This window comes from Triturus cristatus, chromosome 4_2 (genome assembly GCF_964204655.1).
Source record: "Triturus cristatus chromosome 4_2, aTriCri1.1, whole genome shotgun sequence".
NCBI classification, from domain to species: domain Eukaryota; kingdom Metazoa; phylum Chordata; class Amphibia; order Caudata; family Salamandridae; genus Triturus; species Triturus cristatus.
In genome coordinates, this window is record NC_140586.1 from 920966162 (window position 1) to 921110340 (window position 144179).

Below are 144179 nucleotides of genomic sequence, written 5' to 3' on the forward strand. Positions count from 1 at the left end.
GAGAGGGCAACGCCCACTGGGGGCAGGTCGTTAAAACCAACCAGGTGTGCATTGAACTTTGCTTGCATTCCATGAAGACACGCCACTGAGGAAGGGAGCAAAGGACTCCTGAAACGCGTCTGGCGATTGATTTTACCGATGACTCTTCTGTCTGAGCTGCCTGCTGGCAAGTCGCACAATAAATTTGGTGAGCGATTATGTGTCTGCGGCTTCACTTCTTTGGGGCTACCTGCTATTCTGGATATATATATATATATATATATATATATATATATATATATATATATATATATATATATATATATATATGAACTTGAAGCATTCAAAAACCTCCAGCTCGCAGCGCGTGGCGAAAATGAATGTACGAACTCCTCTTCGTCGGTGCTTAAAGTAATTCTTTATTCACTCCCTTCTGTCTGCCATGACGCGTTTCGGCCGGTAAAACGGCGTTAACCTCTTCAGTGCCCATGACGAGATAGTCTTGTCATGGAGCACGGTCGCGCTGTGCCCATGACGAGACTATCTCGTCATGAACCCCACCCACTAATGTAACGCCCGGCACAGGAGAGGGAAAGGGCGTGGCACAGAGGGGGTTAATCACATGAGGCGGACTTTACAAGAAGTGTGTTTTAAAGTAGATAGCACCCGTGTCACGTGATTCATAGACATGGAAAATATACTATGTTTACAGAGAATTCTTTCCTTAAATGAAAAAAACTTACTAGGTAACAGATCGAATTGCAGATGAAATGAATCAAAGTCAATGTTTCAACTTGATAAATTGATATTAGTCTCATAGATACATTGTGCTCATGAAATCGTAAGACATAAAGACATAAATGCCGTTCATAATGGTGCCTAGTCATCGCATATAGTGTAATCACTGATACAGAGTAGAAGATCACACTGTTTTAAACATTTTTTTTACAATAAAGTAAATGCATGAATGCCATTTTTTGAAGTGGTCGACTGTCTAATACAGTATATACTGATGGTGTTGATGGATGAATTAAGGCAGTCCAGACATGAGCACAAATATAAGATAAAAAAACTGCAAGTAAAAACATGTTGGTATATTCCATGTTATCCATCTAATAGATAAAATCACATTTGATTAATCCCAGTAAAAGAAAGTGCATATGTGCAAAAAGTGAAAATATAACTGTAAAGTGCAAAGTGCAAATATGTGCAAAGTATAGCTAAGTCGTCCTGAATTAAGAGCACCATATGCATAATTAAATAGATTGAATGTAAAAACCCAGTATAAAAACCATGTTGTTAATAAAGTTGTCACATTCAAAATATTTGGGAAATGCTATCATAAAAATTAAAAAGACTATTATACTGAGCGAGGCAAAGCTGTATGTCAACAAGATGGTAAAGGTGTGGTTAAACAAGATTGAAGAACTATCCTAATGTAAATAAAATATGTCAGTCAGGGGTTGCATCTTATAAAAAATTGTGCAGATCTTCTGTGGTGTTAAGTCCAAGTGGGGTCTTACTATCTAATTCCATTATGAACTGTGTCTCTAGTTGTCTCAACATACGTTCTCTATTGCCCCCTCGTTTAAGTTTCGGGATGGCATCAATGACAAAGTATGTAAGGCAGCTAAGATCATTATTGTGCACCAATTTAAAATGCCGTGCCACCGGGTAGGTGGCGTCGTTGTTAACGATGGCTCTAAGGTGCTGCAAAATTCGAGCATGTGCCTGAAGTTTGGTGCTGCCTATGTAGTTGAGGCCACAACTGCAGGTGAGTACATAAACCGCATATTCTGTGCGGCAGTTGTAGTGACCACCTATTTGGACTGGTACAGAGCTAAATGGAGTACTGTAGTGAGTCCTATTGACTCCAAATTTGCATGCCCTGCACGATGTACATTTGAAGAACCCCTTGATAGGTTGCAGCCAGGTCCCCTTTTTTGTGTGTTCTGGGTTATTCCTAACCAATTGATTTCTCATAGAGACCGCCCGTCTAAAAGTGATATTGGGTACGGACGGAAGTCTGGGCGCCAAAACTGCATCAGTTTTGAGTATTGGCCAGTTGTTGTTAATTATTGCCCTAAGTTGTTTATGTTGCCGATTGTAAGTGGTAACTAAACGGGATGTATTGCTGGCCAAAGGGTCAGTGGTTCCAGATATTGCCTCAATTCTCTTATTTGAACTCAATAGAGTTTCTCTAGTCTTAAGAGCGGTCTTGTCAGTAGCTTGTTGGAGGATATTGTCACTGTACCCCTGGCCTTGAATCTGGCCAGTGCCTGTTGTGAACATCTTGTGGATTCCTCCTGAGTACTGCAAATGCGTTTAATTCTAAGGAGTTCTCCGTAAGGGATACTCCTAATGAGATGGTTGGGGTGAGAGCTAGAGGCGTGGAGAGTGGCATTGCCAGCGGTTGGTTTTCTGTACAAAGTGGATTCCAACTGTTTGTTAGATACATAGATAGTAGTGTCCAAAAATGGGACATTAGATGGACTGATGTGTGCAGTAAACCGAAGGTTAATGTTGTTGTTAAGTTCTGATATAAATATTTCAACACTATCCTGGTCACCTTTCCAAACAAAAAACACAACATCGATGTATCTAAGCCAATGCAATACATGTTCATATGTTTTGGAAAAAGTGCCCATGAGAGCCTGCTCCTCCCACCAGCCCACGTGTAAACACGCGTAGCTGGGAGAGAAACAGGCTCCCATAGCCACGCCCCGTTTTTGACGATACATATTATTGTCAAGCATAAAAAAATTGTTAAACAGGCACCACTTAACCATCTCCAAAAGCATCATGTTATGATTGGAACAGGTCAGAGGTATTTTGTCCAGATAAAATTTGACGGCAGTTAATCCAGCAAGATGGTCTATGCTGGTATATAGTGACTCTATGTCCATCACAACTAGCAGTAGATTGTCCTCCCATTTGATGTTTTGAATTTTGTCCAAGAAGTCCCCTGTATCCCTTATGTATGAAGGGAGTGATTGCACAATTGGTTGTAGAAAATAATCTACATATTCTGAAATGTGTTCACTGATGCCGCCGATGGCAGAGATGATGGGTCTGCCCGGTGGAGGATTCATTTCTTTGTGAATTTTTGGTATTAGGTATAAAGTATGGATGATGGGAAAATCAATCACCATGAATTTGGCTCCTTGGTTAGAGATAATTCCTTGCCTTTTCCATCCCATGAGATCTTTTTTAAGGGTGTCTTTGATCTTTGGTATTCACCTTGGGTGGTCTTGGCATAGCAATCTTCATTGGATAGTTGTTTAAGGGCTTCTTGTGTGTATTGTTCGCGTGGCCAAATAACCACATTGCCTCCTTTGTCTGACATGTTGACCACAATATCCTTATTGTTTCTCAATTTACAAATGAGTTTCTCATACTGTACGTTTTGATATTTGGATCTAGATTTACTGTGGTTGGTTTTGCAGTACAGTTTTTTGATGTTGTCTATTATTCTTTCGTGAAAAATGTCTATGGCATCCTTGGGCATCATCGGATAGAATTTGGACTTAGCTTTAAGAGGGCTGATGCCAGCACTAGATGTGGTAAGGTTGAGATCAGCTAGTCTCTCTTGAGTGGGAGTTTGACTGTTAGGCAACATTCTTTCTTGAAAATTCTTATTATTGAGCTCACTGATGGTGAGCATGGTGGTTGCATCTGATGCCAGAAGATTGCAGAGATTGCTGGATGTGGGATTAGTAGAGGTATTAGCCATTGTAGTTTGTGTGTTGCCGTTCTTGATAGTAAAGAATTTTTGTAGCTTGAGCTTCCTGATGTATTTGAAGATGTCAATGCGAGTTTTACTATAATTGAAGCTGCTTTCTGGGCAATACGACAGTCCAAGGGCTAGTATTTGTGTTTCCGCTCTGGTTAATGTGAGTTGCAAGAGATTGACTACTGTATTGTTATCAGTTGTTATCTCCTGCGCCACTGCTTCCTTGTTTTTCCTCTTCCTGCATTGGCGCCTTTCGCGGCGCCGCTTGTTCCTCCGTTTGTTTCTACCTGAGGAATGTTGAGATTCCGCGGCCGCAGCGTCTGCAGGCGGTCCTCTGCTAAAAAATTCAACTCCTCTGCTGGACTGAGAATGTTAACTAATTCTCCAGCTCTCTCTACTCTGAGCATACCATCATCTGAATCGTTGTCAATAGTGAGCGAGCCTGTTTCGGAGCCTGATCCTGTCATGTTGGTTCCAGTTGCTGAGGTTTCATTACTTTGTGTCGTGATGTTGCGATTGGGATTTCCCAGTTTGTTTTTCTTGGCGTGGTCATATTTGCGTGAGAACGTGAAAACTTGTCCCAACTCATAATCGGTTTTATCCCTTGCGTATTTAAAAACCTTGCGTGCCTTGATTCTATCCTCGTGCTTTATCGTTCTCTCTGTGATCTCTTTTTTGGTTTTGATGATCTATTCTGTTTGCTCGAGTTGATTAAGCTGTTTATTAATGCTTTCAATTTCTTTTAGCAGAATCACCCGGTCTATCTTGGCGTATTTAATTAGAATTAAAACCATATTCATTGAGGCTGTCAAGTTGTTAGATGCCCATTCTTTGAGCATTTCAGGGTTGGGATTTTCATACGAGGGTGCTACAAAAATTCTCAGTCCTCGAGGATATAGATATATTTATATATATTTATGCAAAATAATAACTTTCTTGAAGAGAAGAGGCTTACTCTGTTGTAGCATGTAGCTGGCTTTAATCGAAAACAAGACGCTTTTCGGCCATTGCTGGACTTGATCACAAGCAGCTGAGAAAACCAATCACAGTGCCGTAAATGTGTTTTCAAAACAAACATAAAAAGTGGACTGAAAAGATGTGTGATACAAAATAGGAAACCAAGCTTTAGAATTCGCATATATCTCTGTGCTGTTAATACATCGATAAAAATGCCAGTCAGCATATTAGTACAAGAGTGATACTTTGTTACTTGAAAATGTGTGCATCAGCAAAACCAGACACATCATTGTACATGGTACTAGCATGGTGCATTGTGGTCCCAGTGATATCTGCATAAACATAACAATCATTGTGGCCTAGCGGGCCATCATCATGTTGTATAAGTGTCGTGGTCAGGTATGAACGTGTGCCACTAACCTGACAGCCGGATACAGCAGGAACGATGCTAGGTAATCTCCTCCCCTCAGAAGTGACACCTGCGCGCAGCGTATATATATATGCGGCACAGATAACACTCCTACCGGGGAAGGGAAAAAAGGGACAAAGGAAACAAAAACAGAGTTGTCGCCTGTACCGCGGACCCACTTGGCAGGAAGGATGAGGTCTTACTTCCGCTCCTCCCTCTAGTCCCTGCAATGAGAACACAACACACATTCAGCAGGGTCTACGATCAGGCACTTTCCCAACCTCCTCCCACCTCCTCAGACTATAACTCACAATGGGTATCTGCAAGGAAGCAGTCGTTGAAACAGGCGAGTTCTTATGATCAATAACGCAACACTAGACTCATACAACAGTCTTGAATAAGGAAGTAACTGGATACTTATCCATTTACGCCAAGCCGGCAAGTCTTGCACCAACGTCGTCTGTCTTCCAGCTGAAATCCAGCGCTATCATAAGCGCACCATGTGAAGAACGTTCCCTCCTGGACCAAGGTTAACGGCACTCTGGCAAGGGGGATGCCGATGGCAAACAGGGATGCGTGCGGGGGAGGAGCACGACTCCGCTGCAGTGTCGCGTTGGGAGAGTATCCGGCAGGAATTAGCTCTCTTTAAGGTTCAATCCTCCCTGGGGCATAGCCACCGGTATGCCCGTAAAGACTGAGGTGAAGGGACACAGGTTTGTGAACAACAGGAAGTTACACCCAGCCTCCTTCCGCAATTTGGGAGGGGGAGGTAGCGGAGTAGTGGCTGGTGCAGGGAGCATGCACAGCGCTCTCCTTCTGTTCGAAGAGCCTGCTGCGAGTCCCGTAGGGGAGAGAGCGTTTCTCTGGTTCCCGTCGGGTCAAGGGTGCGCGGAGATATACCGCCTTCCAGGTAAAGTGTGGCGGATTCGGCAGGGTGCAGATATCGCGGTACTCCCGCGCTGAGGGGGATTCTCTGTGGCTCGAAGCAGGGTGCGGGTGATTGCAGGCTTCCGCGCCGCGGGTCTTTCCTTGGTGACTCAAGGTAAACAGCGTTACTTGGAGCGTAGCTTCTCGGCATCGATTCGGAACTTGAGTGTCAAGCACCGCCTTGCGTGGGGGCGGGGCTTATATACTGAAGGCATTCGTTCCCAGTGCACCGTGGGAGTTGTAGTGTACCGGCCCCTCTGTCATACGCATTCACGCCATACCTGCTCTACGGCGCCCCCTCTGCTGGGCCATGACAGTACCCCCTCTCAATGTCCGACGTCTCAGCGGACCTCCTGGCTTAGAAGGGTGTTGGATATGGAAACGTCTCACCAGCCCGGGGCAATGTAGGTTATTCTTTGGTTCCCAGGACCTGTCTTCCTGCCCATAACCCTTCCACTCTATTAGAAAGTGGATCTGACCTCGTAGGATCTTGGAATCTAGAATAGCCTGCACCTCATATTCTTCCTTCCCTTCTACCTCTATTGCAGGAGGCCTAACGGGAAGGCGTGTGCTGGCACGGCATGGTTTCAGAAGGGACACATGAATTACGGGGTGGATATGCCACGAGGGGGGCAGAGTGAGTTTCATGGCCACAGGATTGATGATTTTGCTGATAGGGTATGGACTAGGCCTGGGCAGTAAATTCCGTTCCGTTCGCGGAATTTGCGGAATTTGGGTAATTTCGCGTTCCGCGGAGAACGCGAAATTGCCCAAAAATCTGCGTTCCGCGGCTTCGCGAAATTTTTTGCTTGTTCGCGTTCTCAATATGCGTGTTCGCGAGATATTTCACCCCAAACACGCAAACAGCGATCGCGAACAGGAAAAAAGTATCGCGAACAAGCAATTCCGCGTGTTCGCGGAATTTCTGCGTGTTCGCGGAGATTTTTTACCATTTCGCGGAGATTTGCGGAACGCGTTTACGCAAATTCCGCCCACCCCTAGTATGGACCTATGTATTTGGGAGCTAGTCTATTATTTCCCTTGAGTCTTAAATGTTTTGTGCTCAACCAGACCTTATCACCTACAGAGTATGCGGGTTCAGGTGTCCGTTTTTTATCAGCCTGCGATTTATCTCGTACTCGAGCTTCCTCGAGATGTGTCTTAGCTGTGTCCAACACGGTTTTGAGCTGTGCGTGATGTTCTTGAATGGAAGGGAGTCTTGAGATGATGGGATTGACGAAAGGTAGCATGTTGGGATGGAAACCAAAAAGACAAAAGAACGGAGAGCATCCCAAGGATGAATGGGTGGCATTATTGTATGCAAACTCAGCGGTCCATAGGAGTGTACTCCATTCCTCGGCGTGTATCAGGGAGAAGCATCTGAGATATTGCTCTAAGGTTTGATTGAGCCTTTCTGTTTTCCCATCCGTTTGGGGATGATAACTAGACGATAGTCTTGCGTCCACTTTCATTGTAGCACACAGTTCTTTCCAGAATTTGGAAGTGAATTGGGTCCCTCGGTCAGTGATGATGACAGCAGGTATTCCATGTAACTTAATCACTTGTTGGAGGAAGACGGAGGCAACTTCTGCTGCCGTGGGTAACTTGGGGAGGGCAATGAAGTGCCCCATCTTGGTTAGATGATCTACAATCACCAGGATGGTATTGTTCTTACAGCTGGGCGGCATTTCCACTATAAAATCCATGGATATGGTGTGCCAAGGAGCCGGTGGCGTGGGAATAGGTCTAAGAAGACCGCTGGGTCTTTGGTGAGAGGCCTTTGCCTGAGTGCAGACAGCATAGTCTGCCACATAGGTGGCGGTGTCTTGGCGTAATGTCTCTCACCAGAAATAGCGTGACACCGCTTGTTCTGTTTTCTGTCTTCCGACATGACCGGCTAAAGTAGTGTCGTGAACCCAGTGTAAAGCTTGTTCTTGTAACGACTTACTGGGAACATACAGTTTATCATCTTGAAATAGTAGCCCATCCAGGTCTTTTCTCCGATGAGGCCCTTCCTGGACCCAGGCTGCCCTATCCATAGCCATCACCTGTCTTTTTACTTCGGAAAGGAAGAGCTGGGTAGAGATCGCAGCCGTGGACATCGTAGGGAAGGACGCCTTGTGTAAAATGATTGGAGGCTCTTCTTCTGTCTCAGGTACTGAAGGACCCTCGAGCACGGGCCTCGACAAGGCATCTGCCTTTCTGTTTTGTGGTCCTGGTCGATATTTAATGAGGAAATCGAAATCCGCGAAAAACAGGGACCATCTTAGCTGTCGGGGGGTTAAAGCCCGAGCACTCTTCAAAAATAGTAAGTTTCTGTGATCTGTATAGATTTCGACGGTGTGCTTAGCCCCTAGCAGATAGTGTCTCCACTCCTCACAGGCGCGTTTTATGGCCAACAGCTCCTTGTCAGTGGTGCTGTAATTGATTTCACAGCTTGTCAATTTCTTCGAAAAGAAGGCAACAGGGTGGAGTTGCCCGGTGTCCGGATGTCGTTGAGACAGGATTTCTCCTAACGCATAATAGGACGCATCTGTTTCCAGTATGAAGGGCAGTTGGGCATCCGGATGTCTCAGAATCGGGGCCCTGGAAAAACATATTTTTAGGTCTTGGAAGGCTTCTTCTGCTTCAGCTGTCCACTTGAAAGAGGCTCCTATCTTCAGTAGATATGTCATGGGTTGGATGCGGGTAGAGAAGTTCTGTATAAATCTTCTATAGAAGTTTGCAAACCCCAAGAAACTCTGTAAGGCCTTAACGCTAGAAGGAGAATTCCACTCTTGGATGGCCCGTGTTTTCTTTGTATCCATGCACACCCCATTGGGCCCAATGACATACCCCAAGAATTCCACCTCCTGAGTGTGAAAGAAGCATTTTTCTAGTTTGGCATACAGTGAGGAGTTCTGGAGCCTCTCCAATACCGCTGCTACGTGGAGCTTGTGCTCCTCTAACGAAGCTGAGTAGATGAGGATATCATCAATGTATACGATGCAGGATACATCTAAGAGGCCCCTCAATACCTCATCCATGAAGTATTGGAAGGCGGCAGGGGCATTACAAAGACCAAAGGGCATGACTTGGTACTCGTATAGGCTAAACTTTGTTCTGAATGCCGTCTTCCATTCATCCCCCTGCCGCACTCTGACCAGATGATAGGCTCCCCTGAGGTCCAATTTCGTAAAGAATTTGGCTCCTTTCAATTGATCCAGTAGTACCGGAATGAGGGGAAGGGGATACCTGTTCTTCTTGGTAATCCTGTTTAGGGCTCGATAATCTATGCAGGCCCGCAATCCTCCTTCACGCTTCGGAATGAAAAATAAAGGAGATGACGCAGGGGAGGAGGAATGTCTAATAAATCCCTTGGCCAGTAACGAACTAAGATATTGCTGTAGGTAGGTGGTTTCCGCTTCCGTCAGAGCGTAAATGCGGCTACACGGGATACTGGCCCCTGGTTCCAAGTCAATGACGCAATCATAGGCCCTGTGTGGAGGTAGTTTATTGGCTTCTTGTTCATCGAACACGTCTTGATACTTTTGGTATTCGGGGGGTACCTGTGACGTACAGCCGATATTGGGGGAGCTACTTCCGCTAGCCAAGAATGCTGCAGGGTTGTCTTTCTTTGCCGGTTCTTCCTTTTGACAGAGAGTGCAGTGTTCTTTACAATACGTTGAATTCAGGGATAATGTACGTGCGGCCCATTGAATGAGAGGGTCATGAAGGGTTAGCCAGGGCATCCCCAATATCAAGGTAAACTGAGGGGCGTCGATCAGATCGAATTGGATGGCTTCGCGATGGTTCTCGCCTATGGTCATCGCGAGAGTTTGCATGTGATACTCCACTGGTCCTGAGGTTAAATCTGTGCCATCCACGGCTTTTACCATCTCGGGGATAGAATTTTTTACTGTTCGAAACCCCGTTTCTTTTGTGTATGTCTGATCCATAAAGTTACCGGTTGCACCGGAATCTAGTAAGGCGTGAACGGAGACCACTCCGACCTCCGTGGCTGCTAATTCCACGCATACGTTCATATGAGCTACTGCACTTTGGATAGTATTGACGAGGGCAGGACAGACCTCTTTCTCCCCGGGCCTCAAACAAGGGGTCTGGTTCTTGTCTGAGTTCTTTAGTTTTCCGACGGTTCAAACAGGGTGTCTGTGGTGTTCACTTTTTGTGGGCTTTTTGCGTCTTTATATGGGGCCCGGGTTCTGGCCTTGCATTCCTTTATGAAATGCCCGGATTTTCCACAATAGAGGCACAGACGTAGCTTCCGCCGTCTCTCCATTTCTTCTTGGTTTAGCGGGCCCCTAATACCACTTATTTGCATGGGTTCTACCCCGTCCATCACCGGGGCAGGAGCGGTGTTAAGAGGTCGAGGTCGCGGGGTGGTATAACGGGTTTCCATGCGGGTTTTATCCCCTCGCCGTTCTTGTAAGCGATGATCCGATTGGACTGTGAGGTCGATAAGTTCATCACAAGAGGTGGGGAGATGCACCACCTGCGCAAGGACATCTTTCAATTCGCCTCGTAACCCCTGATAGTGTAAGGATGTGCGCTTCTCCTGAGGCCAATCTGTTTCAGAAACCAGTCTATTAAACGAGGTGATGTAAGTCAATAGTTCTTGATTCCCCTGTTTCAGGGTGATTAGTTCTCTGTCTAGGGAGAGGGAATGGGCCTTCCGATCAAACAATTTGCGCATTTCCACGCAGAAGGAGTCAAAATCTCTCAGAGCCGGGTCATTTCTTTCTATAAGCGGGAAGGACCAGCTGGCAGCGTCTCCTCCTAGATAGGACATTACGAAGGCAGTTTTGGTCTGGTCATCCGGAAATACTGCAGGTTTGCACATAAAATGTAATTTGCACTGCCCCATGAAAATACCAAATTTCTTAGGGTCCCCAAAGAAGCGTTCAGGGGGGGCTAAAGGCAAGTGTGCAGGCTGAATAACCTGGATGGTAGAAGGACCCCCTGCACCCCCGTCTGTCTGCGAGGCATGCCCTGCATGGGAACTGCTAGTATGAGGCGGGGGTAGGGTCCATTGCCTAATGTACTGCGCTCCTCTCTGTGCGCTGGGACCTGGGCGAGATAGCCCAGCTACCTCACGTCGCATCGTGCTCATCTCACTACGCAGTTCTAGCGCATCCCCCTGAAACGCATCTACTTCCATCCTGAGGGCGGTCAGGGTCTCTAATACTGACGTGAGGATGGTGTTAGTGTCCATCGTTCGGGCTGTATATATCCGTGGGCTTGACACTCTGTCGTGGTCCGGTATGAACGTGTGCCACTAACCTGACAGCCGGATACAGCAGGAACGATGCTAGGTAATCTCCTCCCCTCAGAAGTGACACCTGCGCGCAGCGTATATATATATGCGGCACAGATAACACTCCTACGGGGGAAGGGAAAAAAGGGACAAAGGAAACAAAAACAGAGTTGTCGCCTGTACCGCGGACCCACTTGGCAGGAAGGATGAGGTCTTACTTCCGCTCCTCCCTCTAGTCCCTGCAATGAGAACACAACACACATTCAGCAGGGTCTACAATCAGGCACTTTCCCAACCTCCTCAGACTATAACTCACAATGGGTATCCGCAAGGAAGCAGTCGTTGAAACAGGCGAGTTCTTATGATCAATAACGCAACACTAGACTCATACAACAGTCTTGAATAAGGAAGTAACTGGATACTTATCCATTTACGCCAATCCGGCAAGTCTTGCACCAACGTCGTCTGTCTTCCAGCTGAAATCCAGCGCTATCATAAGCGCACCATGTGAAGAACGTTCCCTCCTGGACCAAGGTTAACGGCACTCTGGCAAGGGGGACGCCGACGGCAAACAGGGATGCGTGCGGGGGAGGAGCACGACTCCGCTGCAGTGTCTCGTTGGGAGAGTATCCGGCAGGAATTAGCTCTCTTTAAGGTTCAATCCTCCCTGGGGCATAGCCACCGGTATGCCCGTAAAGACTGAGGTGAAGGGACACAGGTTTGTGAACAACAGGAAGTTACACCCAGCCTCCTTCCGCAATTTGGGAGGGGGAGGTAGCGGAGTAGTGGCTGGTGCAGGGAGCATGCGCAGCGCTCTCCTTCTGTTCGAAGAGCCTGCTGCGAGTCCCGTAGGGGAGAGAGCGTTTCTCTGGTTCCCGTCGGGTCAAGGGTGCGCGGAGATATACCGCCTTCCAGGTAAAGTGTGGCGGATTCGGCAGGGTGCAGATATCGCGGTACTCCCGCGCTGAGGGGGATTCTCTGTGGCTCGAAGCAGGGTGCGGGTGATTGCAGGCTTCCGCGCCGCGGGTCTTTCCTTGGTGACTCAAGGTAAACAGCGTTACTTGGAGCGTAGCTTCTCGGCATCGATTCGGAACTTGAGTGTCAAGCACCGCCTTGCGTGGGGGCGGGGCTTATATACTGAAGGCATTCGTTCCCAGTGCACCGTGGGAGTTGTAGTGTACCGGCCCCTCTGTCATACGCATTCACGCCATACCTGCTCTTCGGCGCCCCCTCTGCTGGGCCATGACAATAAGCCATCGTAAATGCACACCTGTACAGCGTGTATCACCAGGCATGAGAGACGTTGAAAAAAGAAACAAGAGAAAAGTTCAGGAGAAACAGATGTACAAAAGGGAGAGGAGAAAAAAGGGTGGGAGAGAGACAAGAAAATCACCGAAGAAGAATAACCGCGGTAGATGGCAATGTCCGTTTATCCCATAATGGTTACGGAGATGGAGAGATGGAGGTAATTGCCAGAGAAAGCCACTGCAAAGAGAAATAGAGACAAAGAAAAAAAGGAGAGATAACAAAGAAGGAAGAGGGCTGGTGCAGAGACAGAATTTTGAGTAAAAAATATTGAGTTGCACAAATATCAAGTCATTATTATTGTGGGTTAGAAATATCGACTGCAAGAATAATGTGGAAAAGAATATCTACTTAAGGTAAGCAATATTGATTTTAAAAATATTGAAGTGTTTAATATCGTTTGCAAAAATATAGTTGTTAAAAATATTGTTTTTTATTATTGATATATATTTTAGTATATATTCTATATGTATTTTTAATATATGTGTTAAATTCTTAGTAGTTATGACATTTTTTATTTGAATTTTGTGCTTTTAGTTCTGTAGTGGGTTGTGGGTTTATAGGGTAATAGGGTGGGAAGTAATTTAATTATATTAAATTTATTTTAAAAAATGTATTTGAATTTTGCGTTTTTAGTTATGTAGAGGGTTGCGGGTTTATAGGGGTTGGGGTGGGAAATCATTTAATTATATTAAATGTATTGATTCATTTTTATCCATTAATATTTGTTTAATTGATATGTTATAGTGTTAAATGTGTAAAGTAATTTATTATTAATTCATTATTAATTGGTTGTTAATTCATATTAATTAATTTGTACTTAATTTTGGTAATTGTGTAATTAATTTTAGATGTATTGTGGTTTTTATAGGTGTAAAGGGTGGGAAGAAATTTATTTTTAATTGATGAATTAATAATTGGTTGTTAATTAATTTCAATTAATTTCTTGGTAATTAATAATGATAATTGTGTAATTACTTTTAGGTGTGTGTTGCTGTGTTTATAAGAGTAAGGGGTGTGAAGTAATTAATTATTGATTCATTAATTATGGTAATAATACAATTAATTTTAGGTGTGTGTTGTGGTGTTTAAAGGTCTGAAAGGTGGGAAGCAATTTATGTTTGATTTAAGAAATTATTAATTGGTTGTTAATTTGAATTAGTTAAATTGTAATTAATTTTGGTAATTGTGTAATTAATTGTAGGTGTATTGTGGTTTTTATAGGTGTAAAGGGTGGGAAGGGTGGCATGTAATTTATTTTTAATTATTTGATTGGTATTTATTTATGGTAATTGTGCAACTAATTTTAGGTGTGTGTTGCGGTGTATATAGGAGTAAAGGGTGTCAAGTAATTTGTTTAATTAATAATATCCAGTTGTTAATATTAATTATTTGATATTTATTTTGGGTAATTGTTTATTTTTTGTGTGCTCTTTTTACTTTTAATGGGGTAAAGGGTGGATATTAAATACATTTTAATTATTTCATTATAAGCTGTTAATAGTAATAGTTTTTTATTTTAAAATACGTTTTAATTCTGTTTTTATTATTTTTAGTTTAATTTAGGTGTGTGTTGTGGATATTATAGTGTTAAAGTGTCTGCAGTCAATTAATCTTTTAGTTTTTTTATTAATATTTTTTAATTCATTATTAATTATGTTAGTTATGTAAATAAATGTCAATATAAATGTTGAAGTGTTTTGTTATTGGTGTGGTGTTGTAGGGCAGAAAATAAAATAAACACCTTTATGTTTTAATTCATTCTTTTGTTTGTCAATATTTTCTAGTTTAAAATAATAATTTTTTTGTAAATGTATTTATTATTTTATATAATATTTGTAGGTTTTTGTTATATGTAATATTATAATATGTGTTCTTTTTATATGTTTAATATATGTATATATATTTTTTGTTTATTAAATTTTTATTATTTTTGTTTATTTTTAATATATTTTTGTTTCTAAGGGGCACATTATGATGGAGTAAAAATAGCCACCGCCGGGCCGGTGGTGGCGATTGTTATGCCATCGTCATGAGATTTACCCCGCCACATTATGATGGCAGTGGGTATCGCGGATGACGGAAAGTCCGTCTGCAGCTTTTCCGCCGGTACAATCGTCACGATTGCCTGGCGGAGCGGTCAGCATGCTCACAATGGCAGCGGAGCCTAACATGCTCCGTCAGAACAATTATGATTCCCGCGGAAGCCAGCCCTTTTTTGGTGGTTGAACAGCCATTGAAAGGCTGGCAGGGAATGCCTTCAGGGGCCTGTTGTAGACCCCCTTGTGTTGGGGGGAGGTGTGGGTGCACTGGGGGGTACCCATGGTACCCCCCTACATTTCACTGCACCAGCGTAGTGCCTGCCATGTAGTGCAGTGAAATGCACAACATGCTCTTTTTAACATTGTGACGGTGCTGCTGTCAGCAGCCACCGTCGCAATGTTAAAGGTGCGGAATCTGACCGCAGCAGTGGCGGTCCCATCATAATTGTATATGGGGGACCGCCGTACGCATGGCGGTCGGACCCAATCATCGCTATGGTGGCAGGCGGACTAATGAGCCCCTAAGTGTTTGAGTGTTAATAGTAATTTATTTTCTCTGGTACCCAACACTTTCCCTACTGTTGCACTCACTGAAGTTGGAATAGTAATTTTTACCTCTCCCCTATCCAGCACTTTCCCTACTGTTGCAGTCACCGGAGTAGGAATAGTAATTTTTATCTCTCTGCTATCCTGCACTTTCCCTACTGTTGCACTCACTGGAGTTGGAATAGTAATGTTTACCTCTCCGCTATCCAACACTTTCCCTACTGTTACACTCTCTGGAGTGGAAATAATAATTGTTACCCCTCCGCTATCCAACACTTTCCCTACTGTTACACTCTCTGGAGTGGAAATAATATTTTTTACCCCTCCTCTATCCAACACCTTTCCTACTGTTGCACTCACTGGAGTGGGAATACATTTTTACCCCTCCGCTATCCAACACTTATGCGATTGTTGCATTCAGTTGAGTGGGAATCCTAATTTTTACCCCTCCGCTATCCAACAATTTCCCTACTGTTGCACTATTTGAAGTGGGAATAGTCATTTTTGCCCCTCCGCTATCCAACACTTTCCCTACTGTTGCTTTCACTGGAGTGGGAATAGTAAATTTTACCCCATCGCTATCCAACACTTTACCTACTGTTGCACTCACTGGAGTTCGAACAGTAATGTGTACCCCTCCGCTATCCAGCACTTTCCCTACTGTTGCACTCACTGGAGTGGGAATAGTCATTTTCACCCCTCTGCTATCCAACACTTTCCCTCCTGTTGCTCTTACTGGAGTGGGAATAGTAACTTTTACCCCTCCCATATCCAGCACTTTCCCTACTGTTGCACTCACCGGAATGGGAAAAGTAATTTGTATCTCTCTGCTATCCAACACTTTCTCTGTTGTGCTACTCTCTGGAATGGGAATAGTTATTTTTACCCCTCTGCTATCCAACACCTTTCCAACTGTTGCACTAACTGGAGTTGAAATAAATGTTTTACCCCTCTGCTATCCAACACTTATCCTATTAATGCATTCAGTGGAGTGGGAATACTAATTTTTACCTCTCCGCTATCCAACATTTACCTACTGTTGCACTATTTTGAGTGGGAATAGTAATTTTTGCCCCTCCGCTATCCCACACTTTCCCTACTGTTGCTCTCACTAGAGTGGGAATAATACATTTTACCCCTCCGCTATCCAACACTTTCCCTACTGTTGCACTCACTGGAGTTGGAATAGTAATTTTTACCTTCCGCTATCCAGCACTTTCTCAACTGTTGTACTCAGTGGAGTGGGAATAGTAATTTTTACCCCTCCGCTATCCAACACTTTCCCTACTAATGCTCTTACTGGAGTAGGAATAGTAATGTTTTCCCTTCCACTATCCAACACTTTCCCTACTGTTGCTCTCACTGGAGCGGAAATAGTCATTTTTACCCCTCCACTATCCAACACTTTCCCTATTGTTGCACTCTTTGAAGTGGGAATAGTATTTTTTACCCCTTTTCTATCTAACACTTTCCCTACTGTTGCACTCACTGCAGTTGGAATAGTAAATTGTATTATTTTGCTATCCAACACTTTTTCTACTGTTGCACGGATTGTATTAGGCAATTTAAGTTTTAATATTTTTTCCTAGTTTAATGTTTTAATTTATTTTAGAATAGTTTTTATATTTTAAATTATTTATATATATATATATATTTTTTATTTTTATATAATTTTAAAGTTTTAAAATAAATTAAAGCTAATAGTTTAATAATTATATTAAAGTAAATATATATATATATATATGTATACATAATTATGTTTGTGTGCTTATTTCACCGCTAACATTAACATTTTGAACTAAAAAAAAATATAGATATTCATCACGAATAGCTAGCAGAGCCCTGCACCCTCACCGTGCACTGCTTATGACCTAATTTATGACATCACTGATGATATCTCAAATCACATCATTGATTACATCACTGATGACATTACTGAGGACATGATCCAAGCTTCTTTTGTACACATTGCTCTTTAAATGGGTATACCATTAGAGCTATGAAAGAAAGTGCAAAATAGCTCAGAGTAATTTGAAGCGTCTTAACTGCTAACCCCATTGGTAAAGAGAGATTGTGTTATTTGCAACATTGACCCTATAGCATACATTTCATGGGTATCCGAATTCATGTTGGCTCTGAACCACAGATGAAAGGGTAACCTATCCTGCACATGGTGTACAATTGTTCAGGGAAAACCAAGGGGCATATTTACAAGCTGGCGATAAAAAATTATCGCCGCTTTTGCGGCCGTTTTCGGCCGAAAAGCGGCGATAATTTTATCACCTAATTAGCAAGGCCACGATAACGCGTGAAACCTTGCTTTAGCGTGGGGATTCCTAACGCCCAGCTTTGCATCTCTAATGAGATGCAACGTGGGCGTTACTGACCTAACATGACAGAAGAAATGTCGCTAAGCGACATTTCTCCTATCATCAAGCCCCACGTTATGAAACATAGCGGCAGGAAAAGTAGCGATAACCCCTGTTATTGCTACTTTCCTTACGACTGCTTCACGACTGACTTAGCCATGATATCCTATGGAAGGTGGATATCATGGCTAAGTTTGTGAGTCCCTATCAGCAAGCTAACGCCAAACTACGATAATCTCACGTTAGGCAGTTAGCGCTAGGATTTTTATCGCTGAGGAGATAAGCGTTGCTAATAGCACGCTATCTCAGCGATAAAAATCCACGTTACCCAGCGATAATTATCCTCACACTAAGAGCGCTGAGCGATAATTATCGCCGGTTGTTGCTGATATGCCTCCAAGTTCCTCCCGATCCTGAAGCCCTGTTACATAACTAATGCCCTGCTTTACCTGCATCATACCCCTGACAGTCAATAAACCTACATTGAGAAAAGAAGTGAATAAAAGCAGAAAAGTGGGTAGAGTTAACACTGTTTACTCCATGCAGAGAGTTTACTCTGTATCACACTGTTTGCAAACAATGAGACTCTCACGAGAAATACACCAAAGACTATTAAAAAAGTATCTGCTAAGAACAATGTCCCCTCTATGCAAAACGTGTCTAAAGAGTGGCCATTCACTTAAAACAACAAAAGATCTGAGGGTACTAAATACCATACTACCTACAGCCTTCATGCTGTGGTGAAAACATTACAGAGAAGAGAACTCATCTTCTGAAGCAAAACAAGCACATGTACATAGATTAGTACCTGGTGCTGTATTACAAAGAGTTTGCCCCAGGGGCCCAATGGGCATGTGCGCCCCATTTTTGCACCTGGGTACCATGGTATCACTGAAGAGGCAACAGACGCTTGTGCAGCCCCATTTGTAATACTGAAATCACTAGCACACATGTAGCACCAGATGCTATCTTCAGAGGGCATTCACACATTTAAATGTGACTATATGTCAAGAGTTGATAACTGAAAATGTATTTTTAGTCCACTTTTTGTATGTCCACAGAAGAGTGACTCCTCCCAGTAGCCACAGTGGTAGTTTGCACAGAATAGAATATATGTAAGATTCCAGTTGGGAGGAAAAAACTAAGGATGGCAAAATTGTGTTATTGTATCTGTGAACTGACATGATATTCTATAGAACTGTAATGAAATGTATGCTGTTAAGGCTAAAAGTGATTTGCTAGTATGTCAGGTGACTTTTTCATGCAAGTAGCATCCCTGGGTAAAACAAGTTTCACAAGACACTGACAGGAGACTGATTTGAGCAAAAAATGTCTGTAGGCAATATGTTTTCTGCACAAACAAATCTCTTTCATGCAGAAATTATACAAGATTGCATAATAACGAAATTAAGTTAATTTCAGGAATTTTGAGTAACTAGGGGACTGATTACGATGGGGGGGGAGACCGCCACCGACAGGATGTTGGTGGCAGTCTCTCGGCCATTGGAACAGGGATTTCCATCCGCCATATTATAATGGCTTCTGGACGGGTGGCGATCGGAAACTCCGACTGTCACGGTCCCCGATAGGCAGTCTGTATCCAACCGTCTGTCGGACCTCCCTGAAGTCCCAGAATGGTGGCAGTGCCTGTCAGGCACTGCCGTAGGGATTACAATATCTCTTTCTGCCAGCCGTTCTATGGCGGTCAACCCACCGCAAAACTGCAGGCGGAAATAGATTTGGGGCCCCAATAGCCCCCTCGGCCAGGGACAAAGGTACTGGGGGGCACCCATGGTGACCCCCTACATATCTCTACACCATGTGGTAGGCGCCGCATGGTGCCTGCCACGTAATGCAGAGATATGTGTGGGGTGTCTGTTTTGTCTTGCGGTGGGTGCTGCAGAGCGCAGCACCCGCCGCAATACAAAACATGGCCAATGCGACCACCACGGTGGCGGTTGCTTCATATTTTGCCCTGTGGGACCGCCGCCTTGTAGGCGGGCAGTCCCAAATATGACATGATGGCGGGCGAACTGAAGTCCTTCCGCCATCGTAATGACCCCGTAAGATTTGAGAATAACATGAATTTCTCCGACATAATTCAAATTTCTTCCAGGCCTATTAAAAAACCACAAAAGTTAAAAATACTCTGATATTCTGGTAGCTCTTATTTGTGGATGACGATAAGCATTGTGATCACTAAGGTACCACAATGGAAATCAGAGAAAAAAGCCAGGCACAATACCGAGAATAAGAACCCAGAAGATTATCAAACTGCCAGAAGTAAGGCATAGAAAAGTAGCAAATGGGTTCAAGAACATAGCCAAAAATCGGGGAACAATTATGTTGCGAAGCATCTCCCTCTTGTGATTGACCCTTAATATAGTCTTCAAAGAGGACCTGATATCACAGGTAAAAACTCTAATACATCTAAAAATGGGAACCTCAGATAACATCCCATGGACACACTATCATCTTGGAAAAGGCTGCTTGTAGGGTTTGCCTATGCCCCTTTGCAGGAACTCATGGCATTCATTTGACAAATTAAGTAGCTGACGTTTGACATCCTTTGCACCATGCTGAATAATTTAATATAAGAAACCAATAAAGGGTTTGGCTATTAGGCAGCAAGGCCAAGCCAACTATAATCAAAAAACCATACGAATGCCAATGCTGCTAGTACATCAAAATTCTTTTAGACGTGCATTGAAGAAAACAATGACACAACAACCGCCTATTCCGTTGGATTTAATCCCAATGTTTTTTTTATCAATACATAAAAAAGATTTGAACACCACACAACATCTTTCACTTTTTAGTAAAACATAATGTTATCCTAACAAATAACGACAACACGTATGTATTTACATTCAAACCACACTTAAACAGACTCCCATAACCCCATGTATCCTAACTGATTCAAAACATCATTCACTCTCTCCATACACACACTTGTCAGACCTACATAAAACAATACCTCACAAATTTACAACATAAATGCCAAAAGACAGCTTATTTCAATAGTATGCAAGGGCATCAACGCAAACGATTTCTCTAAATCAAAAACATATGCAATTTTGATCTTGGATTGGCCATAACAACAACGGTCTACGCGTTTCGAACCCCTCCAAGATTTTGGGGATTCTCATCAGGACCAAAACAGCTGGAAAACACAAAGAAGAAATATCCATGTCTTAGTAATTGACCATAAGGACCCCTAACTCTGCAGACCTCATCTGATCAAAAGCCCTTACCTCTACAGCTGCTCAATGTTCAGCCGACCAAAGAGCGTATCAGTTTCTCCAAACTGTCGCACCTAGAAAACAATCATTCCATCACAGTCTCATTCATTCAATTGTAAAGTCAGTGTGAAACCTCACTTATATACACGTAAATATGAAAATTATGAGTGTTTAACTTTTACTAACGGAAAATCAATAGTAGCAGGAAAACAGTTGCAGATAGAAATGGCTACAACATTGATGTAATTCGCAATATTCTGTTTGTTCAAAAATGGCAAGTACCTTGTTTGATGTCCGCTTTTCCGCTAGAAAAACGAATGTTGTAGCACCCGCGATGGCGTGGCAGCGTTTTACTATGAAAAAGAGGGGAGGGGGGCTACGTTACAAATGTAGCAATTTCACGTGGCTCCTAATATTGACATTTGGCACAACTAAATAACGTTTTCCGCCGAGCATATTTAACCGTAGTTTAAACTACCTTGTATTCTGTCTGTCGTCCGCTTGAAAATAATTGCGGAGATGCCAATGGCGTTCAGCGTCTTTCTGGAGAAGAACAGACGATATAATTCAATTAGCGCTTGTTGTTTTAAAAGACATGGCGATTATACAAGCTGCTTGCACCAAACTATTTCACGGAGTTGCAAAATTAGCGCGGTTCTTACCTCTAATTGCAATATCAAATTTGCAACCGGGTTGGTTTGTTTGGCAGTTCGCCTCCAAGTCGAATCTCTAGCGTTAAGAGGGCGGACCCTTTTCTGAACACGAGGGTGATTGCATCACTATCTCTGGAATTCTGGTAATTGTAGTTAAGGTTGGCCTCATACAAAGGTTATTCGAATGCTTTACATGATTTGTTAATCCTGACGATTCATGCAGCAAATGACTTGCGCTAGACTGTGATAATACGTAGATATGAATATCGACTGTGCAGTTGACTCCTCGCAGTATTAGACTCTGCGGTGTTTATAAGTCGTGAAACATGTGGGCGACTCGATATTACTTATAGTTTGTACATTTCTGAAAGTTAATTTAGCCCATTGATGGCTGTATTAAATCTGGTAATTAGCATTGCTTCGCGTTTTGTTAATTTCACATCCAGATCTCCACCTCTAAGATCCTGTTTGACCTTTGAGATAATAGCCATTTTAAATCTTTTTCTGTATGTGTGTTTGTCTGCCAGTGGTTCACTAATGAAGCCGTTTGTACATTCTTTCGAATTCTAGATTTGTGCTGTGAGATTCTATTACGTACTTCCTGATTGGTCTTCTCTATTTATGATTTCATACACGGGCACAGAATCCCATACACTACATTCTTGGGCTTGCAATTTGAAAACGTGCTTCCAATGAATTGCATTGTGGGTGAACAAGTCGCCTTCCAATGTTGATTCACAACATATGCAAGTTCCACATTTGTGGTGACCTTTCACTGGAGGGAGGCCCACATATTCACGAAGGGCGGCTGTTTTTAGTTTAGGAAGTGCTGCTCACACTATCTGATTGGCGATGCTTTTATCCTTCTTGAAAGCAAAAAGTGATGCTTCCATGAGCGTCTTATCAAGGTTTTTTCCAAATGCCAATTTTGATTGATGACCTTTTTTAGCCAATTAGACATTGGACAGTAAGTTGAAAGGCACACAATCCTTTCTGTGCTTGTTCTTACATTTCTCTCAAGCAAAATTTCCCGTGGGGTCCCCCACACTCTCTTCATTGCTTTTTTTTAGAAGCTTTTTGGGATAACCCCTGTTTGCAAGTTTTCCCCTTAGGTTGTTGGCATGGAATGTATATTCATCTTTAAAGGCACAATTGCGCCTGATGCGCAAAATTGTCTGTAGGGCAAATTTTCTTTCAGACTCCGTGGGTGTTTGCTTGTGAAATGAAGGGCTTTATTTCTGTCAGTTTATTTCTTAAATAAAGTCGTGACCAGACGTCCTTCTGTTGCATATACTTCTACGTCCAGAAATGGCATTTTGTGAGTTGAGTGATTCATACTAAATTTCATGTCTGCTGTCCTGTTGTTTAACCATCCATGGAAGGAGTGTAGCTCTTCTTCATTTCCTGTCCAAACCATAAAAATGTCATCGATGAATCGTACCCAACTTCTAATGTGTTGTGAGAAAGGGTTGTTATTGTAGACAAATTTGTCTTCATATCTGGACATAAAAAGTGCAGCTAGCTCTGGGGCGAATGGGCAACCCATGGCTACTCCCTACGTTTGGTAGTAGAATTCATCATTAAAATTGAAGTAATTCTTTTTTAGAGCGAAACTTGCCAATTACATTATGAATTCAGTTGGTATTTTCATTGGTTTGTCTCTGCTATCTAGAAAAGAAGATAACACGCCAGTCCTTCATCTTGTGGTATTTGGGTATATAAAGATACCACAGCTAAGGTCACTAAAAGATGTTTATTTTTTTCAAAATTCATTGTTTCAAGTTTGTTAATGAAATCTGTGGTATTCTGGAGGAACAATTTGACTTCCGCCATGAAAGGTTTTAAAAAATAATCAACACATTTTGAAATAGGTTCCATTAGCGACTCGCAGCCCGAAATTTCATCTTTATGTACCTTAGGAAGTACGTAAAAAATTGGTGTTCTTGGAAGTTTGTTTTGTAGGTACTCGTATTCTTTTTTAACTAGAAATCCTTGATCGTATCCGATTTTTAAGATAATGAAAAGTTGTCCTTGTAATTCCCATGTGGGATCTTTAGAGATCTTCTTGTAGCATTCTCTATCACAAATCTGTTTATTTACTTCAGCTGTATACTGGGGAATACCCCAGACCACAATCGAACCGCTTTTATCGGCCTGTTTTCTTGTTATTGCTGAATCATTCCTCAGATTAAGAAGAGCCTTCTTTTGGGTTTTGGAAATATTAGGTTTCACAAATCGTTTTTTGTTTTTCAGCAATTGCTGATAAAACTGTTTTTTCAAAAGTAATTACCTCTTTGGGAATCTTACCTGATGGTGGACAGAAAGCGGATTCTTCTTGAAACCTGTTGTTTCAACAGAGCCTGATCTAGGATGCGGTGCAAAAAAAGTTTTTAGGCGGATCTTTCTGCAGAATTCTATAACTTCTGCCCTTAGTTGCACAAAACTAGTATTCCGTGTTGGAACAAAGGTTAATCCTTTCTCTAAGATGCTTAATTCTGCATCTGTCAAGACTTTATCCGAAAGATTATAAATAGACGATTTGTTTAGTTTTTGTAATTCTGTCTCCTTGTAGACATTTCCCATGGCTGGTTGTTGAATCTTATCCTGCCTCGTGTTTTTTGCTGGCCTCTTCCTAAAAAAGAAGAAGGCTGCTGTTGTTGTTGTTGCTGGAAATTCTGTTGGGGATTGCCCCGTCAATTGAACCCTCAATGCTCGCTACTGTTTTCCGTTTCGCTGCCACTGGAAGAGGAGGATGTTTCCGAAAATGTGATGAAAATATTTTTCGATCTGCCCTGATATTCTGGGAGAAATCTTCGTGCCTCTACTCTTGAGTAGAAATCTATTTGGAGATAAGGATAGACTCTTCCAGTGGCACCGAAACGGAAAACAGTAGCAGCCATCCATGGTTCAATCGACGGGGCAATCCCCAACAGAATTTCCAACAACAACAACAACAGCAGCCTTCTTCTTTTTTAGGAAGAGGCCAGCAAAAAACACAAGGCAGGATAAGATTCAGCAACCAGCCATGGGAAATGTCTACAAGGAGACAGAATTACAAAAACTAAAAAAATCAAGACATGAAATTTAGTATGAATCACTCAACTCACAAAAAGCCATTTCTGGACGTAGAAGTATATGCAACAGAAGAACGTCTGGTCACGACTTTATTTAAGAAAAAAACTGACAGAAATAAAGCCCATCATTTCACAAGCAATCACCCACGGAGTCTGAAAGAAAATTTGCCCTACGGACAATTTTTGCGCATCAGGCGCAATTGTTCCTTCAAAGATGAATATACATTCCATGCCAACAACCTAAGGGGAAAACTTGCAGACAGGGGTTATCCCAAAAAGCTTCTAAAAAAAGCAATGAAGAGAGCGTGGGGGACCCCACGGGAAATTTTGCTTGAGAGAAATGTAAGAACAAGCACAGAAAGGATTGTGTGCGTTTCAACTTACTGTCCAACGTCTAATTGGCTAAAAAAAGGTCATCAATCAAAATTGGCATTTGGTAAAAAACCTTGATAAGACGCTCATGGAAGCATCACTTTTTGCTTTCAAGAAGGATAAAAGCATCACCAATGAGATAGTGCGAGCAGCACTTCCTAAACTAAAAACAGCCGCCCTTCGCGACTATGTGGGCCTCCCTCCAGTGAAAGGTCACCACAAATGTGGAACGTGCATATGTTGTGAATCAACATTGGAAGGCGACTTGTTCACCCATAATGCAATTCATTGGAAGCACGAGACGTTTTCTAATTGCAAGCCCAAGAATGTTGTGTATGGGATTCTGTGCCCGTGTATGAAATCATAAATAGAGAAGACCAATCAGGAAGTACGTAATAGAATCTCACAGCACAAATCTAGAATTCGAAAGAATGTACAAACGGCTCCATTAGTGAACCACTGGCAGACAAACACACAGACAGAAAAAGATTTAAAATGGCTGTTATCTCAAAGGTCGAACAGGATCTTAGAGGTAGAGATCTGGATGTGAAATTAATAAAAACGCGAACCAATGCTAACTATCAGATTTAATACAGCCGTCAATGGGCTAAATGAACTTTCAGAAATGTACAAACTATAAGTAATATTGAGTCGCCCACATGTTTCACGACTTATAAACACCGCAGAGTCTAATACTGCGAGGAGTCAACTGCACAGTCGATATTCATATCTACATATTATCACAGTCTAGCGCAAGTCATTTGCTGCATGAATCGTCAGGATGAACAAATCATGTAAAGAATTCGAATAACCTTTGTATGAGGCCAACCTTAACTACAATTACCAGAATTCCACAGATGGTGATGCAATCACCCTCATGTTCATAATAGGCTCCGCCCTCTTAACGCTAGAGATTCGACTCGAAGGCGAACTGCCAAACAAACCAACTCGGTTGCAAATTTGATATTGCAATTAGAGGTAAGAACCGCGCTAATTTTGCAACTGCGTGAAATAGTTTGGTGCAAGCAGCTTGTATAATCGCCATGTCTTTTAAAACAACAAGAGCTAATTGAATTATATCGTCTGTTCTTCTCCAGAAAGACGCCGAACGCCATTGGCATCTCCGCAATTATTTTCAAGCGGACAACAGACAGAATACAAGGTAGTTTAAACTACGGTTAAATATGCTCGGCGGAAAACGTTATTTAGTTGTGCCAAATGTCAATGTTAGGAGCCACGTGAAATTGCTACATATGTAACGTAGCCCCCCTCCCCTCTTTTTCATAGTAAAACACTGCCACGCCATCGCGGGTGCTACAACATTCGTTTTTCTAGCGGAAAAGCGGACATCAAACAAGGTTCTTGCCATTTTTGAACAAACAGAATATTGCGAATGACATCAATGTTTTAGCCATTTCTATCTGCAACTGTTTTCCTGCTACTATTGATTTTCAGTTAGTAAAAGTTAAACACTCATAATTTTCATATTTACATGTATATCAGTGAGGGTTCACACTGACTTTACAATTGAATGAATGAGACTGTGACGGAATGATTGTTTTCTAGGCGCTACAGTTTGGAGAAACTGATACGCTCTTTGGTCGGCTGAACATTGAGCATCTGTAAAGGTAAGGGCTTTTGAACAGATGAGGTCTGCAGAGTTAGGGGTCCTTAAGGTCAATTACTAAGACATGGATATTTCTTCTTCTTGTTTTCCAGCTGTTTTGGTCCTGATGAGAATCCCCAAAATCTTGGAGGGGTTCGAAACGTGTAGACCGTTGTTGTTATGGCCAATCCAAGATCAAAATTGCATATGTTTTTGATTTAGAGAAATCGTTTGCGTTGATGGCCTTGCATACTATTGAAATAAGCTGTCTTTTGGCATTTATGTTGTAGATTTGTGAGGTATTGTTTTATGTAGGTCTGACAAGTGTGTGTATGGGTAGAGTGAATGATGTTTTGAATCAGTTAGGATACATGGGGTTATGGGAGTCTGTTTAAGTGTGGTTTGAATGTAAATACATACGTGTTGTCGTTATTTGTTAGGATAAAAATATGTTTTACTAAAAAGTGAAAGATGTTGTGTGATGTTCAAATCTTTTTTATGTATTGATAAAAAAACATTGGGATTAAATCCAACGGAATAGGCGGTTGTTGTGTCATTGTTTTCCTCAATGCACGTCTAAAAGAATTTTGATGTACTAGCAGCATTGGCATTCTTATTGTTTTTTGAATCATTTAATATAGCACTAACAAAAGAATATAGCAATTTAGATTAAATATTCATATACAATGAATGTGATTTTCTTTTAACTGAGTGTGTCAACCCATCTCAGAGATATTATACTACGTGCATCTGGACATCTCTGCAACTGAGTAGTTTGAGGTGTTTCGGATTAACCCTTGCAAAACAAATCATGGGCACCCATCTGGCTTTTGACATCCTTCCAGAACTTAAACTTTCATGATGTCATCTAAAACCTAATGTGACAAAATCAAAACTGCCACTCTGGAATCTAAAATATAGCCAGACATCACAATAGGGACCTTCTGCAACCAAAACCTCAATGAAACATCATCAAATAAAAGGATATGCTAAGCCTGCATTACAGATAGGGTGCACAGTCATTGTTTGCCTAATTTTTGAAGGAGGTGTGCCGGTGCAAACAGTAACAGTGCGCCCTATTACAGTGAATGTGCTGCCCTTGGGGAGCCACAAACCCGTGCCTGTCCTGGAGACAGCACAGTCAGTGTAATACAGAGCAGCTGTTTACAAGCCACTTCATGTTTCACAGTGCAGGTGGTAGGGTTGCCACCACTGCTACTTTTTACCAGCCTGGCCAGTGTTTTTTTATGGAGGCCTGCAAATTAAGTTGGCAAAGCTAGCAGGCAGCAAACCGCCTGCACATCAAAGAGAGGCGAGAGATCCTCTAGCAGGCATTAAATGACTGTACCTGATTGCAGGGGGATGTCTGTGAGGTCATAGGGGACCCCATTTAACCATTCTAGAGGGCTGGCTTAAGGAGGCACACTGACAGTGCACCACTCTTTTGCGGCACACTATCAGTGCGCCTCCATATGGGCTGTCTGGCTCTGTGCAGGCGCAGAGGCAACGATTCCCTCATTTGCTTTCTGCAGCACATTTACGAAGAGGAAAAAGCCTAAGAGGATTATTTTTGTGCTGGAAGGAGTCCCTTAGTTTCACACAGGTACCCTTGCACTGTTGTATGAGGGTGCCTCATTGGGTTTAGCAGGCACAAGTGCAGCAGCACAGAGAGAGAGAGCAGGACTGGACCATATGTTATTAAATATAGTGCATTTTTGCCTTCTCCATTTTAAGCAGCACAACAAGTTGTCTTGCTGTGTTGCACAGCATCAAATCTTGATAAATCTGGCACTCAGCGTCTGTCACTTCATAAGTGGTTAAGAGATAAACTATGATTTCAAGGCAGGTCTTATACTTTTTGAAACTTTGTATAAGGGAATATGTAGGTACTGTAAGAACGTCAAATCTACCGAGAGGCTAGTCCGTACGGAGGCACAGATAATGGACCTGGAACGTAGGGGCCAGGAAGCCGATGGCGCGGCGGCTCGCCGCCAGCTCCCCGTAGCCCAATGGCTCTACGCTAGTGACCTCCTGGACAAAGCCAAACCATACTGGCTTGTTACGCGCAGCCGCATTTACCAGTAGGGTGACAAATCTAGTGCCTTTTTGCATCGTCTGTGCCAGCAGACGCTCTGACCGGCGACCCTCCCCGCCGTCCGAGGACTGTTGGATGAGGTGCTCACAGACCCGACCTACATCGTGACCAGCTTTGTTGAATAATATATGACTCTCTATTCTGACAAGAGAGACCCTCTCAGCAGCCACCGTCGACCGTTTCTTGGCTGACCTGCCCCCGCAGTCCCTGCCAGACTCAGTGTGTGATGACTTAGATGCCCCAATCACCACAGAGGAGGTCCAAAGTGCCCTTGCATATATGCATCCAGGCAAGGCGCCGGGTCCCAATGGCTTTCCATGTGATTTTTATAAGAAATGCTCATCCCAGCTCTCTGTGCACTATTTGGCTGCTCTACAAGCTTCCACGGAGGACGGCTGTCTATCAACAGACTGGCGTCATGCCAAAATTGTAGTCTTCCCTAAGCCGAGCAGGCCCCCTGAGCTGCAAGCGTCATATAGACCTATTTCTCTACTCAACATCGAGGCCAAACTCCTGGCTAAAATAATTGGCAATCGTATAGTTCCGAATATCACTACCCTGGTCCATCCTGACCAGGCCGGTTTTATGCCCAACCGTGCCACTCGTCATAATATTCGTCGCGTGCATAATGGGATCGCCGCCATTGACCGCCTGCAGGAACCTGCTGAGCTCCTTCTTGCGGATATGGACAAGGCATTTGACTCCCTTAGCTAGACCTACCTATTTGTCCTCCTGGACCACCTGAATATTGTTCCTAAACTTCTCAGATATATTTGCCTCCTGTACACTGACATTACAGCTTCCGTAAGAATCGCGGACGCAACTTCACGACCATTCCATATCAGAAGAGGTACTAGGCAGGGATGCCCTCTTTCTCCATACTTGTTCACACTCGCTATGGAACCACTCGTGGCATGGGTGCGAATTGACACCCAGATATATGGTTTCCAGTGGTCGCGCGAGGTATTCGACCGCATAGGGCTCTATGCCGACGACGTGATGTTCTTTTTTACACGTCCGAATAGATCTGGTCCGTGCCTGCTTTGTATAATGGAAATCATTGGCCAAAGCTCTGGTCTCTATATGAATGCCTCCAAGTCCTATCTGTGGCCTCTATGTGGTGGTGATCAACTCGGAATCTGGGTGCAGCAGGTCACAGTAGCCGCAGGCGGCTTGAAGTACTTTGGGGAGTTCCTGTCCTCGTCCCAATCCGGCTCCTGGACTAAAAACCTGGCCCCATTGTTACCCAGGATTAAACATAATCATCTACACAGGCCTGGGTCCAGGATTAAAAAGCAAGTGAGCTCCTGGTCACAGCTGCCGCTGACACTGCTTGGCAGGTCGGCCAACTTCAAAATGGTTTCATTGTCCTATTTACTATATCAACTCCAAAATCATCCCTACCCCACACATGCCCGGTTTCGGCAATCAAACTCGATCCTCAGGAGGGGTACTGTGCGGGTCGCACTACGAATGTGCTACCAATTCACATACTGCAGGGCCAGATATTCAGTCGTATCACGCAGCATCACATCTCCTTATCCTTAACGATTTGTGATTTTAATACCTCCACAGAGTCTACTTTACACATTATGGACTTTGGCGTCCAGCCATGATTGACTCCCCCATGTGCCTGCACTGTGGGCAGGCGGAAGGTACTTTCCTTCACACTATATGGGACTGCACCACCCTATCGCGGTTCTGGCGCGGGGTATTGACTTGTCTCTCTGAGGTCTTGAGGTAGGATATTCTGCGGTGCTCACGCTTAACCATTCTACATATTACCATCGGGATCGGAGGTAATAGATACAAAAGGCATCTGTTGTTTCTAGGGCTCACATTAGCGGAGCGCGATATTGCTAGAGCTTGGAAGGTGACTCTCCCACCCTCTGTCGGGGTATGGAAGAGGGGCCTTGATTTCTCCATGGGGCTGGAACTTCCGATTTTCAAAGCACGGGGATGTCCCCAGAAACATCCCAAAATATGGAAGCGATGGGCTATATATATGGGTATATATCTTGAACCTCTCCCTCCAGCCCCCTGAGCCGAAGATTTACCATGATGACAGCAACTGGGTATGCGCACTTTGACTCATTGTCCATACATTGATATGCTGCGATCTGACTCCCTACCACAAATTTCAAGGATGCATGCTGTGACACAGTTCTTCATGGTTTATGAGGTTTTCTTTTGTTTAGTTCGGACACATATATCTCTTATTCTTCACCGAACTTGTTACAAAATGTTGACATCTTTATCAATGCCATTCCATGTATATGATGTATTGCCCAGGCCGCCCCTGGGCTCATCTTGCCTGTCAACAATAAAATGTTGTTGGGAAAAGAACGTCAAATCTATCTCTCTACATGAGTAATTGCACTAGTAACTATGTACCTAACACTTAAGCACTGAGGGCTTCATTTAATGTGGTAGCGCACTGCTGGTTGATAATAGCGATGCAACACTTTTCATTGCGCCCTCCATGCGACACCATGGATGCACGGTATTTACACTATGGCGCTCCATGTCGCAAGGATTGAACTGATACGTCAGGAATCCTGACGTATCTGTTGGCGAAGTAATGACGCATTGCTGGAGTGTGTCAGAGAACTGATGCAACTCCAGCATTGTGTCATTACACATGGGCAAGTCCCAAGTGAAAGGCCCTGCGTCAGTCCTTCCGCCTGCTTGAAGCAGGCATAAGTATTTGACGCGGTGAAGTCGTAGAAGTGGCGCAGTGAAATCTGATTGATTTCACTGCGCCACTACTACGAGCCTTTTTTACAGGGGAACGCTCACCCTGCATACATTATACCTGGCACAGGTAGTATAAAGTAGTACAGGGCTTTACAAAGTGATGCATCTGCCTAGATGCATCATTTTGTAAATAGGGCGCAGTGTGGCGCATTTATTATGCCACCGCAGCCTCACAAAAAAGTGATGCAACAGCATCGTAAGCCCTTCATAAAGCGAGGCCTAAGTGTTTATTCCAATCCCAAAGAACCGTTTTCAGTAACCTTAGAAAAAGTAAATATTGATTTTAAAAAAGTACAGTTCTAATTTATGTCTTGTAGTTTGCATGTGTCTCCTTGGGGCAGATTCAAAAACAAAAAGCTATATTACAAATATTGGGGCATATTATCAAGAGACATATCGCCACTTTTTCGACACATAGCGCCAAAAAAGCGGCGATTTTTTTAACTCACTATTTACAAGAACTTGCTAACAATCTTTAACGCAAGTTTCCTTGAGTTAGCTGCCTTTTTCTTTCTACTTTGCATGTCAGCCATATTTATCGCTAATGACATGCAAAGTAGGCGTTCCTCAGCTAATCCTCATGGAATCCGTCCCCAACACAACATCGCCCTATTATCAATGCAGGTCAAGCGATAAAAAAAGCTGCGCTAACTGCGGTTAGCGCCGGAATTTAACACCTGCTTCAAACTTGACTAAGCTATATTCACAATGGGAGGTGGATTGACATGTTAAGTCCACACTCCCCTATCAGCAAGGTTTTCAATAGCGCACTAACATTATCGCTGCTTTTCTCACGCAAATGTCGGTTATCGCCGTCTATCGCTGAAGTGTACATCGCCATTGTGCAAAGCGTTGCTAATACGCTGCTAACACGGCAATGTACTCCAGCGATAGACTGCGATAATGTGAATCGCGCTAAGCACGATTTGCGATAATTATCGCATGTCCTTGATAATATGCCCCATTGTAACTAGTGACCTGCAGGTAACAGAAGGAGATCGGCTCTAAAAATAGTAACGCACTGAGGGGCATATTATCAAGGACGGCATTAAAAATTTATCACCGGTTTAGCTGCAGAAAACTGCCGCTAAAGCGGCGATAATGGGCTTGATAATATGCCCTGGAGAATTCCAATAGCAGCCCATGTTCTGGTGTGAATTTGGTTGCAAAACATTCATACATACCATTACAATTAGGTATTTGGAAGGGACGTCCTAAACAGGCCCCCTTCCAAAGACCGAGCACAAATTGTTATTCGGTAATATGTTACAAAATCGCAATTTGTGCTCTGCACATGTGTAAAAGCATTTTTGCGGTCAGAAACGGCCTGATTAAAAAATCGGGTTGTTTCCTACTGCAAAAATGCTTTTGTACATATGGCCCAAAATAAGAGGCAGGAAATGTGGTGGGGGTGGAGCCCTGACTCCCATATTGACAAGCTCCCACTGTTTGAGCTCATTGATTTGTAAGGTGGACCCTCATCTCTCCTTTGTAGGTGATGTTGAGAACTCTTTCTTGTTTTTTAGAGGATGAGGAGATAAAGAGTGCCAGGACCTTTCTGTGGGTAGTAGGGCAGGAAAAAGAGACTGGGCAGTTCCATTGGCCACCACTGACACAGAGTGGCAGAATGTGATGCACTGCACATGGAAAGCATGTCCGGCAGCCTAGAATAGCTTACTCTAGTAGGGTCTGCAGGTCTGTGGGACATACAACCGAGGTCAATGTTGCTGTCAGGTATAATGGCACTATAAATAGCACAACTTTATTTACATCTAGGGAATGTAGGGCAGTTTAAAATCCACACAATACAGAAAAACAGATGGAACTAGTCAAGTCAAGTGTATTGATGATCAGTTTAAATCTTACAGTAAAACCAGTACACTGCCCTGCTATTAAAAAAAATGTGCTAATTTGCAAGTTAAACCTTTTAGAACAAACATGTAAACACGATTAGTCAGTTCTTGCACTACTGTAGTTCCTATTTCATGTGCAGCATATTGAAACATAAGCGTACATAACTGTTGTTGGCTGATTAAAATCTTATCATACTAAATTTTGCACAATTACAAAGCAAATACAAATCAGGTCCACAGATTCCAAGATGTCAGAGCAGCATGGCCATGCAACCTAAATCGCAGGTCCCGCCTCCAAAAGACATTCATTACTCTCTGCCGCTAACTGAGAAGGGTCACATGCAAACTGCAGCACTTGCTGCCATCTTACAATTATTGTTCAATAATTGTTATTATTACAATTACATTTCACAGTGCCAGCTGCCATTTTTAAATCAGTGGTCCTAGTAACTCTGGGGCTAAGATGAGACACACAATATTCCAGTGACTAGAAGAGTCAAATGCAAGGCATTCCCAAACTCCTCTCCTGCTCATAAATGTAAGCACAGGGGTGGCATAACTCCCCTTCCAGGTTGAGAAGGAGAACAGATCTCCCCCATATTTGGGGGACGGGAAGGCTTAGGTGAAAGACTTTCACCACAGAGAAAATATATTCCCCGCAGAGAAAAAAAAAAGCAAGGATTTGCACTGAGGATTCTTTCCTCCCTGTGTGGAGTTCTGTGCTACAGATATCTCCGCGCAACAGGAATAGGAGCCTGCAAATAAAGTCACCTGATCAATGACATATTATTAATGCATACAATACAGAAACCCAAAAATATAGGAAAATAAGTATCATTAGCAATAATATCTCCTTCCTATACTTAACTAATAAAACCACAAATATCGAGAACAGAAATATTGCTGCTAAAAATATCGATTTTTACTTATAACGAAAACACAAATATCGAAAACAAAAATATTTTCACCTTTAAATAAACATTTAATATGTCAAAAATATCGATTCACAGACTTTCAAGTACAATATTATTGCCAAAACAATTACATTAACATTAATAAATATTTTAAAAGTTTCATTTTTCATAAACAAATTATTTAAAATAAATATGAAATATTTCGTACACGTTTAAAATAAAAATAAGTTTAGTAAATCACCAAAATTCATAACAATATCTAAAAAAATATTTCTATTAACTACAAACATTTAAACAACATATATATATATATATATATATATATATATATATATATATATATATATATATATATATACACACATCTATGTATGTAAATATAAATATATAAATGTGTATATATATATATATATATATATATATATATATATATATATATATATATTAGATCCAATCCTGGGTTTCTGAGATCTGAAGCAGGCGCTGACACCGTGGGTTTTCAAAGGAAAAGATTTATTTCATAACAATGTAGCCAGACGCGTTTCGGCGGAACAAGTCCGCCTTGCTCACTGTAACCGACCCAGTTTTCGTAAGTCATTTATACAGTCTCTACACCTGAAATTAATTAAACAGTTGCTTAGAAACGTTGTAAACAAATGATAAACATAGAGAAAGTCACAACGGAAGATAAGTCTTTCTTCCTATTCACAATATATATACAACTTGTCAGAAAACGGAATAGCTAGTTTACACCATCATAATTATAGCGCAATACTCATCAATAGTTAGAATATATTATTAAATAATAATACCTCGTCGTTCTTTTTATGAATGACATGTTTAAGAAAAAGAGTGAATATACTCAGTCAAAATATAAAGCCCCAGTGGGCAATCACCAATACTCCTTTGTTCTAACCCGATTGCTATTGATGGTGTAACTAAATCTAAGGAATTTGTAACCTGCTATTGATACCTATATTAGCATAAATTTAAAGTGATATTCCCTTGAACCAAGTGTATTTGAAACTCAGGTAACGAACATTGACTGACTGGGTCAGCAATAAAAGGATGGATCATCGAATCTTTTAAGAGGCAGTTATTGTCTTACAGATGCACATTTAATGCCTCATCAGCATTAAGGCCATTAGGAATCTTACTGTCCAGCAGGATAATATATCTGGACTCAAGTCTCCTTAGTGCCAGTTGTCTGTTCCCTCCCCTGATGTTTTTCTTCACACAATCAACAACAAAGTATGTCAGGTCTTCTGCTTTACCACTATGCATGTTGTTGATGTGACGGGCCACAGGGTAAGCTGGATCATTATTGCTAACGGCCCTTAGGTGTTGTAAAATTCTAACATGTACGGGGTGAATGGTACTACCCACATACAGTTTGTTACAAGTACAACGTAGCACATATATTGCAAATTCTGTTTTGCAAGTGTAATGCTCCCTGATCTCCAATGGGGTTTTCCATAAGGGAGTGGAGATTGAACTGATATTAACTCCATGTTTACAAGCTTTGCACTTTGTACACTTGAAAAATCCATTCTGACATTTTAACCAACTGGTCCCTTTGGTTTGTACAGGCGCATTACAGACTAGTTCATTTTTCATGGATTTCGCCCTCCTGAAAGTCAGTTGAGGGAGCTTAATACATGATGGTCCTATGACGGGGTCACATCTCACTATTGGCCAGTGCCTGTACAGGATTTGTCTCAATTTCTGGTGATATATGTTATATCCTGTAATAAGCCTTGGCGTTTGTGACGTCATTGGCGCAGACTTAGATCGTTTGGCTTCAGTTTTAAACAGTAATTCTTGTCTAGTAACTTTAGCACATTTTTGCTCCGCAGCTCGCAGAGTTTTATCTTTGTACCCTCTGTTGCTAAGTCTCTCAAACAAGTTATTCGTCGAGATTACCAGACTCTCTGTTGTACTGCAATTTCTTTTCATGCGCAAACATTCAGCATAAGGTATACTCTCAATCAATTTGATGGGATGAAAGCTTTGTGCATGAAGGATGGCATTTCCTGATGTTGTTTTTCTGTGTGTGCATGAATGCACTTTGTTGTTCATGGGGTATAGTTCTAAATCCAAGTATACAATAGAATGTTTGCTTATCGTGCCTGTGAATTTAAGATTTAACTCATTTTCATTAATGGCAGCAATAAACTCATTGGCACTTTGTTCACTACCCCTCCACAGGATGAAAATATCATCGATGTAACGCTGATACAACATGACATTATTAGACATTTGAACATTGTATGTCCTCCTGAGTACCTGCTCCTCCCACCAGCCCATATGCAAATTCGCATAACTGGGGGCGAAGCAGGTACCCATGGCTGTGCCCTGTGTCTGTCTATACATCAGTTTATCAAACATGAAAACATTGTTCTCTAAACACCATTCCATCATTTGCATTATCATGACAGTATGTGCATGAAGCTATATATATATATACTGAACAAAGGAGGTTGTCCTTCCTCTCCCAAATTGAAAGGCACTCACGGGTGTATTTTTAGTGAAAATACTTTATTGTGCAAACCTCCCTGCACTGACAGACGCGTTTCGCCTTGCGGCTTTATCGATGTCAGTTTGCCGTGTAACAAAAAGCAGTATTTAAACATTGTAAGTCACATGATCATTCAGTGACAGAAATAATGGACTAACGTTGCATTGCAGTCCTAAAGCCATGGCAGACATCTTAAATGATGTTTATAAAAAGATATTACAATGCTGTACTGCTAAAGTGTGAATAATAAAGTGCATAGTGCAAAAAAAGAAAAATTTTAAAACCATTCGTTTTTACAAAGAGGGGAAGAGCAATACATATTAATACCTGCTAATTATTATCAACCTATTTTCATGTATTTCACAATCATTTAGCAGTATTGTTGATGTAATTTTATATTCAATTCATTCCTTGTATAAGGCGATTGCTGATACCCCTGTTTGCCACAATTGTGCCCTGGATGGGCAAATGTCATAAAGTGCTAGGTTGGGATTTGCTAATAGGCTTTATTTACTTACTAACCCATCTTATCTGATAATTTTGTCTACAGATAATGAGGAAGGTGTACTTATTTACTTAAGATGAACCCATAACTCTTCGTCCTTATTCAATCCTATTGGAGTTTTGGTCTGGAGATCAATGATGTATTTTGATTCCAGCACCCGCAATTTCCTAACCCTGTCCCCACCTCTTTCATCTCTTCCTACCTGGTCTATACAGTAGTACTTCAAGAGGTTTCTATTGCTTTGATGATGTTGTTCAAAGTGTCGTGCAACAGGATAATTGGCATCTTTATTGGTTATTGCACGTAGATGTTCCAAAATGCGTTTTTTTGCCGGGTGTATTGTACTACCAATGTACCGCTTGGAGCATGGACACTCCAGGCAGTACACGACGTAATCAGAGTTACAGTTCAAAAGCTTTTTTATTTGTCTAATGGGCCTGGGATTCCCCGGTCTGCCCTCAAAGGTCGTGACTTTGTTACTGTTTTTACAGGCTTTACAGCGTAGACATGGGGAAAAAAACCAATATTTCAATTTTATTTTTCTTCATTTTTGGGTCTTCGTAGTGGCTATGTATTAAGTGATCTCTCAAAGATTGACAACGTTTGTAAGTAATTAAAGGGCGCTTTGGTAGATGTTTTTTCAAAACATTATCTGTTTCCAATATGTGTCAGTTTTTCTTAAAAATTTTCACAACTTCATTAGATTTGGTGTTATACGTTGTGATCATTCTGGCAAAGTCTCCATCTATGGGTTTCTCCTTAGTTTTAGTTATTAGTAAGGTCCTCCTATCCACCGTCTCCGCCCTTTGCTCAGCATGTTCCAGAGTTATGTTGTTATACCCTCTTTTTTTAATCTTTCAAGTGCTTCATTTTTGGCTGTGCTAAAATCTTTAAAATTGGAGCAATTGCGTTTTAAACGCAAAAGTTCTCCATATGGAATGTTTCTTATCAAGCTTTGAGGGTGGTAACTTCCTGCGTGTAACACAGTGTTACCAGCAGTTGGTTTTCTATACAGGCGTGTGGATATATGTTATTATCAACGAAAACTTCAAGATCCAAATAGTTGACAGATTTGTCGCTAATTTGGCCAGTAAATTTCAAATTAAGATTATTGTCATTGAGAGCAGTTAAATATTCCTCAACCGAGGAACGGTCCCCTCTCCAGATAATAAACAGATCGTCGATATAACGTACCCATAAACTGATGTTCTCTAGCCATAGTTCATTGGAGTCCGCCCATGCCACATGCTTCTCCCACCAGCCCACAAAGAGATTCACGTAGCTGGGGGTGAAGCACGTGCCCATGGCGGTCCCCCGCTGTTGTCTGTATAGTTTTCCTGCGAATAGAAAGATGTTGTTTGTCAAACAATAGTTTATCATTTGTATGAGCATGTCATTATGTTTATGGAATCTCAACGGTCTTTTGTTTAGAAACCATTTCACTGCAGTAATTCCATCTAAGTGATTAATGCAAGTATATAAACTGGTGATATCTAAAGTTATTAAGAGCATATCTGGATGTGTTTTCCAGTAGACTGTTAGTAGAGGCCACTATGGGTCTCCCTGTGGGGTTAACCATATCTTTATGCACCTTTGGGAGATGGTAGAAAGTCGGGAGAACTGTGTGTCACAGTAGAGGAATTGAAACTCATCTTGATCTAACATTCCTTCATCCCTCCAAGTTGTCAGGAGAGCATGATATGTCTCGATACACTCTATATATTCTTTTCTATTGATCCCGACATAACACTCCTTATTATCCAGTTGGCGTAAGGCTTCTTGTTGATATTGCTCTTTATTGAAGATGACAATATTTCCTCCTTTGTCAGAAGGTTTGATCTCCACGGTCTTATCCATCTTAAGATTTTGTATTGCTTCCCATTGTTTTCTTGGGATGTTATAGTTGTTAATTTTGCGATGTTTGTTTTTTTCCAGATTCTTCAGATCAGTCAGGATGGCTTCATTGAAGACGTCTATCGCATCAAAGGGAACGTGTGGCATCGCTCGCGAGCTCTTTTTAAAATGACTTTGTCCACTTGATTGTGGTATCCCCGCTGTTTCTTTATCCATATTTTCATTATTACTCTCCTCTGATGGTCTTCCACTAGATTCCAGGCTTTGTAAAATTATCAAGGCCTCTAAATCTTGACCCCTCAAGTCCATATCGGTGTCTTCCCGTGTTCGTGTGTCATTTATTTGTGATTCTTTTTTACAGATACTGTTTTTCAACGTAAAAATAGAGAAATCATGCCAGAAAAAAAGAAAAAGAAAAGAAACTCAGAAAGGCGCAGGAGTGTTTTTCATCCGTTTGCACTCTTCTCGTGCAAGATTGTTTGGATGAAGGGTCCTTAGGTGTTTCATCATACTTGCCGTGTATTTCTTGTTAGGATCCCCTCGCAACAGAACTCTTTTGCAAATCTTACACGTGACCAAGGTGGCATTGATCTTTGTTTGCCCCTCGGGAAAAGTAAAAAATTTCCACACCACTGAAGAAAAACGTTGTGGGCGTGGTGCCTCCTCCAAAAATTCATCCTTAGATCCGGTGAAAATTTTAAAGCGACAACATTTACAGTTTTTGTAAGTTAAACGTATAAAATTTTGTTAGCCGTAAGCATTTTATATATCTGTGATTTGTATCTTGTGGTATTTTGCTGAGAATAGCATGTTGTTTTTTTTTTAACAATCTTTCTGATTGTTTTTTTTTGCCCGCTGTTAAGTGATGAGTACGATTGAAATCACTATTTTTAGTGAAATTCAATATATTCTGAGAACAGCAAAAAAGGCAAACAAATTACTTTGTGGAAATTATGCTGTGTTGTAAAAAATGTATTATTACATGTTATAATTTTTTTTTCCTTTTTTTTCACAGATCCAAATTTAAAAATAAGCAACTTATATGAATTTAGATTGCAATGAAAATCAGAAAAAAATGTATACCATTTTTTATTGCTATTACTGTGAAGGTAAGTTTAACTAAGTCTCAATATGCAGAATGAGGAGATCTGCAAGAAGCTACAAAGTTGAAACACGTTTCTAAAAACACTCTGTTTATACCTATGTAGTTTTGAAATCTGACCATAATCAGATATCATGTAACCTGCAAAAAAAGAGATTTGAGGGGTTCATATTATTTTCCATTGTAGCTATTGAAGGACCGCAATAATTTCAATCATTCTTCTCTGTGCTTACCTTCTATCATTCGCAAGGAATTTTAAAACTGGAAATATGTCACTTTTTGTAACATAGTTATTGCGCAAGACACTCTTTCATATTTACAAAGAGAGGAAAATGCACTCTGTGCACTTTTTATACTCCATGTAAATACAACCTCGTTATGCACACCAGTTTGCATTGAAAGGGTGTTATATAAGTGTTGTTGTGCATGATTGCACTGAATACTCATAGAACAAGACACATGTCTAGATTTGTCATAAATCATAAATCTCGATATGTGTGTGAATGCTGCACCATTCTAAAATTGGTGTAGGAAAGCACAACAAGGAGAATTGTTTCCATTTCTCCACATTTTTATATCTTCAATGCATGCTACAATGCTCAGCATACATTGAAGGAGAAAAATGCCTTTACTGATTGTTTTTGTGCAGGAAGGTGTGTCTTCCTGCACAAAAACGAACAGCACATGACACAGATATCCTTGCACTATGGTGCAAGGGTGCCTGTGTCACCACATGGCTGCAGTTTAAGCAGCCGTACAGAGAGAAGCATAGATTTGCAACATATTTATGTACATATGTTGCATCCCTGTGCTTCGGAAGTAATACAGCACACTGCAGTTAAAGAGGTTACTGTGTGATGCTGCAGCACTTCCTCATAGTTCTGCACTTATACATTCACCATACGCTACTAATGCATTCATTCAGTCAATTACGTACTACACATACATTCATCTAAACTTTCACACACTAACAAAGAAATTTAGCTCTTTTTTTAAACTAGGAAAGTTAGTTCTTACAAGAACTTTTTTTTCTTCGAGTTTGAGTTTGAGTTTGAGTTTAAAAGCACTTTTAAAGCACACGTATACCGGCGGTTTCTTGGCGCTGTAGCTAGTGGGGACTGAGGGTTAAGAGCAGGGAGAGAGGAATGGGCATTTATTCAAAGGATTTTGTGAATAGGTAGGTTTTAAGATTTTTGCGGAATTGGGGATAGAGGGTGATGGCACGAAGATGGAGGGGAAGGGAATTCCAAAGGGTTGGTGCTAGAATGGCAAATTTGGAGCCGCCCCACTTCTTTCTCCGGAAGCGAGGGATGGTGAGGAGGGACTGAGAAGAAGAACGTAGGTCCCTAGAGGGGACATAGGGAATAATCTCAGAGGAGATGAAGGCAGGTGCCAGGTCCAATCGGGCCAGGAAAGTGATGGATGCGAGTTTGAATTGAATTCTAGCCCGCACTGGGAGCCAGTGGAGAGATTTCAGAAGTGGGGTGGAGTGGTGGAATTTGGGAAGGTTGAAGGCTAGGCGGGCCGCCTGGTTTTGGATCTGTTGAAGGCGGCGCAAACTGTATGCAGGAATACCGGCATACAGAGCGTTCCCGTAGTACAGGCGGGACACCACCATGGCCAGAATAATAAGTTTGAGAGCGGAAAAAGTAAAGAAGCGGGACACCTTGCGAATAGTACGCAGTGAGAGGAAAGAAGAAGATACCACAGAGCTAACCTGGGAGTGGAGGGTGAGTTGGGAATTGAGCTTAATGCCTAGTGTTTTAACAGAGGAGGAGGGGGCAGGAGGAGAACCAAGAGAGGAAGGCCAGCAAAGGGGGGACCAGGGGCTGGATGAACCACCCGTCAATACCAACTCGGTTTTATCCGGGTTAAGTTTGAGGTGATTGTGGCTCATCCAGTCCCTGATGTGAAACATGACAGTTTGAAAGTTGAGGACAGCAGAAGGAGAGGAAAGATCAAAGACCAGCTGGAGGTCATCCGCATAGTTAAATACGGCGACCTCCATCTGTTGGAGAGAAAAGATAAGAGGGGCGATATATAGATTAAACAGAAGAGGGGAGAGAGATGAACCTTGAGGAACCCCGCACTGGACTTTCCGGAAGTCCGCTGTGAAGTCACCCAGGCGAACAGCCTGGGTGCGGTCGCTCAGGAAGGAGGACAACCAGACCAGGGCAGTCCCCTCGATCCCCACCGCCCTGACACGGGAAAGTAAGATGTTGTGGTCCACCGTATCAAAGGCGGCTGAGAGGTCGAGGAGCACAAGGGCCTGGTGATGATTAGTGTCCATACCCTCCCTGAGGGTGTCGAGGACCGACATGACCACGGACTCCGTGGAGTGTGCGGGGCGGAAACCAGCTTGGCGGGGGGCAAGGGCTCCATGTTTCTCCACAAAGGAGCTCAGAGCGCAGGTGACGTGGCGCTCGAGCACCTTAGCTAGAAATGGCAGGAGGGAGATGGGGCGGAAATTGGCAGGGACAGAAGGATCTGCCCCAGGTTTTTTCAAGATGGGCACAATTACCGCAGACTTCAAGGAGCTAGGAACTATGCCTTGCGCGAGGGAGCTGTTGAGGAGGTGAAGGGGGGGATCTAGACAGGAGACAAAGATGTGGCGGAGGATATGGGCAGGACAGGGATCAAGAGGGGAGCCAGATTTGATCAGAGGCACCAAAGAAGTCAGGTTTTCCCGAGTGATAGGGGGAAAGGTGGTTAGTTTACCTTTGGGAGGGGGACATTGGGGATCCACAAAAGAAGGGGGAGGTGGGGGGATGTTGGCCTTAATGGTGATAATTTTCTGGATGAAATAATTATTAAGAGAAAGACAGAGGTCATTTGACGGGACAGGTTTAAGCGTAGTTCTGTCCGAGAATGCCAGGTTGTGAACGATGGAGAAGATCTCCTTAGACTGGTTCTCCGCTGCTAAGATTTTGGAGGAGAAATAAGCTGTTTTGGCCTCCAGGATGCTTTTTTTGTACTGGTTAAGGATATTGATATATTCCAGTTTCAAAGTGGGGCAGTAGTTTCTCCTCCAAGCCCGCTCTGCGCGGCGAACTATTAGTTTGGTGGCTTTAAGCTCTTGGTTAAACCACCGGTTGGCGTCTTTGTCGCGTTTAGAGGTAATGCGCTTGAGCGGGGCAACGGAGTCGCAGCTGCGGGAGAGCCACTGGTCTATAGCGTCAGCCTGGGAGACGGTGGTGAGGCCCTGAAGAGGCGGGAGAGAACCAGCAAGGAGAGAGGAGAGATTCTCAAGATTGACCCGGCCCCATGATCGGACCCAGGTGTTTTTGGGTCGGGGGGGGCATAGCTGGGGGAAGGATAGGAAGGAGAAATGAAATCAAATGATGGTCGGACCAGGTGCAAGGGGAGATAGATAAGGATTCCACAGGGCAGTTCAGGGACCAGATTTGGTCAAGCTGGTGACCCTTGATGTGGGTGGGGGAGTGAACATGGGGTGTGAAGTTAAGGGAGTGGAGGGTTTCGGAAAAATCCTTAGATGACAGACATTCGGCAGGATCGGAAGGCCAGAAATTAAAGTCGCCGAGGAGCAGGATGGAGGAGTTGTTGATTGCAATGGTAGCCAAGACCTCCCAAAAATCTGGGAGAAACTGCAGGGGGGACTGAGGAGGACGATAAGTAAGGAAACAGGTAAGAGGAGGGGAGGTGGAATCACCAGGAATTCGGTGGTAGCAATGTTAGGTAGAGGGAGAATTTGAAAAGGGAAATCGGTACGTGCGATGACTGCCACGCCGCCCCCGGCTCTGCCCAAAGGGCGGTCAGCCCTGAGGGCGTAGTAGGAGGCTGGAAGGGTGGATAGGAGTGCAGGGAGGGAGTCATCGCAGAACCAGGTCTCGGTTAAGAAGAGGAGATCTGGGGCCTGTAAGTCCAGCAAGACCGAGAGTTCGTGCGAGTGGGCAACAGCAGAACGGGTGTTGAGGTAGAAAGCTGTGATGGTTTTAGGGTTTGGCGGAGGAGCAGGCCTACAGGTCGTAGGCGGGGTATCCAGAATAGGAGGAGGGTGAGGGAGGGGAGAGAGGGAGGCTATGCCGAGAGCAGAGATGCGAGAGCTGGTACTGGTCGTGATGGGCCAGGGGCCATGGTAGCTGCGAAGTAGGGCCGGGCTGTAGGTGATAGGTGGGGCAGAGTGTAAGGCCCCTAGTCCCGGCCGGTCGCGGACGGGCGCAGACGGGCTTGCCTTAGGCGCGCCTTCGGCGCGCAATCGTCGCGCCCGCTGCGCTCGTCCGCTGCGCTTCCTACCAAGACACATATTTATGGTCGTGAGGCGGGGAGTTGAAAGGGGCGTGGCCAACAGAGTGGGCGTGTCTGTGGCGCGCCTCGCGCTCGAGAATGGCGTCTGAAGGTGAGGGGTCGTTGCAGCGTGGAGCGCTGTTTAAAGAGAAGCCAAGAAGTGCAGGTAGGAGGGGAGGTGATAGAAACACGTTTCACAGTTTAAAATTTTAAAAAACAAAGTTATGCATTCTCCCGGCTTCCGCCTCAGGAGTCCAATAGCTAATGAAGCGCCTCGCTTCAGCGCTCGCTATATATACAAGAGGTCGAGGGGGCGTGGCCAACAGAGTGGGCGTGTCTGTGGCGCGCCTCGCGCTCGAGAATGGCGTCTGGAGGTGAGGGGTCGTTGCAGCGTGGAGCGCTGTTTAAAGAGAAGCCAAGAAGTGCAGGTAGGAGGGGAGGTGATAGAAACACGTTTCACAGTTTAAAATTTTAAAAAACAAAGTTATGCATTCTCCCGGCTTCCGCCTCAGGAGTCCAATAGCTAATGAAGCGCCTCGCTTCAGCGCTCGCTATATATACAAGAGGTCGAGGGGGCGTGGCCAACAGAGTGGGCGTGTCTGTGGCGCGCCTCGCGCTCGAGAATGGCGTCTGGAGGTGAGGGGTCGTTGCAGCGTGGAGCGCTGTTAAAGAGAAGCCAAGAAGTGCAGGTAGGAGGGGAGGTGATAGAAACGCGTTTCACAGTTTAAAATTTTAAAAAACAAAGTTATGCATTCTCCCGGCTTCCGCCTCAGGAGTCCAATAGCTTTCTTCTTTCTTCTTTTCTATTTTTTGGGGGGTTTTCTGAAAACTTTTTAATTTTTTTTGGTTTTTCTGCAAAAAACAAACAAAAAAAAACTGGAGGAACCAAACAATGAACTTGAGGGAACAATAAAAAAATAAATAGCAAATGTGACTTTCTTGCCGGCGGCAGATCAGATCGATCGACTGCTCACCGTAGCACAAAGTCGTATTGCACTTAGTGCAGAGCACTTTTAAAAATTCAAATTGAGGACGGATGTCCAAATTTTGGGCTGATGGATGCACTCTTGAAGTGCTCGGCTGCGATGAGGTGGAAGGCGCAGGAGCAGGAGTGTCTCTCATCCGTCGGCATTCTTCTCGTGCAAGATTGTTTGGATGAAGGGTCCCTAGGTGCTTCATCATACTAGCCGTGCCGCACGAGTATTTCTTGTTAGGATCCCCTCGCGACAGCACTCTTTTGCAAATCTTGCATGTGACCAAGGTGGCATTGGTCTTATTCTGCCCCACAGGAAAAGTAAAACATTTCCACACCACTGAAGAAAAACGTTCTTTGAGTGGTGCCTCAGATGTATGAGGAGATGCAGGTAATGCCTGCTGCCCTGAAGCCATTTTTAGTAGAAAAAAGTTAGAGCTAAGTGTAAACTTAGTCTAAACAAATCTTCTTCTCTGCAAAGAGATGCTCCTCCAAAGAAGGTCAAAGAAGAATGATTGAATTGGGTGGGGTCTTTTAATAGTTAGAAGAGGAAGTGTAATGAACCAATCAAATCTCTTTTTTTGCAGGTCACATGGGATCCGTGCACCCTGCGCATAGGCAGCACGCACCCAGCGCGCATCCGCGAAATTGAATTAAAAAAAATTATAGGATTAGATGTAAAAATATATTAGTTTTAAAACTAGTTTAGAGTTTGTCTTCAATTAATATTCACATGAAATACATATATATATGTTTTTTTAAATGTTAAATATTTCACGGGATCCGCGTACCTACCGCGTCATAGACGCAGATGACGCATCGCGGAAGTGTGTAAACGTCACGTTACGTACATCGAACGTGTTGCGTATAGGCTGGGAGTCGCGTACCTGTCGCATTGCGATCATGCACTAAACACGTACCCAATGCATACCATGTGCGGATGCTAATGCGTAGGGATCGAGAACGGTGCGCATTGGGTGTGCGGATCCAAAAACATGGGAAAAAAAATATATAAAATAAAGTTTTGAACATATAGTTAAAGAAATATTTTTTAAAATATAAAAAAATGTTTGAAAAACCCAATAAAAACAAATAATAGTTCTTAATTTTTAAAAGAATTAATTAAAAAAATAAATTAAAAAAAGGTGATAAAAAAAGAATTTAAAAAAAACATAATTAATGAAATTGACACACTGAATTTGAAAAATATAGAAATCCAATGGAAATCATGAAACATGATACCTTTAGAGATAAGTTATAGATAGGAATTAGCATTTAAAAAACCTTTCAAATTCACTGAAAAAACCATAGGTTTCATGCACGTTATAGTTAGGAATTGGCATTTCAAAAACCTTAGAAATTCACTAAAAAAACCATAGGTTTCAGGGGTGTTATAGTTAGCTGGACGTTTCCCTCGTACAAAACCCTAGAAATTCCCCTGTTATAGTTAGTTCAGCGAACTATAACTCACGCCCCCGCAATGCACTGCTGATGACATCACATATTACATCACTCATGACATGGTCAGTGACATCACTGATGACATCACTGATGACATCTCAAATGACATCACTGATGACATCACTGATGATGTCATCCATGTGATAAATTAGTGCATCTTCTCACACCCTAATATAACTTTGATACACCGACTCAAAATTTCAGACGGCCATTTTGAAAACCATAGATACTCCAATACCAATAACTACATACCCACTCTTTGACTCTTAGGTCTACATACACCTCCACTCACTCACCTGTACAGTCACTCATACTTACAGTCACTCTGTACAGGACAATTATATGCATTTATACACCTATATAGACACTCACACACCGCCAATCATCCATTGAGGTACAGACACACCTAGTCAGTCATGCAAATAATTAATTACAGTCCAATTTACTCACCTATACAGTTAAACACACTCAAGTTCACTTACTCATAAAAATACTAACAAATTCTGACGCTCTTTTACAATTACTGATACAAGCACACACTCATCCATACAGCCACTCCCAAAATCACACACTCTCACATAGAAATAGTTATATACTCTTACACAAATATACACTGTGTTTCACATATGTAGTTACTGACACATGTACAACTGAGATATACATTCAATCACTAACACACCCTTACATACAGTCACCCAACCATACAGTCCATCACAGATGCACTCTTAAAACCATGCACCCACTGAATCACCCACTCACACATCTATGCACAGAGTCACACACACCCTACCCACACAAACACTCAGGCACCCATACAGATACTCAGACAACCAATCAATAACCCATATAGACACACATATAGCTATTCACAAAACGATGCAGCCACTTATACACCAACACACAGACACATACAGACATTCACACAGTTTAGTCACTGGTCTGCAGTAAGATACATTTAACGACTCACTTATAGAGTCAGTTACGCACCTAGAAAATCACCCATTCACACACTTATACACCCACTCATTCTTCCATAGGCCTTTCACTATAAATATATAAAACATATTTAAACTTTTCAGAAAAACACACATTCACTGGATGAAGTCATCAGTGATGTCATCAGTGATGTCATCAGTGATGTCATTTGAGATGTCATCAGTGATGTCATGAGTGATGTCACTGACCATGTCATGAGTGATGTAATATGTGACGTCATCAGCAGTGCATTGCGGGGGCGCGAGTTATAGTTAGCTGAACTAACTATAACAGGGGAATTTCTAGTGTTTTGTACGAGGGAAATGTCCAGCTAACTATAACACCCCTGAACCTATGTTTTTTTTAGTGAATATTTATATGCATGTGATCAAGGCCGAAACGCGTCATGGCGGCAGTGCTGGGTTTATGAAATAAGACTTCTGCACAAATGTTTGGGTCCGTATCCGTCCTTTCAGTGCAATTGGATTTATGTGGCGGTGTTTGTATATATATATATATATATCACCAACACAAGTCCACCAGCCGTTGCACCTCCGCGTCACGGGTGCTGCTCAGCGCTTGGAGGACGCGCAATTCAATTCCAAAACCCAGGTTTCTCCTTCCTAGGAACCTTGCACAATAGAGCGCACTCAAAGCCATCAGCGTTTAAGCAAGCAATTTTCATTTATTTTCGTATCCACTGCTTACAAGTAGACAAACGCGTTTCAGCGTAACCGCCTTCGTCAGTGTCTATTCAATTGTTGCATAATCAGTATTTTAAATAAAGTTTTCATGCAATTTCATGGAAATGAAAAGTAACGTTTTTAGATAAACATAGAAGAAGGTACAGTAATGCAGACATTGGTAACATTACTGCAGCGGCCATCTTTGAACGATCAATACATTACATTCATGTATGAGTTCATAACTTGAATCTACATATATATGTCACTTATTTACATTTCATGTAATTATAATTCATCCATTATGAATTTCTATTCTAGCCATTCATTGCCACTAGAACACTTAAAGTAATATTTTAACTTCTCGGCCGCATTATATGAAAATTACGCCCTGGATGGGCTTACCTCCAAAAGGTCTGCATTGTTACATTCAATGGACAATTTGAAAGAACCTGAGAAGATTACTATTGCTTTGGTGTTCCATTTCAAAATGACGGGCAAAAGAATTTTAGAACACCTAAGGGCAATTATTAATAAAGACCACAATTATCCTGTTGCCCGTCATTTTGAAATGGAACACCAAAGCAATAGTAATCTTCTCAGGTTCTTCTGCCTAGATCAGATTGTCAAATCTGAAAGGGGAGGAGACCAGGTGAAGAAATTACGTATCTTAGAATCTAAATATATCATAAAGTTGCAAACAAGAATACCGAAAGGACTCAATAATGAAGAGGAAATGTGGGTCCATATAGGCTAATTTGGAGGTTCTCCGTATCCTATGCAAATCTCTTTAGAAAGGGGGAAATACGTTTTTCTTTTTTCTGTAATTGAGAAACAACAGGAACGATTTAAATTGTCCATTGAATGTAACAATGCAGACCTTTTGGAGGTAAGCCCATCCAGGGCGTAATTTTCATATATTGCGGCCGAGAAGTTAAAATATTACTTTAAGTGTTCTAGTGGCAATGAATGGCTAGAATAGAAATTCATAATGGATGAATTATAATTACATGAAATGTAAATAAGTGACATATATATGTAGATTCAAGTTATGAACTCATACATGAATGTAATGTATTGATCGTTCAAAGATGGCCGCTGCAGTAATGTTACCAATGTCTGCATTACTGTACCTTCTTCTATGTTTATCTAAAAACGTTACTTTTCATTTCCATGAAATTGCATGAAAACTTTATTTAAAATACTGATTATGCAACAATTGAATAGACACTGACGAAGGTGGTTACGCTGAAACGCGTTTGTCTACTTGTAAGCAGTGGAGACGAAAATAAATGAAAATTGCTTGCTTAAACGCTGATGGCTTTGAGTGCGCTCTATTGTACAAGGTTCCTAGGAAGGAGAAACCTGGGTTTTGGAATATATATATATACATATTCACTGAAAAAACCCACAGGTTTCAGTGACGTTATAGTTAGGAACTAGCATTTAACAAACCTAAGAAATTCACTGAAAAAAAACACAGGTTACAGGAACGTTGTAATTAGGATAACATTTCACTTGTACAAAACCAGTGAAATTCAGCCATTATAGTTAGCTGAGCTGACTATAACTCGCTCCCCTGCAATGCACTGCTGATGACGTCACATATTACATCACTCATGACATGGTCAGTGACATCAATGATGTATTATGTTGAGTTCTGTTTTCATTCTTTTAATGTTGTCATCAACCCATGTAAAGCTCTTTTTGAGGTCAACCTTGGATGTGATTTTTTGGGATCTATTTGTCCAGTGCAGTGGAGATCCAGTTGTAGAAGGTGTGTATGTCTTTTGGCCGTAAGTTTATTTGGTTTCTTTCAAGGTGGGTATTGAGTTGCTAGTTTTTCCAATTGTCTGTATTAGCGTTTGTTGTTGTTGATTTTTTGTTGTTTTTGAAGTGTTTTTATTGATAGCCAGCCGCGGCTGCTGCAGGTAAGAGCGAGGGGCGGGGCGGCAAGGTGTGGGCGGATTTTGAAAGACGACCACGAGCGAAAATGTAATATATAATTAATTTTCCCTCATGGTCGTCTCTCGAAATCCCCCCTCACCTGGCCCCACCGCTCTTACCTGCAGCAGCCGCAGCTGTTGAAAGATGTCTTTATAGCAATGATCCACTCTGGCTGGATACATGCCTTCTGCACGAAACACAGCAAGTTATCTTATATTTGAATGAGACATACTTGTATAATTTAAAACATCAAATAAAGTTATCGCAAGTCTCTGTAAGGTTGCGTGTACGCGTCCTTTTTCCAACGCCCAGTGTCTCTCAAAGAGCGCGCATGCCCGTCAGATCTGAAACCAAGGTCGAAGTGGATGTTTTGAAATGTTCCTCATGAAAAGCAAAGATCACGCTATCAGTAGAAAGCCTGCAGAAATGAAAACGCCTTCCCTGAAATGCGTGTGTGTAGGAAAATCTGCAGAAAATAAAATACCATCTCCTGAAATATGTGCGTATTTAAATCTTGGACAAGATTTAAACACACTCATTTCAGGAGAAGGTGTTTTCATTTCTGCAAACTTTCTACTGACAACCATGATCTTTGCCTTCCATGAAGCCCATTTCAAAACATTCACTTTGTCTTCTGCTTCAGATAACTCATAGGACTTTTGATCATGACGTGCTGCTCATCTCCCTGGGATACCAAAGGGGGATGGGACCACCACTGAATCATTCAGCATGATATGCTCTTTGTGTTCAAGGCATCTGCTTGCCCTCCCCCTAGGTAAGGGTTGACCTCAAAATCATCACCTCTCTCATTGCCTGGTATTTATCAAAGTTCACTTTTGTGAATTGGTTATATTCTTTTTAGCATGTAAATGTAAAGTTGATGTAGCAAAGGGTTGTGGGTACAGTAGGTAACTCCACTGCATAGCATAGTTACCAAATTTCCACAATATCACGTTACTGATAATGATGATTAGATGTGACACGTGAGTTTGATGTCCACAGCCCATCAGAAGTTGAGTAACTTTTTGCTCTGAGGATTGTACTTAAGATTACTTTTAATAACATGTTTGTGAGCATTAGTAATACAGTGGATGCATGGAACCTAAAGATGGAAGGGAATGAGGAGATATCTTAGGTCAGATTTCGAAATACTCAGGTACTTTGTGTGAGAGAGATTGTAAAGTGATCTATTGCTGCAGTATCTTTAGCATTGTGTTGGATGGGAAGGGATTGTGATGAAATTACAACAAGTGTCTCACATTTGCCTACTACATGCAACTAAACTTAACCAAAATGCACCATTTTACTTTGATTTTCAAAGAAATCCTTGGAGTGAGAAACACCACTGATTATAGTTCCTCATGTGCTGCACTCACTTGCATTCTAATAATTCAAATGCCTGGTGCACATAGCTTTGGCTGAAGTACTCAAAGACCCTTCATTGTCACACACAAAGGACAATAATTAGAGGGGACATTGGTTGTTATATATGTATGTATATATATATATATGTGTGTGTGTGTTTATGTAATACAATAGAAACAGGTGGGGCCACTCATTAACATTATATATGCATGTAACCATATAGGAAATGGTGCTCAGGCACTTTAGAGTGTGATAGTTCACTCAATAGTTTAGACAGCGTCCTCAGTCACAGCTGAGGGACTGACTGCAACAGGAGTAGGGGGAGGGATGCTAGCTGTTTGCTGGCACACATTTCATTTGACTGGTGAAGATAAGTGAAACGTGCTTGCCCTGAATTCTGGAACTGGAAGGCTGCTCTGCAATTACAAGCATCACTGATCATTTTTTTTTTCTTTATATCATATAAAAAAAAAAAAAATCTTAGGAGGACGAAAGGGCAGGGTGTGTGGGAAGACAGGTCAGTTCCCCATTGAAATGGACCTGCTGCTGTTAATTCCATCCCTTGAGATAGAAAAGTGTGGGGAATTCTGACAATAGAGATGGATGTATCTGAAATAAACGCAGCAAGACCTTTGATTTCTGGCTTTTTGGCTGTGAGACCTAGAGAGTGCTGAAAGATGTTACACTCGAACCCTGAGTATGGAGACTCTTTGAGCATCAGGGAAGGCGTTAGAACCTTGAAGATCTGGACATAGCTCCTGATCCCTATTTCATTTTGGTTTCATTTGAATCATTTGAAGCCTTGGGGCCTGATTGCTATCTTGGGGGACAGGGTTACTTGGTCACAAAAACACCAAATTGCGATTCCATTATATCCTATGGAACTTGTTATGTGGCGGATTGAATATCCATCACGTTTGTGACGGAGTATCCCATCCAACAAAATCATAGTCAGGCCCTTGGTTTGTGAAGGCCACCTGGGTCATTCTTCACTGTAATGCTTCTTTAGTGGTGTTCATGTACCACATGCAGTTCTCTGCAGAAGGACTTGCTGCTTGTGCCAAGCTATCAACGGTGAGTTCGGGATTCTGCACAAAAACATGTTTAATTTTTAGGACTGGGATTGGTTTGATTCTGTGGGAGCTCTGCCAAGGTTCATCACAAGCCTGTGTCCTGGGAGCTTGAGAAGGATTGGGGGAGAACTAGAGAAAAGTACAGGGGAACCAGTGAAAGGAAAGGGAAGAGTGAGAGGAGGAGAGCGGTGCCTACAAGGAGTGGTAGGGAGATTGTTATATGTACAGAGGGCAGTGGGCGCAGGAGCATAGCTGCAGCATTAGTTAATGTTTCAGGCCAGTGAATGAGACAGCAGTGGCCTGTAGGGAAGTAACACTACATTTAAGGGTCACCAGTAAATCCCAACCTACATCTCAGCTCTTTCTGCCTTTGCCGGCAGGTGTATACAATAATAGCATTCAAAGAGCTACAAGGTAATGTGGTGTGCTCAAGACTCCCATATCTCTACTTGGTTTTCTTTTTTCAAAGTCTATGTTGAGATGTAGAGGAAATCTTTTGTGGTTTTTCGTTTTCTCAGAGAAGTCAGATTTGTGGGCAGTCACTTTTACAAGTTGTAATCAGTTAAAACTGAAACCTGTTAATAGTTTTCTTGACTTTGGCACTCAGTCAAAGTGCAGGAGGCCTGAGTGACCGACGCATGCACATGACCGTGCTGAGGATCAATGCCACTGATCAGACACTCTTGCTGCTTTTGTATTTCAGATATTTTCAGGCAGATTTGGCAATGCTACTGTGGGGGTCTTAACCTCAACATCGAGCTACAACCCCGACTTAGGAGTGAGAGTTCCCTACACAGACACCACCATGCCAAGCCTCCGCGTAAGTTACATCACTGCATCCTTCTTCTAGCTAACAAGGTGATGAGGTAATCGAAAGCCACCACCCCTTTCAAGTGTCAATGGATGATCTGGAGATCATTGTGATCTCTCTGCACAACTACTGGTGGACATGAGATCCATGTGATCATTCTGTGCACTGTGAATTGTATACACATTATTAGTGTAAGAAATGGGGTTCTTGGTTGACTGGGATCTGAGCCCTTGTGAAGCACAAGCAATCTCTAAATTAACCTGTGCTCAGCCCGTGGTTATCTAGCCTGGCAGAGCAGTCAGGCTTAACTCAGAGGCAATGTGTAAAGTATTTGCTCAACACTTGAAACAGTAACACAGTGAAAACTCACCACAAAAAAGGATCCCACACTAGTTTAAAAAAATTTAGCAATTTTTAATAAATAAAACAAGACCAAAAAGTAAACAAATCAGTAGAACACCAAATATGCACATTTAAAGAATAGAGCGAAAATAGCGCCAAAAAAACACAAAGCAGCAACTGTGTTATCTGGTTGCGTCAGACTGAGACAAAGTCACAAGTGCAGGCCAACCGTGTTGGAGCGGAGGCCGGCCACAGGACACAGTTAGGCCCACTGAACAAATACCTCAAGCCCTGGTTTGTGGGGCCTTGCGTGGATCTCTGTCACGCAGCTGAAGGGATGTGTCCTTTCTAAGGTGCTGCGAGGCTGCGATGCGAGGCCCTGCATCATTGTCGAGGATGCCGTCGATGAGTGCTTGTGATGTGAATGCCATCATCGAGGATGAATTCCACAGTTGGGGAGATGCAGCAGTTTCAAGTGGCTGCGATGCAGTCTGTCGTCGTCGCCGAGGTTTCCATCAATGAGGGATGCAAGGTCCTGAGAGGAGGATGCATCACGCAGCTGCAGTCTCGAAGAGGCCACGGGCTGCAAAAGTGATATGAGTCTTTGTGATGGGTCTGATCCAGGCAGCAGCGGCGATGTGTCTGTTTGGCTTGGGGTTGTGCCACACAGCAGAGGAGATGCGTTGGTTCCGCTGGGCCCACAGAGACTGGCAGAGCACCTAAGGCCCACTTCCAAGGGTCCAGGATCGGGTGGGCAACACTTGGCAAGGTAGACTCACAGATGGCAGAGTCCAGGTGCTGAGTTCATGGTTGTTGGAGCCTTCTCTCCCCGAGGGTCAAGTTAGGAGGCCAGCCAACTAGCCTTAGGAGTCACTCTGGGGGCCTGGGTTCAACTGATGCAGGTCCAGTCCTTCTCATCCAGGCAAGAGGGCAGCAAGGCAGCAGGTCAGAGCAACAGATACCCTCACTTTGACTTGGATTGATCATAAAGCAGTATCCTTTGAAATAAAAACCCCTCTGAATAATTCCCTGATAGCTTCCAGTAGTAACTCGCAAAATGTATGTCCGTGGTATAAAAGTCATGCCCCAGATCTTAATCATCTTTTAACAAGCACTGACCCAGAAAAATTATATACAGAATACGAACCATGGTTGCAGTCAGCATTTAATACTCTAGCACCCGTTAACCACAGAAGGCAAAAAATAGAACAAACACTCCGCCCACTGGTTTAACAAAGAATTGAGACCTCTTAAACAAAGCTGCTGCAGGCAAGAACGTGCATGGAGGAAGGACTAAAACAAACTGGATAAAAATAAATCTAAGAAGTGCATTGTGGCATGCAAAAGTCTTAGATCGAAAGAAAAATCTGCTTTCTCTACCAAACAAATCGTGTCATCTGAAAACTCCATTAAGGAACTCTTCAAAACGGTCACCAAGCTGAATGCAGAGCCTGCTGTTAACACAACTGATGGCAGTTAGGAATTTTGCGATACCCTGGACACTTTTATATCGGAATTAGTTAAAAGGACATCTTTGATAAATTTACCTGTAGCAGCAAGCCCTCTGATCTGCCAACAGAAGGTGGACAATCCACCCTCCTAGAATTTACTTACCTTTCAACGGATCAAGTCAGACAATTGACTTGTACCATTAAGTCTGGGTCCCCATCGGTTCCCTGTCCACCTCATATAGTTCATCTTGTTCCCCATACTGTTGCCAATTATTTGGCGAGGATGTTTAACATTATGTTTAGCACAGGACATTTCTCGAAGCCATTGAAAAAGGTTGCGGCCCTTCCATTGATGAAAAAACAAATTCAAATCTAAAAGATGTTAACAGCTATCGTCCTATATCCAGACTCCTATTTCCAGCCAAGATAGCCGAGAAAGCTATGAACACTCAATTGTCTTCATACATTGAAACTAATAACCATCTCAATAAGACTCAGTTTGGAATTAGAAGTGGCCACAGTATGGAAACTGTGTTTATTGTGGCCACAGAGGAAATCACATCGTCCTAAGATGAGGGCGGTAGAGCTGCCCTTATTGTACTTGACCCGTCTGCAGCCTTCGACATGGTCAATCATAGTCAATTGACCGTTTGTGAATCATGGGGGTTAAAGACACAGCCCTTGCACTTCTTCACTCATTTCTTACCAACAGGACTCAATCGGTAACTCACAAGGGATTCACATCAGAGCCTTTTGTTCTGCCGTATGGGGTTACTCAGGGCTAGTCGTTGAACCTGACCCTTTTTAAAGTTTGATGTCTCCCCCCAAGCCAATATGATAAAGTCTTTTGGGTTCTCATTGGTGACATATGCAGATGACACTCAGATTATTGTGTCAGTCACCAATGACATCAACAATACAGCAGAGACATTTCGCAACTGCATGGCGGCAGCCAGCAACTGGATGAGTAATAATTGACTGAAGCTAAATTCAAACAAGACGGAAGTCATGCTTTTCGAAAACGATGTTTCTTTGTGGTCTCTTTCGTGGTGGCCTCACGATCTTGGGTCTTTACCCGTGCTTGCAAAAAAGGTGAAAAATCTAGGTGTTCTCATAGATGACAAACTTACCTGCAAAGTGCAAGTCATCTCTGTAATCTCTTTCTCTTTTTACATTCTGAGAAAAAAAAAGAAAATCGCACACCTGATTCCTTTTGACTCCCTAAAGACCCTGCCTTAGTTCTGGCAATACTAGATTATTGCAATGGTCTTTTCCAAAGTTTACAAAAGAGATCACTGAATAAACACCAGACAATGCAGAACACTGTAGCATGGATGCTTTTTAATATTTCCAGATTTGAATCGGCATCCCAAGCCATGAGTAAATTACATTGGCTGCCTATTGAGCAGCACAATGCCGTTAAGGCTCTCTGGTTAGCAAAGGAAGCACTTCATGGAATTGGCCTTGACTACCTGAAGAATAACCTTAAATGGTACTCTCAAGGCAGATTTCAATATTCTAGCCACTGCAGAAATCTGGCTGTCCCTCCTCACAAGCGTCTGTCCTGGGGAGGCAGGAGCTTCATTAGATGTACTGCCCTTAAATGGAATAGTCTCCCTCGATCTCTGAAATCTTGAACCACTCTCTTGGCTTTCAGAATGTCTTTAAAAACATGGCATTTTACCAACTAAGGCACCCTTGTTCCATTTAACACGGACAGTGCCAGGGCGCCTCCGGGTTTGCGTTGTGCTTTACAAATGTGCTCAATATCAATATCCTTCAGAGCAGCAGTCCAGCGGAGTGGAAGTCTTGTCAGCAACACAGCAGACCCTATGCCTGGCAGAGTATCCACAGATCCAAAAGTGTACTGAAGAGGTGGTGTCTGAGGTCTAATAGCGATACCTAGTGCCCTTCCTCTGGAGGTGGGAGAAGCTTCTAGAAATTCCCTCTGAAGTTCTCAGGCATCCTACCATCCCTGGCCTGCACAAACAGGCTGCAATGGCTACCCTATGAATAATGGAAACCTGTGGGTATACCTGCAAGTATTTTTAACAGAAAATCTTCATCTGGATCCCTGCTTATCCAGTTTAATCTAAGAACTCCCATTCTATCTTTGGTTGAGTCTGCCCTGGTGTTATCATCTTACCAGGGTGTGGATAGGCGCATATGATGAAGCATATCATAATAAGTGATTGAAGCCACTACTCCAATATCTGTGGATATCCAAGAGGTTAAAAGAGGGACCTTTTTGGTAATGGTCAAAAAGCATTCATCACTCCAAAAATTCTCCAAATATTCCAGTTGCTTTCTGTGGGGAACTTGCAGGATACGTCACACTCTGTCCACATGGCCTTCATGTACACCAACATGTGGTTGGTACCCTATCTGACACCACATCCTTGGGGAAACCCACTGGGGTAAAAATCCCCATCAAGGCCCTAGCCACTACATGGGGATATTATGGTCCTCAGATGGCTAGCCTCTGAGTTCTGCATGGCATTGCCACCAAAACCAGAATAAAACTGTTGCCAAAGGAAGTTTTGGGTTACCAGGGCCCAACAGTGTCGATGCCCACCCTCTCAAATGGGGTGCCAACGACAGGCATGAGAGTCAGGGGAGCCTTAAGTTTTTCCCTGTCTTCCTACTTCATTGCCAGGTGAGGTACGTCTTACACAAAGCAACTGAGGCTCACCTCATCTGGGGCCAGTAAAGGTGAGTGACAAGCCTGTCAAGGGTATTGTCCTGCTGCAAATGTCCTTCCAAAGGTGTCTAATGAACCAGACCCAGTAGGAAGGCCCTGTAACATTGGGGGACCAACAGCACACACGCTGCCCCATTAACAGGCACATTTGGCTCACTGTAAAGGAGGTTGTTCTCACAGTATACCAGGTAATCTCCAGAGGTATCACAAGTTGCCAGGGCTTCGGCCTGCCGCCTGAGCCCCTCTAGAGTTGGGCACTCTCTTTGCGCCTTGCCCTCTTCTCTGGTGGGCCCACTGTCAACTTGCCACCCAGCAAGTTCAGGCAGGTCACCTAGAGATGCAATGGCCACCTGGGTCAGCTCCGATACAGGCTCCTCTGGCACCCTATTCACTGGTACTGCTGGAACGTCAGAGGTGGGCTTCCCCCGCCTCCTGCATTTTTCCAGCCTCCAGGCTTCCTTAACTCTCGTCTCGGGCAGCCATGGAATGAGTGGTCATGCAGACCCACTCAGGCAGCCCCAACATATAAAGGTGTTACTGGAGCTCCACTTCCATCCAGACAGTATTCTCCAAATCATTCCCTAGTAAACAATCCAGAAGCATGTCAAAGCTAACTACCTTAAGAGTATCTGGGACCGCCCATAAATTAGGATTTTTCATTAAAATCCCAAAGACACCGAACATGAACTGGTTACCTTCTCCCATTTGGATATTACTGCTTATTAAAAGTAAAATGGCAACTCCAATGTTATCCTACAGGTAAGGTGAACCTTACAGTAGTGAAAAACACATTTAAGTGTCTTTCACTACCACATGATATGTAAAACATGAAAGTAAATGTTCTACTCTCTAAATACATTGCATCCTGCCATATGAGCTGTCCTGGGCCTTATATGTGACTTATATGTATTAAGAACAGGTTTGGGCCTAGCAAAAGGTGTATTTTGCCAGGTCAAAAATGCAGTTTAGAACTTCACACACACAGGCAGCAATGCCAGGCCTGAGACATGTTTGAAGTGATACTTCCCTCGGTGGCGCAATCAGTGCTGCAGGCCCACAAGCAGCATTTCATTTACAGGCATTGGGTACATGGAGTACCACTGTACTAGGGACTTACAAGTAAATTAAACATGCCAGTTGGGGATAAACCATGTATTAAGGAGTGAGCACATGAACTTTAGTACTGGTTAGCAGTGATAAAGTGTGCAGAGTCCTGAGGCCAGTAAAAAATAGGTCGGCAAAATTAAAGGAAGGAAGGCAAAAGGTTTAGAAAGCAACCCAAAAACTGACAGGTCTAAAAATTGTGTTATTATTTATTTGTAAATCACTTTTGCAACAACGTTTCTTGGTGTTGTAGTGAAAAGACCTAGCACAACCACTACTAGTGTAGCAAATTCTACAAAGAGGTGAGCACCCCAGTTTTTAAAACGTTTCCTGAATCTCAAAAAAGTCAATTCAGAACAAATGTGGAGAGGAAGGAGATTCCAAATCTTGGCGGCAGAGACAAAGGGCCAGATTTAGATCTTGGTGGACGGGTTACTCCGTCGCAACGGTGCTGGATACCCCGTCTGCTGAAATATAAACGCCATCATATCCTGTGGATCTAGGTTTTGGTGAACGGGATATCCGTCACCATTGTGACAGAGTAACCCGTCTGCCAAGAACTAAAGTCCCAAAGTATGCACCATTGCAGGGGCCCCGCATATATAAATAATGCAATTGTCAAGTGAGCTCAGTTGGTTGATCTAAAGGCTTGTCAAGGTCGGTACCAACTGAATGTATCAGTCGGGGGTCATTGTGATCTCCGTGTAGTGGTTGGTGTCAGTTGGATGCACATGATCACTGTGGGTTGTGATTGATGCAGTGAGAGTCTCTGTGTGACTGCTGCAGAGTCGCGCATGCGACAGAAGATAGGAACTGCAAAAGGGACTAATTAAATAACATTTTGTTCTAGTGTTTAGTCTTTTTAAAACCATTACACTAAAAAAACAATCATAAAAACCTTTTGTGCACTTATTTTACAAAATATTTAAAAATGGGTCAGAGGGCTTAGAAGCGAGAAGCTAATAATAAAAGCAAGGTGGAAGCAGAGAGAAGTAATACAGAGACACTCAAAATAGTAAACTCTGATAGGTGTCTTAGAATGTCAGATCTAGGACAATGAAGGGTACTTTAATAATAAAGAGCCTGGATTTGTCGGCCAACTTTGCTACAGAGCCTGCCAGACAGAAGCCCACTTCACCCAACAGGAATTCACCATACTGGCCAGTTCCTTTATACATAACGATAAACTCAATAGGTGATCCCAGACAGGTCTTCAACAAGATCTTGTGAGGGAAGGGCATCAATGTATTATCTAGTACCTCCCAACCTCTCCTACAAAGCCTTGACCTCTTCTTTAATGAAGCTTCTTTGATGGAAGGTGTTGTCACCTCTTGCTATAGTAGCTGAGACCCAGAGACACATCACAGATTCTGAGACTTGGCAAAACCAGAATGCATGCTGATGCAGCTTCCAGCTTTTCAGGCACCACAGACTCAATACAGACCATACTGACTTCAAAAATGTAGCTAATGGAAAAATTATGATCCCACTCCCTTACTATACTTACTATAGCAAACTTTCATGGGTGTGCTTATGAAACCTGGATGTAATGTACAGAATCTTACCATCCTTTCTTATGTAGTGCAGTTGCAAAGGGAGGAGGAGATCCTCAGGTAGGGAAGTAATTATATATATGGTCTTTGTAATCTGACGGTCACAGATTTAAACCCATGAAATATTGTTAGTGGTGGTTGTTACCTTTGGTTTATTGAATACAAAATATGCTGATCCCAGAATGCACATAAAATAGTATCCTATAATTTATTTATTACAGCTTTATATTTGTATTTCTCAAAACATATTTTGATGATAAGTCACTCAAGGGTGAATTGCCCTCAGCATGGTGAGGATTATCACGTCAAAGAAAGTGAACATAATATTAAAAGGGCAACCAATAGAGTTCTTACATCTTATTAGTGCAGAGTATTTGGTACATAGAAAAACACCAGCAAACAATTTTTATTCTGTGATGCTGCTCCAAACAAAATACTGAAAAAAGAGTGATATAATGTATTAAAATGGCCGGTAAGAGCCTGTGTTGGTGTCAGGGACCTGTTTAGAATAAACGTCACCAGTGTTAGAGTAGGGCATAGGTTTAAGGTAATTGTTGCTAGTGCTAGAGGCAGGAATAGGTTTAGAGTAAGTGTTGCTTTTTTTAAAGTTGGGTATAGGTTTAGGGTAAGCGTCGGGCATAAGATTATGGTAAGCGTCACCAGTATAAGAGTCGGGCATAAGCTTAGGTTAGCGGTGCCAGTGTTATAGGCCATGAGGTCATATAAGAAAGCCCTTCGCGCTGCCAAGGCCAAATTTTTTGAGGAAAAAATTACTAGCGCCTCTAACTCTTCTAGAGAGACATTCAGAGTGATTAAGGAGCTTCTCAAAATCCCCGAGCCGCCAGTCATCCACGACAATCCCGCGGAAAAGTGCAGGGAACTCGCGGACTACTTCCATCTCAAAATCGAGAATATTCTTTCTCTGCTACCTCGGGCCACACAGAATACTTATGTAGCAGATCAAGGAAAAGGCACCCACGTTCTATTCGACTCTTTTGACCCGATAACTGAGATGGAAGTGACTAGGGAACTCAGCTCGATGAAGAGCGGCTCGCCAGACGACCCTGCTCCAATGAGATTCCTCAAACAAGTTGCCTCTGTGATCACGGCCCCTATCACGAATCTCATCAATCTTTCCCTTACTCAAGGGGTGGTTCCTCCAGGGTGGAAAAGGGCTGTGGTGAAGGCCCTCCTGAAAAAGCCTAGTCTGGATCCCTCGGACTTGGCTAATTTCAGGCCTATTTCTCTTCTGCCGGGACTTGGTAAGATCGCAGAAAGGCTGGTTAACTATCAACTTTCCAGCTTTCTGGAGTCCAACGGGCTGCTTCGAGAAACCCAAACCGGCTTCCGCCCAGGCCACGGCACGGACACCGCCCTCCTAGCAGTTGTGGACGAAGCCAGAAGCATGCTGGATTCGGGGGGGTCAGTGGCAGTGATCCTCCTGGATCTTAGCGCTGCCTTCGATACTGTTAACCATCAAGTACTGATCCAACGATTGTCCAACGTGGGAGTAAGAGGTGTTGTGTTGCAGTGGCTGCGCTCCTTTCTTACTGGCCGTACTTATCAGGTATGGGAAGGTAGTGCGCGGTCTTCGCCTATCCCCCTCCAGTGTGGGGTCCCACAGGGCTCCTCCTTGAGTCCCACTTTATTCAATGTGTATATGTCTCCCCTGGAGGATGTGGTTGCACCTTTCGGGATAAAAATCGTCAGCTATGCTGATGACACGCAATTGGTGGTGGCTCTCTCCCAACTGATGAAGAATCCGGAGGTTTTGCATCAATGCCTGTCTCATGTATACACCTGGATGTGCGACTCAGCGTTGAAACTCAACGGATCAAAAACTGAGATTATGCTTCTGGGGCACAAGGCTCCCCCTCTCCCTCTGTCCAGCTGGCCTAGCTGCCTGGGAGAGCTCCCCGGCTCCAAACAGGAGATCAAGAGCTTGGGAGTCTGGTTGGAGCAGGACCTTACCTTCAAGACGCAGGCAAAGAAGACGGCAGGGATCTGTTTTGGGCTTCTTCGCTCTGCCCGTAAGGTCCTGCCCCTTCTCCCCCCCCACTTCCAGGAAGCTACTTATTCAGGGCCTGATTACATCTAGGTTAGATTACTGTAATGCGATCTTCCTTGGTGCCCCTGAAGCCACGCTGAACAAGCTCCAACAAGTGCAAAATGCCGCGGCTAGGGTACTAACCAATGCTCCTAGGAGGCAGTCAGCCAGACCAGCCTTGAAGATTTTGCACTGGCTCCCAGTACGAGAGAGAGTTAAGTTTAAGTCCCTCTGTATTGCCCATAAAATCCTGCAGGGCAAAGGCCCCCCTATTCTATCTAAATTAGTGGTACCCTATAAAGCTTCTAGACCCCTGCGTTCGGACCAGAAATCCCTTCTCAAGGTCCCCAGGGTGTGTAAGGCCCGCACTGGTGGCAGAAGATTCGCCGTGCATATTGCTACCCTCTGGAATGCGCTCCCGCTCGAGTTGCGTTCAGAAACAGGCACCCTGCGCTTCCGGAAACTGCTGAAAACCTATCTGTTCCCTCTTTGATGTGCCTTCTTGTTCCTGGTTAGGGTATGACTGATCAAGCGCTGGGATGCCCGAGGGTAACTGCGCGCTATATAAAACCGCCTACAATACAATACAATACAATAGGTGAGCATAGGTTTATGGCAAGGATCAGCAGTTTTAGAGTCCAACACAGGTTTAGGTCAAGCGTCACCTGTGTTAACAGTCAGGCATAGGTTAAGGTAAGTGTTGCCAGTATCAGAGTCAGGCACACGTTTAGGGTAAGTGTAGCCTGAGTTAGATTTGGGCATAGGTTTAGGCTAAGCTTCACCAGTGCTAGAGTCTGGCATAGCTTTAGGGTAATTGTTGCCAGTGTTAGAGTCAGGCATAGGGTTAGGGTAATCATTGCCAATGTTAGAATCGGGCATAGGTTTAGAGTAATCGTCACCAGTGTTAGAGCCAGGCATAGGTTTAGAGTAATCGTCACCAGTGTTAGAGCCAGGCATAGGTTTAGAGTTATCGTCACCAGTGTTAAGGTTATACATAGGCTTAGAGTGATCTTCACCAGTGTTAGAGCTAGGGTTCAGTTAGAATTAAAGTTTGAGGTAACGTAATTGAATAGTAAAGTTTTAGGGTACAAAGGGATCTGGTCTACAAATTAGGTGTGGGTTAGTATTAGGATTAGCAGTAAAGATTAGGATTAGGGTAAACTTTAGGGTTAAGGTTAAGGAAAGAATTGTGGTCAATGTATGGGTCAAGTAAAATGTTAGGATTAGGATTAGGGAAAGGGCTCAAAATAAGACTAGCTAGGGTAGAGTCTAGTAAAATGTTAGGATTAGGGATAGGACTCAAGATAATTTGAGCTAGGGTAGGGTCAAGTAAATTGTTAGGATTAGAGTTAGGGATAGCACTCAAGATAAAACAAGCTAAAGTATGGTCAAGTAAAATGTTAGGATTAGGGTTAGGGATAGAATTTAAGATAAAAAGAGCTAGGGTATGATCAAGTAAAATGTTAGGATTAGAGTTAGGGATAGAACTCAAAATAAAATGAGCTAGGGTATGGTAAGATTTTGTAGGATTAGGGTTAGGGATAGGACTCAAGATGAGACAAGCTAAGGTATGGTCAAGTAAAATGTTGGGATTAGAGTTAGGGATAGGACTAGCTAGTGTATGGTCAAGTAAAATGTTAGGTTTAGGATTAGGGATAGGACTCAAGATAAAACGAGCTAGGGTATGGTCAAGTAAAATGTTAGGATTAGGGCTAAGGATAGGACTCAAGATGAGACAAGTTAGGGTATGGTCAAGTAAAATATTAGGATTAGGGATAAGGATTTAAGATGAGAAGAGCAAGGGTATGGAAATGATTTATAGTGGAGTTTGATATAGCAGTTTGTTATTGTAGGATACGTAATGCCTAATGATATTTTCATTGTATGTGGGTTATTGTATGGGTTTTTTAAACCAATATTTTGCTGTTGAGCGCTCATTGTTCTGTGTCACAATATTGAGAATACAAAAGACACACAATTGATGGACGGAATGCAGAACAAATCAAAACATTCACCTCCAGTCAATATATGACATTGTTCTGCATTCTGTCCATCAATTGTTGTTTTTGCATTTGTCACCCCGAGTGGGACGGGTATGCTCAGACGTGAGTCCCGTGCTCTCCATGCCACTGGAATCAAGCTATCCTGGCTGAAGAGGGGTGAAACCCCGAAACCGGTCCTAGGATGCTTGGTTCCAGTCCAGGGAGGACCTGGCTTGGCAGTTCGGGCTGGACTGTTACCATAAGGCACAGGGTCAAGACTGATTTGCATATGGCTGGGTTCAAACTGGAATGGCATGGTGAGCAAAAAAACGATGGATTTAGGCCCAGATCTCTGTACTGGGATGAATGTATGACATTGTTCTGCATTCTGTCCATCAACTGTTGTTTTTGCATTTGTCATCCTGAGTGGGATGGATATGCTCAGACGTGAGTCCTGTGATCTCCATGCCACTGGAATCAAGATATCCTGGCTGAAGAGGGGTGAAACCCCGAAACTGGTCCTAGGATGCTTGTTTCCAGTCCAGGGAGGACCTGGCTTGGCAGTTCGGGCTGGACTGTTCCCATGAGGCACAGGGTCAAGACTGATTTGCATATGGCTGGGTTCAAACTGGAATGGCATGGTGAGCAAAAAAACGATGGATTTAGGCCCAGATCTCTGTACTGGGGTGAATGTATGACATTGTTCTGCATTCTGTCCGTCAACTGTTGTTTTTGCATTTGTCACCCCGAGTGGGACGGGTATGCTCAGACGTAAGTCCCGTGCTCTCCATGCCACTGGAATCAAGCTATCCTGGCTGAAGAGGTGTGAAACCCCGAAACCGGTCCTCGGATGCTTGGTTCCAGTCCAGGGAGGACCTGGCTTGGCAGTTCGGGCTGGACTGTTCCCATGAGGAACAGGGTCAAGACTCATTTGCATATGGCTGGGTTCAAACTGGAATGGCATGGTGAGCAACAAAAGAATGGATTTAGGCCCAGATCTCTGTACTGGGGTGAATGTATGACATTGTTCTGCATTCTGTCCATCAACTGTTGTTTTTACAATATTGAGAATAGACATATCGTCATAGAAATAAATTACGGCCTAAATATTGAGAATAAAAATGTCATGACAGTAAGTATATATAATTTAGAATAGATTTTCTTTTCCACGTCCACGTAACATGGAGATTTATTTATCATCAGAGTACAAGTATGTGTAGGTAAGTATAGTAGACGATTATTCGTATACAGACATTCACATTATCTTGGTACTTGATATGTTGGCCATTATATTTTTGTAGGAAGATCTTGCAGCCATGATATTATTGCAGTATCTCTTGCACCAGCATCTATTGTAGTTCTTACAAACTGATCTGTGCAGTAGGTGAACAGTGAGCTATCACTGTCACTTGTGCAGTGCACCTTAGTATAATCTCATGACTGTCCAATATATGTTGCCACACCTGCTCTTCCTTGCTGCCGTCTCCATTAGCCTTGTACAATGACCTCGCTGCTGGATCATCCTCTGCATCCTCTGATGTTGATCTCTCTGTTTTATCCTCAGGGTTTCTCCAAAACTCCTACAGTCTAAGGAGTCTCCAAAGAAGGAAGAGTTGGAGCGAGGACATCGTTTGCTTCTAGCCAATGGTCGATGCTGGACAGAGAACCCACACTAGGTCCACACTTTATCCTAATGAGTGTGTGATACAAACAGGCAAAGGGACTCCAGTGAATGAGATGTGGTTTTGGGTCAGTGTGATGAGCCCTTTCTTAGTATTAAGAAGACTCTCTGGTGCACAAAGATTCCACACTCATCCATGTCTCCTAAGAGGGGACGAGCAGAACTTGCCTCCACCTCTACTGAGAGCAGCATTTTCGGTACAAAGATTCCACACTCATCCATGTCTCCTAAGAGGGGACCAGCAGAGCTTGCCTCCACCTCTACTGAGAGCAGCATTTTCGGTACATGCTCCACATGCACTGGTCTAGAGTCTGTTTCTAAAGCTTTGTGTATTGCATAGATGACAGTATGAATCAAATGTAGAATAAAGTACATGAATGTAATGGAGTGCCTTTATATATTTAAGTACTAACTATATTTAAATACATTAAACTATGTATGGATCTATGAAGAGGTCCAGTCTCCTTAATGGATGTACTCAGTCAACCTGTTAATCACTGAGAAGTGTGCTATTTCATCATAGGGCGGGGGCATTCTATGAAGCCCTATCAGTGTAAATCTGAAGAGGGAATGCTGAGTAACTCCAGCTACATTCTGCTGGTGAGAAGCAAGTGCAAGTGCAATGTATCTACAACAGGGAAGTGAGGCTTCCTATTGAATCCCAATATATCATCCTGTGCAGCCTGTGAGACATCGTAAGGCCTTCCAGTATGTCCAGATGAGGCCTGTGTCTGTAGTCCCAGGGCAGCCGTGGGCTCTTGGGCTCCTATGGTGGTCAATGGAGTTATTTACCACTGATGTCCCGGGGTCTGTCGGACCCTGCCCTAGAGTACTCAGTACTTCGTGTTTAACTCTCGACTGTGCCGGGATAGCTAAGCAGAGGAGTCCAAGGCTACTCAAGGAGGTGATGAGTGTTCGACGCTCAGTACACATGCAATGTAGTCATATCACTCCATAAGGCTATGTTAATGCTATAGTCAATGCTGTATATACTTAAAGGAGAAGTATTTTAATGCAGCTAGTAAACACTACATGTAAGCCAAGTACACAAATGAAAAACAAAGCTCTGTTGGGGCATATCATCAAGCCCCAGAGATAAAATGATCGCGGCTTTAGCGCCTGTTTTCGGATGGAAAGCGGCGATAATTTTATCGCCTAATCAGCAAGGTCACGCTATCACGTGAATCCTTGCATTATCGCCCTTTCCCCCAACGCCCATCTTTGCATCTCTAATGAGATGCAAAGTGGGCGTTCCTGCCCTGACATAACTGGAGAAATGTCGCTAACCGACATTTCTCCAATTATCAATGGGCACGCTAAGCTGCAGAGCGACAAGCAAAGCAGCGATAACCTCTGTTATCGCTACTTTCCTTACGCCTGCTCCAAAACTGACTTAGCCATTATATCCTATGTAAGGTGGATAGCATGGCTGAGTCTGCCCTTCCCTATCAGCAAGCTTTCGCGAAACCTTGTGCGATTATCGCTGTATTTCCAGCGATAATCGCACAATTGGCAGCTTGTACTCTGAATTTTATCGCTTTGGAGATAAGCGTTGCTGATAGCACGCTATCTCCGCGATAAAATTCAGAGTTGGAAGGTGATAATTATCCTCACGCTAGGAGCGCTGAGCGATAATTATCGCATGGCCTTGATGATATGCCCCTGTTGTTATTTCCTAGCCAGAGACTTGACTCCAAACATTGTCATAGTGTCTATGGCCAATGCTTAGCTCATGGGAGATGCTCACCAACAAGCAGCCTCACTTGCCGGATATGTTCTCGGCCTGATAAATTGATGTCCAATCATTTCAATGGGGACACGTACATTCCATGCTCATGGGCACGCTTTCTCAGAGTCAGCCCCATTCTCTCCTGAGGCCGCGAAGCCAAACAGTAGCTGATCCTGCAGTTCACTATGGATAGTTTTTCAAAGTATTCGATGAGTTTGTTATCAGAATCCAGTAAAAGAGATGGATTTTTAGACATATTTGGAATAGAGTAGCGTAAAAAACATTGGGGCAGATTTACAAGCCCCTTGCGCCACCTGTTCGTCACTTTTCCCATGTTAAAAGTGACGCAAAAGTGGCACAAGGGGCATGTAAATAAGCCCCACTGTTTTTAATAATCATCCCTAAACATGCTACTGGAGAAGGTCAGACTTTCTAGCTTCTCTCACAGGTTTCCCGAAACACGAGAAAGGAATTAACTCGTTTCTGTGTTGCTGTTGTCTCCTAGACCTGCTCTTTAGATCCCCTTAGACTCCTGCATCGTCTCTTCGCTACCAAGTGTTAGTCTGTTTAACACACAAGCTCGTAGAACATTACATGTGAGATAGGGCCAGAATTAAAAAGAATAATGCATAAGTGTTGACCTCAGGATTATTTGTTTGGCTGAAGATTTATAAGTTCTTAAAATATACAATGATTTCCAGTAGTTCTACAGCACATGTGTAAGAATTCAGCTTCTTGTGTATAAAGGCGCATTGTGGACTAGTGTGTGGGTGAAAATGCCTCTGCAATAAAGTGATTACACTTTTATATGTGTTTTGCTTCACATGGAAATAATGTACCCAGCAGAACATCTCCTCTCCAAACAGCACCAACAATTAAACCAGAACTTCCTTCTCGTTTCACACTGGAACTGGGTTTACTTGTTCCTCTGGCTGGAGTTTGGCTGTTTCTAGGTACTGTCTCAAGGGTGCAGTGAGTCCTTGAGTCTATGGGTGTGAGTAAACTTTCATGGACCTCCCGCCTTGGAACGCCCACTTCCGCCCCGAGGAAGGATTGATTGGTTCACAATATTGTTCCACTTACGTACATTCCTGTAGAAATGCAAATTCGTGCTCGTGAATTTTAAAACGTATTTTTCATTCTTAAGTCAAGTCCTTCACAGGGGAATGTTCCACGGAAAATGCAAAAGATTTTGAGACCCCTAGGGGATCCGCGACCCTCCTCAGGACTGTGATTCCTCAGTGCACCAACCTTCATCCGCATTCGTTCACAATCCTGCATTCATAACCTTGGGGAAGAGCGGTAGTACCCTCTGGCAATCCCTAACCCCTGTTGGGTCAGAGTGTGGAAGCATGTCAAAGACCAAGCAGTGAGAGGAAGCAATACATTGCATTGTATTGTATTGTGGCATTCCTATAGCGCTTTCCTACCTCTATTTCAAGCAGCGCTCTACCACTATTCAAGCAGCGCTCTACCGCTACTCAAGCAGCGCTCTACCGCTACTCAAGCAGCGCTCTACCACTACTCAAGCAGCGCTCTAGCGCTTCTACCACTACTCAAGCAGCGTTCTACCACTACTCAAGCAGCGTTCTACCACTACTCAAGCAGCGCTCTACCGCTACTCAAGCAGCGCTCTACCGCTACTCAAGCAGCGCTCTACCGCTACTCAAGCAGCGCTCTACCACTACTCAAGCAGCGCTCTACCACTACTCAAGTAGCACTCTACCACTACTCAAGCAGCGCTCTACCACTACTCAAGCAGCGCTCTACCACTACTCAAGCAGCGCTCTACCACTACTCAAGCAGCGCTCTACTCAAGCAGCGCTCTACCACTACTCAAGCAGCGCTCTACCACTACTCAAGCAGAGCTCTACTCAAGCAGCGCTCTACCACTACTCAAGCAGCGCTCTACCACTACTCAAGCAGCGCTCTACCACTACTCAAGCAGCGCTCTACCACTACTCAAGCAGCGCTCTACCACTACTCAAGCAGCGCTCTACCACTAATCAAGCAGAGCTCTACTCAAGCAGCGCTCTACCACTACTCAAGCAGCGCTCTACCACTACTCAAGCAGCGCTCTACCACTACTCAAGCAGAGCTCTACTCAAGCAGCGCTCTACCACTACTCAAGCAGCGCTCTACCACAACTCAAGCAGAGCTCTACTCAAGCAGCGCTCTACCACTACTCAAGCAGCGCTCTACCACTACTCAAGCAGTACTCAAGCACTACTCCTCCATTGCTCCAGTGCATGGGGGAGGAAAAGGCGGGTAGCAGTGACACCTCTTAATGTTGAGTTTTGGTGTTGTGCATGAGGCCCAGGACAGAATGCTCCAGACTTGGTGCATCTATTGCTGCCTTATGCATGAAGCAAAAACCAGAGTGTGAGAGTAACTTTTCAGGGAGCATATCTAAACCAGTATAATTTGAGGTTAGCAGTGACATATTCTCAGTAGAACAAACTTTAGAGTTGGGGAGCTGGCCAATAACATCACATCATTAAAGGCATAAGACATATGTGACAGTCTATCTTTGGGAAATCAACACATGCTACAAGAACAAGAACACTGGGAGGGCCTATTTACTGTTCACTCTCTATGTCCCTTTCAAGTTTCACGGGTGTGCTGCCTCGCACCCCTAGTTCCAGCGCCACTGAACATGTTGGGGGCACCCAAGTCTTTGATCCCATTCTGAATGCAAAGTGGCTTTAGATGGTCGCTGTTCTCATTGGAATCATTCTCCAAGGCTTGCCAGTCAGTGTAGGATCTAGGTGACAGTCAACCCTAGAAAGGCAGGTCCCAAGTCCCTGGAGATTCCAAGTTCCTGGAGCCAGTTCAAAGGCCCCACTTAAAAGCACTATTTGGAGCCCACCTGTAGTGTTTGTGCGCCTGTCGCTTGGCACTGTACGGTATTTCAAGGTTCTCTTTGTGAAGCCTCTTGTAGAGTTAGGAAGTGGGTGGAGGTAGTGTTGGAAGATCTTTGCTATCAGCAGAATAAACCTGTAACCAGGGCTGCAGTAAATGGATTTACGTGACTTCAGGCGTATGTGTGCTCCTCAAATTTGACAATAAATATGGCTGAAGGTACGTTACCGGTGCCATCCGCCTATGGTAAGCACAGCTGGAAAGAGAAGATCAGCGCCTCTCGAGGGAATCAGAATCAAGTGGGTTTTGGTCTAAAGGAGATTCTGTGGAACCCAACTCGCCAGGGAGGCAACCTGTTTATGTGTCTCATTGATGCTAACCTGTGTGGTCACAAAGGTGTGCACTTTAATATTAAATCCAGAATACCGAGGCATGCGAATATGGAGGACAAAAAATGTAATCCAAAATATCGAAAGGTAAGTAAATCCAGATTTTCTATAGCTAACCCCACATATATGAGCCTATATGGTATCTTCAAGGTACGTAGATGAGGAGTTAAGAATGAGACACCTATATTCATTTACCATTCGACAGACAGTCCTCGATATTCTGGTATGTCTAAATTCTTGGGCTCGATATTCAATCCTACAACGGGTCATCATGAGGATTGACATAAGGTTGAACATTAAGTGTTCCACCCCTCTCGGCCACACTAGTTGTCATAGACAGCATCTGCTCTGCGGGCATGCGGAAGAGGCAATGCGTGAGGATCACGTCTGACGTCAATGCATGATGAGGTCAATTGAAGCGTGCCCCCGTGGCGGCCATATTTATGGTATCTTCTTCTGACCTTACTGACGACTGCTGCTGATGAAAGAAGTTCTAGTTCTGACAGTTTCTGCGGATTAAAAAAGGAAGCTATAATTAAATGAATCAGCGGTTAGATTTCACGGGAGATTTTCCGCGCGCTCGTGCGGTCTTGCCTTTCAGTAACCTGCAAGCTTTCTATAATAGGCACAAGGCAAAAACATTCCACCACTACCTCTTGCACATAATTACTGCCATTTTTGGGGTTGTGTGTAACGTGCAGCTAACTTGTCAATACAATTGCTGATGCATGGTGGTTACACAATTTATTCTAACAACCTTTCCCCCAAGCCATCGTGTGTGGCGCAATTACTGTAACCAAACCTGAGCTTGTTTCTCTAGCTGAGCCTGCCGCGAAATGGCCCGAGCGGAAGGAATACTTTTTAAAGTATTTAGCCACAATTAAAGCAGACCTCATTGCACCTAATAGAAAGATAACATCTCCGCACACTCAGGTCCAGAAGGACTGAGGGTGGAGTTGCCTCCTAGCCTGGTATTGTAATGGTATGACCAGAATCCTAATGTTCCAACCCATATAAAAATGAGGAACATCAAGTAAAGCCAGCATCATTTCCCTTTCCAGTACATCATTTGAACAGTAAATATGGAACGGAATGGAATATGTATAGCACGAGCTAATCACCCGTGGCGGTCTCTAGGCCCTGAGTCGGTGCAACGGGTAAGGAGCCACCGACGAAGATGCCGTAGGTGTGGTTGTTCTGATGTCCTGGGAAGGGTGTAAATGCAGGAAGTGTGTGTGAGTGACAGCAATGCCAGCTGGAGGTTGCATGTTGGTTGGTAGAAGTGTAGATGGCGGCGGTTAAGGTAGGTGGGTCCTTTCTGGTGTAGAGCTTTGCAGGCGGTGATATTTTGAAGTGGCAGCGTTTCTGGATCTGGAGCCAGTGGAGTTCCCTTAGGTGAGGCGTGATGGGGGTGTGGCGGGAAGGTTGAGGACAAGTCTTGTGGCGGCGATGAGCTTGTGCAAGAGACAGGGGGTATCCGGTAGTAGAGGGCATGTCATAGTCTAACCTGCTTGAGATCTTGGCCTCGCTGACAGTGTTACTGGTGTTCAGGGGGAGCCATTTGATGATGTTACTGAACATGCAGAAGATGCTAAAGCAGGTGGATGTGGTGGCATTGATTTGGGGTCTTATGGAGAGTTCGGTGTCCAGGATGATCCCCAGATTATGAGCCTGGTTAGTGGGGGACGAGGTGGATCCTCATTCGGTGGTGTCCAAGGGGGAGTTCTTGTGTCAAAAAATCAGAACTTCTATTTTTTCTGCTTTGAGTTTCTGGCAGTTGGTGTGCATCCAGGTGGCGACTTCCATCATTCAGCGTTTTAAGTTGTTCTTAGTTTGATGGGGTCTTCTGAGAGGGACAGAATGAGTTGAGTGTCATCGGCATACAACAGGGTGCAAGGTAGATGTTGAAGAGGGCGGGGCTGAGGATGACCCCTGTGGGACTCCGCAGATGACATTTTTGGGTTCAGAGGTGAAAGGCGGCTGCCTGATGCATATGTTCCACCAGACAGAAAGGAGCACATCGTTTTATTTATTTATTTATTTTAGAGTCTTGTAAAGCGCCCGAATCACCCCCTGAAGGGTATCTCTGCGCTGAGGGAATACTATAGAAGGACGAGAGGAGGAGTTCAGAAGAGCTGAATTTTCAGGAGCTTGCGGAATCGGAGATAGTCAGTTACATTTGCAGAGGTGGCTGGGAAGTAGATTTCAAAGGGAGGAGGCCAGAGGGTAAAAAGCTTTCCCGCCGATGCGGGATTTCTTAACACAGGGCACTAAGAGGAGTGATAAATAACCTGACCAGAGAGTTCTGGAGGGTTGATACTGGATGAGTCTGTTTGCTAGATAGCTAGGGTCATTACCATGTATCGCCATATGCACTTTACAGCAGATCTTAAATCAAATTCGCTTGCGGATAGGCAACCAATTTAGTCCACGTAGAAGCGACAAAGAGGCGGTCCTAGCAGGAGAGTTGGAGCCTAAGCGGGCTGCGGTGTTTTGGACCACCTGAAGTCTGCTAAGAGAAGATTCATTGGCTGAAATCAGGAGGGCATTACAATAGTCGAAGCGACTTATTACTAATGCCTGGAGGAGAGTTTTACGGACTGTCATGGGGAGAAGAGGGAAAACCCTTCTCAGGAGACTCAGTGCATGAAAGCAGGAGCCTACAATGGTCGTAACTTGCTCCTTCATCGTTAATTTCTGGTCTAGGTGTTATGTTATGTTATGTTATGTTAAAAACAATTTATAAAGCACACGTTCACCCAACGGTTTCTTGGCGCTGAGTGGGGTCGGTCAGTTGCTGAAACAGTAACCGGGGAATTCAATTGTAGGCCTTGACAAATAACCAAGTTTTAAGGGACTTCCTGAATTGGATATAGGAAGTGGCCAGCCGCAATTCAGGGGGCAGAGAGTTCCAGAATTGTGGTGCCAAAGTCGAGAATCTTAGACTGCCGTGTTTCTTACTTTTGAATGGGCAAGGGGTCAGCAGATTCCTGTTCGAAGAACGTAAATCGCGGGAGGGGACATAGCGCTGTAATTTGAACGCAATATAGGCTGGACCACGATCCAAGAGGGCTTTGTTGATCGTGCAGCCTAATTTAAAGAGGCAAAGTTGGGTCACGGGAAGCCAATGTAAATTTTTTAACAAGGGTTTCACATGGTGAGATTTAGGTTGGCCATAAACAAGCCTAGCGGCTCGGTACTGCCCCAGTTGTAGCCGACGTAGTTGGTAGGCTGAGATGCCGGTATACAGGGAGTTGGCGTAATCAATACATAACATAACCAAGGCAAGAATAACTTGGATCCGAGCCTCAGTGGTTGAATATCTGCTTATTTTGCGTATTCTCCGAAGGTGAAAAAAACAAGCGGAGACCACAGCACTTCTCTGTGCCTTCATCGTGAGATTGTTGCTAATCACAATTCCCAGGCTTTTGACAGAGCTGACAGAAGACGGGGGCATCCCAGTGAGTATGGCCAAAAGTTGGAATTCCAGGGATTCGCTGGGCCACCCGTGAGAATCAGCTGGGTTTTATCGGGATTTAACTTAAGATGATTAGTGTTCATCCAGTTACTGATGAATATCATAGTAGACTGGAAGCTTTCCATGGATGAAGGGGAAGAGTCAATATTGAACACTAACTGGAAATCGTCAGCATTGTTAAGTATAACAACCTCTCGCTTTTGGAGGTCCAAAATTAAGGGAAACATATACAAGTTAAAAATGAGGGGAGAAAGCGATGAGCCCTGTGGGACCCCACACGTCAGTCTCCTTTTTTCAGCAAGAAAGCTGGCGAGATGGACTGCATGAGAGCGGTCACTAAGAAAAGAAGATATCCATTTCAGTGAAAGACCCCGAATCCCAGCGCTTCCGACCCGGTCGACCAGCAAATGGTAGTCGACCGTATCGAAAGCAGCCGAGAGATCCAGGAGCACCAGAGCTTGCGTGGAGTTCTGGTCAGTCCCCTTTCGTAATTCATCGAAAACAGCCAAAATGACAGACTCAGTAGAATGTTCAGGTCTGAAACGGCTTGGTGTGGGTCCAAATATTGTGACTGCTCAACAAAAGTGCTGAGGCAGTTTGCCATGTGGGCTTCTAGAATTTGTCCCAAGAAGGGCAGCAGTGAGATAGGACGAACGTTACTGGGAATTGAAGGGTCAGTGCCTGTTTTTTTTAAGATTGGTACGACTTCTGCACTCTTAAAAGGGTTAGGGACAATGCATTTAGTGAGGGAATTATTAAGTGACATAGGGGCCTCTGGACAATGTAGGAAGACTTCCCAAAGGATGTGAGGGGTACAACTGTCCGAGGGGGAACCGGATCAAACCTTCTTAAGTAAAGAGACAAAAACCTCTTGGGTGATGAGAGGGAATTGATCCAGGTGGTGAGGATTAATGTGTGAGCAATGGGGATCTGATAGTGTTGAGGACTTGGGAATACTAAATTTGATGTTGGCAATTTTTTCAATAAAATAGGTGTTGAGGGAGTCACATAGGGATTGTGACGGGGTGGACTTTGCTATAACACGATTGGGTTTAACAAGTTCATCTACTATAGAAGATGTCCTTGGCCTTATTAGTGGATTCTAGAATCTTTGAGGTGAAGTATTCAGATTTAGTCCTGAGAATGGTGCTTTTGTAATCTTTAAGTGCTTACGTTCGATTTGTCGCAAGGCTAATTTCATCGTCTTCAAATTGTCCGAGAACCAACGTTGTGCATCGTGGGGCCTCTTGTTATTGATTATCTTTAAGGGAGCTAAACTATCTCTGGCAGATTTCAACCAAGCATTAATATTTTCCGCCTGGTTGTTAGGGGATACAATCAAACCAGAGGGTTTATAAGCAGCTAGTAGGGTGCCAAGTTCTTTGGTATCTACCCGACTCCAATTCCTGGCCATGATCGTAACTGGGGGCAAGACTTTGGGAGTAGGAATACTGTGGATAGTAAAGGTAATAAAATAATGGTCCGACCATGAGCAGGGGAAAATTCGCAGGTCGGCTATCTCTAGATTGGATGTCCAGACCTGATCTAGGGTGTGTCCCTTTATATGAGTGGCTACTTTGATGTGCTGGGTGTAGTTCATACCTGTTAACAGGTCAGTCAATTTGGCCGAGTGGGGACTTTCCCGTGCGTTGTTAGGCCAGTAATTGAAATCGCCAATAATCAGTACTCTGGCGTGATTTATGGCCAATTTGGCAATGGCATCACTCAGCAACTGCGAGAATGTAGGCATAGGAACAGGGGGTCTGTAGAATACAACACAGACAAAAGAAAAGTGGTTGGATTCAAATTTAAGTAAAAGGCAATCAACTAGTGGAATGTGTATAGACACAAGGGAGGTGAATTTATTTTTCTGTGATATTACAGCTGCAACCCCACCTCCAGCTCTGTTCTCTGACCTATTACACTGGAGGATATAATAGTTATCTGGGATTGCTGCTAGAATGTCAGGACTAGACTCAGCCTGTACTCCTAAGTTTTTTACCACTGCTTTTGGGACAGTGGCAGCACCCAGGTCATGGGCCACCAATCTGGGGACCAAAGTAGGGGCGCTTCTCCAAACAGCATAATCTCTGTTTTTGCCAGCATTTAGCTGAAGGAAATTGTTCCTCATCCAAGCCCATATGGCTATAATGCCTTCGGAGATTGTTGTCTGGGGTTTGGGAGATTTTTCATCAAACGCCATTAGGAGCTGGGTGTCATCAGCGTATGAAATTGGGATGAAGCCTAGTTTCCTTAGTAAATCCGTTAAGGGAGCCACATAAATGTTAAATAAAGTGGGACTGAGGCAGGATCCCTGAGGCACACCTTTAGTCAGCTCCGATGTTTGGGAGCGGAAGGTACCGAGATTGATGGTTTGCGTGCAGTGGGTTAGGAAGCTTGACAACCACTGGAAAGCACGGCCATGGACGCCAAGGTTTTTAAGTCTGTTTAGTAGGATGGAGTGGGATTTCGTGTTAAATGCCGCTGCCAGATCCAGCAGCACTAGTAGTGCTGCTTGTCCATCGTCCAGAGAGAGCCTGAGGCTGTCTGTGACTGCAATCAGTGCTGACTCCGTACTAAACCTGGGTCAGAACCCAGACAGCAAGGGGTCAAGGCCTCCTATTACTTCAATGTACTCTGAGAGATACTTGTTGATATGTTTTTCCAAAGGTTTGCACAAATAAGGTAACAGGGAGATAGGGCGGTAGTTGGACAGATCATCCTGAGGGGCATTAGGTTTCTCCTACCTGGGCAGCCTTTCATTCGGATGGAAGATGGCCCTTGCTCAGGGAAGAATTAAGAATTGAGCAAATAGCGAGTGCCAACTGTTTATGAAGATGGGAGGATACTTTAGCAGGTACAATATCCTGACTTGACTGTTTTCATTAGAGACTCCACAGTATCACACATTCCAAAGAATGTGCAGTAAGAGAGTATGATGGATTGAGGCTAGAGATGTCTTTTGAAGGGTCCCTATCTTTAGTGATCTTGTCGTATATACTCTCAATTTTCTGGATAAATTTATTAGCTAACTTACCACAGAGTTCTTGTGAAGGAGTTGCCTCATTATGGCAGGCATTTGGATTCGTGAAAGAGTTGAGGATGCGATAAAGTTCTATAGAAGATTTTCCTGCCTGATTAAGTTGTGACTCGATGTGCCTTTTGCGTGCTTTCTTTAGGTTCTTATGATATAGGGCAAGAGAGCTCGTGTAAGTTTCTTTATCATTTACGTCATGTGAGAGACGCCAACACCTTTCCAGTTTTTTGCATAGTCTTTTTTCCTTCCATAGATTGGGAGAGAACCATGCTGCCTGCGTTCGTCCAATCCTAGTAGAATAAGATTTTAAAGGGGCCAGGTGTTCTAGGGTGGTTCCTACTATGTAGTTGGAGCTGGCCAGACAATCCTTAATATTATCTAATGCCAAATTGGCAATACTTGGGAAAATATTTGCAAAAAGTTTGGGCATAATTTTATACCATTGTCTTCGCAGACTGTGGGAGGCTTTAGCAGAGGCGGGAGTAACCCCTACTTCTTTTATTTGAAGCAGAAGTAAAGAGTAATCTGACTATGTGAGTGGGCAGGGGGCCTCACAGCAGATATTTGGGAGAGGTGGTCAGGATGAGGTCTAGAGTGTGTCCAGCGAGATGTGTGGGGCCTGTGTTGGTCTTCTCCAGCCCCAGGGTGGCTAGGCCTGCCAAAACCATTGAGGCGTCCACATTGGAGGGGGCTCCGATATGTACATTAAAGTCTCCTAATAATAAGAACTGTTTAGAGGAGATAATGTGAGGGGCAATTCCATGAGTTGTAGCGAAAAATCCTGGAGGGGGCCTGGCGGTCAGTAAACAAGTGCACCTTTCCAGCAATTGGAGGGCTGGTGCTTATATGCATGTTCCGTGGTGTCTGGTGATAAGTGTGTTGTGGGAGACAACATCGAAAGCTGCTGAGAGGTCGAGCAGAATTAGGGCTACGGAGTGTCCTTGGTCCATGATGGTGTGAATGTCATCTGTTGTAGCGATGAGAGCTGCCTCGGTACTATGGTTGCTGTGAAAGCCCAATTGTGAGTCATCAAGGAGTTTGTGTTGTTTGAAGAAGCGGGACAGCTGGCTTTTGATGGCTTTTTCCAGGAAAGGGAAGCAGAGATATAGTTCGGGAGTTGCTGAGGTATGTTGATGGATTCTTGAGGAGAGTGGTGAACTCTGTGTGTTTCCAGGCGTCCAGACATGTGGCTGTAGTGATGGATAAGTTGATGATGGAATGTAGTACTGGACTTAGCATGATGCTGATAAGGTTGAAAAGGTGTTGCGGGCATGGATCTGTGGGGGCACCTGAGTGAGTAGATGCCATGAACTTTGCAGTTTCGTCTGTGGTTAGCAGGGTCTAGTTAGAAAGGTTTGGTACCCCTAAGAGGAGAGCCTGAGTGGCAGGCTGGAGAGTCATGAAAGGAGGTGGAGGGTTGAAGTTTGCTTATATGTTGGAGATTTCGTTGTGGAAGAAGTCTGAGAGTTGATTGCAGAGGCCCTGTGTAAAGTCCATAAAATTCAGGAGGACTTCAAGTAGGTTTCAGTAACATTTATTCTAGTAAAAAGGATAAAACCACCAGTCCTTATTCCAGCTAACCGCCTCCTCCAACACCAACCTCCACTCTCCTTTGCCCACATTCTGTTGCCAGGCTAGTCACAGATAGAACATAGAATGCAACGAGCTGCACAGGCAAAGAAGTAGTGAAGCAGGAACAAGGTTATATAAAAAGGAAATGAATTAAATAAGTAAAACCACAACACATCTCCCTCCCCACAATATTGAAACTTCAATTTACAAGGCAACTTACATAAAGCAATAACAAAACAACATAAACTTACAAACTTAACAAATATTGCAGTCCAGACATCTCATAGTCCCCTTGTCAAGTTAACCACAAGACATTTCATAATCTTTATGCCAAGATGGCGTAAATCTCATCCTACGGTGGTTGCCAGAATGATGCATAGCCATCGGAGTACAATCGTGATGAGTCAAGGCAGAATCATGAGTAGACACATCAGACGTACCTTCAGAACCTGGCACCCACTTAACCAGACGAGACATGCTCCAAACCTCCCCAGAATCCAATACTACAACATTTTTCCTCACTTCCTTGATAATGAATGGGCCCATAAAACGTGAAAGACCCTTCCTCAAAAGCCCAGATCTTTTGACCAAAACTTCATCACCCCCACTCCATTGTCTAAGAACAGCAGAGTTCTTAGAATCAAACCTGCTCTTATATTTTTCCTGGTGACACTTCTGCCTCCACACTGCATCCTCATCCAACTGCACACCCTCAACATTCAAAAACAACCAAGCCGGATTCAATTTATCACGAGGTTTCCTCCCTCTCAAAACAGAGAAAGGTGAGACCAAAGTTAAACAATTTGGAGTGTTGCGGTGAGCCCACCATGTTTTCCTAAGCATTTCTTTCAACGAGGATCTACTCTGCAAAGCTCTTTGAGCACACGATTTCACAATCCTATTCATCCTCTCCGCCAGCCCATTGGATTGCGGAGAATATAGAGCTGTCTTAAAATGTACAATAGATAATTCCTTCAAAAATGTATTCATCTCAAAGGAGACAAACTGAACACCATTGTCTGTGACAAGCTGTTTAGGTATACCCTCTCTTGAAAATTCCTCAGTCAAAAACTCAATAACAGTTCTAGTATTTACTGTTGGTACACACTTGGTAACTACCCACTTGGAGGTGTAATCCACCAACAGTAACACATACCGCTCATTGTGCGCGAAGGACTCAAAAGGACCAGCAATGTCTAAACCCAATTTGGTCCAAGGTACAGTCGGAATCTCAACAGGTGAAAGCGGTGCAGTACGACTATTCTTGCTCTTATCATTATTAGCACACTCCCAACAGTCTTTAACTACCTCCTCCACTTGTTTGTCCATTGTTGGCCACCAATAACATTCGCGGACTCTAGCTTTTGTTAAATTCCTGCCCAAGTGCCCTTCATGAGCCAAATTGATTAACTTGCTCCTAAGTTCACTAGGAGGCACCACACGGTTACCCCTTAACAATTTATCATCAAAAACACATAATTCCTCCTTAACATTAATAAACTTCTTCAATTGCTCCGGAATGTCTTCCACCGCTGGCCAACCTTTAATCGTGAACTTCTTAAGTAACTCCAAATCTTTGTCATCATGAGAGATCAAAGACCATTCCTCTTGATTAACAGCATTTTCCTGCACCCATCCAACCAAGGACCCATCAACTTCAGCACCAGACTGATCAATAGGCAACCTAGACAGACAGTCCGCAACAACATTCATAGAACCTGGAACATACTCAACAATGAAATTAAAATCAGAAAGTCCCTCAACCCAACGCTTGATCCTAGGAGAAACATTTTCAACATCTCTGCAAGCGAAAATTTGACATAAGGGACGGTGATCAGACCTAACTGTCACCGGTAATCCCCAAAGATAAAACTTGAAATGGTGTACAGCCCAAAATACCGCTAACGCTTCCCGCTCAATTACTGAATATCGTTCCTCAGCACCCTTAAGAGAACGAGACGCAAAAGCAACAATCTTCAACTCACCCTCAACAACTTGTGAAAGAACCGCCCCCAAACCAAGCGTGCTCGCATCTGTAGACAAGATTGTCTTTTTCCTAGAATCAAAATGTCCCAGAGTGGGCATAAGACTTATTGTCTTTTTGATGGAATCAAAAGCAAAAGAACACTCAACCGACCATGAAAATTGTACACCCTTCCTCAACAACTCCCTTAAAGGAAATGAAACCCCTGCAAAATTAGGTATGAACTTGGAGCACAACTCGGCTAAACCCAAGAATGAACGGACTTGATCCTTACTGACTGGAACAGGGGCTTTAACTATGCTTTCAACCAAATTGAGCTTAGGACTAATACCATCAGAAGAAATGGTGTGCCCCAGATAATCCACAGACGACACACGGAACTTACACTTTTCTTTTTTTATAACCAAACCAGCTTCTTGCAACCTTTCCAAAACTTTCCAAAGCACCTCATCATGGTCACACACATCCTTACCATAAATCAATATGTCATCCTGAAAAACTAGAACCTTCTGCAACCCAGCCAGCACCTTATTCATCACCCTCTGAAAACAAGCCGCAGCAGAGGCCAACCCAAAGGGCATTCGGACAAACCTGAAAGCTCCTAAAGGCGTGACAAAAGAAGTCAAATGCCTAGAATCAGGATGCAAAAGAACTTGATGGTAAGCAGAAGAAAGATCCATCACACTAAACCATTTAGCATCTTTAATCAAAGCAAGTGTTTGGGAAATATTGGGTAAAGGTTGTCTGTCCACCCAAATGTGCTTGTTCAACCCACGCAAGTCCACACACATCCTGATCCCCTTCCCACCATCCTTAGGTGCCAAAACAATGGGAGCCAACCACTCAGAGCACTCAATCTCCTCAATCACACCACTCGACAACAACTTCTTAAGTTCCAAATCCAACGGTTCCATTAACATGTGTGGAACTCTTCTAACCTTGCTGACAAAAGGTTGAGCATTGTCCTTTAGAATAATCTTATGTTCAAAATTTCTCAACAACCCCAACCCATCACTAAAAACTCTGGGAAATTGGGAGCATATATCAGTTGACATGGAAGAAGGTGACACAAGTAAAACTTTCTCTGGGGAATTTGGATCCAATTTGATTCCCATATCTCTTTGGTGTCTCCACCCCAAAAGGTTGTCCCCCCTTTTCGCCACATACACTTTACCAAAAGTCTCCCTGTCTTTAAACTGGATCTTCCTTACAACAAAACCCAAAACATCAATCTTAACTCCCCCATATCCAACAGGACTAATATCCGGGGGAAACAATTCAGTCTTCTCCAGACCAATAACAGCATCCCAGTTCGCATCACCAACCATCGTGTAAGGTGATCCCAAGTCAGCCAACACTGAAAATCGCTCACCCCCAATCAACACTTCACATTCAGGCATGTCTAATGTGTCTCCATCAACAACTCCATCATGCCTGATGCTGCAAACAAACTTCCTTTCCTGATCCACACACTGCACTGTCTGACTTCTACCATTCCGACACACCCGTGCATAATGGCCTCTTTTACCACACTTATTGCACACCACAGACTTCGCGAAACAATTGGGACTGTTAGGTGAATGATTTTCACTCCCACACCTGAAACATTTAAAACCTCCTCTGTTACTCCTGAATCCAAATTGTTCAGAGGACCTGTTTCTGAAATTAGGCTGTTCTGAATATGGAGACTTCTTGTCTTTCTCACAATTCTCCTTAATCACACCCTTAACGTCAGTCTTTACAACTTCCTCCTTCTTTATTTCGCTAACAGTCTTCTCATCAGCCGAAACACAAGGACCCTTATCCACTTTCATCTCTCGTACCCACATATTTGTGTTCTCCATACCCTCTACAATGGACAACGTGTCCTTAAGATCTGGATTCTTGGCCAGAAGCTTTTGTTGTACTTTAGGATCATTCGTGCACCTGACAATTTGATCTCTAATGAGAGAATCCGTGAGTTGTCACAGGTACGTGCCAAAGTCTTCAAAGTCGCCACATAACTAGTGATTTTCTCCTGCTTCCCTTGAATTCTGGAGAAAAATTTATGGCGTTCTAAAACTACGTTGATCTTGGAACCAAAATGATTCTCCAGCATAAGTACAGTCATGTCATAAATATTCTCAGGTTCACCCTCACCACGTCCCAGGGGAATCTCATCTAGACTATCATACACATGTCTACCCTCAATCCCCAAATTGTGTAAAAGTGTAGCTTGCTTTCGCACTGCTGAGAACTTTTCTCCCCCAATAGCCAGTAAATACGAATCAAAGAGAGGTTTCCATCTTTTCCATGGTAACATGGGGTCACCCACATCACTCAAAAATTGAGGAGGTTGCGACATGCTAGACGCAGTCATCATGAATAAGCACTAAAAGAGTAATAACTCATGCACCTGTAAAAATAAATAAATAAACAAATAAACAAAACAAAAAAAAACTAGTTGTCATTAATCTCAATACATTGAAATATAAGGATTAGTTTTGTCCAAAATCTGCATAAAAACGTAAGGTTAAAATTGTTCCAAAAACCTCTCTCTATAAACCCTCTGTGTCAATAGTGTGTATGTCACTGATACACAACAGCTCTCCTCCCAAACGAAGCGTAGCCAAACGCCATAGATGTCCAGTGTGTGTATCACTGATACACGATGAAACAGATCACGACGCTAACGTAACGTGAGCCGGGTGGTTCTCAGCAACGCTGCCGCTCGCCTCTCGCTTCACGCTTCTCGAGACTCCACAGCAACGGGGCAGCGCACGAGCAGGTGAGTCTAGCTCGCGGAGCTGTTATCGTTCAAAAGTTAACGTTCAAATGTTCAATCCAACGTTGATGGGGTCATCAAAAACAAAAATTTTATTGTAAAATTGAATTTCTTTAAAGGATTAATCTCTCCACACGTCAGTTCGTGAGCACAGTAGTTCAGAAAATCTGTCTTCCCTCACGACAGTACGGCAGCGCGAACTCCGTTAAAGTTTACTCAAAGTTGTTGAATACGGGCAGTTCGACATCGGCACCCATCAGCAAAGCCTTCTTGTCAACATCCACGAAATATTCTCGCCATACATATATTACCGTGCTGACTTGACACAGTGAACAGCCTCCACGCTGGACTGTGGAGCAGCGCTTAAAGTACCAAACTTAGATGAAGATCAATGCACAGCCAGGTACAGCTCCGATGTCTCTAAGTAGTACTTATTTATTCTTGTTGTGCACCAACGTTCAAAATCCAGATTCAGCTGACATGAAATAAGTATACCTTGATAGTAGGTTCGATATGGGGAAACTGGTGGCATCAATTCCTGTCCCCAAGCAGGTCACTCGTCGCCAGTGTAAAGTCCATAAAATTCAGGAGGACTTCAAGTAGGTTTCAGTAACATTTATTCTAGTAAAAAGGATAAAACCACCAGTCCTTATTCCAGCTAACCGCCTCCTCCAACACCAACCTCCACTCTCCTTTGCCCACATTCTGTTGCCAGGCTAGTCACAGATAGAACATAGAATGCAACGAGCTGCACAGGCAAAGAAGTAGTGAAGCAGGAACAAGGTTATATAAAAAAGAAATGAATTAAATAAGTAAAACCACAACATCCTGTGATAAGGTGATGGAGTTGCAGGTGGCTTCTGGGTGGGTGAATTCTATGATGATTGTGAAGTGCTTCTTTGCATTGTTTCTGTTTTCTATTCTCGGGGACAAGGCCCTTTTCTTGGCCTTCCTCAATTCATTGTGGTAGGATCTACCACCACTTTCTCCTTCTGCTCCTACACATGCTACCTTAGTTGTATTTACTTCCATCTCCTCCGTTAAGTTTCTTGCAGCTTTAAAGAGCCTAAAATCTGTCTCACCACTACCCTATTATGGTGCTAGATATGGTGGCACTGTCTATCAATTCCACCGTGAACCACATATTCAATACCTCGCTGGCAACAGGGGAGGTTCCTACTATGTGGAAAAAGGCCAAAGTTTTACAGTTGCTAAAAAACCAGCAGCAGACCACAAGCAAGCATAGGCCTATCTCCCTTCTCCACGCTTTCTCTAAAATTCTGAAGAAAGTAGTCAACCACCAACTCTCCAGTTATCTGGAAGACAACAGAATACTCCACCCTACTCAATCCGGTTTCTGCTCCCATTTTAGCATGGAGACCGTGCTCCTCGAAGTAGTAGAGCATGTCCGGGGCACCCTTGACAGGGGTGGAAAAGTCATGCTGATACTGCTCGACCTCACTGCAGCGTTTGACACCGTGCCCCACCTTAAGCTGCTTGCGCGCCTTCACGAGATAGGGATCAGACACCTGACCTTGAACTGGTTAGCCTAAGTTCTGGACAGACAGACACAGGAAGTCTGGCTGCCGCCCTATACAGCACAAGCCAGACCCCTGTCTGCGGGTGTTCCGCAGGGTTCGGCGCTCAATACCACTCTGTTCAATGTATATTTGATACACCTTGCTATTCTCTCAGAGTCTCTTGGAGCAAAAGTCATTTTGTACGCAGATGACACACAGCTTCTGTTTACATGCCTTGGTGATGTCTAGGGCAGATGACGGGTTGAGCCATGTATCCGTGTATAAGGCGAGGTCAGGTTTGTGTATCTGAATGAGGTCTCAATCTTCTGTGACATGTTTGTAGAGGGAGCGGGCATTGAGTAGTATGCATTCCAGGGGTTGATGGTGGATGTTGGATGTTGGGTGCGGGAGTGTGATGGAAGGGAGTGGGGCTGGGTGTTTGCTGGAGGCTGGGGTGTGGAAGAGAGAAGTGGCAGTGTGAGCATGAGAAAGATTCTACTGTGGTGAAGGGTGTGGCATGGAAGCAGTGGTCAACTCCTCGTCCAGGGTTCTGGCAATGGAGTTCTATGGAGGAGTACCTGTAGGTGGTGCAATAACCAGGGTTTCTGGTGCTGGGCACATTCCAGGTGCAGACGTGCTTGCCTCTGGTGCCCTTTTGGCATGCCCGCTGCACACACTCGCACTGTGGCCACCATTGAGTAGGTCCTAGTGGGGGCGGGGTCAGGAGGGGAAATCCAGAAATGGCAGGAAGCCGGGAGGGGGCGACACCAAAATTGACAATGCAAATGCAGACCAAACAACATCCTGTAAAATAAATAAAAGTAATGTCAAGCACTGCAGATCACGAAAACCAACTGTAAAAAGGCAAGGAAAAATAGCAGGGAATTAGCCGAGCAGGAGCGTTAGGGGCAGCAGCAATGAGGTTTCAGCTGCGAGCGACAGGAGAATGGTCCTGAAGTGGCTGGGGCTCCAGGCACCTACTCAATGGGGTCGCAATGCAGCCACTATTAAGTAGGTCCTGGAGGAGGTGTCCTCCATAAACGTCAGGAAGCCCCTGCCATGAACAGGCTGTACCTGACTCCCAAAGTGACAATGTAGGTGCAGGAGAAACAAAATCCTGTAAAATATATAAAAGTAATGTCAAGCAGCGCAACTGTAAAAAGGCAAGGACAAAACAGTATGGAAATAGCTGATCAGGATCCCTTGGGGTCTGCAGCAAAGAGGGAACAGCTGCTAGTGGCCGGGGTACAAGGCACATACAACTTAGGACAAAAGCATTTTAAAATGTGTTCTAGGGGTGCCTTAATGATCTCTGACTGATCATTAAAGTAAACAAAGACAGAAAGGCCATGCTGAAAAAGAATACAGGTGATTTTATGCAAAGTTCCAGTTAAGTATTATGTCTGGAAATTCATAGTTCTGGCCAAGGTGGCAACCCTAACTGGGGGTACAATCAAATGGAAATAAAACTTGGAACTAAGGCAGAGACTGATACATCAAAAAACCTTGGTTGATTTCAACAGACCCTATCGTATGCCTAGCCATGGATGGGGTTAATGTTTTTCAAAGGAAACAAAGGGTTTCATAGAAAATTGTTGACTATGTCTTAGAGTTGAAGACATAGGCTATCAATTGATGTTTTGGAAGTTTACATGAAAAATGTATATGGAATCAGCTCAACATGCATACATCCTTGAGTGCAAGATAGGCGTTAGGTTGATGATGACTCTTCTGTAAAAGTTGGTGTGGCTTTTGAACACAAAGTGGTATTGTCCGGGACATGCGCCAAAGTGGTCTTGAGCGGTGCTAATGGAAAAGAGATAATCAGCAAGAAGGATTGAAGAAATAATTCCCTGTTGAGAAGGTGGGTTAACAAAAAAGGACTGAAATTCTGAGGTTCAGAACAAAAAAAGTAGGAACAAGAAAAAAGATTCTGGGAGACAAATGAGCTATGAGATGCACTTGTGGTGAGCATATGGCTTTTAGCAAAAATAGTTCAACAATTAACCAATGTTGCATGAGTTGTGGAGCTGTGGGGCATACTGCTAGGGTCTGTAAAACAAGAGTGAGTGGGATGGTAAAATGTAGTACAGATAATAATTCAATCAAAAGAAAAATGACTAAGTCCATCTTTAGAGAGTGGAGATCCTGACAAGAGTAGAGGGATCTGAGAAGAGGAGGGAAGGTTCTGAATGTGAATATCGAGACACATAACACAGCTGTGTGTGTGAGATGAAATTGAGTGCTCTGAACATGCAAATCGTAGCAGATTTTAGATACCTATACATCATTGTATATCAGGAGGTGTGCAAAACACACGTTGAAAAAGATGGAGAAAGTTCTGATCCGCCAGATACCAACCCTGAAAGCCTTACCAGGGAACCTGTTCACATACAAGTGTACCATATGGTCCTGTTTGAATTCAAAGGTAGGAAAGGTTTATGCAAGTTGTATGTTGCTGATGAGTGGCCACCAGCCCAGTATTGGATTGACCAGAGAGAATCGGAGAAAACATTTCACCCAAACTGGTTTTACTGATGGTATAGTTTGATGATATGGGTGTTGAGGTACATTCAGAATTCCATGAGGTGTTTTCAGGAAAGTATGTAAAGTAAGGTATATTCACACAAGATTATTCTGAACGAGGGAGCAAACCTGATTGTAAATAATGTGCATAAGGTACCTGTGCTCTTCAGAAATGAAGTTAATGAAGAATTTGAAAAAATACAGGATGTTGGTAATATATAAACAACGTTGGGGCATATCAGCAAGGGCCGGCGATAATTATCGCTAAGCGCACTTAGCGCGAGGATAATTATCGCCGGCCAACTCTGAATTTTATCGCGGAGATAGCGTGCTATCAGCAACGCTTATCTCCATAGCGATAAAATTCAGAGCGCAAGCTGCCAACTGTGCGATTATCGCTGGAAATCCAGTGATAATCGCACAACTTTTAGCGATAGCTTGCTGATAGGGCTACACATACTTAGCCATGATATCCACCTTCCATAGGATATCAGGGCTAAGTCAGTTTCAAAGCAGGCGTAATTTTCTTGCTGCTATGCTTCTTAGCGTGAGGCTTGATAATAGGAGAAATGTCGCTTAGCGGGAGGAATGCCCACTTTGCATCTCATCTGAGATGCAAAGCTGGGCGTTAAGGGAAAGGGCGAAGAAGCATGGATTCACGTGTTAACATGTCCTTGCTAATAGGGTGTTAAAATTATCACCGCTTTTCGTCCGAAAACGGATGCAAAAGCGGCGATACTTTTTTATCGCCTCGTTGATAATATGCCCCCCAGTCTGTTAACTGGTTGGACCCCTTGGTTGTGGCCAGGCAAGCGAATAGTAAGTTCAGATTGTGTCCGGACATCAGAGAGTCTTACAAGAACGTTTTAGTAGACAAATTACCCCTACCTGGAATAACAAATATTGTCCATAACCTAAAGGGGTATTAACTATTAATCTCACATTCGACTGCCTACCATCAGACACTATTAAATCACAGAAGAAAGAAACTGACATTATTCATCTTGTGCATCAGTTGTTTCCAGATCGTTTTTTGAGTGATTAGTGACTTGTACAAGAGAGTCAAGGAAGTGTTCTTTCTAAGTGACACTCATTATGTGAAGGAGCAGAGAGGAACATGCCTGTCGATTTAGATGTTAAATATTCTTAGGAAAGAAGTGATTGCTGCAGATTTTAGCAAATATAAGTTTGCTGTTCAGTCTGTGACATATTTGTTTCATGACATGAGTTTTGAAAGAATTGTTGTACCGATCATGTCTTCCAGCACAGAGACCCTGTTTTCATTTCAGTTTTGAGACGTGTTAGTAAACATGTAGCAAGTGAAGAATTGCTATCTCATTAAATGCACTTTTGTGACATGTGCTTTTATTCTGTAAATGTAGTGAATATCTCTGATAAGCAAGGTCAATCAAAAACTCATTCAGTGATGATTTAGTAACTATTTAGCTATGACAAGATTTTAGGAATGTCATAAATCTAATGACTGTTTCCCACCATAATTGTATTATTTTAATCACTTGCTCTTAGGCCTCTATCTTTTAGTTTTAGCTTCTTTACCTCAAATGGGACCTGTCCTGTATGTGTTTAAGCCTCCATTTTAGTTAGCATTTACCTTGGGCCCAAAATCCATCCTAGGTTATGGAGGTCACCATCTTAGATCATGAACACTGCTTTCTTTGACAACTGAGACTGTCGTTTTTTTCAAAGTATGCAGAATCATCAACATGTCTTCCTTTGACACAGATGTCGCCTCTGCCTATCTTTACAAGAACTGTAAAGTGTGAATTCATTCAGATATAGACATCAACAAACCAGAACAACATGAATCTGGGACACATAACAACCATAAAATATGTTGCAGGTCTAATCCAAATAATTATATTCTATATTGATGTATTTTTACCTTATTAGTAGATCCACTGATGTATATGATTATGTCAAAACATTCTTAAGGTGACATTGCAAATTACAACTTAGATAAAACAGAATACATAAGGGCTACCATTTGACCACTTAGTAAGAAGAAAAACTTCAACAAGATCACAAACGCAGATCGAGATGAGCACAGCACCAGATTCCATCTCGACCGAAGAAGCCTCCAGAAAGGCTCCCCGAGGCTCTGCAAAAAGTTCCATTCTGCTTTCACAAACTGGTGCCAGGTTTGTGTTCTTGTGTAGACAATCTTCTAGCTCATGGCCGTGTGCTGCAAATAGCTGACAATCTATTCCAAACAGATAACAAAACCTGTGATCCAGGTATGTGCCACCTCAGGAACTCAGGCTTTTTATTTATCTGCTAGAACCAGCCTAGCGCTTAGAGATATCATAGTGAGGGTTTAAGGGCTATAAATTGTGATGCTACAATTTTTCCTTGCTTCCACTGTTATTCAAAAGCTTAGCTGTTTTTAATGATCTTCTGTGAGATTAACAATAATATGTGCACTAGATCCCGGGATTTTAACATTCCTATTTTAAAATAAATATGTTGAAATACATAGTCCATTTCTAGTGATCTTGAGTGAGTAAATCATTAATGAACGATTGTTTGGATTGCTGCTGCTTCCTGTTAGTAAGTCAAAAGCATTGAGAACACCTCATTTATATATTGGGTGGGTTCTGCGGGGCTACAATAACCTGTCATTCACATTCAGCACTGGTAAATTAGACTAAGTTCACTCGAGTCACCCGTGAGTGGGAAAACAAACCTTGTAGAGCTGAACCAGAGACTCAGTTTATGCAACAGAATTGAGCCTCAGAAATAGTTGTTGAAGGCCTGCAGGAGTGCTCTTACTCCTAAAACAAGCATGATGTCAGGTCACGCGTGACTTTCCAAAATTAATCTGAAATTTGTTGAGGATCTTGCAGAGAAAGTTTATGAGATCAGACTATTTCTGAAAGAGAAGAATTTCTGACTGGAGGACAAGGTGGCGAGAGGACTTTGAAATGATTAAGGAAGACATTTCTAATTCTACACCACTGCAGCGGTTTGACTCTTCATCATAACTGAGGACACAAGTGGCAGAGGATAAGAAACAGAACTATCCGCCTAACTGAAGGAAGTCTTGAGGTGACAATAGCTTTTGATCTTATTCTCTAACATCTGCACAAGAGCGTTATTCCTTCATCAAAAGGAACACTTCTACCTGTGTGTGAGGCATGGAACATTACAGACAATTTGTGTGGGCACTGAAGTTATCAGTAGGAATCAGTTGGATTTCTCAAGGTATAGCATACGTTTATACTAGAAGGATAACCTTCCATTAACAAACCCTAGGCTTAGACACTGTTTTTAACATTTCACACATTGGATGTGAGCTGTATAATAGGAAAAAATAAATGAAAATAAAATTAATGCCTGTCTCAAAGTTTGCGTTATTTTTTACACAAAGCCAGGTCTGACAATCTTGGAAGATCTGGCTATGGCGGTTCACTGGCGGTTGCCTTGAAATGCCAAAGTACCACCCATGGAACACCCCTTCATTGGACTGAGGGAAGCCGAAAGGGCCAAAGACTCAAGAAAGTACTTGCACCTGATCGCGGAATATTGCGATTCTAGGCAGAAGGCCCTACCCATACCGATCCCAGAGAAGGACTGGGTGGACTATATCTCCCTATTATACAAATATAACAGCCCAGTTTCTCCCATGATGACTGATGGGGTTAAATCTACTTTCACTGAATGTATTGAATTTGGCCCCCATCAGGAGAGGAAGTGTTAAGCTATATAAAGAATGCTAGAACCTCCGGCACACAAGGGCGGATGGAATCCCGATTGCACTAATTAGTCAGATGCATGGGGTGATTTTTAGAGCCATTATTTAACTATTGTTTTTTTATGAATAAAATCCCCCCCCCTCTTGGAAGGTGAGTATTATAGTCCCTCTGTATAAAAAGGGACCAAAAACTCTGCCGGCTAGCTTTAGACAGATTGCCCTGCTAGATGCCTCAGGCAAATTATTTGCAAAAAGTATAGTATGTCACCTACAACAATGGGCGTATGATCCGAATATTCTACCACAGAAACAAGCAGGTTTTAGAAAGAACCATGGCACCCTGGACAATATAGCGGTCATTCAGACTATTGTAGAAAAATATGTTTTCTTACTAGGTGTGTCAGTGTATACAGCTTTTATTGATTTTTCTACAGCGTTTGACAAAGTGTATCGCCAAAAGCTGTGGAGAAAGCTACTTCTCTTCGGCATACCACATCACCTTCTGGGCCTTATTATAGAACTGCACAGAGACACCTGGTGCCAAGTTTTGATGGGAGGTTCACAGGGGTTATCATGTAAAATCAGAACATGCAATGGACTTAAGCAGGGTTGCCTATTAGCACCACTTTTGTTTTCTTTGTATATTGCTCTTAACTCTGTGAGGGGGGATGCCCCCAGAATCGGTACAATGCCTGTTGGCTCTCTATCATGCGCAGATGATGTTGCAATATTCGATCTCCGCCCATTGGCCTGCAACGTCGTTTGGATGCCCTAAGTAAATATGCAGAGGTCCATTTTTTGAAAATTAACATTGCAAAAAGCAAGATTTTGGTCTTCCGCAAAAAAGGGCTTAGAAAAAGATGTCTAAAATGGATGCTTGGTTCTGAAAAACTGGAATTGGTCGACTCGTACCTATATTTAGGGAAGGTTTTCTCAAAAACAGGCTGAGATTTGGAGCACATTAAACACTGTGTTAGTAAGGCTGTCTCCCAGGCGAGTGCATTAAACAACATTTGTGGGAGACGCCATTTTGGCAATGTTTCATCAGTTTTTAAGGTAAAAATCCCTCCTTCACTAACATATGCAGCTGAGGTATTAGATATGAATTATTGGCTCTCCTTTGATAAGGCGGAAGGATGAATCCTGCACCAAATCTGCTATCTAAACTCTTTGGCCGCCCCACATGTACTACGTCTTGAATTTGGTTTGATCTCGTCTTTATTTTATCCTTGGCAGCGGTTCTGCGGTGGGGTAACTTCCTCTCTTGTGGGGAGGAGGGTACACTTAGGTCTGCCCTGAGTATAGAAATCTTTGACACACTAAAAGATCAATCAACGTTTTTTGGGTCCTTTGTATATGCAAATGACACATTTGGTCTTAGTCTAAAACCTGCTTCATTTATGCCTAAGTCTCTGCTGAAACAGCTTTTAAAGAAGTCTGTACCCTCTATCAGTGAGGTGAGGGATGCCGCCTCAAGTCAGTCCAGGTCCAGTAATGAGGTGGTCAGTGGGAGAGCCTTGGGGAAAAAACCACAGCCTTATTTATCTTGGAATATCCCTCACGGGATCAGAAGGCTGATGCTCCTACCGAGACTTAACCCCTTCAGTGCCACGCCCTTTACCCCTCCTGTGCCGGGCGTTACATTAGCGGGCGGGGTTCATGACGAGATGGTCTCGTCATGGGCACAGCGCAACCGTGCTCCATGACGAGACTATCTCGTCATGGGCACAGAAGAGGTTAAATTGCTGCCTCTTAGAGAAGTTACTGGTATCTGGGATAATACACCGAGACAGAAGAGCATCTGCGAACTGTGCCGGTTACAAATTCAAGATCTAAATCATGTCTTATTGACATGTAGAAAGTTGCAAAGTGCTCGGCGTGTGTTCTTAAAGCCATTTTTAATCAAATTTAATATTCGCTCTGCCCAGGAGGCCCGATCTTTGGTTCTGTCTCCTCCGAATGAAATGTTTTGGTATAAGATATATCAATTTTTTAAAACATTTCTGTCTATTTATTAGGAAATTTTTAATAGTAATTTTATTTCTATGTCATAATATTTGTTGGTTGGATATTTGATTGTCTCATGTATTTCTTGCATTATTTGCACACTATTCAGCACGCTTGATATAAGAATTCCCCTTAGGAGGCAGAGATGTATAAACGAAGAATGTTGTATTGTATGTAAAGTTTGTCTTTTTTAATCTGTTGATCTGTTTTTGTGGACCTCCGTAGGAGTTCCATAACAAAATAAATAAAAAAATTCAATTGAAATTGAACACCCCTTCATACAATCTGACACAATACTGTGCAAACCATTGTTCGGGCAACTTTGCATGCAATGAAACATTTGTTTGGAAATTAAGGGGCAGATTTATGTTTCCTGGCGCATCCCTGCAAATCCGCAAGGATGCGCCAGGAAAGATGCGTCACGCAAGTTTACCCTTGCGCCACACATGATGCGCCGCATTTACAATGCGGCGCATCATGGCGCAGGAATAAACAGATGCGTGACACATCCGATGGCGTAAGGTTGGCGCAGTGCTTCAGTTGCGCCGCAAGCGCGACGCAACTCCAGCACTGTTCCAACCTACCCTATCCCTGACATGGTGCGTCAAGCCTTACGCCTGCTTCAAGCAGGCGCAGGGTTTTGGCGCATCAGCGTTGGGAAAGTGACTCAGTCAAATCTTATAGATTTGACTGAGTCACTTTTCAGGGGCGTTCCTGCGACGGAACGCCCCCCCCTCTGTCGACACGCCGACGTGAAACCTGACACAGGTTTTACGTGGTGCAGGGCTTTACATCGTGACGCATCTAAAGAGATGCGTCACGATGTAAATAGGGCGCAACGTGGCGCAGGGTTTACACCGCCGCTGCATCACAAAAGTGACGCAACGGCGGCGTAAAAGTGGCGCATCTCCAATATAGATCTGCCCCTTTATAGTTTATCAAGACTTTGTGCTGCTTTGCATCACTTTGAGTGACTTTGCAGTGGTACAAAAGCTTGATCAATCCGCCCTCTAAAGCAAAGTTTTATCTAACCCATATGTGCACAGACGGAATAGAAAAGGTGCTAGCATTGAACCCACTTTTAATCCCGGGAACATCTAGTGCAGAGCCCAACAAACATTGGTTCCATTTACAGCAATAGGTTCAAATGACTGTATTTCCCCTGCTATAAAGGCAAGAATATTATCAACAACAGAAAATGTTATAAAGACATTGTTACATGATTCAATCAATCAATCAGTGATTTGTGAAGTGCGCAACTTACCCGTGAGGGTCTCAAGGTGCTGGGGGCGAGAGGGGGGGCAGCTCCGAGTCAGCCGAAGAGCCAGATCTTGAGGCTCTTACTGAAGGTGTGCAGAGTGGGGGAGCGTTTGATGTTGATCCGGAGCTCGTTCAAGGTCTTTGCTGCGATGTAGGAGAAGGCTCTTCCACCCGCTCTGGCTCTGCGGATGCACGGGTTTCGGCGATGGTGAGGTCTGCAGAGTGGAGGTTTCTCTTGGGTACATGGAAGGAGACTCTTTTGTTGAGGTATGGGGGTGTTGTGGAGGGATTTATAGGCAGAACTGAGTAGCTTGAAGGTTTCTCTCTTCTTGACAGGGAGCCAGTGGAGGTCTTGAAGGTGCTAGGAGATGTGTTCATATAATGGGATGCGGAGGACGAGTCTGGCCGCGGTGTTCTGAATGGTCTGGAGTTGGCGGAGCAGAGATTTGTTGATTCTGTGGTAGAGGTCATTTCCGTAGTCCAGTCTGCTTGTTATGAATGCGTGGGTGTTGGTCTTTCTGGATTCAGGGGAGATCCATTTGAAAGTCTTGCAAAAAATGCAGAGGGTGTTGAAGTAGGTGGAGGTGACGTGTTGATCTGTGGGGTCATGGTGAGGGTGTGGTAGTAGGGGAGTTGCCGAGGGCGGTGGGCCCATCAGGTGTTGTCCCATGCTGAGGGGGTGGGTCCGAGGACGAGGACTTCTGTCTTCTCCGAGTTGAGCTTCAGACAGCTGCTGCTCATCCAGGATGCAACATATTCCATTCCTACCTGGAGTACCCCAAGGTTTATCGCTCAGCCCCATGCTCTTCGACATCTACATGGACCCCTCACCGCCATCGCCAGACAACATGGACTCAGCATATTATCCTATGCCGACGACACTCAGCTCATCCTTTGTGAGGGAGAGGATCAGCTGGGTGTCGTCAGCATAGGATAATATGCTGAGTCCATGTTGTCTGACAATGGCGGCGAGGTGGGCCATGTAGATGTTGAAGAGCATGGGGCTGAGCGATGATCCTTGGGGTACTCCGCAGTTGATCTGTGTGGGTTTGTAGAGGAAGGGCGGGAGTCTTATTTTTTGGGTGAGGAAGGAGCAAATTCAGTCAAGGGCAGTTTCCTGTATGCCAGCGTCATGGAATCTGGCTCTGAGAGTGCGGTGGGAGACGGTGTCAGAGGCTGCAGATGTTGTATTCCGCTTTAGGTGTCTGTATATAGGTTTTCCTGATACATGTCCTTATATAGGCACAATATAGGCATAATATCCCAGTCCTTATTTAGGCATTAGACATGCTATACAAATACAGGCATGGTCACCTACATCCGTCCACCCCAACGTCACAATGAGTTCTTAGAAACCAGACCCTTAAGCTCTTGAGAGTTCCCCTAGCACAGGATTATTGATTTCTCCAAGAACTCATTTATTATGCATGAACCGCTATTCCTTAAGGGTTCATTCCTGACGTCTTCCTCTGCCCGACTTTACGTCAATGCTAACATTCCAAGGCACCTACCAGGTATAAATATACCTTCCCTTGCCCAAACAAGTAGGAGGAGACCTCGATTTTAGAGGAGCCCGTGTCTTAGCCTGACGCACTGACAAGAGACGCTGTCATCCCTGCTCGCAGAGAATCCAGCCTCCTTGTTCTGACTCGCTTCACGGGGTGTTAGAGTTCGAGACCCGGAAAGCGATTCCCACCTCTCTCATTCCCAAGGTATGGAGCTGACAAGAACCTAGAGGGACTCTTGGCATACCAGACTATAGCATACCATACTATAGCATACCATACTACAGAATACATCACCTACTTCTTACCTTGTACTACACTTAGGTTAGGTACACTGAGGTAGAACTAGTTAGAGAAGCATCTTATGAGTACTCGCATTTTTAGCTTATGTTATTTATGTGTATGAATATATGTGTTATAACTAAAAGATAATGCTAGCGCAGTATTATTTGTTTCTACTGCTTACGCTGTACATAATATATCTCCCATACTGTCTTACGATTGTAACAGCTCAAATCTCTTAACAGAGAAACAACACTGTTCAATAAATCTTTTAATTGAAACGTCCGTCTATTCTTTCTGTGTAACTCTGAAGAAACTAAGCATGCACGATTAACTGAGTGAAACTGTTATCTTTTGTTTCCACGATTCTGAGAGTGTTCCAATTCTAAAGGGAAACAAAGATGTCATGTTTATGCGGTTGCCAGAAACGACTCCCTTCTTGTTCACAAGGAGTTTCTAGTGGCCTCGGAGTTAGCTGGCACAAAGTAATTAAGTTTAATATACTCGATAGGGGCATACTGACCTCAGTCCTATGCCAAATCTATAGGGTATATTATTCCAATGTGCGGAGCCTATTAGGGAAATAGGAACTACACTACATGGCGCCCAACGTTTGGTAAGGCACTAATTTAACGCTAGATACTGAGTAACTCAGAAGTGCTTTTCTCAGAGACCCCTACTCACATACTCCATAAGACGTCTGGAGTGGGTAGGGTTAAGTATCCGCCAAAGCTGAATAGGACAAAAATCCTATATATTAGCTGTTTGGTTTGTTCAACATTGAAGGATACAGTGTTCCAAAATATTGTGCACCTTATTTTTGTTTCCTTGAAACCTGTTCTACATTTTTCAAAAACAATGTCCCTTAACGGGGATACTAACACCGAGAACGGTGTAGCTGCGGCTGACCCAGTCATAACAGCTTTTAATTTTACAGGTTTAAAGGAAACCGATGAGGGTGTTATAAAAATCCCTCCAAATTTAAGGAGAGCCATCACTCTAAAACGTATAAAACACGGCCTAACACCAAGAGGTGGTAGAGCAGTTTTCGTGATAGAGGCATACAAATCATTTCAGACAGAGCTATTCTATTCATGGATTGTAATCCCAGAATCAAATCCAGTAACAAAAGTATTTCACTTCTTTAAAGAAGATGAACCACCTGAGGAATATATTCCTTTAGAGGATATTGAAATTCCACTCACATAGCAGGAGCATAATCTCTGGTTTAAAGGTGCCCTAAAATATCACAAAAACATTACCAGGCTCAGTCCACTAGGTAGACCAGGAGCAACATGGCCGATTCTAGCCAGCTACACACCTCATCCTGACATCGAAGAGATGTCAGATGAGGAATTACTCACTCAACTACAAGAGTTAATAACAATTTCCAGACAATTAGTCCAATATTTCATGCGGACTTTCACAATCCAACCACCAATGACCATTCCAAATCAAACCCCTCAACAGGGGTGTACACAAAAAATTACTCCACAGACTTTACACACAGTCATGGGTAAAATGCCCACAAAACGTGAAGAAATTCCATTCTGGATAGCTAACAAAATTACTCAAATCGAAGCAGTATTTTCAAATACTAGCCCTTATGAGAAACACAGAATCCTAACAATCTGTTTACTAATGGGGATCACACCACAACTGGAAGACTGCACCACTTGGGGCACAGTGTTTGCTGCCATCTATACTAAAACAAATGGTGTTCCGTCAATTGCAGCAATACCAGATGTCCTGAAACAAATTCAAAACGAAAATGGGCAAAGCCTGCTCTGAATTTAGGAATGAAATTACTGAAAAACTTCGACCAGGTCTCAACAATAATATTATCTAATATTAAAGGGACGGCAGCATCAGTGGCAAACCGCAAAGGCTTAAGGGAATTTGATTTAACAGACCGTCAACATGAACTACCCAGAATAATAGAAAAATCTTATGCAGAATTAGGCAGAGACAGTTTGGATGGAAAACCATTGAAGCCAAAACTGTCTGAAGGTCCTGAGAAGGACTCTATTACACAAAATCCTACATCTTCTAAAAAGAAGTGGGAAACTAATAAACAAAATTCAAAAGAGAAACGTTCTCAATCCCAAGGTAGGTCTCCTCAAAAGGAACCCTCTGAAAGGAGGTATAACCTCAGGAATAGGGATAATTTAAGAAAACCTGACAGGAATCAGGATACTGATACACGTTCCTCTCTTTCCTTTCAGATATCATCACAGACATCAGAAAGAAGAGGACGGTCAGATCACAAAGAAGAACACGTGAAGTCCAAAGACGATCAACACGTTCAGAAACATAAATCAAAACCTCAATTCACCAAAAAAAGGTAGCAGGTCTGAAGATCAGACATGCCGAGAATACTGAGAACACAGCTCAAAAATGGAGAATGGGCTCAGACAATGCTGGACAGTGCAGCAGAAGTAACAATAGCTCGCCAGAACCTAAAGGAACTTCTGGAGATAGTGGACTTGAATGAGTACATCACAGTAGAGACTGTAGACACCAGGGTTAGTACTCCACAAAAGTTATATGAAATAACACTCCTGATGGAGGGAGACATACCAAGAAAAGTGAAAGCACTCTTTTGGAAGACACCTACGCAAAATGGACATAGCACAGTGGAAATCTGTGTTTCAACATGTAGCATAGCAGAAATAGCAACATAACTCACAAATACTTTATAACAGCAATTTTCCATGCTAGAAATCATATAACCAATTCACAAAAGTGAACTGTGAATGAAAAATGTTAGGCAATGAGAGAGGTGATGATTTTGGGGTCCCCCCTAACCTATGGAGAGGACCAAGCTGAAGCCTTGAACACAAAGAGCATATCATGCTGGTGAACGATTCCGTGGTGGTCCCTTCCTCCTAGGACCACCCCAAGCACAGTTATGGGCAAAAATACAATCCCAGCCAAAGGCCCTGCAAAGCATTATGGGACGAGGCTAGCAGTGGGCAGTGAATATTATAGTGTCCAATATCAAAATAATTCTACAAAGAGCTGCAGTTCAACTAGTCGTTACTAGATGTCCCTCACGAGTCAAATGCGAAAGCATTGAAATTATTATTACATCAAGCTGCAGTTCCACTAGTCGTTACTAGATGTCCCTCACGAGTCAAATGCAAAAGCATTGAAACCCTTTCATGAAACTTTTGCATTTGACTCGTGTCGACTCGTGAGGGACATCTAGTAACGACGAGTGGAACTGCAGCTTGATGTAACAATAATTTCAATGCTTTTGCATTTGACTCATGAGGGACATCTAGTAACGACTAGTTGAACTGCAGCTCTGTGTAGAATTATTTTGATATTGGATACTATAATATTCACTGCCCACTGCTAATCTTGTCCCATAATGCTTTGCAGGGCCTTTGGTTGGGATTGTATTTTTGCCAATAACTGTGCTTGGGGTGGTCCTCAGAGGATGGGACCACCGCCGAATCGTTCAAGAAAATGTGCTTTTTGTTTTCAAGGCATCTGCTTGGTTCTCTCCCTAGGAGTGGGAGGATCCCAAAATCATCACCTCTCTCACTGCTTGCTAATGTATCATTTTCACTTATGTGAAATGACTATATGCATTATAGCATATAAAGACAGAAATTCTAATTTTATGGTAACTTGCAGTGTGCAAGATGTTGTGTTATTAGCTATGCACCATGTTGGACATTTCAAATGGTTTCTTTTGTCAAAACATAGCACTTGAAAGCAGGTACTGAACAGCTTTCTCAACAAGGGGGACGACAAACAGCCCGGGGTTATTCTCAGCAAGGGTAACAGAGTTACTAAAAAATTATGATGATGAGGCATTGTCATATGTCGATGACATCTATCTGACTGACAATGATCTAGATAGGCACTTGAACAGGGTGAGTACCATTATACTGGGCTTCGCCTCTGAGGGCTATAAATTCAACTTTAAAAAATCTAGAATTGCTCATCTCAATATCCTTTTCCTAGGATATGAGCTTTCAAATGAAGGCAAAAGCCTGGCAGCTACCTTTTTAGAAAAGTGCGCTGCTCCAACCTCCAAAAACGCTGAAAAATGTACAATCCATCTTAGGTTTCCTAAATTTTGGAAGAACTTGCATTCTAAATTACGCAGAAAGGGTTAAACCTCTCTATGAATTAATCAAACCTGATTTTTCAACAAAACATTGGACACAGGAACACACAGACATCCTGCGTTCACTCCAAGCTAACATGTTAGCAAAAAATCACTTACAAACACACGTAAATAAATGCAATTTAGTGATCCGAATAATTTCGGGTCAATGCAAATTCACCTATTTAACATTTAATGGGGGTGAAAAAGTGCCAATAGCATACAAATCACATTTGTATACACAAGCAGAAATGCGCCTCACTTCAACAGAAAAAATACTGACAGCAGTTCAAACCGCTGTAGCAAAAGAAACAGCACTAGCTCAGGGGAAACGCATTATTGTCATGACTCCAGTACCAGCTTTAGAGGCGGTTACAAAAGCGAGCATTCCAAATGCAAAAGCTTTACATCCTAGATGGATACAATGGGTTAATTCTCTTGCTGCAACAGATGTTGAATATGTTTTTGATCCTGATTTAAAAACACAAGCGTTCCTGCAATATGAACATGAATGTCCTCTGCCCACAGAAATTCTGCCTCTCGATCAGTACAAATGTATAATTTATACTGACGGATCCGCGCAACCCACTACAGGGAGTAAGCAAGCTTACAGTGCAGCGTGCGCAATCGTTCAAGGTCGCATGCGCGATGCTAACTTCAGACCAATGGTCACTAAAACTCTATCTCTAGGAGATTGTACAGCTCAGCGAGCTGAACTACAAGCATTCAAACTGGCACTTGAAAGTACAGATCACAAATTCCCCACACTTATAGTGTGCGATTCATTTTACTGTGTCCAGTCATTTAATTAATATTTACAGAAATGGCTTCAAAACAGATTCAAAGATGCAAAAGGTGGCACAATAAAGCGTAAAACACTTTGGGAACAAGTAGTTCAGTTGAGAAACAAACTACCAAAAGCTCACGTGATACACGCTGAGTCATCAACGTGATGGCGTTCATGCTGAAGGGAATTCATTGGCTGATGAAGCCGCAAAGGGGGCTGTTCAGATGGCTTCCGTAGCTGCAATCACTCATTCAAAAACGAGAATAGACAGTGAGATATTGTTGGCTGTCAATGCTTCAAGCAAAGGCAGTGGTGCAGCATTACCAAAGAAATTTCCACTCAAGTATGTAATTGATGCGAACAACGTTCCTTTTGCGTGAATCCCTGGAGTGGGGGATACTGTAATTCCAAACATGGAACGTAGATTAGGACTGATTCTAGCAGCACATGAAGGGATAGCCTCTGCCCATGCAGGTCTTTCTGCAACAGTATCTTTACTAAAACAAAGATATTGAGGCCTGGCATTAGGAAACAGACCAAAAACTATGTTTTGGAATGTGAAATATGCCAACAGATGAAAGTCTCCACAGTGAAACGTCCTCTGTTGATTTCAGAAAAACCATTAGCTTATTTTTACATGGACCACTGCGGTCCCTTGCAAAGGGACAGTAACTATAAATATATAATGGTCGCAGTAGATTCGTGCTCAAGGTTCGTATGGATGTGGCCTCAGTGCTCGGCTGACGCTCGAACTGTTATAAAAGATTTGCAAGTCTTTATCGGCACATACGCAATTGGCACACTACACTCTGACCAGGGCCCTGCATTTAGCTCTCGGGCTTACAAAGAAGCCTTGGCCAGTTTGGGCGTAGCATTGCGGTACTCCTCTCCGTTTCATCCTGAGGGAAATTCCGTTGTGGAAAGGAAAAACCGGGACATAAAGCAGTCTATAACAGCTACAGTAGAGCGCGCAGCGTCTAGCACTCCTGAGGCTTGAGCCGGGAGCACTTGGTTGTAAAGAGTGAGATTAGCGTTTACACTGTATACATTGCTTTTAACTGTATTCTGTTTTTATCATCTGCTGCTACTGTTTTTAACATTATTCTTGCTGCTATTGCTTCTATATTGCACTGAATAATACCGGTAGAATTACTTACCGGCAAGGGGCACGTCTGATTTACGAGGCGGATCCCGAGAGCAGCCGCCATCTTAGGTGTACGCAGGTCAGCGGGCTAGTCCCCTGACTGCGTATAAAACTACGCCCTGGCGCGAGCGCGCAGCGTCTAGCACTCCTGAGGCTTGAGCCGGGAGCACTTTGTTGTAAAGAGTGAGATTAGCGTTTACACTGTATACATTGCTTTTAACTGTATTCCGTTTTTATCATCTGCTGCTACTGTTTTTAACATTATTCTTGCTGCTATTGCTTCTATATTGCACTGAATAATACCGGTAGAATTACTTACCGGCAAGGGGCACGTCTGATTTACGAGGCGGATCCCGAGAGCAGCCGCCATCTTAGGTGTACGCAGGTCAGCGGGCTAGTCCCCTGACTGCGTATAAAACGACGCCCTGGCGCGAGCGCGCAGCGTCTAGCACTCCTGAGGCTTGAGCCGGGAGCACTTTGTTGTAAAGAGTGAGATTAGCGTTTACACTGTATACATTGCTTTTAACTGTATTCCGTTTTTATCATCTGCTGCTACTGTTTTTAACATTATTCTTGCTGCTATTGCTTCTATATTGCACTGAATAATACCGGTAGAATTACTTACCGGCAAGGGGCACGTCTGATTTACGAGGCGGATCCCGAGAGCAGCCGCCATCTTAGGTGTACGCAGGTCAGCGGGCTAGTCCCCTGACTGCGTATAAAACGACGCCCTGGCGCGAGCGCGCAGCGGACGCGTGCAGCGGGCGCGCCGCTGGCGCGCCGAAGGCGCGCCTAAGGCAAGCCCGTCTGCGCCCGTCCGCGCCTGCTCAGCGCCCAGTGCCATAAATCCTGGCCTGATCCCCCCGGGTACTCAAACTATCCTCAGTTACGACGCCCGTACCTTGCTGACTCTGAGGAAAAAGATTAGCCCGGCCTGCCACCACCTGGTGCCGCATAAGTTCCCCCTCTCTCCTCCTAATTACTGTGCTGCTTGCAATTCGTCTATCCCGAAAATCCTCGACTCCCCCATCCATATCACGCGTGGGTTCGGGGAGAACACAAGTATTATAAGTAATAAAAAGGATAACTACCTGGCATGTATTTTGCTTAATGCTAGATCCCTAGTCAAGCGCAGTCTGGAGTGCGCTAGGCTCTTGGAGGAACAGGAGATCAAAATAGCTTTCATCACAGAATCTTGGACCGACCCGGCTTCAGGACCGGATTTGGTGAAAGCCACCCCCCCAGATTTTCTCTCCTATAATATGGATAGACCTCTCAGAAAAGGCGGGGGTCTGGCGGTGATATATCACCAGTCCATCAAAGGATCCTTCCAGCCCTGCCTCCTACAGTCATGCGAAGCACTATTTTTTAACTTCTTGCTTTCCCATCATGAATCTTTTAAGGGCTGCTTAGTGTATAGACCACCGGGGAATCGGAATCTGTTCCTGGCCTCGGTTGGTACGTTAGTGGAGGAGGGGATGCTCTCTCCAGCCTTTACAGTCCTGGGCGATTTTAACTTTCACCTCGAGTTAAGAGGAGACGCGGATTCCATTGCTCTACACGAGCTCATGATGTTAGGAGACCTCAGGCAACATGTGATAGGACCTACGCATAAGGGAGGACATACCCTGGATGGGATATTCTCCAATTTCAGCAACCTCCACTTTAGGGGCCTTCTCCCTCTAACGTGGTCTGATCACAGTGCAGTTAATTTCGATATACGGCTAGATCTTCTTGGTAAGGAAGCCGTTAATCGAAAAAACTATATAAAAATCCGAGCCTGGAATAAACTGAAGGAAGTCCCATTCAATAATATGCTATCGTCTCCAACAGATTTTCTGCTGGACGACGTGGACAGCGCTTGCCAACACTATACGGGCTGGTTACAGCGGGCCTGTGACAGTCTAGCTCCGACCAAAGAACTGCGACCGAAAAGGGCACAGCCTTCGGCCCCCTGGTATTCTCAGGAATTGAGAACGCAAAAGGCAATCTGCAAGAAACTCGAACGTGCCTGGAGGAGCAATTATAACGAAGCCGAGCGGAAAGTGTATAGAGCCAGTCTTCATACCTACAAACGGACAATCGCTTCTGCTAAACAAATTTATTTTGCTGCTCAGATCTCAGAATCAAAAAACTCAGCAAAAGAACTGTTCAAGACTGTCAAACTTTTGGCCTCACCTAAATCAAGCCCTGTCCAACCTAGTCAACAACTCTGTGAAGAGCTAGCCAACTTTTTCTTGTCTAAAGTTGAACGCATTTTTGAGCCATTTAACAAGGGATCTAATGACACTTTGGAGTTGTGGACAGAACTCCCAGGGTCTGAGCTTGCTGCCAGCCCAACTTTCGATAAATTTCGGACCATCCCCTTTCTAGACATTCAAACTGGCATGAGGGAAATTAACTCTGGCTCCCCTTTTGATCCCTGCCCCAGCAGAGTGGCAAAACTTGCATCCGTTCCGATTGGAATGAAGCTTACGAGCATTTTTAACCTTATGTTCGAAACCGGTCGATTTCCGAAGCAATGGAAGCTTGCTTCCATCCTACCTCTTCTAAAAAAACCCAACCTGCCTCCAGATGACCCCAATAGCTTCCGACCGATCGCCAGACTCCCCTTTCCGGCCAAATTGGTTGAAAAATCCATGAATAAACAACTGAGTCTCTACCTAGCCGAAACTCAAGCATTTGACCCCACACAATACGGTTTTAGGCCAAGTCACTGTACTGAATCTGCCTTGATCAAAGCAACGGAAGAAATTAGAGAGGCGGTGGACCAGGGAGGGAAAGCAGCGCTGATCCTGCTTGACCTGTCGGCAGCGTTCGACACCGTCCACCACTCTATTCTTCTGAATCGCCTAAAAACGTGCGGAATAGTCGGAAAAGCATGGGACCTCATTAGATCTTTTCTCACAGATAGAGAACAAGTGGTTACCTTGGGGGAGTTCCATTCTAGACCTTTTGCCACACCTTGTGGCGTCCCTCAGGGGTCTTCACTTAGCCCCACGCTCTTTAATATTTACGTGAGTGCTCTGGCCCCGGTGATCAGTGCGTTTGGATTTGGAATTACTTCCTATGCAGATGACACCCAAATTGTGGTTTCTCTGACACCTGAGGGCGAGCTAGACACGGTGAAGCGCTTACAGGACTGTATGCTAGCAGTGGGGAGCTGGATGGCGAAGAATTGTCTCAAACTAAATTCAGATAAAACTGAGGTTATTCTGTTCGGAAATGTTACCAACTTCTGGACCCCTTCCTGCTGGCCGGACTCACTTGGCACGCTTCCACTCCCGGTCGTCAAAGCAAAAAACCTTGGCATAATCCTGGACGACAAATTGACCTTTGACTCTCATATTAAAGAGGTGACGTCCAAAACCATGTATACCATTAGGATGCTGAGGAAAGTGCTACCCCTACTTCCATCGGACAGTAGACACACAGTGGTCAGGGGGCTGGTACTGGCCAGACTGGATTACTGTAACGGTCTGTATTTAAATGCGCAAGTAGAGCATTGAACAAGCTTCAAATTTTACAGAATGCTGCTGTCCGCCTCCTCACGGGCGCTTCTCGGTTCGCCTCGGCATCTGCAGGAAGAAAAAGTCTGCACTGGTTACCAGTCAATAGCCGCATCCAGTTCAAGGCCTTGACCCTGACTTTTAAGGCTCTGCATGGCTTAGGCCCAGATTTCCTGAAGAATAGAATACACTGGTATATGCCAGGCAGAAACCTACGCTCCAAAGAAGCAAATTTGGCGAAGGTTCCGCGAATTAAGAAAGCTCGTTGGGGAGGCAGAAGTTTTGTCTACGGGGCCGCCAAGGCATGGAACGAACTTCCTCTGTACCTTAGGTCGGCAACGGATCTGCTGTCTTTCAGAAGGGAACTTAAGACGTGGCTGTTCCGTAATGAATAACTCTGATTTCCTCCACCATCTGCCTTTGACTCAGCCTTCCTAGGATCTGCTAGACAGCGCCAGGACGCCTCCGGGTAATTGTCGCGCTATATAAAAACCAATAACATAACATAACATTGGTGGGTCAAACATCTTTATGGGGTCCAAGGCTCATTAAATAATTTGCCAAGAAGTTCTCTAGGAGGGGTCACTCTATATGAGGTCCTATTTGGGACAAGAATGTGGGTTCCTGATCTCGAATGTAAAGGCACAGTGGTGGAAAATAAAACCTTTGATATCAAAGATCATTTGGCTGTTTTACAGGATCTAAATGAACTAAGATCGAAACAAAGCAACGTGTTCCTGAAGCCAACCACCACTGGGGAAAAACTGGCAGTCCCAGCAAGGCCTGTGTGGATCCCAAAAGTTGGGGATCTAGTCAGAGAGAAGATTGCGGACAAGAAGGAATTTGGACCTTCTTACAGACAACCAGTACCTGTCCTAGCTGTCCACGGAATGAGAACAGTACTTCTGCCGCCCCTTGATGGAAAAAAGGAGAAAAGATTTGGGTCAATCGACCTCATCAAACCACACTATGTGGCCGATACTAAATAGTAGGCCTCATGGACTCCGACCTAGTAGCAGACGCCCTCCTCTTGCTACTATTCAAGAGGTTCAGACTGAAAGGCTTATAACCATCGAGGATTCAGTAGTAAAAGATGAAGGATTAAGCCGTAATGCTATGGAACTCATCCCTCTTGAAATTCAAGTAACAGTTCTTCCAGATACACCTGTCTACACCAACGCAACACGTGATCAACTGGTTCCAGCGATCTTGACGAATCCTGATGCAATTCCAACAACTGACCGAACTGCTTCTGGCTACTTCATTAACTTTGATACGTTTTCTGAGGATCCAAGTGAGCCTGAAACGAAGCCTGCCCTAAAAACTTTCAAACAACAAGTACAAGACTTTTTTCATTTTCTGGAAGACACTTATCTGGTTTCACCATGGATTGAACTATGGATTATTTCTGGAATATTTTTCTTTCTGCTTTGGCTAGCTTTGGTAATGACTCCTAGCGTGCTTATGAATGGCAGATACATTCGTTTGGACACTGAAAGTAAAAATGTGAGCTTACTTTTAACCCCTTCCATGCCCATGACGGAACGGTTCCGTCATGAGCATCGGTTGCGCTGTGCTCATGACGGAACCGTTCCGTCATGGCCCCGCCCGCGCTCGAACCCTTCAGCACCGCGGGGGAATTCCCGCCGCGCTGAAGGGGTTAAAGCCACACAAATCATTTATTTTAGACTTAGTAAGAGCTACTTGTAATGCTTTCCATTAAAGGTACAAGATCTTCTCAAAATAATAGCGTTTAAAATAATATTTGAAAGTGAAAGAGAAACACCTAAAAAACATTCAAAAGAGAACATAAATCAACAGGCAGAAGGAAGAAGACAGAGGGCCTCATTAGACAATTATGGCAAGTAATGTAGGTCTCTTAGAATCTAAATAGGTGTGGCCAAACCTGAGATAGGCCACCACACCTAATGCTAACTGGACAGCCTCTAACTCTGAAGCTAAACCAATTGGGTCCCCATCCTGTCAGGCCAGTTCTTGCTTCAGTAGTACCGGATTTGTGAATATAACTATCAGTACCCCTACTTTCGTATTCCTAAGCAGCTTCTATTCAGGGCTGGGCGAATGTAAGTGCGCCTGTAGTCACACCATCAAATACAAACACACCTGCCTCCTTTTGTGGAAGATCAGCCACACCCAATACCAGACCTGCCAATTTAAAAACTATTTCACTGTGTGAGGAGGTGGTGGGGTATTGGAGGGCCTTGTACAAAGAACTACCTAAGATGCCCTCCCTCCCACCCCTCCAATAAAACAATGTTTGGTAAGCTGGTTGTCGATGTTACGGGATGTTTTCACATCCTTTAATGTTTATCAGTTGTTCAAAGCCTCCAAAGACGATCTAGAAGCCGACTCCGTGAAATGGTTTACAGCTCGTCTTTCTACACCTGTTTAATATCATCTCCTCTGACTGTGTGATGGGAGCTGATATTGTGTGACACACTTTGGCACCAAGAAAATTGACAGGTCTACAGTAAAGGTGCTGCACTGTTCCTTTAATACCAGATCAGAGAACTTTTCATGAAATGCCTCCAGGGATGTGGCGCACGCGTTCCCCCTGATAGTCACATCTAATACATGCTGAAACTGTTTTCACTGGAGGAAGCAGGCAGTAATGTTGTTTGTAATGTATCTTGTGTTACTTGTGTTAACATATTCGCATTATGAAGGGTGAAGGAGTGGAGGTTCCATGTTACAAATGAAGCAAGTTCATTGCTTCATTTGGTGCAAGTATAATACATGCGTCTGCAATCACCATATAAAAGTCTGTCTCTGGTTGCCTTATAACATATGAGAGCCTCAAATTCCCCTTGGAAAAGATGGTCCGTAATTTACTTATAATATATGGTAGCCTACAATAGTAGTGTGAACCTGACTCTAGTTTTCATGTAATTCACGGTAGCCTAAAATAGCTGTATAAAAGCCCCTCTATAATTTTCCACAAAGCCATCAAGAATTTCAATATGGATCACTCCTGCGCTGACTCCCTGGCACCCCTCAAACACAGTAATACAATAGGATCCAGACCCAAGGCCAGGCGGTGCACGGAGGAACTCATGCTGATGGAAAGCCACTGCAACAACAGCAGCACAAATGGAGAATGAGTCAGGACAATGCAGACAGGAGAAGGTTCAAAACCGCTCTGAGATGCTACCATTAATTGATCACACTGCTCTGACAGATGACGTCGATGCCAGCACCAACAAAAGCAAAGAAATCTCTGCTACTATGAAAGATTTGACCTCACCATCGAGCGCCTCAAACTTGATCACCAACTGACAGGACCTCTTCAGCAATCTCTCTCAATTCATCAGCAATAAAATCACTGCCCCCTGCCCCCACAACCCTTACTCCAGAGGACGACAAACTATCAGTGTCATCCTTGCAGCCATTCTAAAAGCCTCCATCTCTTCTGTGGCCTTCTCAGGTGCTTGGAAACATGCAACAGTCCTCCCACTGCTGAAGAAACCCTCTGTGGACCCTTCAATGCTCATCAACTACAGACCAATCTCCCTGCTACCGTTCCTGGCCAAAGTCTAAAAGAAAATCACGGAATACCTCAATGACCACCACTCATAAACACCACTCAGTCATGTTTCAGACCCAACCACAGCACATAGACCACCCTCATCACTGCCACTGGTGACATCTGCATGTCTCTGGACGGGGAGACATAGTGGCCCTCATCCTCCTGGACCTTTGCAGTGTTTGACACAGTCTCTCACCCCATCCTCATCCAATGCCAACACGAAACCATAATCCATGGACACACACTCCAATGGATCTGCTCCTTTCTGGCAGGAAGGATCCAGTCAGTAAACAGGGCACCATTCACCTGAGACACCTGGGAACTCATCTGTAGAGTTACGCAAGGATCCTCCCTGAGCACAACACTCTTCAATGCAAACATTATCCTTCTAGCCAGCAACATCCGTTCTTTTGACATCAGTGTCCTCTTTACTCTGACGACATGCAACTCATTCCCTCCCTCACAGACAAGAAGCCCAGTATCCAGATCAAGTTTTATAAGCCCACATTGAGAAGATTGAAATTGCGATCTTCGGGAAAAGCACATCATTGTGGGACTCCACCTGGTGGCCAGCAGAGCTAGGACCACCACCGCCTCCACCACCTATGCCAAGAATCTAGGGATCATCATGAACAGCAAACTGAACATGACTGCCCGATTTAATGCCGTCACCACCTCATGCTTCCATCCCCCTGGAGATGCAGAGGAAGACTTTCAGTTGGCTCCCAGTGAGCATTCGGAAAATGTCAGGCACAACCTGGTCACAAGCAAGCTGGACTAGGAGAACACGTTCTATGGTGGGATCAACACAAAACCTTACCAGAAGGCTGCAGAACTTTCAGAGCCCAGCAGCCAGAATCATGCTCAACCTCCCATGCCGCGCTCGCATCACACCACACCTGAAGTATCTCCACTGACTCCCCATTCACAAATGAGCACAATTCTATCTCTTTACCCGCACTTTCAAGACACTGCATGACACATGCCCAGAATACCTTGACAATCGCATCTGCTTTCACAAACCTTCCAGATACTTCAGCTTATCTGGACTTCTACTTGAACCAATCCCACGCATATAGAAAACCAGACCCAGCAGTCGAGCCTTCTCTTAGGTCACCTTTAAAGCGTATAACGACATGCTGCTAAACATAAGAGCCTCCCCCTCACTTCGTGAATTGTGCAAAAAGATTTTTGAGTGGTCCCACCAGGCCATAGGTGTGGCTATACTCATACCTGTTCAGCGTCACAATACTCTCCCGGGTGACGATCCTTTCTACAAATCTGCATAACATAACATATAATAGATGGTAGACTACAATAGCTGTGCAACACCCCATCTCTAATTATCTTATTGTTGTAGAGTAGTGATTTTCCCAGTCACCTATAATTAAATGACACAGTAGATCAACTGCAATAAATCATAACAGTTGACTTGTGACATCATAATGCCTACTGCCTGAGCCAGTAGCCAAGGGGGAAGGCAGTTCAGGGAGCATCATTGGAGTTGCCGCTTAAACCACAAAAATGAGAACTAGCCTTTTCTCTTTCTGATCTGTTTTTCTAATACAAACAGAGATGAGCAGCAATGACACATTTATGGCATTTGTTTCTGCCTTCTTTGGGTCAGTGTTTCCCAAACTGTGGGTCTCGACCCACTCATGGGTCACCAGCCAGTTTTTAGTGTGTCCGGGAAAGAGCAATAAACAAAGATGCCTTTACATTTTGTATTTATCTTGTCACATTTGCAGTGCTTTAAAGACAGAGGTTAAATGTCAGGATATGTCGTCAGAAAAATTGCTTATTATTCATTTAACATGGGTTTCGGTATTTACTTTTATTTCTCGGACTGTAAAGTGAGACACGTTTTTAGAGTAAACTATGTGACAATCTTGCTGGTGTACAGGGAGTGTGAAATGAAATGGTGTAGGATGTAATTTGCAGTTGTGGCCTATCCCCTGCCAAAGTGGCAGGGCGGGTCGGAGGAGGGAGAAGGGGGGGGGGGGGGGGAGGTTATGGTGACAAAAGAAAAGAAAAAATAAACTTACCTTATCGCGGCTGCCTCCGCTGTCCGCTCCATTGTGCTCTTCCTGCTTCTGGGACAGGCTCCCAGACTGCACTGCTGCCAATCAAGACGCTGCAGGAAAGCAGCGTCAGGATCGGCCTGAGCGCTACAACTGTGCGCTTCCAGGCAGACTGGGAGCCTGTGCCTGCTCTCTACAGCCCCAGCAATGCAGCTGGGGCTGGAGAAAGCTTCACTGCGCATGAGGGGTTGGCCCGGCATGAAACGGCCTGCCAAACACCTCATGCGCAGTGAATGGACAAGGGAGAGCACTAGCACTCCCCCCTCACAGTATCATCCCCTTGGACCCGCCCCCAAGACGCTCAGTGTCCTGGGGTGGGTACAGGGGGATTAAAATAAAAAGATAACAAAACGGGTTACAGACCAGTTTTATTATCATTATATTTGCGGCTGGTGGCAGCGGGGTGGTGCTCCTCCGCCCTAATGGAGGCGCCGCCACTAGTAATTTGTTTGTAGCACACAACAAAATGTAAATTCCTGTAAATTAACTGTACACGTATTCAGAATATATCAGCAGTCAGGAAAGCAAAAATAAAGCATATTTTTTGTAATTCTGTAGTGTGATGTAAACAAAAGGTTTAATGGGATCAAAACAAATCATGAGACTTTTATGTGGTGATGCACAATTTATATTCACTGAAACCCAATTTCCTCATTAAGGGCCATATGTAGGAAGCCCAATACCGGTCGGTAACGGGCGATTTTCGGTAAAAATCCCTATACCGACCGGTATTCAGGCTTTTGGTATGTAGGGGGCACATTTCAGGATTCGGTAATTTACCGAATCGGTAAAATTACCGAATCGGTAATTTCACCGATTCGGTAAATACCGAATCCTGAAATGAGATGTAGGGGGAGTGTGTGGGTGTTGTGTGGATTCGTTATTTACCACCAACTAAAAGTTGGTGGTAAATGACGAATGGCTTTGAAAAAGCATTTTTTCGCACTTAGAAGTGTGCAATGTGGCAGACATACATGCCCTTAGGGCATGTATGTGTGCCACATGTGCACACATGCAGGAATCAGGGGTGCAACAGGGTGTCACTGTGACACCCTGCCACCCTTGATGGTGCTCCCCCCATTACCGAATCGGTATTTACCGATTCGGTAATGGTAACTGGCTTCCCATTGATTCCTATGGGCCTCCTGGCCCATAGGAATCAATGGGAAGCCAGTTACCATTACCGAATTGGTAAATACCGATTCTAAAATACCGACCCATTCCGAATCGGTAAATATTACCGATAAATTACCTACATAGCATTTACCACTTCATAAATACCGAATCGGTAAAATTCGGTATTTATGAAGTGGTAAATGTTAGGCCACCTACATATGGCCCTTTATCATTTCTGTCCTATATAGTTTTATCAGTAAATGTGTATGACTATGCATATTTTGTTGCATTTCAATGGAAGATGTGTTGTCTGTTAATGACAGTGCACTACCGCATTATGCTTTAGTGCTATATTTGTAACAGTGTGCTCCAAAATGCACCACCAGCTACACACTGAACCCAGAACCATTCTCCTAAAGAATCCATGTGTTACACTTTGAGTAAAAGTATGATTCCCATAATCCCAGTGGTGCAACATTGATGTCAACGCCCCAATCTTCTGCATTCTTCAAGCACCAAGTCTGGTTTTAAAACAAACCCTTGCAATATTTTCAAGCAAGATTCTGGGTGAACCTTTCAGTGTCTTTTGGCTTTGTGTTTTTACTTCACAAAGCTTTTACAAGTGAGAATGTGCTCACTATATGTGATCATACACAATCATCCCACTTGTTTCTGACTTTCAAACATACATTGAGAAATGTGGATGTTGCCTGATGGCCATCGCTGCTGACTTTGGATCTGGGAAACCAGGTTTGAGTCTTGGTGCTAACTCTGAGGAAATCACTTGATCTCCTGTGGTTAAAATAAAATGAATTTGAACTTGTGTAATCATATAAACTGTTCCAATGCCTCTGGGCAGTGTTTGTGCCATGTAAAACGGCAATGTAGATATGGAGTCCAAAATGCACCGGTGGCTCTCGTTTTAACACAAAAATTATCTGGTGGCGAAAGTTGTTTTTTTTTTTCGCCACCAGATAATTAAATTTAAATTCTAAAATCACTGGTGTCAACGCATAGATTTTTCAGATGCCTTGTGATTTTGGTGAAAGGATTCCACAGGCCATCCTCCCACTCTAAAAAGTGCTCAGCTCCAGACTCCAGTGCAGTTCACCATCTGCCACTTTTACGGGCAGATCCATATAGTTCGATAAAGACATATCAAACGGCATGGCGAAGGTCGTGACATTTACAAATAATTGCTGTCCAAGAGGAACGCAAAAAATTGTAAAGAGTATGTTCATTTGGTAATCCATAGCATTTTGAGAGTATGTCTACTATTGCATTAAAAAAATTCGCCCTGCTAAGGTCCATTAAAGCTAAGTGGCTTGCAAACGTTTGTCGTTCTAAACATTGGGTGATGATTTTGAGAAGTCTGGGAAGCACAGCTATAGGTCATCACGGGAAAGACATCATCTTTTGCCATTTTTCTGCTAGTTCTGAGCCGCAAAAAAAATTGCTAGCTACTTTTTGAAGAATTTGATTTCACAGTACAGATTCCACTTTTATAATACATTTGCAACCATAGTATGTCTTTCGTATGCAGGGCCGGCTCTAGGGCGGTGCCACCGATGCCACCGCACCGGGTGCTGACTTCATACGGGGCCGTCTGTTTGGTGTTTGCTAGTTTATATTCTGCTTATAAGCACCTGCTGCCGCATTCCTGGCCTCTAGCAATGTTCAGGCAGCAATTAAAATGTCAAGAAAACTCCGGTGATTAATATTCCTCCAGGTGAGATCGGAGTTTTGTTTAATAGATGTTTTGACTCCTGGAAGTTTTGATTCATGGTAAGGTAGCGCAGAGGGTTAATTTGCCTGCTGCAAAGAACATGTTACACACATATAACAAAGTGATTGTAATGTAAACATGTCAGTGGGTTACTGCTTTTGTCAGAGAGTTCCTTTTGTTAGTTGCAGTTTACAGTGAACTATTAACTGTCATCAAAGAACTGCATACAGACAATAAAGGTATAGATTAGAGTGTATGGATTTTTTCCCCAGACTTTCATTATTCTAATGTTGCGAAAAGGGTTTACTTGGGTACAACTCAGTTCTTGTTATTAAAGAGAGCCCCAATCCACTGTGTTACATTTTAAATTCAGATTTTGTGCTTCTCCAGACCAACTACTCTTCAACTACTCTGCCTACCAATATGGATGACATGTGAATTCCCCCCTTGTTGTCCTTTGTCTTATGTAACATGTCCTATACACTGATTTACACACCTATAATTGATAGTCGCTGTGTAATGTGTGCGTTACGTACAGTGCTCTGACACCCTTCACTTTTATGAGTGACTCTATAAAATGTATTAAATACATCTGAGAGAGAGTGGTTATGGTGACTGGTAAAGGGTGGTAGGGACGGAATCCGTGGTGGAGGTGGTCATTGGGGGGGGGGGGCGCCAAAGAACATTGTCCCACTGGGCGCCGCCAGTGCTAAACCCGGCCCTGTTCAAATGAAAGAGCAAGACACCAAGGTTTAAAGTGTAGTATGGGAATGGTGATAGTGTGACGATGTATTATAAGGACTAAAATACCATCTGCTGTACATTAAAACCATATTGCAAGTCACCTTGTAGTTTCCGGACCTTAAGATATTTTACCTCTTGTGTTCAACAGGTCGTTCTTTCAAAATTCATTAAAGTTAGTAGCGCCTTGACCTATTCTTCCTGTATGAATGTAGCGTATAGTACTTTCTTTTTTACATCCCACTGTTACTAATAAAGTATGGGTTGTATCTATACCACGCTCCTCTAGCCTCTACAGTACAATGTATTCTGTGCTACGTTGTCCTTGTCAATATTGGGCCAGATTCACAAAGGTACCCACCCTTACAGTTTTGTGTCAGGTTATTCATATTTTAGTATTCACAAACGATTTAATAGTAACTTTACAACTATGGAAACTCCGCAGTCCTGTGGAAAACTCTGCTCATAAAAAGATAGGCCTGTGTTTATATGCGGAGTTCTCTGCCCCTACTACAGAGTTTCCATAGTCATAAAGTTGCTAATAAATCATTTGTTTGTGAAGACCGAAATAGAGTAAACTTGCACAAGAGTGTAGTTTACCTTTGGGAACCGGGCCAGTTGATTATTGGGTGGCGGCCAAGCTGCTGAACAGGATTTACATGGCGTACCTTTTGAGGACGGGGTGGCCCTGGGGTGGAACAGGCTTCAGTTTTGCACACGTGGCTTCGCAATGCATTAATTAGTGTGATCCAGCGCAAAGGACACATTTACATATTCTCCTTATGTCACAAATTCTTATTCACAAAGGTTCATTTATACATTCATTGGTGCGGCTCATAACACCAACACACTTCACATCCACACAAAACTCACTAGAATCTGTACTCAGGAGAAGGGGCTGCTGGACATATGGGTACCTTATTATCTATCAGGATTAATTTTCTTACTACTTTATATATACATTCTATATACACTTTTCAGAATCCTGACTTTATCATCAAGGCACTCCACTGTTTGGTCGATTGACCAACTAGTTGGACTGGGTGATGGTGAATTAGAACCTGCTAACCCACAATTATAGTATAGGAAACATTTGATCTCTTCAATGATTAATTTGAGAACCACAAATCTTGTTTCTTGTTATTTCAATGTTGTGTATCTAAATCATTAACCAATCCCTTTAATCTTGCATTTATTTACTACAGTTCATAATTTGTGATTCAGATTTATTAAGGAGTATCAAGCATTTAGAATTTTCATTTAAGCATAAATTTAGGAAATTTACAGTAAATCATTTACCAATGAAGAGGCGACGATAGCTTCAGATCAAACAGGGAGATATCCGCATTTTTAGGTAAAGACTCCCCTAGACAGGCTGTCTGACCCTCACCAAGAGATCAAACCGTCAGGCAAAAATACAAGATACAATGCAATATCTCTTCAAAGTCCATACGTCAATCCGCAGCATGGATTAACTCCACACCCAGACTGGCCGCTTTGAACTTAATGAAATATAAAAGTCGGGAAATTTGAAAGAGGAACAACCACCCAACAAGAACTCCCTCTCAAAGGAAACCCAAAGACGAACGCAATCGCAACTCCAACTGCAACTCTCGAACTCCTCCCGAACCAACACCCGTAAATGACAGATGAGGGGTTATTATACCTTTTCTTGCCATACAAAATATGGCAACTTTAGAGGCAGACCAAATGTTCTGATTGGACAGTTCGGGGTCATCAATAGTTCATTGCACTCTTCCCAGTGCAAACTGGTTCTGCATAGTGACTTGGCACATGAGTTCACAAATTTTGATGGTCCTTCCGATTCCCATGCGGGGACCAGTAAATGTATCTTTTAAAGGAAAAAGGGTCCTATTGACAGGTTCATTCTTTGTCTCTTCCTTGGTTCTCATACGCTCATCTACTGGCTTGCGGTCAAGTCCCCAACACATCGACCTTGGCAGGGAACACGATGTCAGGAGTTAATTTCACCTTGTGATCTCCAGAGCTATCTGGGCATGCGCAGAAATCATCGCGTGCACATGGTGGCATCAGCTTCAGAGAACGCCATCTTGAGTACTGCGGCCTAGTAGGCCCGAATGTTAACTAAGCAAAAATAGACATAACAGCAATTAATATGTAGAAATGAAGGTTCTAATGTTCAAACCCACACTAATCCCAATATATATTAGTATCTACCTAGCTACAGCAACATTTAAAGCGATAATACTTACCATACGATAACTTTAAGCCACAATACAATCACAAAGCAATATAAACCATGCAATTTTACTACTTGAACACAATCTAAGGTTAGTTTGCGTACCATTGTTAATTATTTAACTTTGCCATGCAATTAGCAAATTAGTCCCACGTGTATTTATGTTTATCAAGGTGCAAATATTGATTAGTACCACTTCCACTTCAAACATGTTATTTAAATTAATTTTAGAATGATTACGTAATCAATTTCATGTAAATTAGAGGAGGTATACAAAATCTTGTTTTACCTGCTCCATCAAGTGTTACTGCAGAGAGCAGCCCCTTCGGAGTATGCAGTGATTTCCTGGTGATGCAAGTGTGATTCAAGAGTGATACACCAGAAGGAGTGCAAGCAATGGGCATGACTTGGAAATGGTGCAAGAGGTGTCTCCAAAAGGCACGTGCAGAGACAATGTAACCGGGTGCAGCCCAGCACACCTGAACCATGAGATTGCCAAAGCCTCACTGGGTGCTTGGTAGGCAATGATTACTAGCCTGAGGTGACTCGAGGGTCTGCCGGATTGGCGAGACTAGCCTCCAGACTGCAGGAAAATCATTCTAAGATCGAGCACATTCCTGGGTGGAGGAATGCACAAGCTGACTGTCTCTCACTAGTGCCCCTAGATTAGACTGAATTTGAAGGACAAAAGCAGGAAGGGGCTTTGGCATGGTTGTATGATATTGAAGAATGTGCAGATGGAGAGTTCATGGCAGAGGAATGGAATGGATGTATGGAGGATGACAAAGTACTTAAAGGTTTTGAGAAAATGGTGCTTGGAGGAGGACATAGGAAGAGCACTAATGCTTCACCCCGTAGACCATATGTGAAAGTCTGTGGCAAGGCTGTGATAATGAGGAATGCCAAATGTGTACTACCTGAAGGATTGAAGCAGAATATTATCAACTTAGCTCATAAAGGCCACTTAGGGTGAACCATGACAACAAAAAACACAAGAGAACATTTTTGATGGCCAGGTATGGATGACCACATCATGTTGTGGGTGGAAAAATGTGATATATGCAAAGAGAGTGAAAAGAGACTCAGAACAGGAGTCCAGGTGATACAAGGTCATTGGAAACCCAGGCAGACCTTGGAGTACAGTGTGTTTGGATATTACAGCAACCATGAATTGTGTGAGTTTGAAGGTCAAGAATGCTTTGTAATGGTGGACATGCATTCCAAGTGGATGATAGTGAGTTTTTGTCTGAAGTGACCGCCAGTTGCACCATTGAAACTTTGCAGAAAGTGTTGTTGGAAAAAGGGTATTCCTGTTTGTTGATCACTGATAACAGGACTCAATTGACTCCACCCTTTTTCTCTTTTCATCCTTAGCTCCGTCAGCATCCTTCTGTATCTCTTTTGGGCTCTTTTCTTTGTCCCTCTCTCTCTCTATGATACTCTCGTTCAGCATGTGTTCTCTCTTTCATCTGGCCGAACGTCACTCACTTTCCTGTCTCTCATTGTTCATTCTCACCTTCCTACTTTCTATTTCTCTCTGTATGTATATCTTTTTCTTTTGTCACCATCCTTTCTCTCTCCATTTCACTCTCTGTTCGTCTGTCCCGTCTTCTGCTCCCTCTCTTCCGTTATCTCTTCCATTTTATCTCCTCTTTCACACACACACTTTCTGAGCCCTTCCAGCACTTTCTCCGTGTCCTAGGACGCTCTCCCCCACTCCTCTCCCCCCCCAGTTCCAGGTTGTAGAAGCAGCAGGCACAGCCACAGATCACTAAAGTGCACTTTGGACGCTCTTGTCCATCAACTCCTCACGCCACGCTGACCTCTACGCACATCCGGTTTTCGATATATACTCACACGTTGGCTGGAGAATCCGGCACTCTTTGCAGTAAATACTGAGTTCCAGCCTTCTACCCAAGCTGGCTGGGTGTAGTAGTGTACGTGTGCATGTGTGTGTGTGTGCTGGGGGTAGGATGGGGGTAAGAGGTCTAAGCCTCCCAGAACACTCACAATTACACAATCAAAGGTGCACTCTCACACCAGTATGGTCTGGCAGGGGTGGTGTCGGTGAGAGACAACCTGAGTGTGAGCTGCATGTGTTTCATGGTGTGCTGAGCACTCAGTCCCTACGCTGTCCCCCGGGGCTCTCACACCACTAGTAAAGCATTTCTGGGCCTCCAACGCTTTCACAACATTCGAGGGCTCGGGCACCCAGCACATCTCCCCACACCATCACTCCTCAACACTCACACTTCCTCGCACTTAACACGCTCACAATTGCACTATCTTACACACAGCACTTTCACATCACCGTCACCCGCTCTCACCGACCGCCCATCCTCACAGCACCTGAACTTTCTCGCACGCGACTTTACTTGAAAATAAATCATTAAAAAGCTTGTAGAACTTTGTGCACGTTCAGTAGCAGCCCTGCTTCTGGTGCGATCATGTCTGGTGTGCGGGGTAGAACTTTGACAACTGTCCATGACGTCAACTGACACATTCTGCTTGTAGTGTATGTGTGTATTAGTTGTTTTCTCCTAGAATAAGTCCACCTGTTTGTCACTGTTTGCTCAACACGGCTGTGTTATACAAACCAGGGAACATAGACCTATTTTGATTTGTATTTCTCTCGGGTATCGATTTTAGAATTAAGGGACCTGCTCAGACGTGTCTGTAAAATTCACATTTTCACCTGAATTTATGTCCTGAATTTTGACAATTTGTCCTGAATTTTTACTTTCACAGCAAAGAATTTGCATTTTTTAGGTCTCGCCTGAGCCAGCGCATGCGCTGCCCTGCGAGACATTTAGTTAGTGGGTTTTCAAAGTGCTACCAGAGGCTTTTGATGGCCTCAAGCTTGCGGTTACACGCGCGTGCACGCGCGCAGCCGCCATCTGTCTTTCCTCCGTCATGGCTCATAAAGCCTTACAGCGCTCTCCCAAGCGCCTCGCTCTGCCTCTCACCCACCACAGAGCGCGTCCCTGCGATCACTTTCGCTTTCACGGCCGCGTTACTTTCACGGCCGCGCGGCCAATGCTTGCACTTCCTTCCTCTTATCTTGCTACTTTCACAGTCTAATAATCTGCCCCTTTATTTTTCCCGCTAATCCTCTCCCTCGCCTCTTCCGTATACCCCATCTCTTTCCATTCCTCTTGTCCGCCCTGGCTCTCTCCTCCTTGGGTCTAAACTGTGGGTCTAAACTGAGGATATCTTATTTAGATTGGACAAGAAAACTTTCTCGAGCGTTGCACGCAACGCACATGTTGTTTTCATCTTCATAATCTTACAACACAGTGAGATGGAAAATGTATTTTTCCCTTAAGTGCTGGGCCCATGCAGGAGCACTGGGGTGCAGAGCAATTAATATTTAAAACAATGTCACTTAAAATCGTGTGCTTCAAAGGCGCTGAGTGCATCCTGAACTCCAAATCTGCTTTTCTCTAAACAATACTCAAATTTACATTTTGCACTGAATTATAGCAAATGTAATATTTTAAAGCCTACCTAGCTTTCTAAAACCCATATCTCAGTTACTTATTTCAGTCTAAGTGCCCTATCTACACTCGCCTGTAATAAGAACTTGACATCACAACGGTGTTGTAATAATGTGCATGGCATTATGTAATGCAGTAGTCTCTGATGTCCCAATGTCTGCTGCTAGACAGCGTGACAGCTTGAACTGCAGGCCAATAAGCAGAAATACAGTTGCTGCATGGACAATCAAAAATATTGGCTTTTCAGTTCTCTTTCTCTGAACAATTTGCTCCCTGAAAATTCGGATTTTAGCATAAAGAAGACATCTAGAACAGTACGTTCATTCATTCATTCTACTGCTGGAGTTCATTACACTAAAGGGTGAATCAATATGCATTGCTGCAAGACATTCTGGACGACTACAGTCGGGTTTGAAAGTGTCTTACATAACAAGCATTGGCATAACCAATAGGTCTCGCCTTTGGGACCTTATAAGTGTTTAGTTATCAAGCACAATATCCTTGTTGCAACAACATCAAGTGTTGCATGGCTAAACACTTATAAGGTCCCAAAAGAGAGACCAATTATGCCAATGCTTGTTTATTAGGTCTTGCTGGCGTTGGCGTGCGAATGCGCACCTCGCCTTGAGACTTATAGTCAACAAGTATACTTTTACAAAAGGGCTTTAAGCTCCGTCCCTCTTTCCCATTGGCTGGCGTCACCGTTTATGCTAAACATTGGCCAGCCATTGGAAAAGAGCTTTGTATGTGCCTCCCTTTGGCTTTTTTGGATGGCCCACTTGGACGGGCTCTCCTGCTTACCGTGCGTTGTGAGCGATTTCTTATCTTTATGGGGCCATGTGTTTGAAACACATGGCCCCATAAAGACAAGAAATCGCTTACGACAGAAGGAAAGTAGGCCGCATGTTTATTTTTGCATCTCTGAGGAAATTCTTTCCTTTCACTTCCCTGTAGTGAGAGTGGTCGTACCTTGATGGTAAGGTAGGTGGCTTAACTCTGGATTCAAAGGCAGGCATGACCCGGGCAGCCAGCAACCGGAACCAAAAGGCAGAGAAAATTGCAGCCTGCGAACATCAGCCATCCACTAATCACCTATGCAGCAACGTGGCCTCTCTGACAGGGCCCCCTTTAAGCGGAGGTCCCACTAGTTAGAGGTAAATGGCCTATCTCGTCGTCACCCTGTCCGCACCACCGTCTGTGTCGCTGGATGGTGTACCTGCTGTGTGCGCGCCAAGGGTCCAGAGTGGTAGCACACATGGCTCATGGTTTTAATTCAACCACAGTGAAGCAATGCCCCACCCCTCCTGGCTGCTTTCACTGGTTGCGGGGCCAGTGAGTCTTCATGCATTGGCCTTCGCAGCCACTCTGCCCCGGCGGATGCAGAATGTGATGAGGTCTGCAGGCTGAGACGCACCATGAAGCGGTCTGCAGGCTGAGACGCACCATGAGGCTGTCTGCGAGCTGAGACGCACCGTGAGGCTGTCTGCGGGCTGAGATGCACCAGGAGGCTGTCTGCAGGCTGAGACGCACCAGGAGGCGGTCTTGCAGGCTGAGATGCATCATGAGGCTGTCTGTGAGCTGAGACGCACCGTGAGGCTGCCTGCGGGCCGAGGCGAACCATGAGGCTGCCTGCGGGCCGAGGCGGACCATGAGGCTGTCTACAGGCTGAGATGGGAGAAAAGCGACAACGCAAGGTCTGGCGTGAGACTGTAGCGGCACTCGGCTGAGGCATGTAGCAGGAGTACTATTTATCTGCCACTTCCATCCACTGGAACTTGTAAACAGACGTACTGCTCGCAGCCCTACCACTTCAAGGAGCTATACTAAAGCCTGCTTAGAGCTGTGAACATACACTTGACCTCTTTGCAGCTTTTCCAGTAACCTGCTACCACTGCTGGGTGTTTTACACAAAACCTCCCCCTCTGCTGGAAGAGCCCTGCTATGCGGTGCTCCTGGTTTGGACCAGGCTCACACCGTAGTCCGTCTTCAGTGCCCCACGGAAGAAGCGCCTGGGTGGGAGCCAGGCCCCGGTATGTCCACCCCTCCTCCTCGGTGGCTGGCTCCGTGCCTAGGGCTGAGCACGGGAGCTGCGGCAGCACACTGTGTAAATTCACAGTTGGACTAGATAGAGTGCGAGGCCTGCTGCTGAAGCCTGGGCTTGGATAGACAGGCCTTCCCTTCCGTGTTATTAAAGGCCTCGCTGCCTCTGCAGCCCCGGGCTGGGGGCTGGGCCTTCGCATGCGGCAGTCTTCCGTGTTATTAAAGGCCTCGCTGCCTCTGCAGCCCCGGGCTGGGGGCTGGCCCTTCGCATGCGGCAGTCTTCCGTGTTATTAAAGACCTCGCTGCCTCTGCAGCCCCAGGCTGGGGGCTGGGCCTTCGCATGCAGCAGGCTTCTGTGTTATTAAAGACCTCGCTGCCTCTGCAGCCCCGGGCTGGGGACTGGGCCTTTGCTTGCAGCAGGCTTCCATGTTATTAAAGGCCTCGCTGCCTCTGCAGACCCCAACTGGGGGCTGGGTGTTCGCATGCAGCAGGCTTCTGTGTTATTAAAGACCTCGCTGCCTGCCTGTGTTTATCTGCAGCGTGGGCACGTTTTCTCTCATTTCCCAGTGTATATTTAGCTCACCCTCCCCCATGGCTGGCCTGTGGAATGCGCCTTTCCTGCCTGTTTGTTCCGAGCTGCTGTCCAGACTGTGTTCATGGCATTGGCAGCCAGACCTTGCCCCCAGCCCCCCATCTATAGGGGCTTCGACCGTGAATGAACAGTAGGTATCCCTGCCTGCCTGACAAGACTTCTTTCTCAACTAAATGGGACTTAAGCCAAGAGCAAGAAGCGGCAGTGTCAGAATCACACTGCACGTGCACAACATTGACAGTATTTGATTACGTTTACGCGCCGTCAGGACCAATGCCTGGGAACGACGCATGAGTTTGATATTGAATCAAGGAGGCACACGCCACCACCGCAAGGACCACCTCCAACCACCATCTGCCAGAGTTGATACAGTGGTCCTGACAGACCTACGGAGTTGCTCAGACCTGTCGTGGATGCCATCATCGGCCTGATACCCTGCTCAGCACTCCAGCCACTGCCACCGCTGCCAAATCACCCTGTGCTTTGAAAGGACCACTGCCACTGCTGTCAAATCGCCATCGCCATCGCCCACCCCTCGTACCGGATACCGACCGCGGACTGCCCCGGGCCACAACTCCCAGGGGGGCACAGCGAATCTCGTGGTAGGAGCCGCGCAACACCTGGGCGCCGGCCGGCGCAAAAAGCTTCAAGAGGCCTCCCGCGACGCGGGACGCCTTCAAATTATCTTTCACAGCCGCTGCCACTGCTGCCAAATCACCCTGTGCTTTGAGAGGACCACTGCCACTGCTGCCAAATCGCCATCGCCCACATCTCGTACCTGATACTGACCGCAGACTGCCCCAGACCACAACTCCCAGGGGGGCACAGCGAATCTCGCGGTAGGAGCCGCGCAACACCTGGGTGCCAGCCGGCACATAAAGCTTCGCCGGGAATCCCGTGACACGGAACGCGCGCGGGCTTGCCCGGGCGAAGCCCGGGCCAAGGGCGGGCCCGTGCATGTCCGTCAGGGGCCGTCAGAGGCCGGGCTGGGCCTACTCTCTTAGATACTTAAGAAAATGCTCTGGAAGTGACTTGTGAAAACAGTCATTCTTATTGGGCATGCGGTAGGAACACTATAAGTATATAAACGGCGGTGGGACTGAATATCATTTTTTACTGTGTATAATTGAAATGCATGCCACGTAAGGAAAATCTTTTTTCCTTCCTTATGACTTAAGATAAACGGAGCCTGAACATCTCAGAGTAACATTGACTGTATTGCAGGGTCACCTGACGTGAAGAGAAGAGAAGCAGGGCAGGGTATAACTGCACCTAGGGAATAGGTAGTGAATAAACTATAATGGGTAAAAGGAAAGCACTAACAAACGATCCACTGAGTGGAAAAAATGTAAAAAAGCCCATAAAACAAACATTGTTGACATATTTGACAGGGGCAATGGGGGCAATTGAGAAGCAAATATCATCGGTAGAGCAGACATTAGCCACAGGTTCAAATCATCAGTAGAAATAGAGAGCCCGGAAAATAAAATCTCCGCCCAGGCAATTTCACAAAGTTCACTGGCCATTATACCATAGAATGACTGTATTCAAGGGGTAATCGATTAAACAATAATTAGTGACCCCGATTCAATTACCTCACCCCCCCAAAAAAGTGAAAAAGAGGCCAATTAAGAAACCAAGAATGAGAAGAGGTAGAAGTAACATGGAAATCAACAACTGCAAGAAAAAATATAGCAGGAAGAGTAACATCTGATAAGCGAAATAGACTAGAGAATAAAACAGTGGGACTAAAAGAAGTAGCTGCAAGGAACAGTTCCGAGCAGGGAGAAAAGATTAAGACAAGCAAGAGGGATGATTACTTGGATAAGTCAACTATAGTTATAAAAGGCTTAGAGCAGTATTTAAGAGGTGCACTTACGAATATTAAGGATAGGTTAAGTCAGGTAGAGGTTCGGTTAGAAAGATTTCTAGTTAGAAAAGAAGAAGTTAGACCACAAGTTAGAATACAACATAGTAAGAATGAAGCGAGTAGTTATAGGGAGCCAGAAAGAAACCAAGTGAGAGAAGATCAGGGTAGGGACACACGTAGGAATATAAATACATGCTATACTAATTCGCATGCCACGCAAACTTTTGTTCCATCTCAAAATTTAAATCTAAAACCCTTACCCCATGACCAACTAAAAATAACGCAACCTGAAACCCAACACCCGCCAGTATTAAGCCATCTGGGTTTACCGCCAGCTTGTACTCCTTCTACAGTTGTGCTTGCAAATATACCGCAGCAAGGGCCGTAAGACATGTGAAACACTTAGAAATAAGATGTTGCATTGGCTAAACACAAAAGTAGGGTCCACGACCAGAATGTTTGAAGAATTTAAAATGGCACGTAGGGTGGGATGGGTAGGTAAAGATAAGAAATGTCTTGCTGGTGACTGCGTGGTTTTAACATTCTGTACTCCACAGCTAGTGGAAAAGATCTTGAGGGAAGGGGGAAATAACACGCTAGAGGGAGGTATTAATATACTACCCATAGGTTTTTTCTATCGCCCACCTCTTGATTTAGAGAAACTTCGTCAGTCTGAGGGTAGTATACAGCCCATATATAATGTCCCAGTAATAAATTGTTTTAGAAAACTATCCTCTTTAGAGGAACTAGATTGACTACGTCATCCGGTAACACCCTTCTTAACTAATTCTAAGAACGACGTGAGTAAACATTTGGCAACTAGTTATAAGGATCTAGAGGAATTTATTCCAGGCCACGATGAAAGTATACAAGGGAAAGGGGCAAAATAAATCAGATCAACATGTTGATCATAGTATACTACCTAATAGCAACGAGGGACTAGATTGTGCACCTGAAAAGGTCAGGTTATCAGAAAACAACGAGTGGCCTACCCAAAGAATACCAACAGTTAATGATGGGAATCTTAAGATCACATTTTGGAAAATAGCGGGCCTATCATCTAAACTCTCTAACGATCTCTTTATAGAATTTATCAGGAAAACTGATATCCTCTGTTTGCAAGAGACATGGGCTCTTGGAGAAATGCATATAGACGGGTTTAAAACCTATCATACATCTGCCACCCCATTAAATTTTGGGAGGCCAAAGGGTGGCTTAAGTATACACATTTCAAACATGTGGTCAATAAAAAAATCTCCTTCATAGCGTCAGAACTAAATTATCAAATTATGACATTAAATATGGACAGTTATAATTCTGTAATTATTGTAATTTTTACAACAATGTTGCAAAGGAAAACGTGGAAGATACTGTGAATCAAATAAGACATGTAGTGCAAAAAATTCAGAACTCAAACTCGGAAATGTTCAGATTGTATGGGGCGAGGATTTTAATACTACCATATGTTCACATAATAACGATACAGCATGTGGATTGGTGGATGAGGAATATTGTAATTTATTTCATTTCCGGCATAATGTTTATGGAAATGCCTTAAACGAGAGCCTATTCATGTTAGATTTGGGTTTCGTTAATGCATTAGTTTCACCCCCTATCCCATTCTCACAGACTTTTAACGGGAGAGGTTTGAGCTGTATTATAGATTTTATTTTGTTCTCGAATCGTTTTCCACATTATATAGCAGGATATAAAGTGCATAAAATAGCTATTAGTGATAATTTCCCACTAACTGCAACAATACTGTGTAAAAAGTCAAATCAGAATTCTAACAAAGAACGGGTCCAAACAATTATTAATTTTGAGATTGATAAAGTCAATGGTTATTCACTGAAGTGGGAAAGGGTCGACCCAGACAAAATAACAAGGTCAGTGGTTGGGAAGGCACTGGATTTTATAATGAATTATTTAAACGAAAATACATCACAGGAGACGGTGCTTAAAAGTTTTTTACATATAACAGAAATAATACAAAACTGCCTGAAAGTAGAGATAAAAAAGGGGACAGTAAAGAAAAAGGGATGGTTTAACACGGATTGCACGAAAGCCCATTCCGCACTCAAGAAAGCAATTCATAATAAGAACAAAGATAAGACAGATATAAAGCGGAGCAGGAAGGCCAATACCCAAGCGGTAAAATTGCGGAAAAAAGAAATAAAAGAATCCACTTGGGAGGATATGCATAGGGCTAGCTTAACAAAAGACAGTAGGGCTTTCTGGCGAGTGGTCAGATCTCCTTTTTTTAGTACAGACGGAAAGCCTTCAATCGAAATAGCAATTGATGAAAGTCAGTGGGTGGAGCATTTTTTAAAAAGTTTTGGACAGGCAGAGGTGGTTGTTGATAGCCAAGATACCTTATCCATAATGGCTAATGAAGTAGTAAACTACTCGATAGATGTCCTCTTCACCTTAAAAGAAGCTCAATCAGCATTGAACACGAGTAAGGGAAGTAAGGCCCCAGGGCCTGATGGTGTCCCTGTGGACATATATAAGCACAGCCCAGTTCTTTGGGCTCCATTGCTAACCCGCGTCTTAAACGCCGCCACCACGAGGAGACTAATTGAAACATGGTCTGACTCTATCATGGTCCCCATTTATAAAAAAGAAGATAGGCAGGATCCAGCCTGCTACAGACCCATTTCCCTATTGGATTCATTGGGGAAGGTAGCGGGCAGGATACTGATTAACCGCCTTCAACAATGGGCTGAGGAGAAGAATATACTCTCGGACCTTCAGTTTGGATTCAGGAAAGGGCTGAGTACAATCGACCAAGGGATTAATTTGTCTATTCTTATGGTAAATATATGAAGGCAAGGAAGGGGAAAATCCACTTGGCATTTGTCGACCTTTCCGCCGCCTTCGATTGTGTTTCCCATGAAAAACTGTGGAGCATCTTAGTGACAATGGGGGTTGAGGCTCCCTTAATCCACTTTCTAAAAGCACTATAAACTAATGCAAAAGCTTGCATCCGCTATGGGTTTAATGGGGAATGCACAACATTATTCCAGGTGAAGAGAGGCAGGGGTGTGTCCTGGCACCCTTCCTTTTTACACTATACACAAATGGCCTAGAAAAGGCAATGTTGGAGTAGTGCCGGGACTTACCCCAGTTGGAAAGACGACCAATACCCGTATTATTATACACGGATGGCGCTGTTATTATGGCTAGGACCCCATTGGCGTTGCAACGGGCACTAGAATCCTACAATGCTTTCATGAAGAAATTAGATTTGCAAATAAATGTCACAAAAACCTATGTAATGAATTGTGGTAGGGGTGGCAAGAAGCAGAAGGATATTTTTTTTAATGGGAGGAAGCTGGCGACTACTTCTACCTACCCCTATTTAGGGATATTAATTGAGGATAAGGGTTCTTTGGGTCAAGCTCTTAATATTAGGAAGCTTCTATTTATGAGAACCACGACGGCTCTTGTAAATCTTTCTCAAAAATTGGGCAAGAGGCCTCCAACTGAATTAATTAAGATCTATAAAGCTAATGTATAACTGTAGCAACATATGGGGCAGGGCTATGGGGCCACCGAAATGTATTGGAAATACAGAAAGTGGAGAATGCGTTCCTTAGGTATCTATTGGCCGTGCCTAGAACTACATCTACTTTTATTTGTCATACCGAGCTAGGTTTGTCCTACATCACAGATATTATAAAGGTGCAACCGGTCGTCCTATGGCATCGGATTTGGAAGTCACAGAAAAATACATTTAATCAGTTGGTACTACAAGATAGCCTAAAACAAGAACATACCCTAGAGATAGGATGGATGAGGTACATAAGGGATTTTATGACTAATCTTGGAAAACCGGAATATTATTACAACCCCTTGACAATTTGTGCTATTTCAGGAAAAGAATTTAAAAAACATTGTATGCAGTACATGGAGAGTATTAGATTTGCGAATGAGGCATTAAAACCTACAGTTCAATCAAATCAATTGATAACCATATCTTTTAATATTCAACCATACCTTCAATATACCTTAAAAGGGTATGACAGATTTGTCCTTACCCGCTTCAGGTTAAATGATTTTCATAGGTTGGTCAGTTTTCCAATGGTTAATGATTGGTCCAAAAATGTATTGAACTGTCCGTGTGATAATTTGTATTCGCAATCAATGATACATGTGGTGTTATTTTGAGATTTTTATCAGGATTTAAGAAAAAAGTGGATAAAACCCATATTAAAAATATGGGGTCTGCAACAACGCCGCCCAGCCTTCATTGCACTCCAATTTTTAGATAATGAATGTTTAATAAGCAAAGTTGCCTCATTTTTTAAGAAAACAATCAAGTGTAGAAAACAATTTGACTTAGACTCCTTCGATTGTAATACTATGGTGGTCTTGTAACTTTCTCCTGTGTAGATCGTTAAGAGACTAGAACGTAAGGACGAAGGTTCAACTACTTTTTAATCCTTCATACGAATAATTGAAAATCTTTGGAAATTTTTTATAATGTTTTTAACTTAAATTTTGGAATACTGATCTCATCGCCTATAGCAACAATGAAATGTGCGAGATATTTTACAATTGTATTAATATTTTAACAGAAAACAAGCTAACTGTGAAATTGTTTTTAAATGGTTTTGAAACAGTGAAAAATTAATTGGTAATTTTTTTAATACTTATACGTATGCTTTTATGATTTTTAAGTGATAAAAATCGAGTAAAGTATTATGAATTGAATTGATTACAGGTACTGAACCACCCAGGGTCTTGCCACCTAGCGACCCCAACTATCACCGGTCGACACGATGGGTCCTTGACAAGCTAAATAGCGTCTCTGAGCTAGTCGACGGATGATTATTGAACAAATCCCTGCCCGATTACTGGAATATGCCTTTTGCTATTAATACTAGGAGTACAGACTTGATCTGGAGGCTACGTAATGAGATCACATCATAATGAAGTTTAAAGACCTTTTCAATCGGTCTGGCAAATCGTAAACAATCACAGTGAGCCCTGAGGAAGTTCCAGAAAGGAATGAAACGCGTTGGCTGGACTGACAACGATTTTAACAAAGCTGTATATCTACAATAGTGCTTTCGTCAATGACGGTAGACCCTGTAGATGAATTTGTTTCGCTCCAGAATTTGTCTAATCATGAGTGTTTGGTGTGGTTATCTCAATACTAAATGGACTGCACTTGAAAATTGCATTCTACAGGCTGCTCCCTCTTCAACAGTGTTCTTCGTGGGCTGTGGTTTTGTGTCTGGCTGCAACTTTGGGAAGCCAGGTGACCCACCATGTAGTGGACCACATTATAATTAGGGCTCACGGTTTTATGGTATTTATTTTTTGCCTTTTCTGTCTGTATTTATCCATATTATTTTTTTGCTAATTTTATCTGTATTTATCCATATTTTATTTGTGTTTTGTGAAAACATTAAGCAGAAACTGGTATATTTACACATTTATTTAATGATGAATATGCACACATGCTTAAATGCCTGTCTGGTTTCAGTGATTTGAACACCCGCAGAAGAAAACAGTAATTCACTTATATGAAAATGTGCAGCTTTCAGTAGTATCCTTCTGCATATCTACTGCTGTTGAAGCCTCTTTACTAAACTTCTGTTCTTTTTTTGAAACCCCTTTACCTATCAATACACACAGCTATTGGCCTGACACTCAGGGCAGAGAGTATTTCGAATCACTCAAAAAGCAACCCAATTTCCTTTTTTTCCCTGAATTTAAAAATAAATACAGAGATGGAAATAAATGGTTTTCTGTCTGCATTTATCAGTAAAAATCTGTAAAAATGGAAAACAGGGAGCCTTAATCATAATCTAGCAAGCTTGCAGACTTTGTTTGTTTGTGGGTAAAATGAGATTTTCCATAAGGCTGCAGAGGTTCCACATTGGAAGTCTCTGACAAGCAGGTATCTGCCCAGGGCACAAGTCCTAAAAAAAGAGGTGGGGGGACGCTGACGTCACGACAGGAAGTGACGTCACGAAAGGTGGCTTGCACCATCAGACTTATTTCCTCCCCTCGCTCACCCCTTAGATGCGATTGCATCAGAGAAGCCAGTGCATGCGCAGCGTTCTCAATGAGCCCCGATCTGGCCCCAGAGAGGCCAAAGAGTGAATGTGTGGCTTCATTTGCTCCAGTTAACGAGCTCCCGGTAAAATAAGTGGGGGGACGCCGTCCACCCGCGTGGTACCCCGACTCGAGCCCTGTATCTGCCCCATGCCAGGCTCCTGGCTTTTTGACTGGCTCATCTCCAGCCCCTGTGTAGTTTTGATTATCTATTTTGTTACTTGTACTGAGGTGTATTTTGAGTTGTATTTCTTGTAGAACAAAAATACAAGGATGTTTTCAAACTCGAATCGTACATTTGGCAAATTTGGAGTTTCATTTGGGCCATTTTTAAGCTGCTGAATCAGGGCATCTGCTCAATGACGCCCCCTAGGATCTCGTGCGTCCAGCTTTGACGGCAGTGAGGCCGGTAAGGATCTCGTGCGTCCAGCTTTGACGGCAGTGAGGCCGGTAAGGATCTTGTGCGTCCAGCTTTGACAGCAATGACACATTTTTAACAAGCATTTGCAATGCAATAGGTCTCGCATTTACGCGAGTTTAAGCTCTGGGCATTATAAATGACAATGGGGCATATGCATCAACCAAACTAATACGGATTCCTTAATAGCGAAAAATAAGGAATCGCCATTAAGGAATCGGTAATTGGCATGCATCAACAGATTCGGTTAAATTTAGCGATTCCTTAAAAATCGCTAAATTTACCGATTCCTTAATAGCGGGGCACGCAAACGGCCCCACTAGCAAATAGCGAGTTCGGTAATACCGATTTGGCTAATAGCGAGTTCGGTAATACCGAATTAGCAATTACCGAATCGGTAATAGCGAAATCGCAAATTGCCGCGTCGCTCCGGGAACAGGCTGATGACATCACCAACCAGGAAATACTGCTGCCCCACCCACATAGCCTCGACAGAGGAGCAGACAGGAGCTGGAAAGAAGGACAGGCTGTGCAGAGTGAGGCCACACAGATTCTGCCAGTCACAGCACACATCCATCATGTCGCAGGAAGTGCCATCCAGCGCTGAATCTGCACGCAAGCGCAAGAAGAAGTTTTCAGACAGGGAGCTGGAGTACCTCATCGAGGGAGTGTCCAGCAAACACGACCGCCTCTTTGGCAAGCTGTCCCTCAAGGTGCCTGAGACCGAGAAGCGGCGCATCTGGCAGCGCATCCGTGAGAGGGTCAATGCGGTTGGCGTCACTAGCCGCAGCATCGACGATCTCAAAAAACGGTGGTATGACCTCCGGAAGCGCGCAAAAGAGAGGATTGCTGAGAGGCTCCGGGAGGCAAGAAGGACTGGAGGCGGAACAAGCACTGCACCATCCAACACAGCCCTGGAGGACCTTGTGGAAGGGACGATAGAGCGGGAAGCCGTCGTGGGGGTGATCCAGATGGACACGTCCGGCGCAGCCACAAGTGCCCAAGGTAAGATGCATGCCTGTGCCACACCCAGCATAGCGTAAATCCATACCCATGCCCCCAGCCCAATCTCACTGTGTCTGCAGCTCTGGCACAGACAGTTCCACACATGACACTACTGCATCTTGGGAGTTGTAGTCTAGTCAGCCCAGAGTGCAGGCACAGGCGTAAATCCTCACACAACACATATTTTGTACATGGCTGTAGACTGTTCATTTGTTGGACCACAGAGGGACATTGATGGGTACAACACTATGTAGGTGTAATCATCCCACTAATCATGCACTGTTTCACACACAGATGCATCACCTGGGGACTCTGACGACAGCGACCAGCTGATCATATCTGAGACACCCGTGGAGTCATACCAGGAGACTGTGCAGGATGCGCACGCACCGCCAACACCTGCCACCCCACCAGCACCACCTCCACCAGCGCCACAATCATCGGCACCAGCACCAGTGCCACAAGCCAAGGCACCTGCGCCACAAGCCAAGGCACCACCACCTGCGCCACAAGCAACGGCACCAGCAAGCCAGCCTGCAGCCAGTACAGCCACAATACCGCAGAGGCACAGGCACCAAGTTGCGCCCTTGCAGGAGATGGCAACCCCCCCCCCCCCCGCAATTGGCACCCACGCAGCGCACATCCACACCACCTGCTGCACCACATGGAGGCTCAAGACATGCACGGCGTCACAGGGCCCGTCGCAGTTCCGTCTCCTCAGCTGACCAGGATGTCCCAACAACCTCTGCAATTGAGGAGAGGATGCTGCGCACACAGAACCTGCAGGGAAGACATGTGGCTAGCATCAGCTGCAACATCGTGCGCCTAGCGAGGGAGATGCGCGCCATGACTGCAGCAGTCACCGACATGGGCTCCGCGGTCAGGGACATGGGCACGGCGGTCAGGGACCAGACCACTGCGGTTGCTGATGGCAATGCTCAGCTCAGGGAGGAGGTACGTGAGCTCACCCGTGCCATCAGGGAGGGCCATGAGTCCCAGAGGAGGAGTAACCGGCAGCTAATGTTGCGTTCTGCCGCCGCTACCAAGGCCATACAACGGCACAGCAACTGCACCGCTGTGTTGGCACGCCGCACAGTCTCCCTGCAGGTGGACCTTGGGCACTTCTGCGGTGATGTTGCCAAGTCACTGGGACACATCACCACTGCTGTGGAACAACTTCAGAGCAGCACATGCAGTGCTGCAGCATTGGGAGGGGATGACACCAGTGAGGCTGCCTCCAGTGTCAGCAGCGTGTCACTGGCAGAGGCCAGCACCAGGCGCCGAAGTTCGCGTGCCTCCACGGGGACAGGCCGTGGTGAGGGTTTGGATGCACCTGAGCGGAGGCTTGGTGTACGTGGCAAGCGGCACTAGAAATTTGGACATGCTGCAGGTCCATGGTGGAGCAACCATGGCCATCCAATTATTCTGTTTGCACAGGCCTGACTTTAAGGAACCTTTTATTTACATTTATGCAATCGGAGCATGATTCACAATGCTAGTTCTGTTGCACAATCCTCAGTGCTACTGTGCATTAAACAGTAGCACCCAACACCAACTTGTAATGTCTCATTTTACCCAGGGTCAAAAATGATTTTGCGTTATGTCTGTCCGCCTCCTATGGCCCTCTGCTGTGTTTGGGATGTGTGCCGGTCGTCGTTGGGCGGGTGGTTGGTCAGCCTGGGGGTCGTCATCCCTGTCCACCTCCATGGGTATCCCCCTTCTGGTGGCAATGTTGTGCAGCATTGCACATACAGCAATTATTCGACAGCATGTTTCTGGTTGGTATAGCATTGCGCCGCCAGTCTTGTGGAGGATACGGAAGCGGCTCTTGAGAATCCCAAAAGTCCGCTCTATCACATTCCTCGTGCTGATGTGTGCAGCGTTGTAGCGATGTTCCTGCGGGGTTGCTGGATTTAGGTATGGGGTTAGTATGTATTCCCGCAGGGCGTAAGCACTGTCACCTAGAAGATAGAAGCATAGACTTAGCATTGGTGATGTACATACATGTGTGGTGTTGGTGTGGGGAAGCGTAGTTCTACTTACCTAACAGGAGTCCCTCTCCAAATTCGCCATTGAGTAGTCGCCTGTGCATTCCACTGTTGCGGAAGATGTATGAGTCGTGTGTGCTCCCTGGGAATTGTGCCACTAGGTCCGTTATGATGTTGTTGGCATCGCACACAACCTGCACGTTGATCGAGTGGTATGACTTGCGGTTCCTGAAAAGGTACTCATTTGCTGACGGAGGGCATATGGGGATATGCGTGCAGTCGATGCATCCAATCACATGTGGAAATTGTGCCACCTGGTAGAATGCCTGTTTGGTGCGGTCCAACTGCTGTGGGGTTGTGGGGAAGCTGATGTGTCTGTGGAGCATTGTCAGCATGGCATCTAGGAATTTTTGGAAGAAGCGTGACAGTGCGCTTTGCGAAACACCTCCGGCAACCGCAATTACCCCCTGGAAACTCCCTGAGGCCAGTAGGTGCAGGCTGCATAGTACCTGAACGTGCGCAGGGATTGCATTTGTCCGGTGGGTCTGGTGCTGCAGTAATGGTTCCAGGTCTGCAATCAGGCGCATGATCATAGCGCGATTGAGGCGATATTTCTGGTACACCTCGTCCTCATTCTGGCCGAGCAGGGTTATGCGCAGTCTGAACACTCGCTCCTGGACCCTTCTCCTGCGCTGTCCTGCTGCATTGATCCGCATCCTCCTTGCAAGCACGTAGAGGGCAGCCATTTTGTGGGAGCCAACAGGGTCTCCTGGGCCAAATTTAAGGGTTTAGTGATTGCCTCAATCATTTGCACATGTAGGAATTTTTTTTTTTTTTTTTATTTTTTTTTTGTGACTTTACCTCCAGGTTTTGATTCCCCTTATTTAGCTCTGGCAAAATAGCGATTTTTGGGATTTTCGTTATTAGCGAGTTTTGTTGCATTGGGGTGCGAATCGTTATTTGCTATTGGCAATTTCCGGGAGCTAATAGTGATTTCGGTAATTGCGAATTCGGTATTTAGCGATTCGGTAAATTAGCATTTTGGGTATTAGCGATTCGGTATGTTCGAGGTTATTTATTTAGCGATTCGTTATTTGCTCGGGTTTTGGGTTGATGCATTGGGATTGGGTATTTTTCACACAATACCGGGAGCTATTACCGAATCGGTATTTTACCGACTGGATTTTGGCTTGATGCATAAGGGTGATTGTGTTTTATTTATGTTTCAAAAACCAAAACATAAATAAAAGGCATTGTCATTTACAATGCCAATAGCTCAAACTCGCGTAAATGCGAGACCTATTGCATTGCAAATGCTTGTTTGGTTCGCCGTGTGTAGAAAACGGGTCTTCGCAGAGAGATTGGGTGAAGTTTGGGAACGCAGCAAACTTTAAAAGACCGCTGAATGCAACTCTGCCAACTTTTGCGAAGTTTAAAACGTTACTTCTCTAACCTATGCCAGCCATACTACACTGTATTCTGTAAAATAACCTTAACGATGCTCCAAATACAATCTCTAATACTTCCACTAGAGGGCGCTGCAGCTCTGTAGTGTCCTAGCAGGGACACGTTCTAGTGTTCAGATGTGTGTCCTACACTGTACACCCACCCACCACAGACGTCACTGGGTCAGGTGACGCTGTTAATAAAAAGGCCGAGCGCACGTGCTCAAGGCCATTCCCACTATCCCCAACTATGTGTCTGGTGTCCCTCATTACACCCAGCATGCGGGCCTAGCGCCCAACATCACACTGGCGACGAGGGTAACATTTTTGTGTTCCTAACACTGAAGCCTTCACACTGGGGAGTGGCATTGCTGAATTTTAAAGCATCCCGGAGCCAGTGGTACCCAGGGTACCTGCAGTAGCTGTCAGTGAACAAGAACAGGATGTTTCCCGAGTTCCCCGTATGTTCTAGACTGCCGCTGCCCGCGTCCCAAGCAGTGGGACATCAGCAAGGCAGCCCTCTAGTGGCCGCCCGTCGGAGCCTTCCCCCTTTTCTGCCTCGCGCGCGAGGCTACGCCCACGAAGGTTATGACCTCCCAATAGTGTGTAGGTGGAGGCGGGCCGTTGGGGGTGGGGGCGAGGCTTGCCCCCCTACTTAGGAGGCCCTCTCGCCCAGTTCCTCCTCTGTTCCCTTCGCGCCGCTCCAGCCTGGACACGCGTAATGCTGCCCCTCTCTCACGTCGTTCCCCTCGTCGCTCCGGTCGCCGTCGCCTGGCCCCGCGTTCGTCACAATTCGCGGGTAAGTTTTGCCGCCACTACTCCGCCCCGGCCCTGTCCCTGGGCAGTACCAGGTAGACGAGGGCCCTGTGGCTTGGAATCGCCACGGGCGGAGGGGGCGCAAGATGCTGCTATGGCGCGGCGGTAATCTTAACAGGGGGAATGGGAACTGGCTTTAGAGCTGGTAGTGGGGTAGTGTCAGGCGGGAGACGTCGGGATCGAGTTTAGGGTGTTTTGGAACGGATATTAAGGCTGTGCGTGAGAGGTCAGGGGGGGCCGACTGCTGGTACAGCAGAAGTAACATAGGGCCTAGAGCGGCTGAACCGGGAACGGTGAACGAAGGTTTCGGAGCCTCAGCTCAACCCCCGGTGATTTCGAGCAATAACTTTCCGGCAGCGCCCCTACCACCTTACTCGTGGTCACCTGGGGACGGGTCTCACGAGTGGGGGCTCGTTCAAAGGCCTCTTTGTCGCCCACCTCGCTTCGACCTCACCTCCCTGCAGCGGTCCGTCGTCTGCGCCGTCTTCGGCCCCTCCGGCACCCGCGGCACTTAGCAGCAGACGTCTAATATGAGGGTCCGGGGTCAATCCCTGTTCGGGCGCGTTGATTTTCGCTATGTACGGCAGTCCTATACTTTCATTCTGAATAGGGGTGGGTCTGCGGGTCGGGGGCCGCTTTCGCATCACACGACGATAGGTCCTCATGTAACGTAACGGGTGCTATGTAAGACGCTGTAATACTTGATTGGTTAGGAACAAGTTCGCGCCATATAAAACTCGGCGAATATTGTCAAGGCATTTGGGCGTGCTCGCGCTACATAAAATATGCATGAAAGTGTAACCCTATACTTGATCAGCGGCTCATGGCATGATCCGAATCTGGTTTGTGTTTTCGCGGCTCGGGGCCGTTTTCGCATCGCGTGACGATAGGTCCCCATATAACGTAACGGGTGCTATGTACGACGATGTAATACTTGATCGGTTTCGGATCTAGTTCGCGCCATATAAAACTCGGCAAATATTTTCAAGGCCTTCGGGGCGAGCTCGCGCTACATAAGATGTGCTTAAAAGCGTAAACCTATACTTGGACAGCGGCTCATGGCCTCACGGTCTGAATGCAGTTTGTGTTTTCGCGGCTCGGGCCGCTTTCACATCGCGCGTTGATAGGTCCTCTGGTAACGTAACGGGGCTATGTAAGGCGCGGTAATAGCTGCGAACCCGTGGGGCTCCCTGGATACGATAAGGGTGCTCCAGCTCCTCATGCTGTGTGGTCCGGCTGCTGCATGGCCGCCGCGGGGGCTGTAAGCAGGTTGCGAGCCCCGTATGCGCGTCCACATCGGAGACTAGCGTGGGTTCTCGGCCCTAACACTACAGCACTGCAAGGCTGGGAGCTGCCTGGGTCCCCGCGGACCACAGCGCCAGGCTTTCATCACCCAGCGCATGTTTTATTTTACTTTGCTTTTGGCTTAACATGTTGGGGTTACTACTTTTTTAGGCTGTTCTCAAAAGAGGCATCGTTTGTTACTTGCAATTTATAACTTGGACTTCGGTGGAGTTCGGTCAGTGGGTTAACGGGCGGTGTCCTCGGGCAGGCTGAGTACGGACGTGCGCTACGAACAACAAGCTCATTGCTGCTCTCCTGCGTTCAGAAGCCGTGTCTCTGGCAGTCAAGGTGAGCCGCCGGCGTAACCCGACTCCCGCTCATATATTCAGTGTAGACGGCTCTTGGAACAGGTGTGGCCACGTAGCCGATTTTACATAGCGCGCAGCTCCACGATCTGCGGGGGCCGCTGTGCCTTGCACCTGCCGCTCCCAGGGGAAGGAGAAAATGCCAGAAAGGGAACACCAAGCCTGCACGTTCTTTTGGTATTTGAAGCTGTCCAATCACATTCTCCGAGACGGTCTTATTATTCTGCAGAGCGCCTTGAAGAGGTTCGAAGCTCCCCTGGTCCGGTCTGGGTAGTATATTGTAGGGTCTTTGGGATTCAGGGGCGAAGTTTGCTCCTCCCTCTCTCGTGGTGCTGGGCTCCTAGCTTAAGTCTGAGCAGCTCCGCAGTGGAGCAGCCATCCCGTTGCTTCCCTTTCTACTGCTCCCTCGCACCTCTGAGCGTGTAAAGACCAGAGCATCCGTGGTACCTCGTTAATTAACCAAAGAGTGGGAGGAATCGGACCACAACTAGTGCCAGAAAGTGCGTGCTGTTTTTGTATGCTTTAGACACACATTGAGACACCGCGCTAGGCATTCATCACCCAGCGCATGTATTTATTGTTTCTACTGCTCTCCCGCACCTCTGAGCGGGTGAATATCAGAGCATCAGTGGCATCTCTTTAATTAACCAAGAGTGGGAGGAATCGGACCACAACTAGTGCCAGGAAGGGCGTGCTGTTTCTATGCTTTAGACACACAGAGACACAGCGCCAGGCATTCATCACCCGGCGCATGTATTTATTTTACTTTGCTTTTGTTTTAACATGTTGGGGTTACTGCTCTTTTATGCTTAGAAAGTAAAGCCGTGCGCACAAACAGGGCCTTTTAAAGATACAATGAAGGTATTGTGCAGATTTAATGCTCCAACGTTAAATATGATTCATTTCTCCTAAAAGAAAACTACGAGTTGGGCCACTGGCAGTCTTGGAATTAGACAGCATTTACTCGGGGAATTCATAGAATGGGCTCCATGTGTGGCAGAGGAAAGAGGGTGGAGTCACTAGGTGTTCAGTCATGTTTCAGTCATGGCTCAGAGTTGGTCCCCACTCCCTTCCTTGATAATAGTGGTACATACATATACAGTACCCATCACCGCTACACAACCACGGGTTGTCTGGAAGGCACCCATTGTGGACTTTACATAACGATAATGACTGTTTTCTCTTGTCATGACAGGTTTTATAGAGACAATTTAATTAGATATGACTAAATGATGAAAGATATATTAGGTGCGTTTTGGCGTATCAGAGGGCCTGCGAGTAGAACCAAACCCCGCATACGTCACTGCCCCGGTGCCGCCGAGTGTACTTCGTTGTATGGGTCCACCTTTCCATAATGTGACTTCTAACCCCCCCTACACTGTTCAGCCAGGATCCATTCGAGAGTAGGCTGTACACTTCCCTTCACACCTAGCAGGTGCTGCTCTCAGAAGACAGTTATCCCTTTCAGGGCTCACCACCGATCCCGGTTTTTTCTTGACATGCCACCATGTTCCGCTATCTTGTCCCCTGTCGCGGTTCCCCGCCGTCTCCTTCAGCCGGTTTGGAAGTTTATTATGCTTTGAAGCACCGGATGCTGCGTTTCTTTCCGCGGCAATTCCAGGCCTCACTCACATGCCAAGATAACTCGGGTAATTCGTTATCTTCCGGGAGAAAGATCGGGAATTTGTATAGTGGCGGATTTGACTTCGGTGTAGTTAGTGGAGAGGGTTAATTGCCCGCTGCATAAAACATGTGCCAAGTTGATTTCAGAGTGCGTATGATGTGAATAGGTCAGCGGGTTACTGTGTTCAAAAGAGGCATCCTTTGGTTACTTGCAATGTATATCTTAAAACCCGGATAGTCAACAGCGAGCTACAAACGCTTATCCTAGAGCTGCATACACACCGCTACGCATACAGTATTAGAACATTGATTAATGTTGCAAGAGGGTTGATTTGGCTAAGAAACTGACAGAGCTTTTGCTTCACCACACCAAGCAGCCCTGAACTGAACTGCCTGCAAGTAGGGATGACATGAGTCTCCTACACTTTGCGTCCTTTGGCTCAGGTTACATTTCCTATACACTGATTCACATGCATATGAGTGATGGGCTCGGCGGATTCTGTGTGAAATGCAAAGTTCGGGGACACCCTACACTGGTAGGAGTGGCGCTATATAACTACTTCAATGCATCTGAGAGTGTGGTCATGGAAACGTGGTCAGCAGTAATTTCTGGTATTTCTTGCCCTGCGCAATTGAGTTCATTTCTCTCCAGTTCCCTGGGAAAGGTTTGGGGGACCAGGGTGATCTATGACGAGTCTGTACTCATTACGGTTTATGGTAAGCGTTTTGAGAAACATATGGTATAGTTTAGTTTAGCTTTTGGCCAATGGTAGTTTTCATCAGCCAGATTCGGAGTAGCTGGCATTGCAGGACACTAGAGGCGGTTGTGTGTATGTCCAAGTTGGGGAATGGCATGTTTGCCGATTAATTGATTTAATGAATAAAGTTGCATGTTCTAGCTCGAACAGAGCTACTGCTACTAATCGCAAGGACATGGGTTCACACGCACTCGAGAGCCCCCCTTTTGCATTTATTCCCTGGTATCTTTGTCCCATAATGCAGCATTTATTAGGATTCTCCGGTACTAGGGGGGGAATCTCGTTGGCATTTATTTCCATGCCGGTGGGTACGAAGGGACGAAGTTGTGTCCCAAGTGGTGCAACAGGATAAGGGAAGGTATATAGGTAGATATTTGTTCCCTGGCAGCAGGTGTACAAATATGTCAAGGTTCAGCCGAAAACCCAGTCTCAGCCGTGATGCAATGGTCAGCTTGTGGAAAGGTGTAACACAGAAATTGAGCGACCAGTGTTATTAATGTAAGTTCAACGCTTGAATTAAGAGATGCTGCTGTCTCTCATCTTTGCCTTGCTATTAGAAAACAGCTTGGGTAGGTTTCTCTTAAATTAGTCATAGTGGCAGCTTAGTGTATATGGAAGAGTCAGCAGCTTGTGCTGTGTTGAGGCAAGTTGTAGGCCTGGGTTTGTGTGTCATACATAACATCTTGTAGGTGTTTTGTGAGTTCCACGCTCAAGTCAAGAGATGCGGCTGCCTTTCATCGTTAGCCTTGCTATTCGGAAACAGCTGGTGTGATATTTTCTGCAACTCAGTCATAGTGGCAGCTTAGTCTATACAGGAAAGGCCGCAGCATGAGCTGCTTTGAGACGGGCGGAAGGCCTGGGTTTGTCTATCATACTTAACATCTTTGAGGTTATTCTCCCTGTCCCACAGGGAGGCCAGGGACAGCACAGAGTGACATGGTTTACTGAGACTTAGCCTGGCTTGCCGCTTCTGCGACCTGTGAGGTTTGTTTAGGTATTGTTGAAGGTGAGAGAGGCTGTCACTGTTTTTTGAGAGGCACCGGGGCCAGATGACATTTGAGTGCATTGTGTGCTGGAAATTAAGGAGCGGGTCCATTTAGTAAGCACAAGGAGCACGGGGGGCGTTCCTAGCTCTAAAAGGAAAGTTGAGACAACCAAGTTAAGTTCCTGTGCAAGGCTACGTTTGGTGGGGCAATTCCAGGCGCAAAGCATTAAGCCAGACAGCCCTGGGAATTAGGCAGGCATTCGATTAGCTAAGATTTTGTTCAAACTGAGGGAGAGCATATCGACCACAAACAAATGTGGAACCAGAAAAAGCTTTACAAAGCAATGCTGTAGATTTCCGGTAGAATGCTGTATGGATAGGCTTCAGGGATAAGGCCATGACCTTTCTGGAAGGGGCATTCTTCTTCGACCTGTGTCGAACTGGGAAAGGAAGTAAGGCGGGCTGGATAACTCTTTATTCTACCCGCGTGGGCACATCTTGCCAGGAGTGATTGTCAAAGGTTTTACCTTCAGCCAGCCTAGGTTAACGCCCATCCACTCCAAGCCAATTGTTCATGGTGGTATTGGGCCGCATTTACACAGCCCAGTTTTGGCCCCTGGGGTTGTCAGTGTCGTGAATTACTAACTTTCACTGAACTGGAGGTGTGTCCCGGTTTTACGCTAGCAGAAGTTTGGGAGTGCAAGCCTCCACCTAGGGGGTGGCTGGCTGTATCTGATGAACTACCTCAAGCGGTTCACAGCACTGCACGTGGGAGAGTATCAATGACCTGTGCATACTTCAACCAGACACCCCAGAATGAGTATCAATTACCTGTGCATACTTCAACCAGACACCCGTGAATGGCCTGCCCTCATCGACATGGTAATATTGAGAGAGCAGAGAGCGAGCATACCTCTTGAATTTTGCACTTAAACTTTCTAGTAATGGAAAGGGCTTCACACCTTCTGAAATGAGCATGACCAGAGATGTGCTGCTCTCCTCAGACATTTGACAGGTTAATGGGCAAGGCTAGCGAAAAGCCAGATGTAATGTCGTTATTTAAGGCGGACGTGACCCAGGTATTGGCAATGTGGTAAATATTTCATTACCGGTACTATTTTTTATGCGGTAAAGTCTAGTAAGAATAACTCAGTAAATATAAGAGGCAGAATCCGTGGTATTAGAGGTTTTAAAAGGCTTTATTCCTATACAAAGGAATACAATTTGAATTGCAGGCTTCTATTCCATCACCACGATAGTTCAGGAAGGAAGGGCATACATTATTGACAGATAATTAGTTTTATAGGAAATGCATTACAGTGAAACAGATGCAAGAGGCGTA

General features: G+C 44.2%; 1 long non-coding RNA gene across 1 annotated transcript; it reads left to right on the forward strand.

Annotated features, from left to right (window-relative positions):
- Positions 1-25737: 25737 nt before the first annotated feature.
- Positions 25738-66843, forward strand: LOC146835409 (uncharacterized). Its single transcript, XR_014960728.1, has 4 exons — positions 25738-25840; positions 25960-26024; positions 53492-53608; positions 66344-66843. It is a non-coding gene; the product is annotated as an uncharacterized LOC146835409 (long non-coding RNA).
- Positions 66844-144179: the final 77336 nt, after the last annotated feature.